This window comes from Gambusia affinis, linkage group LG05 (assembly GCF_019740435.1).
Source record: "Gambusia affinis linkage group LG05, SWU_Gaff_1.0, whole genome shotgun sequence".
NCBI lineage: Eukaryota > Metazoa > Chordata > Actinopteri > Cyprinodontiformes > Poeciliidae > Gambusia > Gambusia affinis.
Genome location: NC_057872.1, coordinates 23,359,239 through 23,489,997, shown reverse-complemented (window position 1 = coordinate 23,489,997; position 130,759 = coordinate 23,359,239). Strand labels below are relative to the sequence as shown.

At 36.7% G+C, this 130,759-nt stretch overlaps 4 protein-coding genes across 5 annotated transcripts; all 4 read left to right on the top strand.

Annotated features, from left to right (window-relative positions):
- The first annotated feature begins 42,930 nt into the window (after window positions 1-42,930).
- LOC122831273 (ubiquitin-conjugating enzyme E2 E2) lies at window positions 42,931-84,049 on the top strand. Of its 2 annotated transcripts, none has more exons than XM_044117349.1 (6): window positions 42,931-43,166; window positions 47,238-47,421; window positions 49,040-49,090; window positions 76,780-76,912; window positions 80,338-80,485; window positions 83,227-84,049. In XM_044117349.1, exons 2-6 carry the CDS (start codon window positions 47,246-47,248, stop codon window positions 83,322-83,324), a joined length of 606 nt encoding a protein of 201 aa, XP_043973284.1. In that variant the 5' UTR covers window positions 42,931-43,166; window positions 47,238-47,245; the 3' UTR covers window positions 83,325-84,049. The 2 variants fall into 2 exon arrangements, with proteins under 2 accessions (XP_043973284.1, XP_043973285.1); XM_044117350.1 differs by lacking the exon at window positions 42,931-43,166 and adding an exon at window positions 44,954-45,034.
- Window positions 84,050-88,247: 4,198 nt separating this feature from the next.
- LOC122831271 (ubiquitin-conjugating enzyme E2 E1-like) lies at window positions 88,248-103,811 on the top strand. Its single transcript, XM_044117348.1, has 6 exons — window positions 88,248-88,368; window positions 90,530-90,635; window positions 94,531-94,668; window positions 97,258-97,390; window positions 102,546-102,693; window positions 103,540-103,811. The coding sequence occupies exons 2-6, from the start codon at window positions 90,559-90,561 to the stop codon at window positions 103,635-103,637; spliced, it is 594 nt and encodes a 197-aa protein (XP_043973283.1). The 5' UTR covers window positions 88,248-88,368; window positions 90,530-90,558; the 3' UTR covers window positions 103,638-103,811.
- Window positions 103,812-110,875: 7,064 nt separating this feature from the next.
- On the top strand, window positions 110,876-118,786 carry nr1d2a (nuclear receptor subfamily 1, group D, member 2a). The gene is made up of 8 exons (XM_044117347.1): window positions 110,876-111,205; window positions 112,978-113,190; window positions 114,012-114,100; window positions 114,209-114,353; window positions 114,795-115,453; window positions 115,537-115,722; window positions 116,510-116,720; window positions 117,838-118,786. Exons 1-8 carry the CDS (start codon window positions 111,175-111,177, stop codon window positions 118,035-118,037), a joined length of 1,734 nt encoding a protein of 577 aa, XP_043973282.1. The 5' UTR covers window positions 110,876-111,174; the 3' UTR covers window positions 118,038-118,786.
- A 5,902-nt stretch (window positions 118,787-124,688) lies between these two features.
- LOC122831132 (putative C-type lectin domain family 20 member A) lies at window positions 124,689-129,901 on the top strand. The gene is made up of 5 exons (XM_044117082.1): window positions 124,689-124,698; window positions 125,451-125,855; window positions 126,821-127,153; window positions 127,940-128,028; window positions 128,102-129,901. Exons 1-5 carry the CDS (start codon window positions 124,689-124,691, stop codon window positions 128,183-128,185), a joined length of 921 nt encoding a protein of 306 aa, XP_043973017.1. The 3' UTR covers window positions 128,186-129,901.
- Window positions 129,902-130,759: the final 858 nt, after the last annotated feature.

Here is a 130,759-nt window from a genome sequence, read left to right as displayed (position 1 = left end):
TTACAAAACAATGAGCAACATACATAGACATTCAAGTCATACTTGAGACAGTACTTTGGAGAATAAGCACAAACCAATAAATGACAAAACAAGAACCAAAACTAAAACAAGGCGTACAAACAAAACCTAGCAATTATTTCCATAAGCACGTGGATAAAGAGTAGGAAACTAAAAAAAAATAATAATAAAATAAACAAACAGAGGTAGGCTAACATAAAGCAGTTATCAGGCACAGCGGTGAAACCTTGCGAGTTCTTCAACAAGTCGTTGCTAGGTAACCGCTAGTTACTCGGCAGGTTGTTGCTAGGTTACCAAAGAATGAGTGAGTTGATTCCACCAGGAGAGATTGAGCTGCTGAAGTCTTTACTCAACTTAAAACAAGCTCCGATATCTTGCTGAAAAGTTATTTGTAAGTTAGTTTTATCTTATTCTAAGTGTACTAAGATATTTGCACTAGAAACTAGGACAGAAATATTTAGTAAAATGTTGTTTTTGCAGTGTGTATAAATGTCTTCAGCCATGTTTTTGTACAGTTTTATTATTTTTGTAACAGATTTCTTTATCCAGTTAAAAAAGAGAGGAAATTTAAATACTTGTGTAACTTTTATTTATTATGAAAAGTGTTGACACATCTTAGTATAAGAATGATGCAGCTTATTTTTAAACAAGGGCATTTGCCGGTCATTATCATCAAACCCAATGAGAAGAGAGGATGGGTCAGATAAGAGTTTGGACCTGCAACAAAAGTACCATTATGGTTTTAATCAGCCTGCAGTGCATTACACTGCTGGTTAATTCGGCAGTTAGATCATTGTTGCATTAACGTGCTTCCCTCGAGAGGACAGTGCAGCTGTCCTTGAGTAAAGCACTTAAATGTTTATTGCCTCAGTAAACACTGAGTGCTCGAACAAGGGAAAGGGCTGCAGATGGACTGATCTGCCGCTTTAGAGAGGGAAAGAGAACAAGTTTAAGGACAGAGCAATAATGTCCAATACAGCCGGATCCAGACGGCATGAATGAGCAAACGCAGCACAACGGACCCACCAGAGATTCTCTCTGTGGTAAAGAAAAGAAGCATGTAAGCTCCGATAAACAGCAGCATGTGGTAGGTGTTTTATTTTCAGCGTCAGGACAAACAAACACTTTTTCACAATATGCTGCGAGCAAAATGTGCTAAATTAATGTAAAACCTTGGAAAAGAAGAGTGCTTTAATTTGAAAACTATGCAAAAGAGAAAATGTAGAAGCTTCAGCTACTAGCTGTTTTTACTTTGTTTTACTTTTCTGTCTTAAATAAGTAAGCTAAGCTATGTTACTAATCTCATTATTCATAAAAACAAACAATAATAACTAATAACAATTCATTGAAATGTAAAAAAAATCACATGTAAACTATTTGACAACTTATAATTAAAACATTTATCTGTTTCTGTTCAAGTTCTGCTTATATTAGCAATTTGATGAGATAAAGTAAATAAATAAAATGAGTTTAGAAGGAGAGCTGAATTCAATTTAAAAGAATTAATGTGTTTGATTGCGAAGCTCTGTGGGTTCATTTCAAGTACAGTTCTTAACCTCCTACATTAATAGGTTTGAAAACATTTCTGTTCTTTGATGTCGGTGTTGTGGGACTGCTAGGAAACAAATTTTAAGAGTGTGGAAAATGAAATTCATTCCTGCGGTTCTATAACGTGAACAGAGGAAAGATGTTAAACAGTCCGGGGCTCCGCTGGCGCTTACAGATTATAAAAACAATAGTGGTGTGCCGTCCCTTTTCTGATGTTCTTAAAGCTTCCGTGTAATGTTTAAAAATATATATATTTTTTTACATGTTTATTGAAATTGTCGCCATGTCATGACAGTTTGATACGAGGGAAATGCACTGTGAAGAAATTGAGCTCCTCCTCCTTCTCCCAGTGCTAACTAGACTTTATATATATAGTTTTTTATTGTCTTCAGGATGTTAAGTCACAAATCACCAAGACTTGCTCCTCCCCCAGCAAAGCCTGACCTCGTTACCTAGCAACCCAAGCTGATTTCCAGCCCATTTGGTCAGCTGGTTTTACCACTGTATTCGCTACACAATGGCTGCTGGAAAAGGCAAGTGGTTTATGGGTGATCTATCACTTACTGGATGTGCAGGAGGTCCCACTTCTGCTTTTCAAAGATAATAATTGCACATGTGTTGGCACATGCAACTGTAAGCGTTGAGTTGAGGATTTGACCAGCAGCTTATTTGGATGTAAAGTGACCAGAGGCTCATTCTGAAAGGAGCTAAAAAGAATAAGCAGAACTGACCAAAATAAAATCTTATCTAAGAATGATTTTGTAAACAAAATGTAACAAACATATTTTCTACAGCCCAAGGAAGACTAATAGTACTAGGCATGGTACCTTGAATACAGACATTATTATGAATGAATATGTTTGTGTGTCCAATGGATGTCTAAATACTGAATATAGAAGCTCTACCAAAAATTAAATATGGTGTAACTCCCTGAGAGGACAAAGATATTGTCAGATCCAATATCTTCTGTTATTTCTGCAAGTCTCTGCATTCCCACCTGTCACCAATCAATACATCAAAAGTATCAAAATAGCAAAATGTGAAAGAGGTAAATTGAGAGTTTCAGCTTCAGGAGGCTGAGCTGCGGATTAGGCGTCACTCGGTTCCAATCGGTTGCTCATGGAGGAATGTGAGTCAGAGCAGCAGCGTTTCTCCTGCAGGGTTATCTGAGCGCAGTAACGCAGTCCTGCAGGGTGATCCCCGGGCTCCTGCACACACTTGACCTTCGTGAACGGAGACACATTTGACACCTGAAAAATCCATGTCTTTGTTATCCGAGGCAGCAATCAGAAAGGAATTAAACAAGCTCCAACACATACGACACATTTCAGTTTGATGCCCAGCAGAGGACTGTCAGTTTATCAGAAAATCACAATAATTAGAGCCTGTGGGGTTGAAATACAATAAAGCTTTTATTTTTCTCTGCTCAAATGAATGTGAAATCTGACTCACATAAATGTTATTACTGAGGTGAACGGACAACTGTGTACCGGCAGTCAATAAAAGGTCTTTTATATCAGCTGCTTTCATTTTTTGCAGCTTTTGATTTTCTCTGGAGCACAAACTCCTCCAGAGTTATATTTATATCAAATGTTCTGCTAAATGAGCCCCAGCCTCATACAGCGCTCAGAAACACTTACCTACCTTTCAGAAAATGTGAACAGGAGAAAGGATAATGATATGAAACATTACGTAAAGGTGACATATAAAATGTATGATTTGCATATTTGGAGCAGAACTCAGGAGTGTTGATTTTATGGCTTTAAGTTTTTATTAATTTGGTTAAATTGTGATTTGTTCTGGAGTTAGGGAATGTACCTTACCATACTGCAGACTTATATTTGATGTCACAATCCATGTTAGCAAAAATACAGTACAGACCAAAAGTTTGGACACCATCTAGTTGAATTCAATTAGAAGGTGTCCAAACTTTTGGTCTGTACTGTATTTCCATTTTATTTTGGCAACCTGTTGGTTTTATCTGTCAAGTTGTCAACATAACGCGTTAAATCTTAAATGTACGCATTAAGTATAAAAGAAAAAGAGATGCAGTGTTTTGTTATTGATTATTGAAACTATGACAATTAGATAACAAGGTCAGGAAAAAGTTTTAATGAAGTAAAAAATATCGAGGGAAAAGGAAGTAGGTCAGTTGTGCTAGCTTGACTTTGACAACCTTAACATGTAGATGTGCTGCAGAATTGTGCGTGTTTTGGTTCAGTTACAAGCTAACAAAAAGGAAAAACCCACACACCAACTCTGAACGACAGCTAATCAACCATCGCTCTGTTTATACGATCAATAATTAATAGTCTCAGACAAACGTAATGCTGTAACGGACTGAGTGTTCTGTTCTTCTTCATGTGGGAAATGTTTGCTTTCTTTTGTCAAATCCTAGTGGAGCTGCTGTCAGTCAGTTGCTATGGCAACGGGTCTGAGGGAGAGAAAAGAAGAATACGAGTGGTTTTAAGTTTGTCTTCACCTTTTTTTGCATTATTTTTCCCTTTGCTCTTGCGCACTACACTAAACTAATAATTCCTTCATCTCCAGGTTTAATTTTCTTAATGAAGTTGTTCTACCATGGCAGCACAGCTCTTGATGGCAAGCAAAAGAAGAGTATTTTTGCTCTTCTGTGAGCATGCGCAAAATTTCTGAATGTAAACAATAACAGGCAAGATGCCTATTGGCTCTGATAGTTTTGGGATCAGTACGATTTTTAACACCTGACACGCTGATGACTTGCTTTTATTCAGACGATCACATAAATCAAGATTTTTTAAAAATATGACAAATATTTATTAGCCTAAACTAAATGTTCTTTTTATTTATCATATTATTGTTGTTCAATGTAAACTGATTAATTCAGTTTAGAGAATGTTTATCAATAAAGTGTGGCTGCATTTAATAACTTAAATATTATTTTATTATAGCAATTATTTGCTTATACAAAGTTGAGAGATGAAGCATTTTTCCATTAATTTTTGCATTTTGTGATGTACAAAATTCAGTGTCCGTTGACGTTCTGAACATTCAGCCTTGGTCTCTGAAGAACCGGTCTTATTTCCATCCCAAGACAAAGTCGTTCATGTGTTCTGTTCATTCGATGGACAGACATAAATGCAGGTAGTGGTAGCTTTCAAGTGCTTTTTGTGAAATGTATTACACGTTTTACTGTGGAGCTCTCTAGAAAGTAACAAAAGCAGAACTAGTACATTGACAGCATCTCAATAAAAGGAGTTTAAGCTGAATGAACAGTATGAAGGATATTTTTTGTGCTTTTGAAACTGTAACTTTTCAAAAATTTAGTATAGGTTGATGCGTCTGACTGGACCTTGAAGAAGTCAAACATAATGACTTGGAATAAGTCATTATATATATATATATATATATATATATATATATATATATATATATATATATATATATATATATATATATATATATATATATATATATATATAGAAAGAGAGAGAGAGAGAGAGAGAAAATATATTCTATATATGATCTAACAAGTTAAACATTTTAATTTATAGTAAAAAACAATTTAACTTGCAGTTTTGCAAAGCAGATGCTCTAGTGCAAAAGTCTGCGACTCCAGACTGGTTGCGAAGTGTTTTTCAACTTTTAGATGCAATCTTGATCCAGCACTCCTGAATAAAAGGTGTGTTGGAGCAGAAAGGGATCCAAAAGCTGCAATTTGGTTGCACTCAAGGACTGGAGTAGCAGATCCATTTCTATGGAATGTGACCTATGATGATACTTAAACAGTTAGTTACGTAATAAATTTCTTTATACTAACATAGTGATATTTTAGTATGAAGTTTTACGGCCTCTCGTTTTAAATCTAAATAAGCCCCCACCAACTCAACATTTACACTTCCAAGTGAAAATGGCTACAGCAGTTGTGCTACTATACAACCGTACAAATTTAAAAAGCAGAAGAAGAGCCTCTTGTCCAGTAAACAAGAAGGTAAGTCAACAACATAACACTTGTCTTGTCCAGCAGTGGTAAAAACCAACTGACCAAACGTTCTGGAACTCAGCTTGGGTTGCTAGGTGACGGGCAGAATTCCACTGGGGTTGCTAGGTAACGGGCTGGGCTCCTATGGGGTCATTAGGTGAGGGGCAGGACTTAATCATTTGTGACTTTATATTCAGCAGATGTTTTTATAAACACCCAAAAGCATCTGGGTGTTTTGTTAAAGTGCTTGGGCTGCATTTCAGCTTCATAACCTTTTTTGTTAAGTGTATTGCATTTGTTACTGTGTTCATATATTTATGCATTTTTACTTTTATTCATGTCTTTTACCTTTTGTCTATGAAAAAGAAGAAAAAGAACTTTAGAATCTTGATCCATCCATCCTGAATAAAAGGTGTGTTGGAGCAGAAAGGGATCCAAAAGCTGCAATTTGGTTGCACTCAAGGACTGGAGTAGCAGATCCATTTCTATGGATGTGGAATGCTAATAATATAAATTGTCCCTGTGATAAATAAATAATAATTTTTAAAAAAGTGCTTAGGCTGTTTTCAGAAGCAGCAGGAACCCAATGGAAATAAAAAAACATGCACAATGTGAAATTAAGAATGCAACTCAACACCTCTTACCTCACCCTGCACCACTACCCTTCCTACCCGTCGTGGTTTTCACCAGTTTAAACCAGTCAGTCTGAGTTTTTCTATCCTTTTCTTGACGTTGGGGGAGGAAGAAGAGGCGACCCTGCTATCTTTCTGAGACGCACCAGAAAATGAAGGTGTGTGAGCTGTCCTTGCAATATACCCAAACGTTATTAATACAACACTGTATGTATTACATTACAGAGAAAACTTTCAGATGTATAATAATGTAGCTTCAATGTAATTTTCAGTATTATTGGGGTTCTGCTTTATAAAGCATAAAAATCTGGTTGTCCTCTGCTGTTTGGCTGTTGCCATGGTGTCGATGGGCAGAATCACTGTGTATTTTTAGTTATAAGGAATCTGTAACAGTTGATGGTTCGCTGCCTTCCTGAAGCAAAAAAGTGCAACATTTCAGCTGCTGATCTTTGAGAAGGGCGGACGTGTTTACAGAAACTGGGCTGCCAAAAGAACCTATATGTATTTATTTCTCCTCACTTTTTGTTATTGACTTATTTAATGTTCTAATTTGTCAGCAACTGCTTCACATTTCATCCTGGCATCCACATGCACTGCAAGTCATCACAGTCTTATGATTATTTATACACTGTCAAATTCAGAGAATCATAATTTCCCGCATCACTTCACCTCCATTAGCGAGATTAGCAAGGCACACAAAAGCCCGGAGCGTTAATTATTCAAGGATGAGTTGGTTGTAAGAGGTGGATGAATGTGTTTTACATTTCCGCTCTTGTTTTAAGCTGCAAATTAACCTGTGGGGAGGGGGAACGCAGAGACTGTTATCATGAACGTTATCATCTCAACTAAACAACTCAAAACAACAGTGGAGGAACTAGTTACATTTACTCAAGTAAGTTTTGGGAAAACTTCACTTGTAGCAGTATTTTTGCTATGCTGTACTTTTACTTCAACCAGTCAATCGAGTTTATTTGTGTAACAAATTTCAGCAACACAGCAGTGAAAATATATACATATATAAACAAAAAACACAACAGCTGTGAATGCAAAATAACAAACACTTGGCTAATCGTTTCAGCTCTACAGTCATTTTGTAATTTTTTAAATGTTTTTAGCCTATTCCTGACATGTTGCTTTCTCCTTTAAACATGTTGCTGCATTAATACGAGATATCCTCCTGTGACAGCAGTAATGTTAATTATGCAAGCAGCTGAATAGGAATGAAGAGGGAATGTGTGTCTGTATTTATCTTCGGTTGCTGCGTGGGCAGCGAGATCTCAGCATCGCTGCACACTCTGTCACAAAATGCTCCACCTAAACGCCTTAACCACTTATCTTCCCCTGGGGATTACAAAGCATTGCAAATAAATGCCGGGCGGCTGCAGACAACAGTCGCATTATTGTAGCACGACTTTACGATAAGGCTCTGCGTGCTCCTCGGGGTTTCTCTGTGTGGCCTTTTCTGCAGCGATTTGAAAGTGGAACACACACAGAGAAATGAGAGTCAGCGCCGGATGAAAGACGGTTTACGGCTTTTAAAGAGAGCCAGAATATCACTGGACCTTTTCATCTCTCTGCCTGAGGTTGAGAATAAACAAGTTCACCGCCAGCCGCTTCGCTACGTTCGCTACAATTAGCTCACCTCTGATTAATTTGAAAACCACTTCACTTCGTCCCAGCAGCTCCCCTCTGGGCGGCGCCGCCAGGTGGCACTTCCTGCAGCGAGGATGAAAAAAGGCCCGCTCTTAAGGTCATTATGGAAGACGTCAAAGTTTCGCTCTGATCCTCAGCAGCAGGGAGCCAATCCATCCAGGATTTTACATGAGGTTAAATTTAATGCACGATAACTAGCATTTTCACACAACCGAGGGAGAAACATCTTCTCTCTGTGGGCAGTTTTTCTTTAAAAACTGAGTTTTAACAGATTTTACAAGTTCTCTTTTTAGTCAAAACTAAATATCAGAAATAGACAGTGATGGTGAATTAATGCTGCATTCAGACAGAACGCGATTTGAGCATCAAGAATGTCCGGTTTGCGTTGAGAGCTGGAAGCGTTTCAAGGGTTGGACGCTCGGCCATCGCGGAGCGTCAACCAATCACAGCGACTCTGCTCTGTGACGTAGTGGCCTGTATACCGATCAAAATCAAATCTAATCAAATTTTACTCCACAACACACAGTCAACAATTGAAACATTACATTTGCCATCGTTCCACATCAGATTGTTGATTAATATTTCATTTATATCGTTTCAAATGCAAATCTGAACAGGTGGGGTTTTAGTCTGGATTTAGGCGATGCGGGTTATCAACTGGGTTTGATTGAGAAGAAAACAGCGCTGATAGAGGCCGTTGTTTTCTCCGAGCTGGCTTGTGAAAACAAGCTCGGCTTTCACAAGCCCATCTAGTGAAAGCCGGCTTGTGAACTCACAACCCCTCTGAATTACCTGCTAAATTCAAACACGCCTGATTGCGACATTTTGTTGCTTTCAGTAGAAAAATCAACGACGCTCTCTCTGTATTTCATCCGCCATTGTTCAAAGTAACCGGGAGAGAAAGAAAAAGGCAAGAGGCTCCAATGCGCGTCGTCCCGTTATCAGCTTGCAGCGTTGCTTGTTCAATAAAAAAAAACTGAACACAAAATGTTCAGTGAAGACATCCGAGCCTCTGTAGCTTTCACTACATCATACTTTGGTACAACTCTCTCAATTCCATCTGCCGTTGTATAAAGAGACCGGCAATCCAAAACAGCGGCTTGTCCCACACAAACTGGAGCGGCTTTGACGCTCAACTGGAGCAAAATGTCAAGCGTCTGACTTCAAAGTGGGAAAACGTTCGGTCTGAACACAGCATTGGACAATAAAGTTTTTCAATAAAAGGTTTTTGCTCAAAGATGATGTTGTTTTCTATGACTTGAAATTAGTCTATTTTGAAAAACTATAACAGAAAAGTTTTTCTCATCACACAAGTCGCATGACTAGCAACAGGAAGTTACTACTGGCTTAAAGGTCAAAGTAGACAACGACAGGAAGTGGTATGAAGATGATGACTCAACAAGTATTTTAGTGACTTATTGCTTGAACAAACTTATTTGCATGTGATTTTAAATGTGTTTCTTGTTTAATGGAAACAGCTCAATTGTGAAATTTTGTGTTTTCAACATTAGTGGAATATCGACATTTGTAATAATACGTAGCTACTGGCCTTGACCTTAAAATTTCACAAATACAAATTACAAAAATAAACTTGCTTAATGGAAACACTAATTTTGAAAAAACACTTTTTTCGCATCACACAAGTCATATGACCAACTACTGGACATTACTACAGACAGAAACGATGAAGAAAACGACAGGAAGTGGTAGGAGAACAATGACGCAACATTTTTTTTAATGACTTATCCCATTGAACATAATTATTCACGCCTGATTTTTATTGCAATTCTAATTTAATGGAAACACACACATTAACAGAGTATTGACAAAGTTTGTGACTTTGTGTGACCTGGGTATTAGAAAATGTTTCTTTCCCATTTAAGAAAGTTCAAGAACTGCACAGAAATGTGATAAATTCAGCAACTTTTGAATATATTAAAGTTCGGACAAGTTGGATAGTCTCAAGTAATCTTAATTTTCTCATTAAAACTCCAAGTCCTGTCAGGTGAGATACTGACTCCTCATAATAGCTCCTACTTCCCAGAAAAGCAGAAAAAGGACATTGTTCTGCGCTGAAGGCTTTTCACCAATTACATGGGATTATTCTGTCCTTGAAAGCTGCTGCCCCAAATTTTAGAAACCTCTGCCTTGGAGCGGTTACCATGGCGTCCTAGTTAACTTGATTTAAAGCTGAGATGTGATTTTTCTGTTGTTTCCTCTTTGATCCCCTGAACATGTCATAAAAAGGCCCACATGTGCGCACCGAGAGCGAGTTCTGCAAGGACCTAATTTATATGTCGCAGTTCTCAACCTAAAAGAGGAAGTCAGCAGTTTTAAAGCTTTCTTTAGTGGGAGAATAAATGAAATCTGTTGAGAACAGCAGCAGTCAGTGCATGACTTTTCTACCTCTAAGCATTTCAAATCTCAAAAGACATTATTGGAACTGTGTACAGCTGTGAAAGAAATGTCGTCTGCCCTGATTGGGATTGATTTTGTTCCCTTTTTATTTTTCAGCTACAAGTAAAGATCTGCTGATATGTACAGCAAATATACTCCTTACTGATGGCGTCTCATTCTGACAAAAGCATACTGGCTGCAGGTTTCAGCAAACAGCCACAGAGCAGAGCGATAATAGTGATGAGCTGGCTGAAAATGTGGCACAGGAGGAAAAAAAGAAGCTTACTTTGCTTCCAGGAAGTGGTTTTAAAGCAGGAGTTCAAAACTTTGTTTGCAGAAAGCTGGGAAAACCAAACCACAGCCGACTGATTCCCACCATGTACAAAAAAACAACAAACTTAAATCCGTCTAATTCCTGTTATCTGCTGTGTGCCGCATGTGTTTACATTTAAATATGTTGCTGGTGTCACCTGCAGGGCTAAGCAGGCACTGCATGTGTCCCAATTTTCCTATTTCTTCCAAAATAAATAAATAAAAGTCAACCTCATTAAAATTAGATACAAAGAGAAAAGAGCAGCTTCTCCTCCTGAATTATGTCTGTGCGGTTTTCTCTGCTGGGGTAAAATTCAGTAACAAATCAGCAAAACCCAAACCTCCCTGCCTCACTTCCACCATATTAATGAAATAATAACGCCGCAAATTACAGAATAAATTTTAAAACATAAAAAACAAACACTTCACATTACAAACCAAAACGATTAATCGGATTAATTCTGATTAATCGTTATTGAAATAATTGTCAACTAATTTAGTAATCATTAATTAGAGTATCAAAAAAGTCAGTTTGCTGAAGGATTATCACACTCAAAGCCGTAGTTAAGATAAAACTGTGCACAAAATACATTTTGTATTTAAAATAATAAAAATGTCTTTATCTGTAAATCTGTTCTACTCAAATTTCCCCAAATTGATTAGTTTTTGCTTCGCTTGGTTAAAATTATGTAAAAACAAATATATATCCTTTTAGGCTTCTTTTGATGTCCAATTATTAATCAATGGAGCCAAACATAGACAGATCTATTTATAATACTGAAAAGGCTTCAATAAAATATCAGCAAAATGTGCCCATTTTTATCCAATTAATTGATTAATCATCAGAAAAAGCAGTAGATTAGTTGATAATTAAAATAATCGTTAGTTGGAGCCCGACAAAAACATTATAAGAACTTCTTAACTATGAAATATTTACACAAACAAAAGAATAAAACTGTATGGTTTCTCTACAGATGGACAATGGATGATCAAGACAAAAATAAACATGAGAAATTATTTCTTATTTTTATGATATCCTTTATTTGTGATGATTAGTTTATAGTCAAAATGTTTGTTGATATTTCAGAAATTGCTGTAAAAGCTGATAAATAACAGTCTTTACATTTAGGGCTGCAACTAACGATCGTTATTGATTAATCTATTCATTATTTCTGACGATTAATCAAGTAGAAAATTGGCACAATTTTTCATTTAAGCCATTTTTATACAATATTAGAAACACATTAAAATGCAGATGTACAACTCAATTCCTTTTTGAAATAAGAAAACAAATATTTTATTACTAGTGAACAAAGGGCCGGTTGTGGTAGAATGTGACGATGAAACCCAATAACAAGCCTCAAAATGTTTGGAAACCAGCCGCCTCTGGACTTAAAGTTAAATAACCCTGAACATCATTTCATGTTGATGTAATTTAACAGGATACACATGCAGAAATGTATGGAAGACAGTTACTGCCACTAAAAAAGAACTCTGGGTTTAATCTCCTGGGGGTTTAACCCAGAGTTCTGAGAAAGGATAAAAATTTAGACTTTTTTTTTTCTTCTCAGAATTTTTAAAATTTTGACTTTTTCACAGAATTTTGACTTTTTGATAGTGGAAAATTAAAATCAGAATAATTATGGTAAATTCAAATAAAAAAAAAAAAAAAGAATTTTGAGACAAAAATCAAAATTCTAATAAAATAATTGTGGTCCTAGTTCTCTTCTGTTGAATTTGCTTTCATTTGATTGATAAAATATTATTTAAGGATTAAAGGGTTATTTTCAAGGCTGTATTTACATGTCTCTCTGGATCACATAAAACTTTATGGTGGGCCAGATGTAGCCCATGGGCCTCGAGTTTGACTCGGGATAATCTATTGATTATTTTTGATGAACTGATTAAAAGATGATTAATAGATTTCTTTTAACAAATTTTGACGATTTTGAGCTAAAATTGCCAGTTTTTGGGTAGAACATTTGGTTTTATTTCTCTTTAAATGCAGAATGTGTTTTTGTCCACTTTTGCTCTGAATTAGTTGTTCTTTCAGCAAGTGGCTTTTTTTGAGTCTGTAGACTCCAGTTAACGGTAAATCAATGACTAAATTAGTTGACAATAATCAATTAATCGTGATTAATCGTTTCAGCCTGGCTTACAACATCAGCTGTTTTTAATTTGGAGTGCGAGCCACATGCTGTTAAAGAGTTTTTCTTGTGTTGAAAACACATTGAAATCAGAGCATTATTGATTGCTTACTCGTGTTCTGTTGCAACAATAAATGTCGTTTTTATTTGGACCGAATTGCTTCTGTCCAACATTTTTATGTCAGAATTTCACCAAGGAAGCAGTTCCATATTTACGACACGTAGTAAATATAAATTTGTTCTTTTCCAGATTACAAAAGTGTTTCAATCTGACCTCAAGAGGACAAAAACCTGCAAATGATTCAACATTGGCTTCGTCCATAAAGCACAGCTGAAACAGAAATAAGAAACAAAAAGCTGTGGGGAAACTAACTGCACTCGTTCCTCTTTTAAATGATTTAAGAGAGAAAGTGGCAGTAAACCACAAAGGAGGAAAGAACATGGCAGCATGCTGTACACTGTTAGCCTTTGCTGTATTTTCTACAGCTAAATACCGCAAAATGCCCAGTAAAACTAACATAAAACATCTTTACAATTAGTTACTGTAATTTGCATTGCATTATGGGTAAAGGACATAGTATTACAGTAACTTACTGTATGTTTTGAAGTTGCAGTAATTTACTGTTTACACATTGCAGTAGTGGTACTGTATTTATAATATCTTGCACTGTTAGCCTTTACTGTATTTTTTACAGCTAAATACCGCAAAATGCCCAGTAAACTAACATAAAACATCTTTACAATTAGTTACTGTAATTTGCATTGCATTATGGGTATAGTACATAGCATTACAGTAACTTACTGTATGTTTTGAAGTTGTAATTTACTGTTTACACATTACAGTAGTGGTACTGTACTAATAATGTCTTTGCGCTGGCCATGTAAGAATTCTATTTGATTTCCAACGGTCATCATAGATGTTTCATCGTGGTTCTCTGTTTCTGTATTTTTACTCCTTTAGTGGTTAACATATTTTAAGGCAGAAAGAGAGCATGTATTTTTGTTTTTTTCACATCCTAGCTAACATTAATATGCAGTTTATCTAGCTACGTCATCAAGGGTGGCTTCGCTTCCAACGCTTTTTCTGATGACGCTTTGTTTTAAACTCAAGCTTTTTCCGTCAAGTGCAAGTGCAGCTCTGTCGCTGTGGGCTCACACTGCTTCAGCTCTTCGCAAGACAGGTAAAAAAAACACTTAGAAAACTGTTTGAAGCCAATGTATATTTTAGATGGAGCTAACGTAACTTATAGCATCATGCTATAATGCTATAACTTAGCATGAGGTGAAAGATAGAAAAATATGATGGTGTTATTTTTTGAGCTGGTTCGGAATTAACGTTAGCTAAGGTGCTAATTTTACCGAAGGTTTTAAGCAGCTTTTGCCGCTAAATCTTCCTCGGCGACTAGCTTTGGGTTGAGATAAGCTCAGTGCTGAGTGTCTGTTAGCATTGTTGTTACATCCTTTGTCGAACAATATAACGTTAACTGATAATTGATCCCCCCCCTTTTTTTTTTTAAAAAAAAATACATCTAACTGTTCATTTGTTTAAACCATGACCTTGCAAATGTTAAGAGTGCAGATTAGCTAGGTCAACAAGGATGAATTCTAACGTTGTTCTTTTTTTCTTTTGTCAGATGACTTTTTTAACTCCCAAGCTTTTTCCTCCAAGTGGCTGTGCAGTTCTGTCCTGCTGAGTGCTAACATAGTTTCAACTCTTGAAAAGACAAGACAACAGGTAAAAAGACAGCTCTTCAAACATATTTGAAGCCACAAAATAATCTGGAAATGTAGAGGAGCAGCTAACCTAATCTATAACTTTGAGCTTGCTACAGCTAGTTAGCCTGCTAAAGTACCATTACATCTCCAACATAGTGTATAAGAGTCTGTAAATGAGGACAAAGGTGGAAAACATTCAAGTGGTTTCTGTTATTTTTTGAGTTGGTTCAGCCACAGTGGCAGGTGGACAAAAAAGTTAATTTCCAACCCTGGTTCCATATAAGGACTGTTCACCTGTTTAAACCATGCTCTTGCAAATTTAAAGTTAAGTCAGTACTAACAGGTGCAACTATGTACAGGTGTAAATTCTGCAGCATTTGTACTTCAGAATTTAGAGAATTTTGTACTCATGTGAAGAAACATCAACACACAGCTAATTATCGGTTTCGTTGTGGAATAGAGCAATGTCCTACTTCCGTCAGAGAAAAATAAAACATTTAGAAGAAAAAGAGGACTCAATCTTCATCTTGGTTGATGTAATTTTATATCGACTCTTAACTTAAAACACACATCTTAAATCAGAATTGTTCAATTAATTTGTTAAAGGGATCAATTCACCCAAATTACAAACATTTTGTTAACCCATATTGTACTTAGCCATTCAGATACTGTATTTGTGGAATGTAATGCTTTAAAAAATTCATTTAGCCTCACAAACTGTCATTCACATCCGCTGTTTCAGAGTGGTAGCAGGATGTAGGGGTAAAGTCTAGTCTAGTCTCTGGGGTGAGGTTCTCAAAAACCTGTTGTAATCTGGGCGAACTGGCCCAGATTATAAATTACTACCATATAAATTACTACCAGTAATTCATATTTAAGAGTTTTCCTTTTATGTTTCAAAGGTATCTTCCACCAAGATGTCTGTTGAGATGGAAATGACCTTACCTACAACACCAAGGGTAATCATGCTTGGTAAGAGGAATATTTTCTATCACTATAATTTTTTTGTAGCAATGTATGTAATAGTTATGGTAGTCTGTACTTTTACTCACTAGCATTAGCTTGACAAGGGTTTGTCTATTTTAGGAAATAGCTTGATGTGTGCAACCCGGTGGATGGTCAGTATGGAGGAGAAGGTATTTTTCGAACCTGAGCAACTACATGACTTTGCCAGTGTCCTTGCTGTCTTTTTGGGTCATATTATGACTTCAATCTGGAGTATCAGGAGTCAGCATCCACCACGCTGGAGATGATACAACGGTAAGTACTCTACACCAAGCCATTTATGAATTAAATTTAATGACAGTTTGACTGATGATGAAGAACCATAGCTGATTGCTGTATTGTATGTCTTCATTTTAAAAAATACAATTAATATATTTTATTTCTGTTAAAAGATTCTTTGTGAGGATCAATCCAGATGTTGATACCAAATGCACAGCCAAAGTCAGTACAAGCTGCAAGATGGGAAGTCTTGTCAAGAGGAAAGTAGTCAGTGTCAACTCCTGGATCACCACCTTCCTCAAACGACTCGCTGAATTTGAATAGAGGACTTCCAACTAGGTAAGCATTTTACCAAATGTTTATTATTTTATTGTCTTTTCCTCCTATCTTGCATGTTCTGACTTTACTTTAGCCTTTTAATATGATTTTAATGATTATTTATAAATGGCATGTGATTCCTACACAATAGCCCTTTAGAGTAGCCTGCATCTTTTCTGTGTCCGTGGTAAAAAGTGGATGTCGCTGCATCTCTTACTAAATCACAGAAATGTTTAAGTGTGTAGTCGTTTAATTGAGGTGTTTTTTTTATACTATGCAGTTTTCAGTTTATTAGGCACACCTTTGCAGTAATCCATCAGCACCAACAAAATGACTAAAAAGATTGTTATGACATGTTGTACTTCATCGTCTCCTTGGGGACATTTGCAGGGTCTCAATACAGTACGCAATCGTTTGAATTAGTGAAGACTGACTGACTGCTTTTGCCATAAACAATCCAAAAACCTGAAGTGAAGCCAGTCCTGCTCATTCTTTATGCAGCTTCTATTATCACTTCAGTGTAATTGATTTTTTTTTAAACAAATTATCAACTTAATGCTGCTTTATGCCAATGATTTTATGCATTTGGACATTGTCACTTCAGTTTAATTTGTCAGCCTTCCTGTTGATTTGAAAATGTAGATAACTTCCTGACCATCTCATGACCTCCCACATTTTCTGTCTTATTCTTTACAGTTCAGCTTCCACAAGATGGATCTCACTGATTTTGTTTGACAAATGGAATAAAAGTTCTTCTAATGTAGGAAATGCATCTGATATAACAATATTTATTGATATGAATGCCTACCATATAGTACATTATCGCACTTGCACTGTTACTGTGATGTATTGTGTAACAGAGCACATTTAAGCTACTGTTAACTGCTTTCTGACAATGCAGCCTCTGCTGGTTTTTTAAATGAAGTATATTCTATATATTTTTTAAAAGTCAGTCTTTAATAGTTTATGGCTGGTACTTGATGCACACATGTTCATGTTGCTACATACATGTGCCATAAAAATATTGACATGACCTGTAGTGTGTTCTATGGTTTTGTTGTTTTATAGCACATTGTATTGTATTGTGACATTGTTCTTTATGACATTGCGAATATATAAATGGATTTTATTTCAACAAATCTGCTGAAAATAAATACCTGTTTTTATTCACAGTACTTGGACTAAAATTTCTTTTATGAAATTTTTCGGTTTATGGTAAAATATTCTTGTATTAAAAAATGTAAACTTTAATTTACAGTAAAACTGACATTATGTTGTGAAACAAGTTTACAGTAGACCAGCTTTACTATAAAATACATTTACAGTTTTATGCTATAAACTACATTTACAGTAAAGCAGTTATAACTGCAAAGCACACTCACAGTAAAAATTAACTGTGAAATATCATGACAGTAAAGGTACTGTAGAATGGTAATTACAGTAACCTACTGGCAACACTGTTGCCAGTAAGTTGCCAGTAAGTTACCGTAGAATGGTGATTACAGTAACTTACTGGCAACACTGTTGCCAGTAAGTTGCCAGCAAGTTACCGTAGAATGGTGATTACAGTAACTTACTGGCAACACTGTTGCCAGTAAGTTGCCAGTAAGTTACTGTAGAATGGTGATTACAGTAACTTACTGGCAACACTGTTGCCAGTAAGTTACTGTAGAATGGTAATTACAGTACCTTGCTGGCAACTTACTGGCAACACTGTTGCCAGTAAGTTACTGTAATTACCATTCTACAGTAACTTACTGGCAACAGTGTTGCCAGTAAGGTACTGTAAAATTACAATAAAAAGTCTAACAGTGTAGCTTTGATGCACTTTTTCCTTCCACTCAACTTCCCATCACTATAGAAAGTTTAGAAGAAGGTTTGGTAAGTAGAGTGAAGTTATAGATCCATGTTTTTGTCAAAGATCAAATTGTTTTAATCCAAATATCAGATGAAAACTTTGTTTTCTGATAAAGACAGAAGAGAAGAGAAAATATTACTTTATATTGCTAATTATTATTTTTTATTTCTGCTCTTAGATAATATATTTAAATGTTATTACTTTGACTCATTTTTGTTTTTATTCAATCTACAGCCGAGTTTCCAAGTTGATCTGATTTAATTTAATTTTGCTCCATCAAAATGCCATGTGGGAAAGAATCAGACCTAAATAAACTGAATGATGTCCTTCATCAACACTGGGACAGAACATTTTATCTCATTTAAAGCTTGTTTATTTTAACAGTCTGAAGCCAGAACAGATGGGATCTGATGCATGATGGGAAACTTGTTTCTTTAATAGTGAAAATGAACAAATTAGAAGTTAAAATAGTCCTTTAAGCTTTTACCAAAGTCTCCTAACAGTTAAATATACGCAACTAAGTTAATCTAATTACTGATTTTGTTTCTGGTTTTCATTAAACTAACATGAAATGGAACAAAAATGTCAATTATGCAAATTACATTTTTAAAAGTTGATAAAAAAAAAAAGTGGAAAGACTTAAAAAAGAAAGCGCCGGTTGTTCTGCATTGAAGAAAATCAAACTGGAATAATTACCTTATCTTCAGATCTCTGCCTCAATTAACTGGTTTGATGATGAAATGGCAAATTCCTTTTGAAATGCTGACAGATATTTTTTTATTTAAGCTTGTTTATTCCAGAAATTTGCATTTTATTGCATAGATATGTGGAATAATCAAGGGAAAGCTCCTTTTCCAGGCCTTTCTTGTGTTGTGCATCACCTCCTTTCAACAACTGATACCAATTAGGCTCCAGTTCAAACTGGAATGATGATCGCTTCAAATGTCTGGCTTCAAAGACCGACGTCAGATTATCCGCAGGGAGTTATTGTGCAAACCAGCCAGCTTTCAGAAGCGAATAAACAAACACTTTCCGCTTCTTCTCCTGCCAGACGTCTTACTCTGCTACAAAACGTTTTTATAAAACTGCTTCTGCTCTTCTGCTGGGGCCAAACTCTGCAGGGTCTGAGTCAGCACTGGAGGCAAAATGCTGCTGATCTGGTAAAACCCAACAAGACTCCCCTCATAGACGCCTAACATCGTTTATGGATGTTACCAATTCATCTATAGACACTTTATGAGTCATCAATAACTGTTTATTATGCATTAATTAAGGGTGAAAATGAGATTAGAAGAAATGCTTATTGCGCTTACAAGGTAGTCTGATACGTTTACACTGCAAAAACACAACGTCTTATCAAGTATCTTTGGCTTAGTTTCTAATCTAAACATTTGTGTACGCTTGATATAAGATTAAAAGTAACCTTTTAGCAAGATACAGAAATTTGTTTTAAGTAAATAATTCTTAATATTAATGAAAAAATACTAGCTCCATTGACAGATTATTTAATTTAAAACAAGACATTTTATCTGCCAGTTTAACTGGTAATTTTCATCAATATTAAGAATTATTTACTTAAAACAACCTTTTGTTTTCTTGCAAGTCAGTTTTGTCTGATTTCAAGTGTCCTAATATATTAGGACTACAAACTAGACCAAAAATACTTGTTACAATTTTACAGTGTAAACATTTCAGACTACCTTGTAAACATTATAAGCACTTCTACTAGCATGTAATCTCATTTTTAACATCCAGAAACGATGTTAGGCGTCTATGACTTGTTGTAAAGTTTTACCAGATCAGCATCATTTTGCCTCCACTGCTGACTCAGACCCTGCAGAGTTTGGCCCCAGCAGAAGAGCATAAGCTTGGTTAGATTTTGTGTTTTTGCAGTGTAGTATTAGAGCTCTAATCTAAATTATATACATGAACAAATTTGGTTCACTATTTGGCAAGAAACTAGTAGATTTTGTTTCATTCTCACCCTTAATTAATGATTTATTAATGATTTATAAAGTGTTTAGAGGTGAATTAATATCTTAGCTTTGAACTATTTATTATTTATCTATTAAGGGAGCGTTATCATATCAGCTCTTTTTATTTTTATTTTTTTAATCCATTTTGTGAAAAAAAATTGCTTTTTTTCAGTTCATTTAAAACTGTTCAGTTGCAGGATGAACTGGATCTGAATGGATACTTTGAGCCGCTCACCAGTGTCAAAACTGAAACACAAAACACATAAAACTCTAACAAACTCACTTCAGAGAGCCGTCAAGTTTCTCAGGTGTGAAAAAGGTTCATGGTGTATCGATGTCTTCACTGTAAAAAGTTGTGTGTGGAAGCAACTTATATCCTCAAACTTCAAAGTATTAAATTCTGTTTAGTTAACAGCTTTGTATATAATTCCACTGAAAGTGATTCATTTACATTTATATATATATATATTTAAAACTTTTTCCCGTTATTTAATCTCTCTCACATTACGCTTTATGTATTTTTGTGAGAGAGAAGAAAAGCCTGAAACATACACGGCTATCCTTCAGATTTAAACGTCTGTCATCCCTCCGCCTGCGACTCATTTTATGCATTATTGGTTTTCAGTCTCCTTTATTTTCTTATCTGCAACGTGTCCAAATGTGTCCCACAGAAGATAATTCAGAAACATGTTTATACTGCCAGCCTACTCATTACGTTGGTTTTCCTCAAACAAATAAAGAGAGTTTTCTTTTTCTTTACTGCTTTTGACCGATCAGAGCAGCATGAGGTTTCTGGAAAAAAAAGTAAAACAAAGTCTTTTTGGCCTCTGTACAAACAAACATAGGCATTTTGACAAATGTTGAATTTTCCATTAGCTCATTCTTGTTGCCCACATTGAAAATCCTTGGATTTTGAACATGCAAATATTCAAAACTTTTGTCTGTGCCGAAGATTTTATGATGCAGCTTAATCCAGTCCAAATTCTTCTGTTTGCTTCATTTGTTGCTCAAATTCAGAACAAATTTCCCTTTAGAGCTGAGCACTAGTCGGCCTTCTATCACCTGAAGAACATTTCCAGGATTAAAGGACTAATGTCTCAGCCATCTAGAGAAACTCATCCATGCGTTTATCTTCAGTCGTATTGATTATTGCAACAGCATCTTCACAGGCCTGTCCAACAAATCAATCAAACAGCTGCAGTTGATCCAGAATGCTGCTGCTCGTGTTCTGACTAGAACCAGGAAGATAGAGCACATAACACCAGTTTTAAAGTCTCTCCACTGGCTCCCTGTAGCTCAAAGAATAGACTTTAAAATACTGTTGTTAGTTTATAAATCACTGAATGGTTTAGCACCACAATACATTAAAGATCTGCTGCTGTTGTCATAGCAACCTTCCAGACCTCTCAGGTCTTCTGGTTCTGGTTCTGCTCTGCATCCCCAGAACCAGAACCAAACGAGGAGAAGCGGCATTTAGCATCTATGATCCACAAATCTGGAACAAACTTCCAGAAAACTGTAAAACAGCTGAAACACTGACTTCCTTTAAATCTCAACTAAAACCCACTTGTTTAGAGTTGTATTTGAAACGTAATCAATTGCAAATTTATTGACGGAATCTGACTTGATGTTGTTTTTGATTGTTGATTCTATGTTGCATTGTGTTCTTGTGTCTGATTTGATGTAAAGCACTTTGAAATGTCTTGCTGCTGAAATGTGCTATACAAATAAAATTTGATTTTGATTTGATTTAAATAAAAACATGATTTGATTCAAAGGATTTTTGGACCTCAGTTGTTTTCAACAGAGAACAATTCAGTTTATTTCTGATTCAGTCCAATACCGGTTTTCCTTCAGTATAACAGAAGTACATAAATCCAGTTATATTGACATGTCCAAGAAACAGTCAATTTACTAAAATTAAATCGCAGTTTATTCATGTCAAAAACACGAAATCTTACCAAGTATTTTTGGTCTAGTTTAGTGCAAATCCTTAGTACATTTATAAGACAAAACTAACCTATAAATAACTTTTCAGCACGATATGGGAACTTGTTTTAAGTAAATATTTCCTTGTTTCTTATTAATAAAGGTACTAGTTGCACCGGCAGATGATTTCATTAATAGCAGGACATTTTTCTCATGTTATAAGTAAGATAATCTGTAATATTTTTTACTAGAACATTCCTTGTAAGTTAGAGATATTTGCAATGGGAAGTTGGCCAAAAATGCTTCCCAAGATTTTTGTTTTTACCGTGTGGCAAAATGATTCATCATTTTAGTGTATAGGAGCTTGTTTTAAATAAATAATTCCTTAATGTTGATCAATAAGTACTTGTTCCATAATTAACAGATTTTATTCCACTAGTAAAACGATATTTAATCTGCCAGTGAAACCAGTACTTTTCCATTAATATTAAGGAATTATTGACTTAAAATAAACTTCTATATCTTGCTGAAGTTTGCTGAAAAGTTACTTGTAAGTTAATAGAAACAAGACAAAACCAAGACGTTTGTAGTAAAAACAACACCAAGAATACTTGTTAAGAGTTTGTTTTTGCAGTGATTAATCTGAAATATGTCACAGCTCTGTTCGCCTACAGTCCCTTTTCAGTTGGGAGGTGGGAGAACGTGACGTCTTTCTGGAGTAACTCCTCTATTTTGAACAAAAATATTTAACCATCCATGTTTTTCCTGTCAGAAGCTGAGCACACAATGAAAACACCTCAAAAGAATCATAAACCTTAGTCTTACAGCCTAAACTTTGCCGTCCTTTGTTAGTTAAATGGCTTCGTGTCGCCGGGGAAGCCGTCCCTCCTCCTCGTCAGATTCATCTCTCATTACATGTTCTGCATGTTTACAGCAGAGTTTCACTTGGGACCGCGTAACGAGTGGAATGCAAACAAACCATTAATCTCTTCATACCAAGCAGAAAAAAATAACCCACACTGCAAAATGTCCTTGAATACCTTCTCCTGCTTATTTAGGTTATGTGCTATTAGGCTGTGAGGATGATGCAAACAATGAGAGCACGCAGTGTTTGCTTTATTAAAAAGAAACACAAGCGACACAGATCATGAATATTTTACCAGGGAGAACGACAGGAGAGACGATCTTCGTTTGTGGATGATTTGAAGAGCATGTGACTGAATAAAAAGAAATACTGGATTCATTTTTATGCTTTTTCTCAACGGTATAAAACTGTCTGTTAGTATGTAGAGTGCTGTAATATAATAAAGCAATAAAAAGAAACAGTATCCCATTGACTGTTTTATAGCAAAACCTAAATTATTTTCTTTTAACTTAGGTGGATTAAATAAACAATATATGAAGGACATAATAAAAAGACAAAAAAAAACATTTAATGAGAATTAAGCTTGAGAGCTGCCACTACAAACACCATCTATCTGTAGATATTTATTAAGAAAGTGCTGGATTTTATTAAATCAATCGTGTTGGAAATTTTACACCCATGGAAAACGTCTACATTACAAACACAGATTATTAGACTTTATTTTCTGTTTAGTGATGTTTTGTTTTTTTTAATAATTGGTTTGGCCACCAGATGGGAAGTTTTATTTCTGTCCCTCTTTTTATTACTATTTTGTAACATAATTAAGCACCAATGCTAATCTCCATGACTAATTATTGTAATTTGTGAAATGTGAAAATGCATTGAATTCATTTAGAAGACTAAAGTGGTATTTAAGTCAGCCTGAGTCAAAAACCCAAAAGATTACAAGGAAAATGTGTATTAATGTCCATATAACTATTATTGCTAAAGGCTACATGAACTCAAAATGTAAACCTGAAAATATATTCTACTTTTATTCAATAGCTTGATATCCTTTCATATAAAGCACCAAAATAATTATATTTTATTATACTACTAACCAAAGCATGCTAACACTGTAAATGCTAACGCTGTAAATGCTAACACTGTAAATGCTAACACTGTCTTTTGAGAAATTTTAACTTTGCAATATAAATAGTTGGTATTTATTGATAGTGTTTCAGCTGTAGGCTAATGTTTTAAATTTTTATCAACACAGATGTTAGCAGGCTAACATTATAAGGATTATTGTGATTTTAGCCACAATGGAAATGCTCATTTCTAATCTTTTCAGCAGCTTCTGGTCAAATTTATGTGTTGCAGCTGCAATCAGTGATACTTTGGGTGAACAGATACAACTAAAAACTGTAAAATTCAGATCCTAAAATGATATGGTGAGATGTTTTCTGGTTTATCCTTCTGGCTCCATCAGACTTTATGGAGCTATTAGATACTTTAAAATAGGACGATTAGACATAAAACGTCAAATCCTACTGACTACTCAGGTCTTTTTATAGTGCACACATTATAGAGGGTGATTAAATTAGAGGATACGTATTTCCAGCACAGGTTCAGAAACGTTGAGCAGAAATCAGAGGCCGGCTCATTCAGGAAGCAGTAAGTAACTTCTGGAAACTGACCAATCCATGATGAGCAATCAGGTGTGATTGTGTCTGTAATTGGAGAGGCGTTGTGTTCGGCTCGGCAGCACAACGTTGCTGATTGTGTTTGAACGGCCACTGAGTGATTGGAGCAAGACTGCAGCCAAGTCTGGCACCAACAGTCCCTCAAGCCGTAAGGGGCGAAGGTGGGAGGTCAGGGGGCGGAGTGGGTAAAACCTGAACTTAGTAGGAAAATCACAAGAAACTTTTAAACTTACTAGTAATATCCTTTTGGTGATTAAACAACCTACAGGACTAAAACACATGTAAATAGTGGGCTTCTATGTTTAGCAGTAGATTAGAAGCCGGTCTGTTTTGTAAAATTCACATTTTGTGCTTTTTTATGCTTCTGTTTGGGTTTTAACTGCTTCTACAAAGAGTCCAGGTGCAAAGAAAAAAAAAATCATCAGATGTTTTTTCTTTTGGCAAGAAGTTAATTTTGTTTTGGTGTTTGGAAAATGAACTGTTTCCAAAACCTTCAGAACGTAACAGCACTGTCTGTTGCCTGGCAACCCCAGTGGAGTTCCCCTCGTTACCTAGCAACACAACCTGAGCACCAGCATATCTGATCAACTAGTTTAACAGTAGTATGCATAAAGGCAACTTGCGATAAGCAATGATCAATTAATCGCATGATAAGTTAAAACAAACTCAATAATTCCCGTTTGCATGATTTATTGTTTTCTCTCTTTCTGCCAAAAACTAGATGATAAAAGTCTTCATTTTGGTGCTTTGGTCTCAACTAGCCCTTTTTTCTGAAGGAAAATTTGTTTTTACAAAGACTTCAGAATTCATTTTATTTCTTGTTTTTGGTGTTTTGTGTATTTATTTTGGAAATTTGAAATGTCTTCCAGTTCCAGCATTAAATGTTCATTATAATTTAAGGTTTATAGATCTTTGAGAATGGGTTCCCACATTATTGAGCCATTACCATTATGTTACTTGAAAATGGTCTCAAAACAACAGTATCATCATTAATTGCAATAACTTATGGGACAATTTATCATCTAGCAAAATTTGTTATTGTGACAGGGGCATGTATGCACTGTACAATGGCTGCTGGAAAAAAAACAGTATTTTATTGTTGACTTAACTTCCAGAAACCACTTGTTGCATTTTCGTTGGTTGTGCAGGAGGCTCCACTTCTGCTTTTCAAAGATTTACGGTAGTATGTTTGCAGCCATTTTCACATGCGAGTGGAAAAGTTGAGTTTGGGAGCCAGCAGCAGTTTATTTATTTTAAATAACATTAAAAATAGACAGAACTGAACAGACTAAAACCTCATCATCTAAGAATGTTTTCATTACATTTTTATGTAAAAAGATAATGAAATTGTTTTGTGTAACCCATAGATCTATCCTAACCTGTTCAAGGAAACATAATAGTTCACATTTAAAAGGAGTTTTAAGAAGAATTTGACTGCCCTGCCTAAAAACATACAATAGTAAATGTATTTTTTCTGCATTTAGAGGTTTTTCTTCCTGGCCGTCCCAAATCGAGAGACGTTTCCAGACAGAGGCGACGTCTCAGATCTGACCTGCTGCTGGGCTGAGTCAGTGGAAAACAGGTGGCATGAGTAAGATCTTTAACTAGGCTGTAAAAATGACGGCTGAAAGCTGTAAAGAACAGTTTTAAAATCTGTTAAGAGCTGCATAATGGTCAAATCAGATGGTAGCTTTGAATAAAAGCAACACCTACTAACTGAAATGCAGAAAATCTGCAAACACATTCAGTTTTTTTATTTCTTTTTGGATAAACATGAGCAAACATTTGAAACATCCAAGGCTAAAGATGGTTTCCACGTCCAGAGCTACAGGTTTCCAGTAGCTGTTGGTACGTTGAATGAATTTTTCAGGGAACAAAAAGAAATCGTCAAGGGTTGCTATGGAGTGTGTGCCTAACTGAGTGCTGTTAATTTTGTTTGTTTGCCACAGGACATTCAGTATGTACAGTGGGAACGCACTGTGCTCGCTTTAATACCGGACGTCTTAAAGCAATTTTCTATGATCAGAGTTTATTGAATCAAAATGTGGTCTTACAAAGCTACTAAAGAGAAATTCAGGATTTCCCACAGCAAACTTGCTAAGCTGTGTTTTTGCAAAATAAAAATTTAAAATTTAAAAGGTGACAGAAAATATAATAATAAAATAAAAATAATATGACTTCACCCTGAAGAAATAAAAATATATTGTGGTATATTGGGGGAAAAAAATTATATTCACATGTGTGAGATTTGGGTAAAGTGGTTTTATTTCTATAGCACATTTTGAGCAGCAAGGCAGTTCAAAGGGTTTTACATGAATTAGAAGGAAATACAAACAAAACAACAAAACCAAAAGAAAGACAAAAAAGTATAAAACTACATATTGGTTCCTCATGTTTAATAAGAATAAGAAGTCCATAATTTATAAACTAGTAGGAGTTTCTCTGGATTCATGTTCTGATAAAACTAAATGTTGGTTCCAGTGGTTCTGGGTTGAGTTCTAGATTTGTAGAATATAAAGCTAAATGTTGGTTCTCCATCTTTGTTTCTTGTTCCGGGTTGTTAAGTAGATGGTGCTTTCTAAGTTTGTTCTGAGTTTGTAAACTAACAGAAGATTCTCTACATCTTGCTCTGATATTAAAAGTACAAAGATAAATGTTGGTCTAAATTAATAAATTCTCCACAATTTCTAAAAGTAATAAGCTAAGAAGTTTTCTGTATCTCTATAAATCCTAATTAAGTAATCGGCTGAAACTTCTGGCCTTCATTGACAATATAAAATATTACACAGGTTTTCTGACATTTAAGTATTTTTTAACACTACCAGTCATTACTAGATTAAGTGACAGATTAAGTAAATTGGTGGGAAATGGAAGGAGGAAAAAGTGTTTATGAAATGGACCAATAAAGAAAACGTGAAACGTGAAACTGATTTAACTTCATACAGTTTCTATTCTGTTTCACAGTCACCGCCCACTTCATCTGTTCTGCTATGAATCAGCCAATCAGGGCTTTCAGCATCTGGAGACGACGACTTTCTGAAGTTCAAACTTTGTTTCAACCAAGAAGTTTTTCAGAATTTGGTTCCAAACAGGTTTGATGCTAATCTACTAGAACGTTTAGGTGCAACAATTTCTCAGGAGAAAAGGTCCAATGACCAAGAACCTGAGGCTACTAGTCACACAGAATCATGACATTTAGGGCGTCTTGTCACTTTAAATCCAAATAAGCTCAATGTTTACACTCACACATGAAAATGGCTGCAGAGAGACGTGCAATCGTACTTTTAACCCAGAACTAGAATCAAACATGGAGAACCAACATTTAGCTTTGTACTTTACTCATCTACAACAAACTTTGAAAATGCTACCTACTTATCAACCTAGAACAACTGGAACATTTTAAAATGTAGTTTTTCTTTGATTATGCTTGTGTTGCTGTTTTTGTGCCTCTTCTAATTCATGTAAATCACTTTGAACTGTCTTGTTGCAAAAAAAAAAATGCTACATAAATAAAGCTTCTTCTTTATCTTCTTCTTCTTCATTTATGTAATTATATGTCTTTGAAAAGCAGAAATGGAGCCTGCCGCACAACAAACAAGAATGCAGCAAGCGGTTTCACATTTTCCATGTTTTCCATTTGGGTCTCAACTGCCTCTTAAAACATCCAGCAGTTTTTAGACAGCAAGTTATTTTTGGTTTCTAGTAAATGAGCCATTGATTGTGAAGTCACATTCAGCGGGTACTGAGCCGTTACCGAGCAACCGCAGTGGAGTCTCACCATTACCTAGCAACTTAAGCAGAGTTCCATCATGTTTACTCAACTAGTTTTACTTCTGCTGGACAAGAAGTAAATTACATAATAAATAAATAATACATAAATAAAACTTCTTCTTTTTCTTCTTCTTATTCATTTATGTAATTATATGTCTTTGAAAACCAGAAATGGGGCCTCCCGCACAACAAACAAGAATGCAGCAAGTGGTTTCTGGATGGTAAGTCAACAATGAAACACTTGTCTGTTCCAGCAGCCTTTGCACAGCTCAGCTTCGGTTACTAGCTAACGGGCTGGGTGTGGCTTGGGTTGCTAGGTAACGGTGCAGCACATGCAGAATGTGATGATGTAACAATTGGAAGGTTTTTGAAACGGCTCATTTTTCAGACACCAAAAAACATCAACTTACTGCCAAAAGACAACCAGGTGTTTTTATTTTGGCGCTTCGGCTGCTTTTAGAAAGTAAAAAAAATTGCGAAATGTTAATTCTCAAGGAAGTATAATATGTCACCTTTAAAGGCAGATCAGAGAAACTAAAGATGGCAACTCGGGGAAAAGCCTTTAACGTATAAGTAACTCATGACAACTGTTGATTTATCACCTTCTTGAAGCATCGTCACATTTCATAGACGGATCTTTCAGCCATTAACCCTCATGGCCTCCAAGGGATTCATCAGAATCTCAGGGTAGGGGGCCATAGGAAATGGGATCAGGCCTAAATTGCTGCTGTTCAACATTACAGATGTTTTTTTCTGTATTGAATGTCGCTGTGGTCGGATTCCCGCTCTCAGGAGAAGTATTTAGATACCACCGGCACGTCCATGTTAAACACACTGGTCTGTTTCTAACACAATATGACTTATGTGCACCATAAAGCCGCTCAGTAGATACTTAAAGGTGAGGAAGAAGAAAGAGCATAATTTACTCTGCTAATCGAGCTGCAGGGAAAAGTGGTGAAAATAATAATGATAATTTAAAAAAACACACGTCTCCAGAGGAAAGAGTTTGGAAGCGGTTCCTCTGGTTTGAATCTTCAGTCGTGACTCAGAGGGAGTTGGACTTTGTCCAGCCCTCCGTGAAAAACGATCCCAGAAAAATCAAGAGCAGCCAAGAGAAGGACCTCCCCTGCAGGCATGGATGAGTTCGGTTCTGATGCGAGTGGAAAGACGCAGGAGTTCTCCAGTTTTCATGATTTAAATATTTGGTTCTGAAGGGACCCATCATCAAGTCTGTTCTTTATGGACCCAGATGTTTCAGCACCAGGAAGAAAATGTCTAACAGGCAGAGTGGCTGTTAGACTAGACCTCTTTAATTAGCTGTTTTCATTCATCTTAAAGTTGCACAAATTGGAATCACAAAAATAAATTTGTTCAATGGAAACAAACCAATTTAGAAAATAACTAGATTTTTTTGATTAAAGATTTTTGCACCAGGAATAGACGGTTTCCAGCTGCATCGAAGTTCGTGCATTTTGCAAAATTACAACAGAAACACTTTCTCACACGTCGCACAAGCCATGATCAAGAACTGAATGTTACTGCAGGTGGAAACAATGAAGAAGACAACAGGAAGTGGTAGGAAGATGATGGCGGAACATGTTTTTAATGACATTTCTAATTAAGGCAAAACATTTTTATGCAATTTGTGGACTTTAAAATTCCACAAATTGAAATTACGAAATAAAATGTACTAAATGGAAATATGCTAATTTTGACAAGGTTTTCTATTAAAAAATTTTAGGATGAAGTGGTCTTTTTTGGAGACTTTGGCACCGCATGTTTTTTAACGACTTACTGTATGAACTGTATGAATCATTCACATGATTTTAACTGTATTTTTTGGAAACACCACGATTGTGAAATTTTGTTTTTTCAACATCTGTGGAGTCTTAAAGTTTTGCTCAAATTTATAATGGAAACCAAGCTATTAAGTGCAATTCCACTGACCATAAAACTGTGCAAAATGGAATTACAAAAATAAATTTGCTCAATGGAAATTTTGAAAATTTTTGATAAAAAGTTTTAGCACTTCATTGAAGTGCGTTTCTTTTTTTTCCCTTTTTTTTGGCAATAGGAACAAGAATTGGTTTATTTCTCAAAACTACAATGGAAACACTTTTTAGCATCACACGAGTCACAGTAGTAACATCTGGATGTTACTACTGGTGGAAACTACAGAGAAGAAGACAGGAAGTGGTAAGAGGATGATGGTGTGTCGTGTTTTTAACAACGTGAACAAACTTATTCATGGGTGATTTTAATTCAGTTTCTCATTTGATTGAAACACTGCAATTACAAAATTATGTTTTTTCAAAGTTTTGCTGCATTTCCATTTGTAGTGGAAACTCAGCAATTTCCTCCTCATTTCATCTGTTTTCACGTATCTGTAGAGGTGTAGATATTTGCTCTTTTTTTTCCACCATTACCCGTAAAGTAAAACCGCTTTCATGCCAATCTAGTGTCGATTTTAAGGAGTCAATCCTATAAAAGAAGTGCCGTAAAAAGCCCCTGGGGAGCAAATGCCTTTCTGTGACATTTCAGGCGGACGATTACACCCGGTAAAACAATTTAAAGCCTTGAGGGATCACTGAGCATCAAACATTTCTGGGCCAGAGGTTCATTTTTCCATGCTTAACGGACTAAAAGGGAAGTGTTTTTAAGAAAAAATGTCCTTCCCATGACCTGCTGCTCAGCCCGTATGGCGCTGATGGATCCTGATGTGCTGAGTTTTGTCTCATCACAAGCGGCGGTCTTGTCTAAAGCAGCTGCTGCCATCTCTCTGTGTGAGAGACGGAAAACAGGACCCTCAAGAATCCACACACACACACACACACACACACACACACACACACACACACACACACACACACACACACACACACACACACACACACACACACTCAGGCACCTTCTTCTCTTCACTGCCATGACATCCAGATGACAGCAGCGCCAGGAGGCGTTCAGGCACCCAGGGAAAGAAGGTCCAACAGCTCCCCCTGGTGTTCAAACCAAGAACAAGGTATTTACAGTTTTTCTCTGATCAGAATTTAAATTTTCATTCCGCAACATTTAGTCCTTTGTTCCCTTTCTCACTACTTCTAAATTGCAAATGTTTTTGGACATGCAGTTGTTGCTTTTATGCAGTTATTCCCTGTTTTACAAGTCAGGTTTATTTGTAAACCACACTTTAGCAACAAGGCAGTTCGAAGCGCTTTACTTCATAAAAACATAACCAGTTACCAAACAAGTGATAAACTTCACATCTTGCCAAAAGCCATCAACAAAATCATAAGCAAATATTCATCAAAAACTGCAAAAAACTTATTTTTGGTTTAATTTCTAGTACAAATATCTTATATAATATCATTTTAATATCACTTTATATCACTTAATATATCACTTTAATATCATATTATATTTCATAATATAATATGAACAAATGTACTGCCAATGAAATAATCTGTTGGTGGAATAAGTATGAAACAATTCACTAAAAATAAGCTCATATATCTTGCTAAAATGTTTCTTGTAAGTTAGTTTTGTCTTATTTGAAATGTTCTAATTTATAAGTAACTTTTCAGCAAAATATACAAGCTTATTTCAAGCAAATAATTTCCCATTACTAATAAAACAGTAATAGTTTCTGTGGTTATTTCACTTGTAACATGGGGAAAATGTCATAAGTGAAATAGTGGAACTAGTACTTTTTAAAATCAGTATAAAGAAAAACTACTTAAAATTAGAACCAAAATGTGAACAAATTAGAACATAATGCAGAAAAATGTGATATTTAGTGTTTTTTTGTCAGTATTTGCACCAGTAAATACAGAAATATGCAACTTAACCAAGAAACTGAACAGCATCGGTGAATGGAAAGCTGAAATGAAGGCAGCTTCTTTGTTTTCTGTCAAAAATGTTTGCTGGAATGTTTTGAGTTATTTGTTTATAATTTTCACTGAAACAAATGAAAATAAAAATGTCAAAAATGTGTTTTTCCTTTAGTCGTGTAATAATTGAGCACATGTATATGTTCTCTAAAGAAAGCCACTTTTCCCTTCTTAAACAGGTTTGTTGGCACTTTAAATTAAAAACAAGACTTGCTTAATAATTGTGCACGCTGTGTGTCTATCTATGTGTCTATAATCTCTGTGGATAATCGTAAATAAAGCCTCAGTAACAGGTTCATTGTACCTGCTATCGACAGATGTTGCCTCAGGTTTTAGTGCAGATTATGTGATCTTGCCAAACAACGTGTAAAATTCCTTGGAGCACTAAACAAACCGTTTCTTCTTTTCACTCCTCCGTGTCCATTTTTAGATTTTTATTTTTAAGCAGCTGTTCTCCCTTGTATTTCTCTTCTGAAGGAAACTGCTGAATGTTTCACAGAACAAATCAAATTCTTTCTATTATTGATCACGAGACAGAGAATCCTTTGCAGCACCGTCCGCAGCTACTGCTGCAGAAGAATGATTAAAATTTAACAGAAGATTTTTATTACAGTAATATTTATCTATCTATCTGTTCATAGAAAACTCTGCTTTCCCTATAAAACAAGATAGATTTACCATAGAAATCAAAGCAAAAATGGATATTTCCCGTCCTAACACAATTTGAACTCAAAAATGTCCTTTTGGTTCATGTAAATAAAAACTGTTTGGTTTTAATTACACAAAATTCACATTTTCCATGTTTTCCATTTGGGTCTCAACTGCTTCTAAAAACATCCAGCAGTTTTTAGACAACAAGTTATTTTTGGTTTCTGGTTTCTGGAAAATTAGTCATTGATTGGTAAGTCACATTCAGCTGGTATTGAGCCGTTACCTAGCAACCCCAGTGGAGTCTCACCCATTGCCTAGCAACCCAAGCAGAGTTCCAGCATGTTTGGTCAACTAGTTTTACTTCTGCTGGAAAAGACAAGTGTTTTATTGTTGATGTACGATCCAGAAACCACTTGTTGCATTTCTTCTTGGTTGTGCAGAAGGCTCCACATCTGCTTTTCAAAGATGTCCAGTTGTATAACTGGACATCTGTTTGCAGCCGTTACCATGTGGGAGTGTAAACATTGAGTTGTGGGCGTGGCCAGCAGAAGCGGATTTAGACGCCCAAAAGCAGCTGAAGGAGACCAAAACAGTCAGAACTGGAAAAAAATCTTATCTAATTAAATTTTTTGCATAAAAAATGTAATTAACATGTTTTATTATCCTAACCTGTATAAGTAAGAGCAACAGGTAAAAAAAGTAATTAGTTACATTTACTCTATTACATTTACTTGAGTAACTTTTTTGAAGAAATGTTAATTTTAGGAGTATTTTTACTGCACTGTACTTTTTACTTTTACTTGAGTAATTTTATAATGAAGTATTTCTACTTTTATGTGAGTAAACTTTCTGGATTTTCTAACCACTGAATGAAAAACAAACAAGTTTTAACCAAAAATTCATCAGACACAGACACACACTGCAGGTTTTGTAAGTTTTATATTTTAAGAAACTGATTAGGAAACATTTTTCTTATACTTTTCTTTTACTTATATAAATTATTCAAATTTTTGTCCTGAAAATGCCTAAATTTACCCATCACTTTATATTTTGGCCTGTCTGATGTTGTAATTTTTAAGTATTAAATGACTGATAATTTCATCAGTTACTCAGTACTTGACTAGATTTTTACCAAATACTTTTTTACTCTTTCTTGAGTCATTTCTTGGACGGCTCCTCTTTGCTCTTATTTTTTATGTTGAAGTAGTGCTCCACTTACTGAAGTTTGATTTTTGGGTGAATATTTCTACATAGGCGTAACATTAGAGACACAGCCAGCTGTTCCAGGATCAGTTCTTTGCCTCTGAACTTGCGTCTTTCTGGATCAGAGCCGCTGTGACCCTGAGGAACTCGTCAACACGGGGCACCAAGTTTCGGATTGTTGCAGGGGTTAAACTTTATCCACAGGATTTCCATCACAAAAGCCTCCTTAGCAGTGAGCAGACGTGGCCCTGAGACCTGTCAGGGACAAACTGGGGAAACGAATTCACCGACGCTTCCCCCATTCACGTGTGAGCCTAATAGGTCGCTGTCTGTCAGACCAAGAACCCAAACCCCGCCGCACCTCCTGCTCCTCTCGCCAGCCGAGTCTCTTTGTTATGCTGATCTAATGACTGTGGAGGGTAATCCAAGAGATGTTCATTAAAACGAGTGGCCTGATTCTATCTGCTGCCACACCAACTTGGATGAGCGCTGGAGAAAACAGCTGCAGCAGCCGAGTTTGACGCTGTAGCTTGTTAGTTTTGCAATATGCTGGTAAATTTTGTTACTGACTGAATTTCATGTGTTTATATTAAATTTTCTGCTAATCTTCTTGATCTGGATCCAATGATGAGCTGAGTTTGATTTTAAAATGCTACATTTTAATGTTTCCAACTCATATCAGAGTTTCATTTCGTCCAAGTTTTCCAAGAAAACGCCTCAGTGAGTAAGAAATTCAGAATCAAAGGAAAACCAGGCTCTTTAAATTTAATTAGTAAATTTTTTTAGTTGCTCAAGTAAATGTAATTCAGTAAATGTAACAAGTCACTGCCAAACTCTGTTTAAAGGTGACCTATTATGCTTCCGTGACTTTGTTAGGACAAGTCTGTGGCCAATTCAAAACATGTTCATTACATTATTTTTTTCACAAAATCATTGGATAATGTGATCTTATTCTGGTCAGTTCTGCCTCTTGCTGCTTAAATCCAGATAAACTACTGCTGAGCTGTTTTACTTTTACACAATCCCACATAAAAATTACTCCAAACAGATGCACGATTACATAGCCGTTCATCTTAGAAAAGCAGAAGTCGCACCTCCTGCACAACCAACAAGAATATTACAAGTGATTTCTTAATGGTAAGTCTAAAAGAAAACACTTGTCTTGTCCAGTACAGCACATGCAGCAGTAAAACCGGCTGACTAAATGTGCTGAAGCTGTACTGGGGTTGCTAGGTAACGGGGCTGCGTCTTCTCATTTGTTACATTACATTCAGGGGATTTTTGAAATAGCTCATTTTTCAGACACCAAAATACTTTAACTGACCACCACAAAAAAAAGCCGGGTGTTTTCTTAAGTGCTTGTGCCGTTTTTAGAAGCAGTTCAGACCCAGATGGAAGAATAAAAGCATGGAAAATGTGAACTTGGCATCATAGATCCCCTTAAAGAAAATACTGATATGCAGCATATTTGCAGGAGCCATTATCAGGTGATAAAAATCTACACTGTACCTCCTGCACTCTGTCAGGTCTGTCCCTGCTTTCGTAACAAGCACAAACGGCACAAAGTGAGAGATAAGTTAGAGCAGATGCAATAAAAGGAAATGGCAGAACAGATTAATTTCCTATGGCAAAAGGAACATGATTAGAAAGGTACCAAGCTAATAGAGCTGTGGGACTGATCTGGAGACGGTACAAATTGACCCGAGTAATTTTTCACCTGCTGCCTCCTCGTACACATAGCTTTGCCTCCGATGTGATGTTAGCACTGTTATGCAAAAACCCCAGAGTAGAAAAATATGCTAATATTTAATCATATTTCCTCCAATTTGTTCTTAGTAGTCGGGGCAGAATTTGTAAAATAAAAGTCCAATATGCCTCTTGCACTATTAAACTGGGCTGTTTAATAGTCATTCAAAGTTTTTAATCTTATTTCACCAACAAACGCGTGAAGAATGTGTTGCTGTTGGCTGCCTGCCATGATTCTGGAGCATTTTCACTTTCATCTGTGTTTAAACTGTGTTGAGCTTATGCCTCGTCATATCAGTTTATTATTTTGTAAACAAATCTTTTTTTCTGCATAGAAGTTGCAGATTAGTTTTAATGCTTCTGTTTGCCTCCTCTGCCAGCTGCACCAGTTTTGCAGTCATGTAGTATTTAAAGGTTTATATTCAAAACATGTTCATTACATTTTCTGCAAAACATTATTCTTAGTAATGAGGTTTTAGTCTGGCCAGTTATGCCTATTTTGAGCTGCTTTAGGGCGTCTTGTCACTTTAAATCCAAATAAGCTGCTGCTGGCCACGCCCCCCACACGTGTAAATGACTGCAAACAGATGCATAATTATACAACAAAACATCTTTGAAAAGCAGAAGTAGAGTCTCCTGCACAACTAACAAGAACACAACATGTGGAGCTCCCGAGGGGTTGCTAGGTAACAGACTGGCCGTTGCTGGAGTTGCTAGGCAACAGGCAATGATTTGTGACGTTACATTCCAGAGGTTTTTGATACGGCTCATTTTCCAGACACCAAAAATCATTAAATTATTGCCCAAAAACAACTGCCTGTTTTTTTGTTTTGTTTTGTTTTGGGGGTTTTTTAGTTTGTCTGTTTTTGTTTTTTAACTTCCTGAACTGTTTTAAGAACCAGTTGAGATTCTGACTTTAGATGAGAATATTAAAATCCTGTTTCCTGTAAGTCAAACTGTGACAAACAGAGAATGTACTCCTGGATCTGTGCTTCTGTTTCATTGTTTTTGTGTGAATGGTCTGTATGCTCAAACTCCCAGTTGGTCGAGACTGGTAGTCGTCCATAGTAACTGCCTTTCCATTGACAATATAATTGTGCAAATTGGAATTACAATAATAAATGTGCTTAATGAAAATACAGCAGTGTGGAAAAAACATTTTTCTTTTGTGATAAATTTTTGCGTTAGGATTTTCAGCTGTATTGAAATAGATGTCTTTTGTAAAACTGCAATGGAAACACTTTTTCACATCTGGATGTTACTACTGGCAGAAATGACAAAGAAGATGACAGGAAGTGGTAAAAAGATGATGGTGTGTGATGTTTTACAATGAGTTATAGCGTGATAAGTCATTTAAAAAGTTTGATTTTGTTTTTTTAATTGTCACACATGCAAATCTGTTTAATTACAGTGGAGTGTCAGGGCCACACTTATTCACGTGGGATTTTAGTTGCATTTCTTATTTAATGGAAATACTACAAATGCAAAATTCTGGGGTGTTTTTCAAATCAGTGGAATATTGGCAAAGTTTTGCACACATTTGTAATGCACTCACAGCTATTAACTCGCTGTGATCGTATATTTTTGTTGTTAAATAGCCTTGAGGCACTTTGTCTTGTGACATGTGCTACATTTATAAACTCAACTGAATTGAACTGAAATAGCTTTGATAAAAAAATAAAAATACATTCCTGGAATATAAATAAGAGAAAAGGCTGCAAAAGAACATTTCTGAACAACCTTCAGATAGTCTGAAGATTTATTGATTATGATCACTCAAAAGAAAATCAACAGTTTGTTGGGAGGAAAACACAAAGAAATCGCCATAGCGACAAAGTGCAGTTGCAACAAGTGACTTTGACTCATTCAAACAATGTTTTCCTGCAGGGATTTCCTTTTGTTTACCTTACTTTTCATCTAATCCAACCTGTTATGCCGCCACACACCTTAGACCACGAGGCAAACACAGAGAAAAAAACTCTGTACTCACCAAATCTCTTTGCAAAGAAAACTTGAATGCAGCCAGGGCCTGTTTAGTGTTTTATTGATTTGCTTAAAATAATGAATCCCACAAAGAATTCACCTGTGCAGAATATTGAATAATCATGATTTATTCCTTATTATCTTGTGGAAATTCTTTAAATAAAAAACATTTGGAACTAATGAACTGATTCTTCACTGAGGAGGACGAAGCTCCTGGTTTGGAGGCAGTTATTTTACGATTTGTGGCTCGTGGTTTTGGTGTGAGCTCACCCTCAGGCGTTCACACACATCTCAGTGAATCGACTCTTGAAAAGCCCAGAGATAAGAGCAGGGCTCTCAGTAAGTCATTTTCTCTGAGTACGCTGTTATTAATCCAGACAATAAAGGCTGCAGTTCTCAGAAGTCTGTTTTACATTCACTGTGTGGTCCTCCAGCTGAGAGATTTGAAAGGGTTCTGTGTTTTTCAGAGCCGGTTTCATTAAATGAATAGATCTAATATTGGTGCAAACATTTTTAACAAGCAGTGAAAAGAAAAGCACTTCTAGTTTCAACAAGAAGGTTTACAAAGGATGAAATATTTAACATTTAACCCAGGTTTCCAGTTTTATTTTTTATCATTTAAAAACACACAATGCAGTGACATAAATTAAAGGAAAAGCAGAAAATTGATGCTGAAAAATGACAACAACCCAACGACTGGCTCAAAATTGAGAAATGTCTTAACTGGATCAAAATCCCAAATTTTGGTCTAATGAAGATAAAAAGTTTAGCAAACTTTCTTCAAATGGATTTCAGACTCTCATAGATGTCTACAAAAATATCTGATGTTATTTAAGGCACTCTCTACTAGGTGTGCACACGTTTTGTCAGATAGAAACAAATTTCTATTGACATCCATCGTTTGATGAATTAAACAAGGCAGAGTTTAGATGTTTACATTTTGTTTCAGGGATGAATGGAAGAATAAAATGTTTGACATTAATATGTCAATCAATCAATCAATCAATCAATCAATCAATCAATCAATCAAGTTTATTTGTAGAGAACCTTTCAGCAACACGGCTGTTCAAAGTGCTTCAACATTTGTGAAAACCAGTAACAGACATTAGGTTTTATCATCTTTAAAATCACCAATAAGCATCAAATATGTTGGTTAATGATCCATTTATTATGGTTCAAAATGTTATTAATTCTTTCAGAATAGCGTAATATTTATTCATAAACCACAGCAAAACAGTAGCATTCTTTACACTCCACATACTTTACATTTTAAGCAATTATTTGGTTTGTCTTTTGATTCCTGTAATCTAAACCACACAATGAGACATTGGTATGGTTTCTCTTACTATATTTCAGGTGTTTGGCGTTGGCATGATGGGTAAATGTAAGAGACTTACAGACTCTCCATGTTTGACTCGGCTTCAGTTACACATTAATCAAGCCAACAGAAACAAATTAAAACATCTTACATCTAAACATTTGAGGAAACGGCTGATGGATTTACGTATTAATATACACACACAGTCCTGAAGCCATAAAGAACCAGAGTTGTTAGAGAAACACACAGAAAAATATATTTTCCTGTCTGTGTCATAAATTCAAAGAGGTATTTTTTAGATGTTTCTTCCTATTATCTGTCCTTTTCTCACCCACTGGGATGTGCTTGGCTCTGAAAGCTGAACAAATCTTTATGATGCTTTAGCTGCCCGCATGAGGGCTTTGTTTTATTTTTTGCTCACCCAGTGAGTCAAACGAGTTTCTCTTGCGGCTTTGACAAGCACTTAAAACTATGTGGCGGCACCCATAAGCTTTAATTTTATTGTTACTAATGTGAGGTATGCTATTGTAAACATTTATGGGAAATTGTGTGGATTGAGCAAATCATTGTAATAATTAAGGCAAAACCCTTATTTTTTTGCAGTTTTTCTGTGTTTTGTCCAATTATGTAAACATTTGACACAATGCTTTTTATTGTTTAAATGGTTGCAGAGCCAAACCAGCAGCAGAGATTGGTTTACACCAGATCTTTCTGTTTGCCACATAAAAAAACATTTATCTGCGCTGACAACAACAACCAATGAAAACACGGACCGCCATATTCAAAACTGCCAGCTTCATTTGTATTTTAAGTAATTTAAGACAAAAACAACAAAGCAAAGAGCTTCAACAATATGGGAAAATTCAAGTATTTATAGCATATTTCATTAGCATTCAAACGCTTTACAGCATAAAAACACAACATAGTACCAACTATAAAGCAAGCAGTAAACATTGCATTTTGTCAAATTACACAATAAAAATCAACAATACAAATATGTTGATCAATGTTCCACTTACTATTAATCAAAGAAAAGTCAGGTTAGCACTGGAATAATACAATGTAATTTTCCCATCTTCCTGCTGTTTGTTTTATTTTCATCCTTTGTAATAAATGGTCAATACACCACATGTAAGACAATCACTATTGTTGGGCTAATTTGTGAATTTCCAGTAGGCAAATATATCTTTTAAACCATAAATATTTTTTGGTGTTTAAAACATTTTTAAAATACAGTTTATACAGTTTATCTGCTAAAAACAAAAACTGATTTGAAAACCAGTTACTCTTTAAAGAAGGCATATTGTGCAAAATTCATATTTTACACATCTTTGTATTTCCATTTGTGCTTCCACTGCGTCTAAAAAAAAACCAACCCAGGTGCTTTAAGAAAAAACATCAGCTGGTTTTTGAGAATAACTATAATTTTTGGTGTCTGGAGAGTGACCAGTTTCAAAAACGTCCAGAATATAACGTCACAAATCAGCAGACACTGCCCCTCACTTACTAACCCCACCGAAGCCCAACCCGTTACCTAGCAACCCCACGGAAGCCCCGCTCGTTACCTAGCAACCCAAGCTGAGTTCCAGGACATTTGGTCAGTTAGTTTTACCGAATTATGTAAATGGATTTTTTTTAAAAACAAAAATAAACACAAGAGTTTTGTTGCTGACTTAATATAATACCGATAATTTCAGTATGTTTAGGTTCATTTTATACAGCATAATTCCAGATAGTTATAGTTTTCCCCTCATTAATTATCCTATTTACCTATTTCAGTTCACAAAAAATGTTTTTCAATTTCAGTTTTTATTAGTTTTAGTTAAACTATAATAGCCTTGTTGTTAATGTTGAGGCTGGGGGCGTGGCCAGCAGCAGTTTATTTGGATTTAAAGTGACAGAGTCCCTAAAAAAGCTTGTCCTGAAAGGAGTTGAAAATAGGCAGAACTGGCCAGACTAAAATCTCAATATAAAAACAAATTTTCTTCAAAAAATTTAATAAATGTGTTTTGTATAGTTCATACACCTATCCTAACTTGTTTAAGGAAGTATAATAAAACAGGGCATTTGTCAGAAGCAAGGATAGTAGTTTAATAAGGGTTTTGTAAATGTGTAAATATTTATAAGAACACCTTTTTGTCGTGACCACGGGACAATCATCATTTAAATGGAAGACATGTTTTAGTTAAATGAGCCACACCAAGGTCTTTTCTGTCTTTTAACAGATCCAATTAAGAATCAAGCATTAGCTCTGCTCTACTACAGTACTGGAACTACATTGCCATCAAAACCTTGCAAGAGTTTTATGGTTGAGTGTGTTAAATATTTTACAAAGGTGCTGCAGTAACACAGACTTATCCGACCTGTGGAGAATCCCTGAACAGTGTTTTATTCATTCATTGACCTTTTCGCAGTTCAAACAACCCAGAGCGCTGTCTCCTTTTGTAGATGTTCAGCTCCGGTTAGTGGGAAAAAAATATATTCTTCTGTTTGTGGAGCCCCAGGTCCAGTCCAAAAATGTTTCAGCTAATATATTTTCAGAGCTGCCAGCGTTGATGACAAGGGTTAATGAAGAAACAAAATCTGCAAGTAAGCCTGGCCTAAAAAGAAGCAGCCAGCTGGTAAGAATGTGAAATTCAGGCTTTTGAAAGTGTTATGTGAATGACGCTCTGTGGCTGCCTGATGCTTCCCATTTAATGGCACCTTTTTTTGCAGGAATTTCAGCTTTCTCATCGCAGCAGAGAAGCTGGTAATTCTGTGAGAAAATTCAGCTTTCCTTGCCTCATAAAGAAAAAAATGAAACGTTTAAAAAAATCCCTTTAGTGTTGTGACTTTTTAAGGTTTACTGAATTGCACCTGACTGCGACCATCAATGAACCGTCACTTCATCTTGTCATATTCATTTGACTACAGGGATGTTTTGCTCCTCTGCAGGCACATCATGCGCTGTGTACTGTTGACTACAACTGCAAGCTAGATACTCACCGTGAATTTCAAGCATGAATGAATGTTCGGTCTTGGTATTAGGAAACAGTGACTGTAAGAAGCTGAAATATCAACCTAATAGCTTTGCAGTTCTTACATTTCACAGTCCTCTTCACTGAATCATGTAGCTGAGAGAGCCGCATGAAAGCTACTCAGTGGATGTGTGAGCTTCTGTTTGACTTCTTTACTTGACTTTATGTAGAATTTCCTTTAATCTGCTTGTCAGAATCATAATTTTTTTTCTGAAATGCACTGCAAAAACACAAAATTTTGGTCTTAACATTTCTTGATGAAAAAAACATTTTTCATCAAGATGTGGGATCTTGTTTTAAGTCAATAGTTTCTCAATAATGACTCTGAATAATGTCTATAGAAATGCACCTCTCCCGACCAAAAACAACCAATCAGAGCCAGGAGGAGGGTCTTAGCGCCGTCAATCAATCACATGTACTCACATTTAGCTAATGTCTGAGAAACAACTTATTGTTACAGGAAAACCGTTCATCGATGGCCATGCTAATACTAACAAGTCTATTGAGTCAAGATACATGAAGGTAGACAAAAGTGTGATCTAGAATATATGTAGATATCTTTTATTAATAAAAGTTACATACTGCTGCTTTAACATTAATTCAATATTTGGATGCGTGACCAACAATACCAACAGAATCATAGCTGTCAATGCCTCCCACCCACCTGACCATAGACACCCTCTACTCACCCCTGTTCTTACCGCTTACATGTTAAGGTAGTTTTCTTCTCAAATTAATTCACTCTTCACAGTGGTTAGATATTTCTCATAGTGTCAAGTTCTAACTTTTGACAGGTATGGACAGAACGACTATCATTACTAAAACTACAGGCAGAATACAATTCCAAACCAGCACAGTAAATTGACGTCGCAGAAATTATACTGCGGGAATCCAAGTGAATGGGAGAAAGCCAATTATAATCAAGCTGTTGCTAACTGTTAAAAGAAATATCTCACTAAAGACAAAACTCCTCACTTTTTTGTTTAATCATAATTATTAAATCTAAATGTATTCATTTCCTTTGTTTATTTTTTTAAAGGGGCTTCTAAGAAAAGCAGCACAATAGAGATCGGTTTGTATTAGGTCTTAATCACCTCACGCGGGCCGTTTCTCTCACCCTTTGCAGCCCACGTGCACATACGAGGCCCCGCGCGCGCGCGCAAATCGGGAGCGCGCGTGGAGGCGGTCCGGGGACTGCCTCGCTTTTGCAGTAATCGCTTTCCTACCGCTGCTACCTCCAGTTAAATAGCAAGGACAACGGGAGCGAGCAGACGGCCGTGTGAGGATATACTTTTCTCGGTACCTTGGGGATTACGACGCCGAATTGCAGCATCGACGGCCAACCGGCGAGGTAAGCTCGACAACCGCCTTTTTTTGGTGTGGTAGATTGAGAAAAATAGAAGCTAAAAAACATCAACCGTGAAAGAAAAGTGTCGTTTTCCAGTGAAGAAGGAGGAGGGAAGGAGAGGGAGAGGGAGCGAGAGAGGACGGGGGAGGTAGAGGGAAGAGTCTCCCTTTGTGCCGAACAGGGTCACCGCTCTCCCGGAGCTCCGCCGCCGCTGACCGTCCTCCGCCGGACAGAAACGCCTCCCTCTATGCGTCGTTTTTATCAATTAGTTATAAAACAAAGCAGGCCTGCTCATCTTCTCTGATCAGCGGCGCAGCCCGCAGCCGTAACCCTACTTTCCGCCTCCTCCCCCCGGCCTCGTAATGTTAGCTAGCTCCCTATAATGTTTACGGTCGCTTTTGTGGATCCGCTCGGCTGCGGTCCCCCGGTCCGACCCCCTATTGTGTGGGCTTTATCCCCGTAAACGTTACGGTGGTGAAGTTAGCTCGCAGTTAAAGGGACATTTCTTTGCTTTTAGGGAATCTGAACCCCCCCTTTCATTTTCTAGATTCTCCTGGAGATTCTTTAAATCACCGTTACTGACTTGTAAAATGTTTGTAATTTTGGTTAAAACACACGAAAATGTTTATATTACATTAGCTTTTTCCCTTATAACAACACATCTTAGACACATAGCTTGTGATGAGTAAATGATTTACTCTATAAACCAGAGTAAAGCTGGGTTTTATTGCTTTTTGTTTAGCCTGTTAGACCTACTTCAATAATGTCCACTTTGAAAACTACAGTATTGTTGAGTTTATTTGCTGAAACTCTAAAGAAAAATTCACATTTGTTTGGTCCTAAAATATATCTTTATTTAGACTGATCTCACCTGGGTTAAGTAGTTTATAAGTATTCACATACCACTGTAGGTAGGGATGCACGATATGTTGACGTCAACATCGGTATCGGCTGATGATAGGCATTTTTTGGTCCGATAAATAAAACTGGGCCGATATGAACTGATATTTATTTTTATAAATATTGTTTCTGCTTCAGTTTTTTTTCCCAAAGGTGTTGAAACAGTAGTAAAAATATATAATATTGATTATTGACTATAACATCAATATTGCTATCGATATCGGGGCAAATTTCCCCATCGGTTCACCCGTAATTTTAAATGCAACTTGATTCATGAAACAATATTGCTGTTAGTAAAAACATATAATTGACTTCTTTGTGTTATTTTTGCCTTTTGACTACACCTTAGATGAGATCCAGATTGAGAATATTAATTAAACTGGTCAAACCTACATAAATTTTTCAAGCTGAGTTTGTGATGCATCCATTTTTGGAAACAGATAATTAGGATTTTAATTGGATTTTTTTAGTCATCTAGATGTGATTCTACTTTAAAACTTTAACAATAGAAAACATTATTCTGTACTGATCTATTTGTTGAAATACCAAAAAAGATGATTTCTATACTATCTATTTATATTAATTAGTTAAATGTGGAAACTGCAGGCTGGTAAAACCTAAACCAGATCAGGTAAAAATCTTCAACATATGGCGTGAAATGTGTGAAACCTTGGATTTGGAAGTAGCGCTTCCAAATCACACTCTATAACTGGTGTACAATCATTCATCTGAGGTTTTTGTAGACATTAGAGTGGATTTAAAGTGGTTTAGATTCCTTCAAAGCAGTAATATTTCTGCTCACTGGATTCTAGCTAATAATACCACAGATTTATCTTGAATTTTCTCCTTGTCCTTGTTTCGACCCTCAACTGATCGGTTGTTGTAGCTGATGCCTTTCCATGAACTGCTCTTCAGGGAAAGCAAAGGAAACCTGAAACTACATTCAGAAGAACTCCTCGCTTATCAGACACGTAATATATATCTCTCATCTTTTATTACACTACAACCACAACATATTTATGTTAATCTGTCTTTTTTTGCTATAGTGGTTGAAGACATGAGTTTTTCACAAATTGGGGGTTATTAATGATGCATCCGCTTTAATCAAACTCTAATTCATTTGCCTAGAAAGTCCGGTTTGATTTGGAGATGTGAACGTGTAATAAAACTCTGATGTGGACCAAAACATTTAATTCTGGTACATCTAAAACCCTCGGTCTCAGATCAGTTGACATGAACTCTGGTGTGGTTTGAATGCGTATGTGAATGCAAGCTGACCAGAGACCACTCCAAAAGCAGGAAGTGAACTACAGTGCAGGGTATTCTGGGTAAATGCAACCAAAACAAACGTGAGAGTTTAGCGCTAGCAGGAGAAATGATTCCTGGTTTCTTACCAAAGACAAAAAGAAATCCTCCTATCAGATGCTACTCCATTTCCGTTTACATTTCATGAAAAAATGGGTTTTTTGTCGTCTCCTTTGGTGGTTCAAGGTGCAGCACCACCACAGGCGAGGAGGTTAACGGGTTTTTCAAAAGATTTGGTTTGTTTGACACAGTGGGAAAGCGAACCGCACAAGCTGAAAATGTAGCAAATGCTGCAATTTTGGTCCCCGGTGGAACCGAGTCTACCGGACCATCAGGTGTGAAAACAACTTGAGGTGATTTGGACATGTGTGGAGGACGAATAGTGTTTGTGTTGGACAAATGATGTTAAACAGGGAGCTGCCAAAGAGGAGAAAATGACAGCTAAAGGGAATCATTCCTAAATGTTATTTGCAGTTGCTGAAAAATCCATTTTATGAGTTTTTTCAGGTACGAGATAAAATTTATCTTAAGTGTCTTATTATCTGCTATGTGTGTAAAGAAGACAAATTACTGCAGCAGCAGCAGCTTTGTTTGCCTTAAATCTGGGTCAGTAAAGTCATTCAGTTAAAGTCATATCAAGGCTGCTCTTCAGTGTGGCTCATATTTTCTTTTTATCCCAATGTTTGCCTCTGAAAATACAGTTTGTCTTTATACTTCCTGCAAATCTTTAAAGGTAACCTTTTATGCTTCCCTGGAAAGGTTAGGATATTTTTATAGGCAATAAAAACATGTTGATTACACTTTTTGTACAAAGTAATTGTCAGATGATGAGCTTTTATTCTGCTCAGTTCTGTCTATTTTGAACTCCTTTCAGATGAGATGTTTCAGGGCTTCTGTCACTTTAAATCCAAATAAGCAGCTGGTGGCAACAGCCCCCAACTCAATGCTTACACTTGTCTGTGAAAATGGTTGCAGACTGATGCGCAATTATACCATAGATATTTGAAAAGCATTAGTGGAGCCTCCTGGACAACCAACTGGAATGCATCCAGGCCTGTCATGATAACAAATTTGCTGGACAATAAATTGTCCCCGAAGTTGTTGTAATAAACAACAATATTTTTGTTTCAGATCCTTTCCTGGTAATCTAATAGCATGTTGGTGCATGAATACATTCTCAGCGCTCAATAAACTTTAAATTGTAATGAAAATGTATCACTAGGACTGGAAGACATTTTAATTATCCCAAATAAATGAACAAAATGACAAAAACATTAAATAAAATTAATTATGAAGTCTCTGTAAACAAAATTGTGCTAGTTGAGACCAAAACACTAGACTCAACACTTTTGTCATTCAGTTTTTGGTAGAAAGACAGACAAAAGGGAAAAACGATAAATGGTGCAAATGGAAATTATTGAGTTTGTTTTAATTTTTTATGCAATTAATTGATTTATTGTGACATGCCTAAATGTAGCAAGTGGTTTTTGGATGATAAGTCAACAGGAAAAAATTAAAATTAGCTGACCAAACCTGCTGGAGCTCAGCTTGGGTTGCTAGGTAACGGGGCTATGCTCGGCTGGGGTTCCTAGGCAACGGGGAATGCCTGTTGATGTATGAAGTTACATTCCGAAGGTTTTTGAAACCTTTTTCAAAACACCAAAAAACATTAAGTTATTGCCAAAAAACTGCTGGATTTTTTTTCAGCACTTGATTTGTTTTTAGAAGCAGTTGAGACCCAAATAAAAGTATGAAAAGTCCCATTTAACTCTCATTCACCTCGATATTAAGTTAATTACTGGAAGTAATTAACTTGTGTTCCTCCATTCACGTTTGTGGTTGTGACTTTTTTTTTTTTTTTTTTTTTAGGGCCCACGATGTCCAGCGAAGTGCAGAGACCGGACGACAGCCCCAGCACGAGCGGGGGCAGCTCAGATATCGAACAAAGGGAATCGGTACCGCCTGAGCAGGAGCGAGAGCAGGCACAGCCCAAAAAGAAGGAGACCAAGATCTCAAGTAAAACCGCTGCTAAACTTTCAACTAGTGCCAAGAGGTAAGTCGAGGAGCCCCAAACAGAAAAAACAAACCTTGGCATCATCGTTTACAGAGGAGCTGTTTTGTTAGACCAAAGCTCTGCCTCCTCGTACCCCGGGGGTGTGAAGTTGCATAAAAAGCCTCCGGTCCCCACAGACGTTGTTGTTTCAGACGCTGCGGCTCTGAAGTGTCACTGCTGTCATCTGAAAGCGATATTCTCCATTCCCGTCTGTTTGTTCTTTAATGGATACGCCTCATGCTCCACAACACTTACCTCCAAGTCTGCCGGTCCTTCCAAAAAAAAAAACAAAAGACATATGAGAGTTGTGCAAGCATGTGAGCGAAGAGTCTGCTGAGGACATGCAGTCTTTTCTTGTAAAAGTGTCTGATGCTGTGAGCGTTTTCATTTCCTGTGCTTCTCCTGAAAGCTATGAAGGTGTTAATGATACAAATGGATAAAAAGCAGCTTTTGCTTTCACTTGCTCTTTTTATTGTCTTTGTAAGAAGTACGAATGCAACTAACGATTATTTTAGTAAAACATTCTCACATTTTATAGATTTTCACTTAATTTAATTTATTTGAAATATATTAAAATATGCAGATAAGCAGAAAGTGTAAGTGGCTTTTTTAATATCTTGTACAGTTTTGACCTAATTACTGCTCTGAATATGTTGTTTTTCAGGAAATTGCCTTTTTTTTGACTGTATATTCCAGTTAACAATTAATTGATTTGTAAATTAGTTGATGATTATTTTAATGAATGATTAATCAGATTAATTGTTTTAACCCCAGAAATTAGAGATGGGAAAACTTTGCAATCATGACATAAAAATGTGTAGGAAACCTAGTAAAACTTAAGGTTGCAAGTAATGATTATTTTAGTTATCGATTAATCTATTGATTTTGATGATTAATTAAGTAAAATCCCACATTCTGCAGTTTCTTCACCTAAGCCTATTTTATACAGTGTTAGAAATACATTAGGAAGGAAACAAACAAATAATTAAATTATTTTTTATGAAAATAAACATTTATTTTCTAAAATGCAATAACACTGTTTTAATGTACGTTTCATCTTTTGTAACAAACGATGCTTCTAGAGCTTTAAAAATACTTTTTAAGCCCTTTCTGCTCGATGTAACATTGATGCAGTGTTGAGCTGATCAGTTGTTTTTATTAATTTTATAAATTTGAACCAGCTGAAGCTAAAACTTTAACAGTTGAGTTCTGGGTAGAATATATTTACATTAATTTATCTTAAATGCAAAAATATACATGTATCTTTTGTCATTTAATCTTAATTACAGCTCTGAGTTTGTTGTTGTTTCAGAAATTGAAACAACATTTTAAGACTGTAATTTATTACTAAATTAGTTGATTATTTTGATGATGGATTAATGTTATTATTTGTGTCAGGCCTTGTAAGAATGTGTTAACAGCGCATTTTATTCCTCTGCAGTCAGACAACACTAAAATCATTGGTGTATAATTGCTCTATAATCATGAATAAACATAACTTGTAACATCTATTTTCATGTTTTCTGTGCTGTGCCTTCAAAAGACAAGGTTAAAAATATAAAAGGTGCCTTTCTGTGTGTTTGAACCTCACATTAAATGGAAAATCTTTGCTTTCCAGGATCCAGAAAGAGCTGGCAGAAATAACACTAGACCCACCTCCAAACTGCAGGTAAGGAGTTTCTGCTTTTATTTGTGTAAAGCGAAGTGGGAGCACAGAGCAGCTGTAATGGGTGCAGGCAGCAGAAACATGGTCGTTTCATGGCTACGCTGTAATGCTCCTCCTTTTGTCTGGGCTCCTATTCTGCTACTGCTCGTGTGTGTATGTGTGTGTGTGTGTTTGAGGGGGTAATCTCAGGTGAAAAAGAGCGACTGCAACCCATTCTTGCATTGTTGTTGCTGCACAAAGCAAACAGAAAAAAACAGGGTTCCGTTGCAGTCTGGAAAAGTCGGTAATGTGTTTTCCAGATACGTATGGAAAATTGTTTGGATTTCCAGACTTTATTTCTTCTCCGTTTTTCTACAAGGTCTTTTCATCGTCTTGTTTATTGGAGATTGAGCATCGTAGAAATATTGGCTAAAAATTCGCTGCAAGCTTTCAGTATTTAAACTTTAAATATTAGATAAAAGGAATGAAGGCCAAATGTGACGCACATACGTTTTTTTATCCTAATGTGATCCATGTTGAGCTTCTTTACGACAGTCTGAACAGTCCAATTCTAATCTCTTCACCAAAATAATCTGATCTTTGCCACTTTCATATGTGGATCTACTTCAGATATCCTATTGCTTTCAAGCCATCTGCAGTCTGAATGGTCACTTTATTTGACTTTTATGTGATTGATGAGAAACATGAAGCATAAGTCTGCACCTGAAGGAGGCAGACGAGGTAAAACCTGATGTAAACAGTGGCTGAAAATTATTATGAAAGAAGTATGGGTCACTGAAGGGCACCACATCACAATCAGACCTGGTTCTGACTACACATCCAAACAGGCCTTTCTGTCAATCATCTACAAAAACCTTTTGCCATTAGCTATGCTTTATTTTATTAGCTTCCTTCATTAAAACCACACATGAATAAGTTCGTTCATGCAATAAGTCATTAAGAAACGAGCCTCGCCGTCGTCCTCCCACCACTTCCTGCGTCTTCTTTGTCATTTCCACCAGTAGTAACATCCGGTTGTTGATCAAGTGACTCGTGTGATGGGAAGAAAGTGTTTCCATTGCAGTTTGTCTCCGTCCATTGTTACTTTTGTATACAAAAAGCTGTTGTGTGACATTGACCTTTTTCTTTTACGCATGTGGGTTGTTTTGGGGTCATAAATTTTCATTCTGAATTATTACACAAAAATATATCGGATTTTAGGAAAAAAATCGGAATTGAGCATCAAGACTTTTTGTGTGAATGTAGCGTAAGGGTTATTTCATACCGGCCCTGTTTAGTCTAACTCTAGTTTGTTTATCTGAAAAGTCCAGTTTGCTTACAGAGATGTGAACGCATAATCAAACTCTGATGAGGACCAAAAACAAAAACTCTGGTCCGCCTGAAAACCTTGGTTTCAGTTCTGTTGAAGTGAACTCTTGCGTGAACTCTTCATATGCAGATGTCAAGCAGGAAGGAACTATAATGCAGTGCATTTTGGGTAAAGTCAACCAAAACAATCGCGAGAGTCTAGCGTTAGCGGAAGTAAAAGCTCTTTTACCAAAGACCTCAACAACTAAAATCTGACGCTACTCCATGTTTCCATTTGTGAAGAAGGAATTTGCGCTCATGTCTTCTTTGGAGGTTTTTGTGTTGGTTCCTTCAGTCGTTCTTGGTGCAGCGCCATCACAGGCAAGGAGGGGAACAGGTTTTTCAATTATTTGGTTTGTTTGACGCAGTGCAGTGTTAAAGTGAGCCACACAAACTGAAAATGTATCAAATGTTGCAACTTTGGTCCCCAATCGAATTGAATCTACAGGGAAATCAGATGTGAAAACAAAGAACTGTAAGTGTTAGTCTGGAAAGGTTAGAAAAACACTCAGGAACCTTGTGGTTTCTGGGAAGAGAGCTTGGTTTGTACTCAACGAGGGTTTTAGATCAGTAGAAGAAAACGAACAGCAGTGTGACTTTAAAACCCAGTTTTGATTCTGGTGTGATTCCACCCCCCACCATCACCTCTCTGTGCAGGACAATGGTTATTGTGTTCGAGCGCCGCGGCTCTGAGCCCTCTGAGGAAGAGCGACGCTCACGATGTGCATCCCTCTAAAGCCAGAGTTACTCAGGAACTGGCCTTTATTAACCCAAATAACACAGACTGACACGCCGCCACTGATCGTCGCTCTGTTTGGCGGAGAACAATCTCACTCTGCGTCTGCGCTCTGATGGAAAATGGAAGCTGGTCTTTTTTCGTCCATCATGGGCACCTGCTTAAAATGATTAAGGAAAACGGCTTTATGTGACTCATCAGGCGGTTTGAAATGACTACACCCTAGACGGCCTTCTCTATTGCCTGAATTAATCACCCCTGCTGGCTCCCATCGGAACCCCCGCCATCATTAACCATAAACATTGAGCTAACCTTTTCATTTGAGCTCACGGCCCAGTTTTGTTATTCTGCTCATGGCTGGAGGAGACGTTTTCCTCCAGGACCCTAATCTTTATCTTTTCCACCTCCCTAAAAAACCCAGGTAGGCTCACATGAAGGATTTAGCTGGAGGACATAAGTAAGTAATTTGAAAGTAAAATAATCGCCATCGGATATTTCACAGCCGTCGTCTTGGCGGGGGAGCTAGTTGCCTGGGAAACAATTAAGCTTCTCAGGGATTATCCTTTTATTGCTGCGTGTGTTCCCTTTCCTACGCTCTAAAATGATTCCTGGATCTAACGATGTGTCTTCTGTGATGTTTCTTCCAATCGATTAATGACTACAGGGGTCAGACGCATAAAAATATCACACGGCACATTTTACACATGCTCACATGAGCGAGCGCGGACCGCAGAGGCCTGTGCACCACATGCTCGCGGTTAGGTTCGCCTGAAAGGTTATTCGTTTCATTTGCTGTGACAAATGGAGACGCAATCTGTCCCCCCACCTCCCGCCCTTCCCTGAGTTGCGTTCAAGAGATTCATGCCTTTTCATTGTGCTGTTTTGGAGTAATCTGCCGCTGTGAGACAGAAAGAGAACCAGAGTAAATAGAAAAATCTGTTTCAATTTGTTTTTTGTCATTTAGTAATGAAAAATCAACCTGTAACTGAATAACTGCTGCCATCCAACATTTCTAGTAACTTTGTAATGGATCTTTTGGGTTGTTGTTGAGTTTTGATCCTTTATTTTTTGCAGAATGGTTTTAAATGAGCTTCATTTACAGGTGGGGATTCAGGGATAGAGAAGGTTTATATTGGTGACAATAAAGGTAAATCTATTCATTTTAATTCTATGCATTGCGCTCTGAGAGACGTCAAGCTTTATTCTTTAAATTGCACTTTCTGAATTATTTTGAAGTGTTTTCAGAGCGGGGTAGTAACTTGCTACATTACTCAATTACATTTACTTGAGTAACTTTAAAAAAAAATTCTTTTAGGAGTATTTTTACTATGTTGTACTTATTACTTCTACTTGAGTAATTTTATTGTGAAGTATTTCTACTCTTACTTGAGTAAATTTTCTGGGTTTTCTACCAACTGAATTAAAAACAAACATGTTTCAATCAAAAAATCACCAGACACACACACCTGAAGTTTTTGATAAAGTTTCAACAGTTTTTTTTATTGAAAGATTTATTTGTCCCTTGTATGAGCTATTGTCATTTTGGTCCCCAAAATACCAAAGATTCCTTGTTATATTTTGTTCCGTCTGATGTAATTTTTAAATACTGAATGATTGATAATTTGATCAGTTACTCGGTGCTGGAGTAGACTTTTTAGACTACCCGTGGTTATTTCTGTCACAATAAGAAATTTTGCTGAACAATAATTGTCCGAGAAGTTATTTTAATAAAAGATAATGTTGTTTTGAGACCATTTTGAAGAAATGTAATGGCATAATGCAAGAATGCATTTTCAAAGATTCGTCAACTTTAAATTGTTGATGGATCTCTGAAAAGATTTATCACAGCTCCATTTAACACTGGAGCTGTGAGACATTTTAAATATTCAAAATAAACAAACTCTCTGGAAACAAAATTGTTCTTCAGAAAATGAGCTAGTTGAGACCGAAACACCAGACCAAGAAGTTTTGGAAAGAGAGAACAAAGAAAAACGATAAATCTTGCAAATGGAAATTATTGAGTTTGATTTAATTTATGATGCAATTAATTGATCTGTTGCTTATTGCAACTGGCCTAAACGCATACAGTGGTAAAACTAACTGACCAGATATGCTGGAGCTCAGCTTGTGTTGCTAGGTAATAAGCGGAACTTCCCTGGGGTTGCTAGGTAACTGGTACTGCCCTTATTCTTAAGGGTTTTGAAATGATTGATTTTCCAGACACCAAAAAGCCTTAAATTATTGCCAAAAACATCTGAGTGTTGTTTTCTCTTTGTTGTTTATGTTTAAAACGTTTAGGTTGTTTTTTTAGAAGCAGTTAAACCCAAATGGAAGCACAAAAACATGCAAAATAGAAACATAAACATAGAAGCCCCCTATTTGCGTATTATTTTTATTTAGTTTAATTTTGTCACCTAAAGGATATTACTAGTAACAACAAAACATTCAAATGGAATTTAATGAGTTTGTTTTAATGTATCATGGGATTAACTGATTTATTGCGACAGGCCTGCTTGTTCTTGAAACCAAAGATTTAAAAGGGTGCAAATACTTTTTGGATGTTCTGTGCAGGTTCTCTCCTCTGAATTGAGCTGCTCTGTTTCCACTTCCTCATACTGTTGATAAAAGCTGTAATGAATGGAGAGTTTTGTTAATGATCTAATTTAAAGCGTGTCAGACAGGAGCTGCCAGCTTCACGAGGGTAATAAAACTCTAATGCCTTTTCATCAGGCCTCTATTTAAAGTCACTGTGATAACACTTGGCTGCATTTAAAGCCATTATTTCCTCATTACATAGGCTGCCTGTTTGGATAAAGCGAGCACAGTAATACATTGTGTAACATTTCCAAGCATCAAGTCTGTGTAACAAAGTGTGGTGTCACTTACCTTAAAATCACAAGCAGCCGTTTCCACTTGACACCAGGTTTTATCTGCCTCTCTGGGCTTTGTGACGGCTTGCTCGTCACCTTGGCAGTTGTCGCGCATCAGAAGAGCAGGAACACGCCGAAGCCCCGGAGGATTTGACACAGCAATTATTCTCGCTGTCATACATTTCCAAGTGAATTGCACAGGCAGCTTGTGCTTCCTCGCCTGATGAAGTGTACCAAGCTGCTTTTTAGTGGCTGTTTTTCTTTTTTTTTTGCTGGATGTGCAAATATTGCCTCGATCTTGCAGGAAAATAAACTTTTTATTTGATAAAATTTTGCAGTGTTATCTGTAGGCCTGTTGCAATAAATCAATTAATCGCTTGATGAATTAATACAAATTCAGTAATTTTCACTTGCATGATTTGTCGTTTTTCTCTTTTTCGCTTTAGTCTGATGCTTAGGTTTCAACTAGTCTTTTTTTTTTTTAAGAATATTTTTGTTTCATATTTCATTTTATTTGCCGTTTCTGTTTGGTTTTTTTTGTGATGATAAAAATGTCTTTCAGTTCCAGTGTTAAATGTTCATTAGAATTTAAAGTTTATTCATTTTTCAGAATGTGTTCTTGCATTATTATGCCATTATTACCATGATATTACTTGAAAATGGTCTCAAAACAACAATATTATCGATTATCACAATGACTTCTGGGACAATGTGTCGTAATGCTAGCGAGTGAAATGGCTTGTGGTATTTTACCAAAGGCTGAAGGGAAGTCCTACAGTCGATAAAATCCGACACCACTCCATTTTTGTTTACATTGTGTGAAGAAGGAAGTTGACTCATCTTGGTGCAGCGCCCCCACAGGTGAGGAGGGGAACAGGTTTTTCAATCAGTTTTTCATTGAACCATACCAGCTGTAAATTGCAACATTTGTTACATTTTCAGCTGGTGCGGTTGGCTTTCACATTGCTTTGTATCAAATGAACCAATCTCATTGAATGACCTGTTTTTGCTAGCCTTTGACCCAATTTAAGCAAATTCCTTGGTTGATGTTCACCTGTATCCAGTGTAAAAATCAGAGTTATAATAGTTTTGGGTTTTTCATTATTGTGTTGTTTTATCTAGTTGACATTTTGAGTGACTAATTCAGTCAGTTTTAATTAGTATTTAGAGTTTTTGCACATTTTTATTAGTTATTATCAGTAAAATATTGTTTATAATGGTTTTAGTTTTTCATTCTGTAGTTAATTAGGTGCAGAATTCAAAAAGGTCAAAGTTTAGTATTGTGAAGATACAATTTTTAAAAAAACTTAAATTATTGCTGAACAACCAACCGGCTCTGGCGTTTTCTCCCAACTTTTGCTGTCGCCATTTTGCAGACTAGCGCCACCAGGTGGAATATGGAATAACGTAATTTTCCAACACTGTTTGTGTTGGAAAAAAATCACATCGCATCAAAAGGTCAATAAATAGATTGATAAACAGAAAGACTTTTTTTGACTTCTCTCTCCGCCGTCCTCCCCCTCTCCTCGGTTTGTCATAAAAATACACCTTTCCGCCTCCCAGTTTGCGTTTCCTCTGCTATTATCTGCGTCTTTGTGTCGTTTGCATGTGTTTCTGCAGCGCTGTAAGAGCTCTGAGTCCATTACATGTGAAGCTGATTTGCAGACGATGACATTTCCAGGCTTTGATCCAAACAGACAATTTGTTAAAATAGTAGTTAATGGTGATGTACCTTTCTGGTTTGAACTGTTTCATCTCCTGCCGCGGATGGTCAAACGAACACCCATTATGTCTGCGGAGAAGAGGAAGCAGAGTAATGTTCAGCAGCAGAGATGCGATGGAAAGTGGCAGGTTTTTGGCTCGGATCGTCCAGATTGAAAGCGGAGGGGAAAGGGCATTTCTTAGAGCTGCTTTTGTTCACTGATATTCAGCACTGACGGTAGTGGAATCCCTTCCTCCAGAGATGGAGATTAAATGTTTTCCTCCTGCAGCAACTTGGAAACATTTAATGCAACCAGGCTGCAGTTTGCACTGCGCTTTGGTAGCAAGTACAGCCCTGTTGTTTTTTTGTTGTTGTTTTCAGCTCTGGTTGTTGAAAGTAGAAGAAACCAGTAGCTGAAGTAAAAGTAGATGAGGGCGTGGGAATGTTTAAACAGCTAATTTATTTGACTTAATCAGAGAGAAGTTTTGGTTTTGCAATAAAGTATTGGAATTAGTATTTTATTTAGATTAGTTTTGCTTTAAAATATAATAAATATTAATGCATTTGCTGTTTTAATGCTGGATTATCCCATTCTTAATATAAGGTCATTTTTTATCAAGTGTTTTTTTTCTGCCTAAAATATCTTTTGGAAACAAAGATAAAAATATTACTTTTGGATCAATATTTTAAGAAGGTGTCTATATTTGGTGATAACCAGAGTTGGGTAGTAACTGGTTACATTTACTCAATTACTTGAGTATTTTTTATGTACTTTTAGACGTATTTTTGCTATGCTGTAGTTTTTACTCTTACAATTTAAAAGGTTCCTGGATTTTCTACCCACTGAATGAAAACCAGACATGTTTTAACCAAAGAGCCACCAGACAGACACAAACCTGGATGTTTTTGTTAAAGTTTCATCAGTTTTTTATTGAAAGAAACTGATTTGGAAAATTTTTCTATTGCCTGACATCATTTTTGTTATACGAGTTATTTTCATTCTTAAAATACCTACATATCCACTTAAATTTACATTTTTGTCCATCTGATGATGTAATTTTTAAATATTGAGTGATTGATAGTTTGATCAGTTACTCAGTACTGGAGTAGACGTTTTACCAAATACTTTTTTACTTTAGTAAGATTGTTGGGTACTCTGCCCACCTTTGGTCATAACGAGACTTTTGATTTAGTGTCAGTGTTTTGAAAGTGTCTTAAGCTTTCCAAAAATTCACCTTGAAAATTCATCTCCACCTGAATTTAATTTGTTTTAGAAGAGTGGGGTTTTCTATTGTTTCTGTGGATCAGCGGCTCTCTGTATTGTCAGCTCTGCTTCTGCTTGTTTTTTTTCATCCTGTGATGTGAAAACAAGTTGTAACATTGACGAGATGAAATTTTAGTGTGTGAAAGTGTCTCTCACTTCTTCTTCATCTAAACTTGAGGCAGTGCGGTTGAGGAAATGACACAACTTTATATCCATGCAGAAATCTGTGCATAAGTTGGAATAACCATTGCTACACGGCTTTTATGACCGTATAAATTAGAATTATTTCGTCTTAAAATGTCTTCTAAAGAACCTGGTTCTATTAGCAGCGTAAGATTCTGCCCAACAATGTTTAGCATAATTCCTGCTGCGTTTGAGTCACTTGTTTATGTCAATGGTAGGTTCAATGATTTAAAAATAGAAAATGAAAAGACTAGACGTCTTTATGTTGGAAACCTCAACCACAAAGCCCTTTTTATAGGGTTTCCCCTCATCTGTCATAACTCCTACTCTCAGTTTTGATGTTGTAATGTTGATGCAGGAGGTGCCACTTACTGCTGTGGCAGTAATATTTTATTTGTTTGTTTTTTCATCCACATGAAGACCTCAAATTTAAAGGAAGTAATATCCGGCAAAACGATCCCAAGTTGCTGTTTGTTTCCATGTGTTGTGTTCTCTTATTTCAGTTGAATGTTTTATTTGAGGTGCCGTTTTCTAGTGCAACTTTTAGAACCAGGATTAACAGCACTCATATGTTTGAAACTGGTTTTGTTATTGAATTAACCATTTTCCATTAATATAGTTTTATTAGTACTTCAGAGTTCCTTAAAGGTGCTTTTTACTTCCATTGAGTCTCAACTGCTTCTAAAATCAACAAAGCACTTCAAAAAATACTCCGCCATTTAAAGTGTTTTGGTCTGAAAAATTATTCTTTTTAAAAACCAGCTGAATGTCACAAATCAGCAGGAGCTGCAGCGTTGCCTAGCAACCCCGGCTGAGCACACCCCATTACCTGGCAACCCGGACTGAGCTCCAGCATGTTTGATCAGCTAGTTTTGTTTTTGCCTTACCGTCCGGAAACCACTTGCTGCATTCTTGTTGGTTGTGCAGGAGGCTCTACTTCTTCTTTTTAAAGATTTACAGTTGTATAATTGCACATGTGTTTGCAGCCATTTTCACGCATGAGTGTAATTGTTGAGTTGGGGGCGTGGCCAGCAGCAGCTTATTTGAATTTAAAGTGACAAGACGAGCTAAAACATCTAATTCGGAAAGGAGCTCAAAATAAACAGAACTGACCGACTAAAATCTAATTATCTTTAGTCAATTACATTTACCTGAGTAACGTTTCTGAAAAAAAAGCCTTTTACTGCTCTGTACTTTTTACTTTTACCTGAGTAAAATTTCTGGATTTTCTACCCACAGAATGAAAAACAAACATGTTTTAACCAAAACTCCACCACACACACACACCTGCAGGCTTTGTTAATGTTTCATAAGTTTTTTATTGAAAGAAACTGATTTGGAAAAAACTACTTTGCCTGATTTTGTTACTTATACAAATTATTGTCACTTTTGTCTTTAAAATACCAAAATTTCCACTTAACTTTATATTTTGATCCATCTAATGTTGTAATTTTTAAATGTTAAATGCTTTCATCATGGGAAAAAAAAACAAAAAACATCTTCAGTTCTATATTTTTTTTTTTTCCACATGTATCCAGACCCGAGAAATACTCAAAGCAGTTTGTGTTTTATTCCTGACTTTTTCTGGCAGCACCTTTGTATTTTGTAACCAAACAAAAGGAGAAACTGCAAACAAAGAAGCTAGCTGAAGCTTCAACCAGAGCGAAAACAAAGCACCGAGCGGCGCTGCAAAACGGGATTATTTTCACAATCAGTGAGCATTTCCTTTTTTGGTTAATCTTGTAATCTATAAAATGTCAGACAAAAGAGAAAAAGGCTCAAGGATTATTTAGTTTACCGTCAGAGAGCAAATCCTCACATTTAGGAGGCTTCATGGGATCAAATGTAAACAGCTTTGAAAATGACAATTCGCTCCTAATCCAAACAGTTTCAGATGAAATGGAAAACCTGACCACAAACTCAATGAGATACAAATCATTCATGAGCAAAAAGCTAAATACCAAGCCGATTCATTTTGTTCACATTAAAAAAGGCCGCCTAATAAAATTAGCCATGCTGCTACAAAAACATGACTCACCAGGAACAACAGCTAAGAAAAAATGTTTTTAAGAGAGAAAATTGGGGGAGAAGCAGGAAAATCTGGTCCAGGCGGAACAAAAGTCTGAAGGGGGACGGCCATATTTTACCACATCGAGACAAAAAAGATGGAAAATCATTTCTGCAACCAATCCTTTTTGCACAAAATCATCTTTAGATAATTAGTTTAATCCCAACTGTTGTCACAGCCATACAGTTACCTAAAAATTAAGACTTTTTTTTAATCATAATCTGTATCGCGATCACAATAGTATCGCAAAATATTGTAATAAAGTTCCCTAAGGACCCTTTGTTGTGAAGACGCACTCGCCTACGTTCCGGCAGATTTCCAGTTGTGATGCAACACTCTAAGAGTTGCCGCACGCTGCAGCCGCCGCATGCTAACCGACTCCTAGCGGCGACATGAATATGCATCTCTGATCTTCAGCATCATCAGGAGAGAAACGAGGCTCTCCTTTGTTGTAGGTTCTGACCTTCAGCTGCGACGGGATCATCTTTGTGTCTGTCATGGCTGCTTATTAGTTTTGTGCACGGCCCTCGGGGGATTATGTGTGAGTGACACAGCCGGAATCGTTTTTCACAGCGTTACCATTAAGCACAACAGGGGGTGGAGGCCATGAATATTCATGAGGGGGGATGAAGAGGAAGACTTGGGGTGAGAGTCAAAAATACCTCCTGGTTGTTGAAGGTGATCGCCGTGTTGTCAGAGGCAGAAGCTGTGATGGGTGTGCAAACATGGGCCAAAATATGAAACATTTTTTAAATGTTTTTGTTCTTCCATTTGGGTCTCTACTGCACTGCAAAAAACACAAAATCTTACTAAGTATTTTGGTCTGTTTTCTAGTGCAAATACCTTAGTACACTTGAAATAAAACTAAACTAACATAAACTTTTTGTCAAAATATGAGCTTAAATAAATTTATATTGGCAGATTATTTCTCTCAGATCAAGACATTTTCTCCATGTTTTAAATAAAATAATCTGCCAATGGAACAAGAACTTTTCATCATTATTAAGGAATTGGTGACTTAAAACAAGCTCCCATGTTTTACTGAACATGGGAGCTTGTTCAGTAAAACAAGCTCCCATGTTTGTTTTTACATTTGAAAGGTATTTACATTTGAAAATAGGCAAAAAATACTATTTTCCATATTTTCTGCTTCTTCTTTTGTTTGGGGGCACATGTGACTTTTTATTTACATATTTTATAAGCAGTCAATAGATTTGAAAACTATTCATACATGGATCCATGCAAAATCACACATTACATTTCGTACGTCAATGAAAGTGCAAAATAGTTAAATAAATAGAAAGGTAAACTAATTTGACTAACAAAAACAGTCTGAAATCAGCTGCCAAATGTAAATAAAATATTTAAATACAAAATGAAACAAACTGTTGTGGTTCAACAGAAAGAAAGAAAGCAAACATGATGTGCAAAACTAACAATCTTGTCTTAATATAACAGAAAATCTTCCTTTAAAATGCAAAACACTTAAATATATGTAACATTTAAAAAACCTGGACAAGTAAAAGCTTGTGCTCTCTTCCTCATAACCTGGAAGTTTAATTTTAACTTCTGCCATCTGTTTCAAACATCATTGAAGGAATGACTGACTGTGTTTTTGATTTCTAGCTTTCATCGTGACAGACCTGTGGATTTGTTGCTTAACTAACACAACAAACACTGGTAAACATGTTGCCTGAATGAAGCTAATTTTCCATACATTATTCATGAATTAAATTAACCATATTCATATTCGACTGACTAAAATTTGACTCATACCTTGAGTTTCTGTTTCTCCACATCATTTTCAGAAGAAATGGTCCAATTTTGGTACCTTTTTGTGTGTTTATGTGCATCAAACAAATTTCTTCTCCAATAAACCGGACTGTTTTTCTCCTCTCACGCCTTCCTGGATGGAAAATAAACTAATGTTCCCCAATGGAACGAAGCCGACCCGCCGACAGGAACCTGCGTTTTGATTGATCCGGAGTGATTTCCGTTGTGGCAGTGAATGCTGCCCACCTTGATTCATGCGTGACATTGAATTCTCTGTGCTCTCGTTTGTGAGGTAGTTTTCCAGCAAACATTTGTCCGCGGTGTTATTGATGAGTCTGTGGAGAAGCGTCACTTTAAGAGCTTCTGGAGCGACTGAATGGCAACCTGAAGTAGATGTGAGAGCAAATAGTCGAGTCTTTTGGTAATCCTACTGGATTCTGACTCTTAAATCAAACTTGGGATGAAACAATTAATCGTGATTAATCGATTATTGAAATAATCGTCAGCTAATTTAGTAACTGATTAATCTGGAGTTTACAGACTCAAAACAAAGATGGAACAAAAGATACAACTGTACAAATAAATTTTTTTGTACAGTTTTGGCTTAATTACTGCTATCAATATGTTTTTATTTAAGCAAATTACCCATTTTCAGTCTGTATACTCCAGTTAACAATTAATCAGTTACTAAATTAGTTGGTTTTTTCAATAACTGATTAATTTGACTAATCGTAATTAATCATTAGTCATGATTATTCACCGTTAATCGTGATTAATCCAATTAATTGTTTCAGCCCTAAAAAGGCTTAAATGAAGAATCTGCAGACAGTGCGTTTTTATCCGATTAATCGTCAAAATAATCAACAGATTAATCACTTGCAGCCCTAATTCACACCTCCTTGTATAAACGGGTTTAAAAATATCTTTATTGCTCATTTACCATGTGGGGATTGAATCATAAATGCTCTTAAATTACAGTTTTTAGTAATGTGATAAAAAATAACCTGTGAAGAACATCCCAGATGACCAACCGCTCTCTGAGTCTGGCAGCTCAGGAACCTGCAAACCTTGGGGCTAATGCAGCGCCGGGGGAAAACATGCGGGGCTCTGCAGTGGATCTGGCAGCTCAGCTTGTTCTGATCACTGACCTTTTTGTTAATAAGTCCATTCCCTCGGTCACAACACCAAATGGCTGCACAGATTGCTCTTGCAGAAGCACCAGAGAGACTGAGAGGGCTGTTTGTAATTATGGTGGAGTTGACTTTCATGGAAGCCTGTAAAATTAAAAAATATTAACATCCTGCTTGTGGCTAATTTAGCTCATGAATTGTAAGACGCTGCAGTTTTTTTCTCTGAGGCATTTTGGTTTTTTTCTGCCTGTAGATTCCTGGTCTGTAAACCATTTAACATATCTGCACAAATACCAGCTTGTTTTACTCTAGGAAAGAAAGTGTGTGTAATTACTCACTGACAGAAGCAGGTTGTTACTGCTTTCATCTTTTTGCAGGAAGAAGAAAAATCTACTGTGCGCTCATTAGTATGATTTAGACCTAGAGAGCGCAGAAAAGCATCTGCCTCCTCACGTAGTTCTTCTATTTTTGCTCTTTAGTCACACCTAATTGTTTCAGATCAACAAATAAATGATAAGATAAGCTCAGTTGATACCAAATACAACTTCCTTAAAGGGGAAGTATTATGCAAATTGGGCTTTTTTTAGCGTTGGGTTGTTTTTGAAGAGGAAATAACATGAGTATTTTCTTGATTTCTTTCCAGCAATCCAACTGTAGCCCCACAAACACAAATACTACTCTTTGAAAGCCTGACCATTTGTATCATTTAGTTAACTAATCAGTAATTGCATTTTCTAATGAACTGATATTCATTGATACTCACTGAAAAGCAGTGGATAAAATTGTAAACATGCAACGTCATTAATTTGAACTTATTATGACTGACAACAATGAATCAGAATTCTTACCATGAAAAACATTTATCGCGATAACCGATAAACTATATGATAAATGCTCACATCGAGTGGCTCGGCTGGTCGTTAGGTTCTAGGAGTCATTTAAAAAGTATTTATTGATCAGAAATCGGTGTGAGGGAAACTGAAAAAGATGAAGAAATTATCACAATATATCCATTTTAGATCAATCTAGCGATAATTATTGATTAGTTTTTTGGTTTAAATATTAAAAATAATTCTGCCAAACTGGTATCATAACATTTCCTGTTTTATCCATAGTTTTCATTCCATGCTGTTAATTTTTTTTTATCTTTAAGCAGTTTTGAGGCACAGTGGGGGAAATTTTAAACTGCTGTTACACCAGTTACTCAGCAAGTTGTTGCTAGGCAACCAAAGAGTGAGAGAGTTGGTTGATTCCACCAACCTTACTTAGCTGGCCCAAGTGGTTGAGCACCTAAAGCCTTTCTTCTGCCTACATCTCCCAGAATGCTGTGCAGTTCTGGATCGGAGTTCAGAGAATTTTCAATATATTGAATATTCTATCAAATGTATTATCTATTGATATTGATATTATCTCTGTTGTGATATATTATTGATTTACCATGCAGCCCTACGCTGGTACTTCATTTTTGTTTATATCTTGTGAGGAAGGAAGTTGCGCTCATGTTTTCTTCTGAGGTTTTTGTGTCGTTTCCTTCAGTGGTTCTTGGTGCAGCGCCACCAGTGGTGAGGAGTGGAACAGCTTTTTAAATTAGTTTGCTACAGTGCTGTGAGAAAGCGAAAAGAAGCAGCTGAAAATGTAACCTATTTTGCAATTTTGGTCCCAAATTAAATGAAATCTACCAGACTATCAGATGAGGTGAAACGTTTATTTCTATTACGTCACAATGAATAAAACATGAACAAGTTTCAAGTGCTGTTTTACTAGCTTTGGGTTTGTTTTGTTTTTTTACTCTTTTTCTTTCTCTTTTTGTGGTTTGATAAGTGAGACTAATGGAGTTGTGCTTTCTTCATGCTAGCTGTGTGTATTTTTTTTTATGGTAATGATGTGTATTAAATGATTAAATCCCAGGTTGCAGGCCTGCTGCATCAGACGCTGGAAGCATTCAGCTGCAGAGGGAAATGCTTACTGCAGTAAAATCTGTTGTAACTCCGAGTTGCAAAAGAAGCGCAGAGGATAACACACAGATCCTCTGCTCTATTTACAGCTTGACTTTAAACCTCACTGAATGCAAACTTCCTCAATAAAAGGCTGCTGCTTTAAACTCTATTACAACGCATTCTGCCTCAGCTCAATACACCCTGCTCTTTAGATTGACTGAGCCCAGCTTGCAGTGCTTGTGGGAATGAAATTGTCTTATTCCCTTTGGCTTAGGAAGCATAAATCCATCTCCTCAACCATTTTCCTGGAAGCTGGATAAACTTTCCGGGCTGTAATTGTGGTATTCATTGTGCTGTTTAACAGCGAAAGGCCTGATTATAAAACAAACCGTGTCATTTCAGAGCATAACAACAGAGGAAGGAGGTGTCACCTCAGCTGTTGGGCTGCACATTAATTGGTCTTGGAGCTCTTTCACGGCTGGGGGAGAAGAAGATTGCTTCATTAAAGTTCCTCTTTTGATGGCCGCAGCCACCGCACTGATCTGAGCTGAGCGACTGCGCTCTCAGGAAGACAGAAAGAAACCTGCAGGGAGCGAACTGGAATTGCAAATAATGCAGATAATGGCTTGATTTGTGCTTACAAGATGCAGAACGTAGTGATCCGCTGTATGTTTTATTCATCAGGGTGCAGTGTTTGCTCTGGCAGCTATTTACCCATTATAAACAGCTAGCTGTGCGACATGTGGGGACGGGAATTGAAGAGGATTTATCAATATCGATTCCATTATGGATCTCACTTATCAATTCTCATTGAGTTAGGAAATAAACTCTTAAATTCAAAAGATGTTGTATTCAATTGAAACAAAATTAAAACTTGCTTAAGCAATAAGAATCTCTCTGTTAAATAAACATTTAACATGAAATGCAACTTTCAGCACTGCAAAACAAAACCATACCAAGTAATTTTGGTCTAGTTTCACCTGCAAACTTGAAATAAGACAAAACTAACTTAGATGTACCTTTTTAGTACGACATGGAGGCTTGTTTTACATAATAACCCTAATTTAATTTATTTTTTGTGCTTTTAATATGATAAATTAGCCTCATCATAAAATATCTTATAGTTTATTAAATATGACTGTAAATGTTGGAGATTATTTATACAGTATGGCGCTAATGTTGACACAATAACCAGGAAGTGAAGCAGTGCTGGAAGCTCCGCCCCCTTGTGAGTCACCGCGGTTGCTAAGCAACATATCAAACACTTTACATTTGTACAAATGAGTTGCATTGAGGATGTTTTTGGCAGAGTTGGGTAGTAACTAGTTACATTTACTCAATAATTGAGTAATTGACTCCTAAAATGTATTTTATTACCCTGTGCTTTTTACTTTTACTTAAGTATTAAAAGTAACAGCAGTGCTCCTACTTGAGTACAATCTCTGCGTACTCTACCACCTCAGGTATTTACTCTGTTTATTGTAAAGTTCTGGACATGTTGCAACTGGCCATAGTTTTGTCTTTTTTGTGAAATATAAACATATTTTGGAACCTTTCTGCCGCAATGCCATCTTGAATATTTTCTAAAGCAAAAATATGGAGCGTGCTCAATATGTTATCATGCAAATATGTCACATGTAGCTTGAAGAGAGCATCGGTTGGACACTTTTAGCTTTTAGCTTTGGTGTCTGATTAACTAAAAGCAACGCCACCGTTTTAGTGTTTTAGGAACGAAGCGGATGTGGCGAATGTAATCTGAACTGGGAATGATTTAAATGAGTCATCAGCTGTTTCTGATCCAATCTGGTGCCACAGTGGACTCGTATGTCGGACTGGCCAGTTTCCAGGTGCAATAAAATGTTCCTGATGCCCAGGAACGTAATCGCTAATGAATACAGGATTTCTGTTTTCTGTATGCAGTTACTTTGTAGGGATGCACAACTAGCTGATCTCAGATCTTTGATTTTTGTGTAGAAATACCAGTTGCTCATTTTTTCTGACTCTGGGAGTTATTATACGAGGATAAAAACCAACAGGAAGAGGAGGAATGATGGCCTCAGGGGTTTAATCTGCAGCTCCACCTTGACGAAAGTTTGGACAGGCTGTCATTCTGATCAAGCTGACTAGTTGGTGTAAAAATGAGTTATCTACATTTCAAGGTTAAAAATTTCCATTCGCATGATTTATCTTTTTTCTCTTTCTACCAAAAACTGGATGATAGTCTTCAATCTGGTGTTTTGGTCTCAACTTGCCCTTTCTTTGAAGAACAGTTTTGTTTACATAGACTTTATAATTAATTTATCTGTTGTTTCTGTTATTTTGTTTTCTTAATTTGGATATTTGAAATGTCTTTCAGCTCCAGTGTTAAATGTTCATTAGAATTTAAGTTTATTCATTTGCTTTATTGTGTTATTTTTACCAGTAGATCACTTGAAAATGGTCTCAAAATGACAATATTATTGTATATTGTAATGACTTCAATTTATCATCCAGCAAAATTTGTTGTCATGAAAGATATAGCTGCCAAAATGATCCTAATTTAATTGGTACAAAGGTAACTGGTAGTAAAAAACATTTTTTCTGTTACAATGACATTTATTAATAGTCAAATCATAAATTTCTGTGTGTAAATTCTAATGGGAATGCTATCGCTGCATGAAAGCGTGCTGCAGTAACTGCGGTATTTACATCGAAGCACCTTTTTATGCTATTGTTTATTTTTAAGCATTTTTCTGAAGGCAGATTCCACAAGCCAATATTATTCAAGTCTCTGCTCACCCATTTTGTATGAACAAAATCCATCCAACAGCTTTCACACTCTTCCTTTCTCCAGATACCCTTACACATCTGATGGACTCTGAGAATTTTCTTGCCTGTGGTTTTTGCCTCATTGTTGGCTGATAAGGCAACAATGACTGGTAAAGCATTGAGTTCCACTACCTCTGCCAGTATAACGCTGCTTGTTTGTCGGAGGTTTGCTGTACTTCCACATGGCAGCGGAGCTGGTGTCAAGTTGATTGCAGAGAGAAACTTCAGCTTACATCAAAACTATAACTAATCTCCCATAAAAACACAATTTATCCCCACTGAAGACTGGTGTGTTGATGATCAAAAAAAAAATTTTTTCCTGCCGTTTGCTGCTTCTTTGTCATCTCTGTTGGGTTTGTGTAGTTTCCTTTTCACTGTGTATCTTAGCATTCCTAAGTTAAATTATCTTTCCCCCTAAAGACATTAAATTCAGTCTTTTTCTCTGCAAATTTGATCACAGAAAATGAATTCATCCAACCTCGTGACTGCGTCTCTGCCATCGATTTAACCTGATCCGTGTTGTCTGGGGGAATTGGTTCAGGGTGACGGTAACGCTGAGATGTGGCAGCGATGCGGCGGAGATTAGATAAAGGTTATCCTTTGGAGATCGGGCTGACAATAAAATAAGACGGCGTGGATGATTAAACGAGCGAAGGACCTTTCAGTCTGGGATACAGTACTGCATCTGGGAAAGGAAAGGTCATTTTAATATAAATGGAAATTATTACTGCTGTCTGTGATTATGGAGCATGACACGGATAATTTAGAGACTGGAGGTAAAAAAAATAACCATATATGACAATGTAAGCCTGTTGAACAACTTTGGTGTGACATGAAATTACTTACTTCCTTTACACACATTGTATAAAGCTGGCTGCACAAAATGATGATTATTCTGCAGATAGTTAAAAAATCTGACTTTTTTATCTTTCATTCACCACAAAGCAAGTTTCACAGACATAGTCACAATATCAATACTTGAGAAGAGATAAGTAAATAAATAAAACTCTACTTTCCAGAAAAAGATTACAGCATTCGAAATACAAAACCTATTACTTATAGAATACAAAATTTTAATTTCAAGCTTACAAAGTTATGCATAGTGATAAATCATGATTAACCACACTGTTAGTGTGGTTAATCTGATTAAAGTTTTTAATTTATTGACAGCACTATAAAAAAAAAACTAATATTGAGTGCCTTTTATAAGAGAGGGTGTTGTTTTTTTGAGCTTGGTCTCTAAAAATCAGATTGGATTGTCGAACCAAATTTGACACCATAAACTAAATTGTTTGGTTTTGGGAATGAGAGGATTTCCCCCCTGATTTTTATTTATTTTTTTACATTTTAAATGTTTTATCCATCCAGTCATGTAGGGTGAAAATATGACTTCTATCTAGGGATGAAACAATTAATTGGATTAATCATGACGAATCAATGATTGAAACAATCACCAATTAATTTTAGGAAACGATTAATCGTTAACTGGAGTATACAGACTCAAACGAGGCCATTTGCTGAAAAGACATATTAAGCTGTAATTAAGCCAAATCTGTAAAAAACAATTATACATTTTGCATTTAAGATAATAAAAACCTACCGGTAGGTCTGTAAAGATGTTTTAGCTAAAACTCCTCAAGCGGCAATAAAATGTTTATTTGATTAAAAATAGAAATTAAATATCTGATTTGCATATTTTAATATATTTTTACTCAAAGCTTAAGTGATTTAATGAAAAAATCTGTTGAGTGCACAGTTTTTTTAATCCGATTAATTGATAGAATAACCGATAACCCGACTAATCATTAGTTGCATCCCTGATTCTAGATGAAGATAATAGACGTCAGAGGAAGGAGCAGAGAAAGGGGAGCAGTGTGTGTTTGTGGTTAAGCTCTATTTTTGGTGCTCCGCTGTGGAGGAGCCAGCCCAGCTGTCGAAGTGGTTTCCTGCATGACTGTAATCTCAGAGGACAGGGCCGTGGTGAGATTCTCACAGACACCCGCGCTCTAATGCATCCCCGACCCCTGAAACAAATGACCCAAATACTGGCTGAATGAAGGCATCCAGCTGAACATGGAGCTCCATTTACACAGAGGTTATTGTCTTTTTGTTTTGAGCCGAAACCAAAGTCTTTATTCCGCACTAATCCAGCTCATGGTGTCATGGATTTATGAAGAAAGGAGAGCTGATGGATAATAATTATCAGTCTCCTTCAGATGATAGATAGGCACTGTTTATTTTTCTTTGGTGTTTGTTTGACTTTGGATAGATCTTGACTTTCAACGCAGCAGAAAAAAGGACAATGTATAGGACTGTAAGCATTTTGTTTTAATTTCCCACTAAGTGCGTAATCGGGAAGAGCATTTATCATATCGTTTATTATTTATCGTGATAAATTTCTTGTCATGGTGAGAATTTTAACTTATTATACATTTTATTAGTTCATGGTAAAAATGAAAAATATTGAAATCTTTATTTTTTTTTCCTCAGAAACTCAAATATCAATAGATTGTAAATTACAATGTAGGAGCGGGCATTTATCGTATCATTTATAATTTATCATGATAAATTTCTTCTCATAAAAATTTCAAATTATTGTGATAAATTTCAGTTCATGTGAAAAACAAAATAAAAATCTTTTTTGTTTTTCACAAAAACATCAATAATGTTTTTGCCCTTCCATTTGGGTCTCAACTTCTTCTAAAAGCAGTCCAGGTGCTTAAATAAAACTACCCTGCCTGTTACCTGGCAACCCCAATGAAGCCCAGCCCGTTACCTAGCAACCGCAGCTGAGTTTCAGCGTGTTTGTGCATCTGGTTTTTACCACTGTTTGCATTGCGCAATGGCTGCAGGAAAAGACAAGTGTTTTGTTGTTGACTTACCATCCAGAAACGTCTTGGTGCATTATTGTTGGTTGGGCAGGAGGCTCCACTTCTGCTTTTCAAAGATATATGGTTGTGGAATTGCGCATCTGTTTGCAGCCATTTTCACGTGAGTGGAAATGTTGATTTTTGGGGGTGTGGCCAGCAGCAGCTAATATGGATTTAAAGTGACAAGACGCTGTGAAACAGCTAATGCTGAAAGGAGCTCAAAGTAAGATTAAAATCTCATTTTCTAAGAATGATTTTGTGCAAAAAGTGCAATGAACATGCTTTGTAAAGCCCCCACATATATCTTAACCTGTTCAGGAAGTATAGCAGGTCACCTTTAATTTTTTTTTATGGGATGTTGTGTAATAGATGAACAACAAAGTATCTCATAATTATGACTAAAATAATTATCCGGCGCTAAACAGGTAAATATAACAAAACCTGGAGGCAGATATTTGGCCTGTGATTAATAATCGCTGCTGTTTTGTCAGGAGGAGTGAATACTTTCAGGAATACTCTGTAAATTTGTAATTTAGAAGAAATGAATGACTTTGAGGAAAGAAGGCGTCCGTCAGAGTTTTATCTCCAGGAATCCTGATCTTAAATCTTTCCCAAACATTTAGAAGAGCTGACATTTGCTCTATTTGTTCGCCTCTCCCTAAACTGTGAGCCGAGTGGGAGGCCGTTGGAGCGTTAATGAGCTCTGAACCAGCTGCAACAAATCAACAGCCGGTCGCATCTCTGAGCAACAGTCGGCGATGGCGTGAACGCTCACTTACTGACTCGGCGTTTACGCTCAACCCCTGTGTGGCTGAGATTCCCTGCAGCACTCAGGACGTCTCCGTCTTTTCTTTGCATGTAAGTTTTAGTGACGGTTCTGTTGTTTATTGGTGCTAAACGTTTTAACTTCTGGCTGCAATTTGCATGCGATTGTTTCAAGACAACAAAACTGAGTCATTAGCTGTCGTTCAGGGTAGAACAAAAATGTGGTTAGTTTGATTTTAAAAGATGGCAGCTTGCTTTGCACATAGAGTTGTCTTGGATCTCTTTTTGTAATTTTTCGCAAATGAAATATGTGTTTTGAAAACTGCATTTTGTATTTATTAAGTATATTAGAATCTGCTTATACAGATTCTAATATCTGTGCAACAGATTTTTTTTGCAAAACTTTCAAGAATAAACAATTAAAGACGATAGATGAGTGGTAGATAATACATATTCATGTAGATTTTGGGTTTTTTCATTGAAGACAAAGCAAAATTACAACATTATACCAAGAATCTTTGGTCCATTTTTATGTGAAAATTTCTTAGTTTTGTCTTACAAGTTAGTACCACATTTTCTGCACTATAAGGCACAACTTCAATGAATGGCCTATTTTAAAACTTGTTTCATATATAAGGCGCACCGCATTATAAGGCACATAGAATGGACGCTACAGTAGAGGCTGGGGTTACATTATGCATCCATTAAATGGAGCTGCGCTAAAGGGAAGGTCAACATAACAGTCTGATAGGTCAATCAAACTTTATTAATAGATTACAAACCAGCGTTGTGACAACTCCGTTCAAAATGAATGAACAGCTGTTTTATTATTTTCTCCGAGGTAAAGTCAGTGACGTGGTAACATGTAGGGCAACATTTATATCACATGGTGGAGGGGAACTTTTCCTCGATTCATTAAACACGTAAAAAACAGTCTGATACTGTTACGGTAAATCAAATGTTTGTGCAATCACAATATAGAAACACTCTAAATAATGCAAAGCAATAACAATATATCAATAACTCAACGTTGTTCAAACACTAATGTCCATATTCACAATATGACCAACCTTGTTCAGCTGTAAACACACAAAATAAACATGTAAAGCTCACTTTATTAATTTATTCCTCGTCCACGAATCCCTTGAATTCTTCTTCTTCCGTGTCCGAATTAAACAGTTGGGCGAATACGGCGTCCAACATGCCGGCTCCGTCTCGTTGAAGTCGTCATGAATCGAGTCCGTATAGCTGCTGTTGTCCAGCAGTTCAGTGACAATCCTGCCTTTCTGAAAGCTTGGAAAATACGGTAGCTTTTCATCAGGATAATTAAGTAATTCTAAGATATTTGTGCTAGAAACCAGACAGAAGCTACTTGGTAATGTTTTGTCTTTTTGTGGATTTAGAAGGATTTAGTTTAACTGATTTCAGCGACTGATGCTGCCTGGCCTGTCGTCACACGCTGTGGTGTCTTTCCAAAGTTCGGTTTCTTCTTCTTATCTGTATTCATGGCGGCGTGCCACCAGCTCATTTGCTGCAGCTGTATTCTTCCTGCTCTTGAACGTCTCACAGTATGTAATGTGGTATGTGGGGAGTGGCCGGCGGCGCTGCAGAGGTTAGTGAGCAGGTTTCATGCATCGGTGCTGCAGGGAGACTTTGCAGCACTTTAAAAGCCGAATGCGTCAACCATGATGGCGGCTTTTAAAGGGAAGCATTATGTAAAATCTGCTTTTTTGAGCTTTACATGATGTTGTATTGTGATTCCCTCATCAACAAATATACCTGGAGTGTTACTTTTATTCTTCCATGCATCTTGGAGAGAAATCCTTTAATCTCCATGGGAACCTTCAAGACAAAACTCTTCTGAGCAGCAGTTTCCTAGCGGCCCTTCCCTGCTCCTTCAGACTAGCCAGCAGCAATTAGCAAATACCTGGAGGAACTGAGCATCAGTTGAGCTCATTATAGGAGCTACTTGTCAGGGAACGCTGGTAAAAACTGTTTTTAAAGGGTTAATAAAGGAGCCATGTTGTGATGACTTCCTGGAAACAGAGCTTCAGACAGAGCAGAAGCTTCTTAAAGAGACATTTTAAGGTGTTTAATCAAGTTATATTTGATTTTTTTTCTAAAGGTAACATAGTTACTTGATTGTGCTACAAAATGGCGCTATGTGGATGGAAAACACAATGCTGCCCTTTTAAAAGTATTAATACTGGCAAGGCTTTGCAGTGTTGGTGCATTTAAGGTATTCACATCCATTAACCCTTTCTAAACTGTCGTCTTTCAAACAATAGAGTATCCACTGGTCAGTGGATGGATCGATTGTTGGATAAATACGGGACAGTTCTGGAAGAAGCTGCAAAATGATGAAATATTTTTACAATGTTGAATGCCTCGTCTAAATTCAGAATAAAAATACATTGGAATTTGTCCTTGTAACGTAAATTGTAAAAGTAAAAGTTCAGAGTCAGATGTGTTTGGTCATTAAGCTCAGCGGCGTCCTGAATGTGAAGTCTGTGAAACGTTTGGTCAGGTTGATATAAATCAGGGAGAAAGGCGCGGGAGTCGTGCTCAGCCTCCTGCGCCATCGTTTGTCTAAACCCAGCAGATACGGCCGACGGGAACAGCCTCCCGCTGCGAGCTGCATGCGTGAAATAACAACTCCTGATAACACCCGAGCCTCATCCTCTCTCTATTGTCCAGCACCCATGTGTGAAAACAGCTTCAGAGTTTCAGGGACAATAACAGCTGCTTTCATCTTTATCTCAGATGGGTAAAATACGCTGGAAATGAATAAAAACCAGAACCAGTTAGACTGAATACGTCCTAGGAAGTTTAGTTTTAGTGTCTAAAATGTGGAAATTCATCAGGTACCAGAATAACGGGTAGATTTTATTTTTAAAGGTGACTTATTATAGCTCCTTGAACAGTTTAGGAATGATTCATTGGGCTATACAAAACATGTTTGTTACATTATTTTTTTTGATAATGAGATTGTAGTCTGGTCAGTTCTCCCTGTTTTGAGAAAGCTTCTTGTTTCTTTAAATCCAAATAAACTGCTGCGGACTACGCCCCCCAACTCAAAAAGATGCATCTTTGAAAAGCAGAAGTGGAGCCTCCTGCACAACCAACAGTAATACAGCAGTTGGTTTCTGACTAGTTAATCAACAACAAAACACTTTTTTACAGCAGCAGCCATTGTGCGGCACATTCAGCTGGGAAACCAGCTGACCAAACGTGCTTGAGATTCTCTTGGGTTGCTAGGTTACGGACTGGGCTTGGCTGGGGTTGCTAGGTAACGACGCAGTGTGACTCGACATTCAGATTCATTTTCCAAACACCAAAAGATATTCACTTATTGCCACAAAACACCTGGGTGTTTTTTGTTGTTGTTTTTAGAAGCAGTAGAGACCAAATGGAAGTTCGAAAATCCAGACAATATGGCTTAAAATTAAAATACTTTTTTTGTTTGTTTTTTTACAAGATTTGATTTCTTATTTAAATTTTTTTCCTTGCTTTCTTTTATTAAAAAAAGTAATAAATGAGAGAAAATATTTTCACAAAGTGGCTTTTCTTTCAATCATCCCTTCTGTGACAGTTTTATAAACCTCCTAGAGTTATAAAAATTTAGCTCAGTTTGTGCAGTTTATCCTTCAAATTAAGTTGTTTTCATGATGGTTTCAAAGTCCTGCTACTAATAATTTGATGCTTAACTATTAAATATGAAGTAGTTTATCTGTGAAACTGATAGAGTTTAACTTCAACATTCCTCGTTCTAATTTTGTGTTTTTTGTGTTTTATTAACTGTACTCTGGTATTATTATGAGTTTATTCTGGTATTTGCTCAACTTTATTGTCAAAGGACTTTTTTTCTTGTATTATTGCGACTTTATTCTGGTACCGTTATAAACTCTTGTAATATTATGACTTTAATCTGGTAATTAAAATAAATCGTAGCCTGGCTGCAGGATTCTGTCGTAAAGTTGACCTGGATTCAAAGTCCAAGTCAAGATGGCCGCTCTAGGCGTCCTGACACCAATCATTGGTAAAAGTGTAATCCAGATTTTCTAAAAATTAGATCTTCAAAAACCAAAATTTGGTTTAATCTATCCAGATCCACGACGTCTTTAATCTGAATCGACCCAGTAAGTATCCAAACCTCTTTGGCTGCTGAGGAGGAAAACATGGCCTCCCTCTGCTAAAACCAGCAGAATCATGTAGGAACAAGAACACCAGGAGTCGGTCCTGATGCGGTTGGCTCTTACTTTATGATGTTATGACAGGCTCAAACTGCTGGCTATCAGATGTCAACATGCGCCCACAAATCCTTTCATTCGGAGGTTCGTTTCCTTCGCTGCATCAGATGTTTCTCTCTGTCTGGATGACACACAGCAGCGCATGTTTGGAGGAAAAACAAAACATGCAATTATGGAGTTTATTTGGCGACTGTTCAAACAGAGTTTTGTTCTGCCAAAACAAATTAAATCTGTGATGTAAAGATCTCGTTACCCAAATAAACCTTCTAAACTCTGTGTGTTCTGGCTGTTTCTTGGCTCAGACGTCTTTCCTCAGGCTTTTGTTCACACAGGCATAGTAGAAAAGAAAGTGAACCTCCCGTCAATACTAAGGTTTTTATGCAACACTTTAATGTACAAATGTTCATATTTATTCAATAAAAATAAGTGTAAAGTTTTGCTTGAAAACTAAGTTTGCAGAATCACCTTTAGTTTTAAGACCTGAAAAAAAGTCAATATTACTTGGAGAAAAAACCCCACAAAATTACCAGGTATTTTTGTCTAGTCTCTTGTGCAAATATCTTTGTACACTGAAATAAGACAAAACTAATATGCAAGTAACTTTTCAGCAAGATATAGGAGCTTGTTTTAAGTCAATAATTTCTTAATATTGATAGAAAAAGTATTAATTCACTTATAACATGAGAAATGTGTTGTTACAAGTGAAATAATCTGCCAGTGAACTAGTACTTTTAAAAATCAATATCAAGGAATTATTTACTTAAAACAGCTCCTATATCTTGCTGAAAAGCTTCTAACTTATCAGACAAAACTAAGAAAATAATAAGACCTTTTGTAATATCTTAAAAATATCTATCTGGCTCCTCTGAGTTCTTTCAGAAAATTCATTTTTTGTCTGTACACTCCAGTTAATGTTAAATCCATTACTAAATTGGTCGATTATTATTTCAGTAATTGATTAATTGTGATCAGTCAATCATTAGTTGATGATTATTTTAATTATTTAACCAGATTCTTTGCGATTAATCATGGTTTATATTGATTAATCATGGTTTATTGTGATTAATGATGGTTTATTGTGATTAATCATGGTTTATATTGATTAATCATGGTTTATTGTGATTAATCAAAATGACTTGTGATTGATTGACTGTTCTCGATTAATCGCCTGATGTTTTCTGCTGCTCATCTTTCAGGATGGATCTTCATAATGTGACCCAGAATATTAGTGTTGTTTTTTTAAAGTAGATTAAATTGTAACCGATCTAAACCTCTGGACGCTAAACAAACTAGTGACGAATCCGAACCTTCAGTAGAACTCTGATTCCTGATCACACAGGGCGATGTGTTGCCAGATGGTCTCATTCATGAAATATCATTATTGGTTTCAGTAAAAGCGAGCGGTGAAACGGGAACCTCGGCTGAAAGCTGCCCAGTGTGTCGGCACATCTGGCCACAGGCGACGCTCCGACATGAACGCCAGCCGTTGTAGTTACTCGACGTCGGAGGGATTGTTTATTGTCGTTTTTTTCTGGCTTTACGCCAGATGAAGGTCTCACCACAGACTACAGGATGGGGGAAGAGGACATCAATTACTCATCATATGTAGCAGATGTGGCCTGCAGCTTCACAAAGCTTTAATGTTCTGTGGTTTGAGTGTCAGGATTTAGTAGCCAGGCAGCTTTTTAACTACTTTTTGTTTTTATCTTTGTTGTTATTAGACCTGCTGTAGAATACAGCCACAAGACTTTATGAACAACCGTAATAAATAATATAACAGCGAGTTGAATCTAACTTTAGTTTTTATCTTCAAAGTGTGGTTCTGGTGCTTGAATTTTATGGTGGGAAAAAGTGTACAAACCCTGTTCCTGGTTTCATCTTTCTACAAATCTTCATCACTGGCCTGTCAGGAGACGTTTTATCCACACAAATCTCTGTTGGTTCTCTTTTCTCATTAATATTAACTAATGTCTTGTTTCGATTTCACAGCGCCGGCCCCAAAGGAGACAACATCTATGAGTGGCGGTCGACCATCCTGGGCCCTCCGGGCTCCGTGTACGAGGGAGGAGTCTTCTTCCTGGACATCGCCTTCACTCCTGACTACCCATTCAAACCCCCCAAGGTCAGTAGGCACTTCCTTCTGTTTTTAATTAAATTAAACAATTTAAACTTCCTTTATGATCTCCAGTCAATCAAAACTGATGAGTTTTGAGTCAAGCTAGCATAGCTGAACTACTTCCCTCTCCTTCATTTCTTTTTTTCTTAATTAAAACTTTTCTCTGACTTTGTTATCTAATTGTCATAGTGTTGACAATTAGTACCAAAGCACTGAGTAACTTTTTCTTTTAAATATCAGGCGTACATTTAATATTTAGCGCGTTGTATTGATAATTTAACAGCTAAAACTAATGCTGGTCATTATCAGTCAGCAGCTTTTTGCCTCCAGCAGCAAAATCTTGTTTTTATCTCCCAAGTGATGCTGGAAAAGTTTGAAAACTTCCCTTGAAAATGCTTGAAAAGTACTTGAATTTTACTGAGGGAAGAGTTAACAAACTGGTTGTAGTTGGCGAGGAACATGTGAATCTGTTCGGTTTATGTTTGTATCTTTTTGACACAGATCTGTTTCTATTAGCAAATCAAACTCTTTATTCTTCATAGGCTTCTGAACACATTCGCTGTCGGGGAAAGTCTCGTAGATATTTTCGGTGCTGCAAAAAGAAAAACAACAAAACCTGTCAGGAGGCTTTCCACACACATCTTCACACACATCCCCACACGCTCGCACACACACACACACACACACACACACACCTCCCTTTCTGTCTTTGTGCTGTGTAACCAGCAGCTCCATGTTTGACAGAAGACTCAAACAAATCCACAGGCTCCGACCCAGCTTTCTGTGGCCAGAGGGATCGAGTGTTTCCGCTCCCTTCAATACCTCTTACTCCATCCAGCACACTGTGATCTGCAGCCAAACCCCCCTTCACACACACACACAGCGTTTGGTGTGGTGCAGCCACACACACCTTCACTGCAGAAATTAATGTGTTCTGACGGGAAGTTTGGTTTTAAATCGAGGAATCTATAGTCCTTTTCTTGGGAGATGCTGGGGTTGGATGGAGGTTTTCCTCAGGGTCAGGAGGTCAGATCCTGATTTCTGTGGGAGGTTATTAGCTGGTTGAGCTCTGAGGAAGGAGTGTGTCATCCTTATGATTCACCGCTGGAGCCCGCGCCGTCACAGGAGGCTGTTTACTTTTACAAGTGGAAGAACTAATTGACACTTGGGTGCTGGCGTCCAGTTTTTCTTAACAGAGCTCATATTGTTGAGGTGTCATGCTTTTTAGAACGCGCTGCCCTCTGGTGGTCAGGTTTTTGAATGCACCAGATTTAGTAATGCTCTGATATCATGCAGAGTTTATGCTTCCTTGAACAGGTCAGAGCAGGTCTATTCAGAACATGTTCCTTGCATTTATTGCACTAAATCATTCTTAGATAATCAAGTTTTAGTTTTAGTTTTGTTTAGGCTCCTTTCTTTAGAGCCTATTGTCACTTTAAATCCAATTAATCTGCTGCTAGCCCCGCCCCCAACTCAATGTTCACACTCACACGTGAAAATGGCTGAAAACAGAGGCTCAAATATGTAACTGTACATCTTTGAAAAGCAGAAGTAGAGCCTCATGCACAACTTTGCAGCAAGTAGATGAGCATTGCCTGCTGATTTGTGACGTTAAATTCGGGAGGTTTTTGAAACGGGTGTTTTTTGGCAAAAAACAAAAACGTACAAAATGTACATTTGGTGTAAACAAACAAGGATGCAGCAAGTAGTTCAGCAATAAAACACTTGTCTTTTCCAGCAGCTATCACAGCCATAAAATTAGCTGACCGAACGTTCTAGAGCTCTACTTGGGTTGCTAGGTAACGGGGCCAGGCTTGGCTGGGGTTGCTAGGTAACAGTGTTGTGCCTGTGGAAGGTTTTTGAAACGGCTCATTTTCCAGACTCCAAAAAAATACATAAACTTATTGCCAAAAAACAACCGTGTGGATTTTTTGTATTGTTGTTTTTTGTCTTCTTAAGCGTTTGAGCTGTTTTGCAAAAGCAGTAGAGATCCAGATTAAAGCATAAAACCACACAAAATGTGAATTTTGCATAATCCCTTCAAAAGAAATCCCGGATTTAAGTCCTGATAAAATACAGTCGTTTAAAGATCTGTATATTTGTCAGCTACATTGACGAATGATGCAAACGGCCCTCAGTGGAGCGCTCAATCAGCGCTGATGCTGGAAAGTCAGCGGTAATGTGAAGTAGCTGAGAAGAGCTTTAAGACGTCCCTGTTGTCTCACTTATTACTGCTGACAATGAAAACGAAACCCTTAACCTGACAAACTACCAAGAACATGTCACAAAATGTTACTTAGCATTTCCTGCCTGTTGTGTTTTTCTAAGTTTTTCATTTCATTGCTAAATTTAATTGATGTTCTAAACTAATTTATCTCTCCTGTTCTTTCAGAACTTCACAATGGAAAATGTCAAGCAAGTATAATATGACTTCACAGATTATCTATAATGTAAAGAGAAATTTAAAAATTTTGTTTTATTAATTTATTTGACGATGCACATTAAAATTTCTGCAAATGTACCAGAATTAGTCAAAAGGTAATTTTTCCATCCGTTTTCCCTGGACTAGTAAGAGTAATTTGTCTTTCTAAAAACAAAGGTTATATGAAAACGATTAATATAATTTACTAATTTGTCAATAAAGACAATCAGTACAAACAATAAATGGAAAGTACAACAAAATTGTCACAAAAACTATTAAATCAAAGAGAAATAAAAAGTTTTAAATGTATTTTCTTGTTTCACTAAGTTAAGGTGTAACTACTCTAATATGATTTTTCTTATGCCAACTGTCATTGAGTTAAAGATGCAATCTGAACATTTATTTTGTAATGCATTGCCTAGAAGTCATTACATTATTATTATATAATCTTTTGTTTGGTGCAGGTTTTATGCACCTTTTGCAAATCAGGTTTTTATTTACCTGGACAATCTTTATGGGATATACACATTTTTATTTATTTAACTTTGTATTATTTCTAATGCTGATATGTTGCCTTAACAAAATGCTGCGTTATTATGTAAAATTCATATTTTACATGTTTATTTTTCTATTTCCATTTGGGTCTCAGCTGCTTCTAAAAACAGCCAAAGAGCTTAAAATAAACACCCAGCTGTTTTGTTGGACATAAAGTTAATTTTTGGTGTCTGGAAATTGATCCATTTCAAAAACCTTCAGAATGTAACATCACAAATCCACAAGCTCTGCCCCGTTACCTAGCAACCCCAGTGAGGCCCAGCCCGTTACCTAGCAACCCCAGTGGAACTCCAGGACTTTTGGTCATCTAGTTTTACCAACAAGTGTAACAAACATGTTTTGTACAGGCCATAAAATATCCTGACCTTTTCAAGGAAACATAATAAGTGATTTTTAAAATATTTTCTTCACAGCAGCGTTCATTTTTCTTTTTTTGTTGTTGTTTTGTCTGCAGGTAACGTTTCGCACGAGGATCTATCACTGCAACATCAACAGTCAGGGAGTGATCTGTCTGGACATCCTGAAGGACAACTGGAGCCCCGCCCTCACCATCTCCAAGGTGCTGCTGTCCATCTGCTCCCTGCTCACAGACTGTAACCCAGGTAACGCCACCCTCTGGACGCTAAACAAACTAGTGACGAATCCGAACCTTCAGGAGAACTCTGTGGAATAAAAACGAATATTTTCTTGTCCAATGGGGTAAAAATAGCAGTTTGCTTGTTTTCTCTGTTTGGCTTGGACTACTTTCACTCAGCAGACAAATGCAAACCAAATCCGCTGTTTTGGCCCAAATGTGACCCATATCCAACTTTCTCACAGCCACCTCAATGGTCCAATTCCATTGTTTCATAGTGTCTGCAGTCTGAACGGTCATGTCGCATTTTATCCAACATTTATGTCATTGACGTGAATCATAAGTCATAATTCTGCACCAGAAGAAGCCAGACACAGTAAATCAGGACGTAAACAACTGCTGAAAATTATGTTTATTAATTTATGAAGGAAGTCCGTCAGTACTTCCACAAATCCAAACTGATTTCTGCAGACGTTACTCTCAAAGCGCCACAAAATGGCATCACTATCGGTTTTACTTTCTTTTTAATTTGCTTCCTTTGTGTTGTTATGATCTTGTAACGATATCTCCAGCTCAAATTGCTGAATAAACTTTAAAATCCATAAATCAGTGTGTTATAAGCCTGGCGGGCCTCCAGGCTTTACTTGAGCCCCTCCAGGCTAATCATTGTTTGTTTATTTGTAGGGTTTTTATACACCAGTGACAATGCTACTGGTAAATGAGCCTCTTTGGTAGGATAATGGCAACATAATATGGTCACTACGCCAACATTTTCAGCAAATAAAGTGAAAGTCTTGGTTAAAGGATGAAGAAATGTTGAACACTTTAATTAGAATGAAACTACTAATTTATTTTATTTGTATTTTTTATGTTTGCTTGTTTTATGGCTTTATAGTTGGTGTTGTAGAAAATGACTTCCAATAAAGCAAAATTACCTAGTCATATTTTCAACTTTAAACATTTTTTTAACTCAGAAAAATATCGACTTGCAGGTTTTCTGAGTCAACCCCTTCATAAAGCCTCCATCCATTATTACTTGTGTAAAAAGTGTGCTGCTTTGTGAAGTCTATGTTCTTCTGTGCATCTGGTCCTGAACCGTCCACACAGAAGTATCTTTACGCTCAGATTTAATTAGTAGTATGATCAAACAATCAAAGAAAACTGAATTAACCATCAAGATCTGCTGTGTGTGTGAACGTAACTTTTGTTTTTTCCCACAGTATTCACTGTGTTAAGGTTTTTTTTTCTGAAACTGCTGCAAATATAACAGGAATCAACTAAAAAAGCAACACTCTTCAGTTTTTATGCTTCTGTAATCTGGAACTAACATTCGGAAAACTGCAAAACTGCTGAAACACTGAGTTAATTTAAATCAAAGCTGAAAACCAGCATGTTTAGTGTTGCCTTTAATAAATGGAAAATTTATTAATTCTGGTATAGATTACAACTTTTCATCCCTTCTTTTTATGCTGCCACAGTAATGTTTAAGTTTTCTTATCTTCTAAAACACTTTGAACCTTGTTGTTGTTGCTGCACAGATAAACTTGACATAAAAGCTACAAAAACCCTCTTCTTGAAGCAAAATGTTGTGGTTTTCTAAAAAATGCAATTTAAAAGCACGGGTAATAAAAAGTAATGTCTTTAATCTCATTTTATTTGTTTCATTAACTCATTTATTCATAACGTCTGAGCTGCTCTTGGAGGACGTCTTCTTGATTTTACCATGCTAAATCAATTTCCAGGCTAATTCTCATTTCATGTCGCCTGTTTTGAAACTTCCTAAACATGAACCAAATAATTATCATTCTGATTTTTCTCTGATTTGTTTCTGCTGAATCTGTTTTGGTCCATTTGCTCACCGCAGCAGCTGCAGCTCGGCTCTTCTGTTGCTCTTGTTTTGGTTGGCAGAGGCGCCTGAATGCAGGTGGATGTTTTTCTCCAGGCTGTATTTACATCTTAATGAAGTCGGGTCTCGGTGTCCGAACCCATTACAGTCATGATTTCTATTCATTTGCAGCTGCGACGGCGTCGATTACTCTGTGAAACCGATGCAGACTCTTATTAGGCAGGGAGAAACATGCTGGGGGTAAATGGAAACACGTTGCTTCAGTCAAACCAAGTTTGTTACGACCTCTGGGTCCTTTTTGTTACTGCTACTTTAGATAGAAGGAGGTAAAACCGATCTCTGAAAGTGCTTTCATCAATCAATCAATCAATCATGTTTATTTGTATCACCAATTGTGAAACCAGTAAACATTAAACATCATAAAAATCAACATCAAGTATGTTTATCAGCGTTTCAAAAGCAGCTCTAAACAGGTGACACTTTAGTCCTGATTTAAAGGAACTCAGTGTTTCGGTTTTCCAGTTTTCTGGAAGTTTGTTTCAGATTTGTGGTGCGCAGAAACCAAATTCTGCTTCTCCATGTCTGATTCTGGTTCTGGATGTAGAGCAGAACCAGAATCAGAAGACCTGAGTTTTTTCTAGAAAAATCTTGGCCTTTGAAAAGCCAACATCTCTAGAAAACTCTGACATCAATTTCTAAATTTCAGAATGTTTTTTAGCTAATTTTTGACTTTTCAAGATCAGAAATTTTCAAGTTTTTCCTAAGAAAGTTTTGAGAAAATCTTAAAATTTCTTTACTAGAAAATGTTCTACTTTGGAAACTTGGAACTTTTTATGTATTTTTCTTAGAACATTTTGAGATTAATCTTAATTTTTTTTCAGTAAATTTTAAACTTTTCAAACTGTTTTTCTGTCTCCTTTCAGCTGACCCCCTGGTGGGAAGCATCGCCACACAGTACCTGACCAACAGAACAGAGCATGACAGAATAGCTAAACAATGGACGAAGAGATACGCTACATAGAGCCGCTGCTGCTGCAGCAACTGCGGCGCCCGGTCCTCCCTCCTCATCTCTGAACCTCTCTCTACCTCTCATCCTTCGTACGTCAAAGCACACTCACTAAGTGCAACGGTGAACCTGCCCTCCTGTTACCGCCCTCCTGCTCTTCCTCCCCATTTTATCTACCTTTTCTGTGCAAAAAACAAGAAAATTTTAAACAAAAAAAAATGTTCTTTGTTCCTTGTTGACTTGAAAGCTTCTTTTTTATACAAAGAGTAGATTGGGATTTTTATTTTCCAATATCTGAATGTTGGAAGTATTGTATTGGAGAAAAAAAACAATATCATTATTATCACTTGCATTGTCCTCTGACTATACAGTATGTATTCTCATTTTTCTTAGTGGCACCTGGAACAAAACTGCAGAGTATGCTTTTAATTTTTAATTTCTTTGCTCGTTTTTTGGAGATTTGTTTTCGTAATTGTCATCAGTGAAGTTAACTGCATGGAAGAAGTTTAGCCCCAGTCGATTCTTCTTGCTTTTAACCTCTTCTGATTCTGTTTGTACTGTATGTATTTTTTCAAAGGCTTTTGAGGCAGACCACTAAAAGTTTGGGTCTGCCTGTGAAAGAGGCAGGACTTGTATATTTACTGGCTACCCGCCACCTCTGCCATGTGCAGAGTGGTTTGTCGTGCACTTGTATATCTGAAGCACCCAATAAAACACTCCCTGGTTGGCTCGTGAGAAAACATCTGAGTTATTTTTATGTGTTTAAACATTTACACACAAACACGCGGATGATTATTATCTTACGACCAACGTGGAGGAGACGGGATCTTATCTGTCCGATCGTCTCAGGAACTCATGAATGGATCTCCATAAAAGTCTCGAGGAATAAAATGGATCTTTGTGTTTTGGCAGCGATCCTTATCGGGAAAGTCTTTACTGTTATGAAGATTTACAGGACTGAAGATAAACTCAACTGAAGAGGGTAGAAAATTATTCTCAAGTAAGATCAGCACAACTTCAACTCATAAGTAAAACGCAGCTGACTGAGAAATTACTGAAGAGTCAAAAAGTATTTGGTAAAAAGTCATCAGATGGAATAAAATATAAAGTCATGAGGACATTGTGGTAGTTTAAAGACAAAAATAAACAATTTATATGAAAAAATAACAGTAAGGCAACAGAAACATTTTTCAAATCAAACTTTTTCAATAGAAAGTTTCTGAAACTTTAACAGAAACTGCAGGTGTGTGTGAGTGTGGAGGACTTCCGGCTAAAATGTTTCGGTTAAAATCATTATGAAACCTGGGCGCAAATTCAAACTGGAAGACTCTTTAGCGCCACCTGCATCATCCAATCGGCGCGTCCCGCTCATTGTCGCCGACCAATCAACGCTGGACCAACCCACGTCACGTCCAATCACCGTCCAAGGCCCAGTTAATAAGGACCTCCATCCATGGCGTCTTCCGCTTTCCAGCTGCGCTCCAGCCTTCTCCACCCCTTCTCCACCTCCACTCTCCCGGCTCTTCAGGCTCGCATCCTTCACCGACCTCCACCATCAGTGTCGGATGACAGTCCTAACCAGCATCGGGAAAGCTCATCTGAGCTTATTGCAATTCACAGCTCGATGTGCTCAGTCTGGCCCGAGCGCCAAAGAACGTTAAATTTATGTCTGTCAATAAACATTTTTAATCGCTGTTTTTCTCCGTCTGAGTCTCTCCAGATTGAATCTCCATTTGAGTTCATACAAAAAGCAGAAATCAGTTAAAAGAAAGGTTACAAAAATTATTTTTAAAATCAGAATTATATCAAAACAACATGATTCCTCCCACAGATTTAAATATTATGCTGTTTAATCTGATACGAATCAGATTAACTATTAAACTATCTGCCTCTAAAGTAACTAAATCCAGATTATACTAGAATAATAAACTGTATTCATGTCAATACGACACAAAATGCTACACATTAGATCACTAACTCATCTAAATGTGTAATTTTAACTTTAGACATTCATGAATTTGCACCAAATGCAGCTGAAATGACATTTTGAGGAGTTTGTTTGCACAAAACAGAAGCAGAAGATTATTCTGCTGATTCATCACATGAAACTAAAACCACACTTTCAGGATGATGAGACACGCTTTGCTGTTTTTCCATCGCAGGACCTTATAATAAAACCACATGAGTAATTTACAGATCGGTTTGCTGACATGTGGTCAGTTCTTATGTGGTTCATATTTTTTATTATTATTATTCCTGCGGCTGAGGAGAAAAAATAGTCATAGCTGAAGATTTTTTTTGGATAATTCTGTTATTTTAAGCTTTTCAGTTTCTATTAAATAGGCAGCCATATTTTATTAAAGGCGACATTTTGAAATATTTTTAAAAGTGAAACTATTAGGTATATATTTTCAGTAAAACTCCTCCTGTCTACAAAGTACCAAGAAGAAATTTACCAAGAACATTTATGTGAACCAGGGTGAAAATTGCACATTTGAACTGGTGGCTTTTCAGGCTTTGAAGTTTGGTCATTAAATTTTCTCCAGCTTTAATGTTTATTAGGCCCCATGTGTGTTAACATGTTTGAATTGATGTCATTAGAATCTGGTGTTGTTTAGAAATTACTACAAATTTGTGTAAATTACAAACCACTGTCTCCATTGGGATCCTCAGACCTTCCCATTGTTCTGAATGTTACATAAACCAGTAAGGATTCTCAAGTAAACCCATTTTATACTGGTAAACATTTTCTGAAACAAAATGGAGCCGTTTGACTCGGGATGTTTAATACAACCATGTTTTCTACCTGCTTTAAAATAACTTTCTATAATCTGCTCATGTTCTGTGTGACTCCACAGTGCTGGACAATAAATCAAACAATAAAACTCTGATTCAGAACCGCAGCTAAGTTAAGTTGGTGGAATCTACTAACTCTCTCACTCTCTGGTTACCTAGCAACAGCCTGCTGAGTAACTGGGGCAGAAGCAGTTTAAGGTTTCACCACTGTGCCTCATAACTGATTGAAAATAAAACAAACAACAGCTTGGAGTGGAAACTGTGGATGAAAAAGGAAAGGTCACACCACCAGTTTAGAAGTATTTCAGATATTTAAACCAAAAACTCATCAATAATTATTGATATCGACTGATATATATAACAAGATACGTTTTTCAGCCATTTTGTCCAGACTTATGATTCCAAAGAATAATTTACACCAACAGGAGGGGGCCTTGTTATTCTGGTTTGAGGGCCAAAACAATCTCTTACATTTCAGGAGTTTTGTTTAAACTGGAATAAAAACCAAAATATGGTGTAATAGTTAAGTCCTTGAAAATAATTTACAATTTTTGGGATTTGACCATTTTATGACTATTTATGTTGCCAGTTTGAGTGCATGAGTACAACATGACCTCTTTTCAGAGTGGAGGTAAGTTGGGAGGAAAAGGGACTAAATGAGATTATAATGAGTTGAATGGTAAATTGACCCAGATTGAGTGAAACTAATAGCCACAGTCAATCTTAATTACTCACTAAAGGCTAATAAGTCTTATAGTTGTGTCAATTTAAGACATTATAGAAAGTTTAACACTACTTATTACATGATTTGGGTGAATATATGTTTATATTTGAATCTCTATTTACATTTTTTATATTCAAATCAAGTTGAATGTAGTTTAGTTGTTACGTTCAAATTCAATTCAAATAAAAAAATACTTCATATTTCATACATCCTCGGAAACATTTATGTCCATTGTTATTGGAGGGGTACATCACAATATGTCACATTAAAAAGAGAAACTTGTCTTTATTAATTGCTGATAAAATTTCTGAAAATGGTAAAACTATAGTAGTCCTGAGTCACAAAACAATATGTTTTGTAATAAAAAAAGCAAAGAGAAATCCACTGTAAAAACAAACTGAAGACATAATATTTTAATGAAACTTAAATATGTTAATGAACATTTATATACAGAACAAATCCCAGTTTAATAAAAGGAGGCACAACTAAATATTAAGTGTAAAGTCTTTCGTATGCTGGGATTGCAGTATTTCTGAATTACGGTTGGATTTAGGGTTGGGATTAGGCTTGGAAAAGACTGAGCATAATGTGAGCAAAAACTTGTAGAGGGATTTTATGAAATCTGTAGAACACCAAAAGACATGTAATGTCCTGGATGAGCAGAATATGGCAAAAGTTGAATGGTTGACATAGCAAAAAGTATGCAGTAGATAAGCTGCAAAAAGTGAAAGGAAAAAATTCTGTCATAAACCTAAAATTGGAAGAGTTTTTGCTCTTACTGTCTTACTTTTGGACAGTTCATGACATATTACTATGGCAACAGTGTATGTTTTTACTACAGGGAGCAGCTGATTAGCATCCGAAAAGCTCAAATTATAAATGAACTACGATCCCAAATCCCAGAGGAGTTGAAAAGGTTTTATAAAACCATGGTGTCATTCAGGATAGAAGACTGTCAAAGTCTATTTTCAGGAGAATTTCTTCAGAACAGATCTCCTATTCCATTGACTCTTGGAAGCTACTTGGATGAACCAGACACAACATTAAATGTACATTTTTGATTAATAACGTATTTTTGAATTTGGAATGTTTCCAGATGAATGTGGCATTGATTCATTGAGACAGTTAAACTTGACTTCGCCTTCTAAAATGCTGACTTTGCGTCATGAGATCAGCGTGTTAACGACCCAGAGGAGAATTAATTCAATTACATTAGATGTGCTCAATATGAACCGCAGCCAGCCTCGACTGTGGCGGAGGTTTTACACCGACGGTGTGATTGGCGTGAACATCCAGACATTCCGTGTTGGTTTCTTAGGGTGATCTGCTGGCTGTTTTTGTTTTCGGTTGATGTCACGGTCAGCTGCGCAAACAACCGAGAAATGAGACAAACAAAACGAGTCTGCCGCACGGGGGAAGGGCTACGGCTACGTACTGGAGAGTGGAACCGGTCCCGTATATGTCCTGGAACGAATATTGTTTGGTTTTAAATATTTTGCGAATTAATTTGTATTTCTATGAACTTTGCGACAAAGTGAGGTAAAGTTACTATTTATATTATATGTATGTCATCTCATAAGTCCAGTTTGTTTTAAGTCTTTGCTACCAGTTTGAGTAGAGTAAGCTGTTTTCTTGAAGGGGGTGTTAGCATTAATAACCGCTAATGAAGAAAGTGAGGGTAAACCAGCAGTTATTTACACTTATCACCAATTAAATCCCGATGATATACGCCGAGGATTCAGTAGTGGAATGGGTTACTTTAGTAAATCTTGAAGCTAGCTCTTCGGCTACTTCGTCAACCGTAACGGAGGACGTTACCTAACGTTTAAAAAACCGCAGAGGCTAATTTTGTTAACAAATCTCGCGAGAGAGAGAAACCACTGCACTCAAGAAGTTTTGAAGATAGGTGTGAAATTCCTCTGGATACTTCCGAGCGCATTGCTTTGACCTCTTAATTAGTTGCACTAAATTCAATTGAATGCAGTCGAACACCTGTAGCCCCTTCAGATCAATTCACTTTATTAATGGAGCTGAAATCAACAAATGTCATTCAAATTCACTTAAAAACAGAATAGGTTGTATAATTTTTCAGTGAGGTTCGTAAAGTAAGGCGGGGGTAAAGATATATGGAATTTGATTAAAATATTTTCCAAAATAAAGAGCAGGAAGAGGTATTTATATTTCCTCTTTTTCCGTTCACTGACCCAAGATTGCTTTCTATGAAAAAGAAAAATTATTTATGGTAACAGTAAAATTAAAAGCTTTGTTGTCATTAAAGAAATTTCTGGAGTGTCTGGATGGGAGCACATTATGAAATTTTCCTTTACATTTGTCCAGGAAAACGGTGACCTTAACACTGACAATATGAGTACTTTCTATGAAAAGAATAAAAATCAACACTAAGTGGCTGAAAATGTTCCATTGTCAGGGCAAAAAGTTGGAAACAGTGATTTGCATGTTAGAAAAAACATTAAAATATTCTGGTAATTAAACAAAGTTTACTTTCTAATGATGGCATTGACATTTAAATAACATATTTTCCCCCACTTGCCACCAAAAACATCCACACATTTCGCTTCAAAGTCATTAATTTGTCATTGAAGTGTAGCCAGTGGCGTCTTTTTCAATTAACAAGTTTTCAATTCTACTCACCTTTTAGTCCAATGAGAGATAAAATGTCACATTTAATCAAATAATTAAAAATATTGAGTAGAATGAAACATTTTTGGAAAATAATTAAATGTAAAAATCTTTCAATCCAAACAGAACATGCTACTTTTGGCTGTCTGTTGAGGTGGAAGGTGATGCAGCTGAAGCAGCAGCAGCTTTTTGTTCTGTGTCTGCAGATCTGATGTTTGATTGACAGAAGGCTGTCGGACCTTAACGTGTTTCAGACGTTTACTGTCGGCGCAGTAACACTGTGCTGCTCACAGACGCAGATTATTGTCGTTTTAGTCATTTTTAACGTCAAAGTGGATTCAACTGCATAATGTGTGTTCGTCCGTTTGTGTAACATTTCTATGGTAAAATAACTGTTTGGCATGCAACAGTTGTTAAAGGATTGGTACTGGTGCTGGAAATCCTTGGAAATTGGGTTTGGAAAGTAGAAAGTCATTGAAAGTGCTGGATTGTTTCAATGTAATGAATATTTATTATTCCTAATCGCTCATTTATATAGCCTATTGAATGCTATATAAACAACACACTTGTTGATGTGAAATTAAAGGTTTCTCATATTTTATATACCAACAGCTTTATTGAAATTGAGGGATTTCTTTTGTTAAATTAATGTTTTGTTCTCAAACCAGTAGGCATGTGTGAGATATTTAAAAACATAAAATGTAGCTATGTTTCAGTTCACTTTCTCCCTTTGTAATACTATCAACATACATAACTAATAACAGCAATAAGTGATATTGTATAAACATGAATTGAAACTGTGTTTTTAAGTACATTTGTATTGTTTTTATCTCCAAAGTGTGGCCCTGGAAAAGTTTGAAAACTTGGCTTGAAAAGTGCTCCAAACCCTGTTATTGGCTAATATTTTCCAGGAGTTATGAACTTCCATTTCACACGTGACAGTGATATAAGCGCATATATTAGTGGAAAGATGAAGGTTTTCTGGTATAAATTTCCCACATGTGGTGAAATGTTTACCCTGGCTCACTTCCTGTCTTTTTTTTTTCCCCTTTATTCTCAGGTTGCGCCTCTTCTCCAATCCAAACCGGAATGTCGGATGAGGATTCCCGAGCCAGCACCAGCTCTTCCTCATCTCCGCCTTCCTCCAGCCAAAGCAGACATCCAAAGCCAGCATGAGCAAGACCTGGTTGAAATGACACGACAGCGTCGTCGTAAAGTCGCTCATTCTGAGGGATATTTCTAATCCAACCCAATCATGTCGGGTATAAATCTGAGACGTTAATGCTGCACACGGCAGAGAAGTTGTAAAATCTGATTTATCCTGAGTAAATTAGAAAAGAGTGAGGGAGTTTTATTGCACTTTCACCCTGCAGTTGTCATATATTTGGAAAATGTGATAGATTCATTTTTGCATAAACAGTAGCTTCAATAGAGGTATGTCAGTCATGCACTGCAAAAACACAAAATCTTAGCAAGTATTTCTGATTTAGTTTCTAGTGCAAATCTTAGTTTTGTCTTATTTTAAGTGTACTGACTTACAAATAACTTTCCAGCAAGATAGACGTTGTTTTAAGTAAATAATTAAAATTGGTGAAAAAGTAGTTGCTTCATTGGCAGATTATTTCACTTATAACAAGACATTTTTCCCATATAATAAGTGAAATAATCTACCAGTGGAACCAGTACTTTTATTCATTTAAGGAATTATTGACTCTAAAGAAGCTCCTATATCTTGCTGAAAAGTCAATTATGAGCTAAGTTTGTCTTATTTTAAGTCCACTAAAATATTTTCAAGAAACTCGATAAAAATACTTGGTAATATTTTGTGTTTTTGCAGTGTGAGATCTGTGGTGCTTCTAAAGGAAATGCAGAAGCTTCCTTTTCAGATAGAAAACGTAAAACCGATCACCACTTATGGTTTTTGTTTCTTTTTGCATGAAGAGCTTTTTACTCTTTTGCTTCTGACTATTGAAGTGTTCAGTGTATAGTTAACACAGTTGTATTTTGTGGCTTCAGTGTTTAGTTTTTTGTCTCCACCATGAAATATATATATTATATATATATTTCTCTTTTTCTTCCAACAGTCTTCCAAGACAACTTCTGTTCTTTGGAGTTGATCCGTTTGTTGGCTTTAGTTTCTTCTTCAACCTCCTGAGAACTGAACACAGGTTCTCATTGGCACTAAAATCTGGGAATTTTTCCACGTTTTTTACGTTGTGATTGTCATGACCAGTGATGTCAGTAACGCGTTAATTTGTAACGCGTTACTGACGTCGGACCACTTTTTTCAGTAACGAGTAATATAACGTGTTGCTATTTCAAATCCAGTAGTCAGACTACAGTCACTTATCAAAATCACTGTGCGTTACTATCTTCTTTTTTTTTACTCGTCTTGTCGAGTTACCGACGTCTCTATGCGACAGAAATGTAAACAATGGAGGAAGATTTTGTTGGTAGAAAAACTGGAACTATTTTCGGTTTCTGTCGCCAAGTCCGATTATTATAAGCGACTTTGGGCTTAATTTTTTTAAAGTCGCTTGCAAATTTAATGAGTGGCGGGTTGCGCCTTTTTGGGCTCGTTTTTGAACGTGAAGTTGCTCATTTGGGCTTGGAAATAAGCAGAGACTCATAATAAATCCCAGAATTTGTCCGTCATTAAGGTAGTTTTACTCAGTCTCTCTCTGTCCATCATTTCCCCGATGATCCGTCCCGCTGTCTTTGTTAATGTCAAGTTAATGTATTACCTCTGAATGACGTCGAGCTTCACGTTGCGCTCCAGAAAACGGCAAACAACGAGACCAATATGAACAGCGCAATAAACGTGAAAACAGCCTCGAATGAACGTGTCCGTAGTTGCCAATAATTATAATGGAAACTTAACGCCATTATAATTATTAATATTAAGATAAGTGTCACAAATCTGTGCAGCCATCTGAGTTGTGGAGCTGCAGGAGGAGATCTGGGCACTGAGCTTTGAGACCAAACGCAGGGCCGTAACACAGAACCTGGAGGCCGGGGGGATTTAGGGGGGGGGGAGGGGGCTTTAAAATCCTTCTTAGAGTTTTCCAGACAACACTTGGACCACACAAATTACTCACGTTTTTTATTTTTTTGTACAATCTCCTCTTCAGTTCAACCTTATCAGTGGAGACACATTGTTGATGTTACCATTATAAAATAGCTTACAAAAAAGTATTGACAAAGCTCAATGTGATTTTCACAGGAGGTGGAGCGTTGTTGTTAGCAGCTGCTGAAAGTAACTAAAAAGTTACTTTTGATGTAACTTAGTTACTTTCCAAATCAAGTAGTCAGTAATATAACTAAGTTACTTTTTCAAGGAGTAATCAGTAGTCCGATTAAAGTTACTTTTTCAAAGTAACTATGCCAACACTGGTCATGACAGCTTATTTTAAGTTTTAGATTCATGAGAAATCATCACCAGGTTGTTTCTGGATCCATGTCTGATTCCTGGCTTTATTCTTGGTGGTGTTTGAAGAGCAGAACCGGGAGGAAATCAGATTTCTCTGTGGAAAAGTAACGAATCAGGATTCCAGATGTTCAGGAGGAAGATCGTAAAATTAATTAATAAATTTTTTTTTCCATAAGTGATTTTGGCACAAAAACCCCCCGCATTTGGCAAAAAATGAGGAACTGCTGTCATTTTAGGAAGGTGACAACATAGCATTACCACTTGTAGTTGCTCTTGAAGTAAAGTTAAAACTTACCGCCATCAAAATCAGCCGTCTTAATGGCAGTTGATTGGCGGATGTTTTTTTTCTTCTTCTATTCCCTCCGCTTATCCTTGCCTTCGTAGCATGTCTGTAGGTTTTGTATGAGACGTCGAAGCTGCTCCGCCACGAAGCTCGGCTCAATGAAGCGCTATTAAAGTGAAACTTAAGGAGTCTGAGTGTTTTATTTCAAAACAGAACCGCGTAAAGTGCATTTTGAATCCCACATAGAACTCCTTTTGGACCTTTCTGTACCGTCTTGGCTCTGCTGCCATCTTTGTCTCTATTAACGGCTCCTGTTACGGATGACCAGCAGCGCCCTCTGCAGGGTGGCAGCCAAACTACAACATCAAAAAAAAAGGTCTAAGCGGACGTTAATCGACTGGAACTAATTTTAGCCTAATAAACCATTAATTTACGATCATGATTCTGCTGGTTTCTTTTGAACATCTTCAAGTCTTCATCTTGAAGTTGTTGATGAACCAGAACGTCTTCCTTAAGCTGCGCCGTTTTTAGCAGCAGCTTCCTGCATGTGAAGCCATTTCGATGCAAACGAATAAATTCACTCGACACTTCCCACCGGAGGGAACCATTCCTGACACAAGAGGACAGTGGTTTCTTCCTCATATTTAGAAAGCAGCTACTGATTTCACTAGGCAATCTCTGCTGAGGATGTAACCAAACAGAGACAATTGATAAGTCAGTGCAAAAATACAGTGATAGTAAGTTCATGTTTGTTTTTTTGTAGTAACTGAATCAGTGCAAAGTTTGCAGAGCAACGTTTGTGTCACTGCTTCGTAGTAAATCTGTGGGGAGTCTGAAGTTATTTTTATTTTGGACAAGAAGGCGGTCCAGAGGGTTGTCAGGGCAGCAGAGAGAACCACAGGCTGCCCCCAGATTTACACTTCCAGCCTCCGCAAGAAAGTTATGGACATTTTAAAAGACTCTTCACACCCTGGCCATGGTCTCTTCCAGCTGCTGCCATCAGGCAAGAGATACAGAGCAATAAAAACCAGGACAAATCGCATAAAAAACAGTTTCTACCCGATGGCAATCATGGCACTAAATTTAAAGGCATAAGAACTTCTGCTCTTGACACCACTCTGTTAAAAATGTAAATTCTGTTAAAAATGTAAACTGTTAAAAATGTAAACTCTGTTAAAAATGTAAACTCTGTTAAAAAATGTAAACTCTGCTACACCTCCAGGTGCTGCAACCATCTTCTGATGTCTATTTATTTCTCGTTTTGTGCTGTTTGTTTCTTCATCTTTTTATGTATGTGTATTTATATTGTGTGTTGTGTATGTGTATATAACCTGCACTTTAACTCGAGTCAAGCACGGTCTCAATCTCGTTATCTGTTGATGACGATGACAAATAAATCTTATCTTATCTCTTATCTTATGTCTTCTGTGTGCAGGATTCAGAAAGAGCTGGCTGACATTACACTGGACCCTCCACCAAACTGCAGGTACGTTTCTTCTTCTTTTTGTTCTCAGCTGTTTTTTAATACATACCAAATGAGTCTGAATTATTTGTAACTCATCCTCACACATCCATCTACTTAAATTCCTAAACTCTGTTAGAAATGTGATCGAACTGCAAGAAAATTTAAAATATAAAGTAACTGAAATTGTAAAAGGTTTAATTACTTGTAAAGTTTTGGTTGTGAAAGTTTGACATTTTCAGGTTTACATTTATCCACCTTTATTTCTACCAATAGATTTTCCAATAAACAATTTAAATTAAACTGTCTATATTTGAGTGATAAAATGCTGCAAACAGAGAAATTCTTGTTGAATCCATCAATTCTAAAATTGTAATTGTTTACTTTAAACTTCATTTGTGTATGATTGAAGGTTTTCTCAAAGTATCTTCTTTTTTCGTTCTTTATTTAGTGCATCTGAGACAACGAACATCAAATTAATTCATCATTAGTGTGAAAAAATTATGGATAAAATCATATTAAATATGAGCAATCCTCTAAAACACATGATCTTCACATCAATTTGGCATCATCTCCACCTAAAGCGACCTGTCGGTTTTTGCATATATAAATAAATAATCTTAATCCAAATAAGAAAACTGTACTTGACCTCTGGCTTCAGCTGTGTATTTGAAAGAGTTGCGTGTTGAAATTCCCAGACATTGTTAATTAGAAAACAGCCAGAGGTCGATGTCAACATGATCAAAAACGATGAAATCAATATGTCTGATTGTAATGATCCCTCCCTCTCTCCCCATCGCTGCGATCAAAACTACATGTTCAGCTGCTCTGAAGAGGAAAAGATCAATACAGATTATTAAGGATCAGTAAACCCAGAACACAGGACTGACTTTGAGCTTCAGCCTCCAGGAATAAAACTCAGTGGGGATTCGAACATCCATGTTCCTTTTTATTTAAAGGACACATACAATGGAAAAAGTCAATCATTTCTTATCTTTAATTGCTAATCAGGGAGATATTAAATGAAAAATACATTTAATATTTTTAAATGTAGCAGTAAAAATACAACATTACTATGAATTTATTGGTCTCAACAGCTTTTGAATGTTAGATTCACACATTTATATATTTTTGTCTCCTTGTCGTATTTTTCTGAATTATTCACCTTATATTCTAATTTATGGTCACATTTTCTATAAATTCTGTATTAGCGCTGAAACGATTTATCAGATTAATCAGTATGAATCGATTATTGAAACAATCATCAACTAATTTAGCTATCAATTGTTAACTGGAGTATAAAAAAAAGTCACCCTTAAAGCGGTAATTAAGCCAAAACTGTATAAAAAATTTAAACTTTTTGTATTTAAAATGAAACATTTAACATTTTTAATTAAAGTGGCATTTTTAGCTTCACTTGGTTCAAATTATGTACAAAAAATCTCCCATTAACAATCTTTTCCATCCAATTATTAATCGGTTTAATCCAAGTTAATCAACACTGTGTTGATAAGTCGAGAAAGGCCTTCGCATCTTTTCCTGCAGATGATCAAGCATAGATTAAAGAAATCTGTTTTATTATAAAAAATTTTTGTGTATTTTTAATGTCTAAAATAAGTTTAAATGGTTAAATGAAAATGTTTCTTTTTCCAATTCAGAAAAACTAATAGATAATCAATTACTAAAATAATCAATATCTTATCTTTTTATTAATCAAATCAAGTGTAAATACTTCTGCTGATGTACACATGCTTGGACCAGGTGTGAGTTAGTTACTGGTTTCACTGGATAACAGTTTTTAAATGTTACACAGGAAGACGGGTCACTTTGTATGGCAAACCAGTTTAACATTTAATAGCCCCATATTAAACCAAATATCAATAAATCAGTTCTCCCATGTCAAAATGAATGGATTTGTCCAATCAGCAAGCAATATTTTAAATATATTGCCTAAAAAAATCAATAAAATAATCCTGCTCCATTGCATATTTCTTTGTTTCTGCAGGTGTAATTTTTTCCTACTAATTTAAACCAGGGCTGAAATGATTAATCACGATTAATGGATTATTTAAATAATTGCTAACTAATTTAGTAAATGTTTAATTGTTAACTAGAGTACAAAGATAAAATAAATGTCCATTTGCTAAAAGAAGAACATACTCACAGCAGTAATTACACTAAAACTCTACAAAAATATACACATTTTGCAATAAAGATGAAAACGTTTTGTGTCTGTAAATAATGTTACACACATGATGATCTTAAATATTATTTAAACTTCAGATGCAATCTTTGCCAGAAATAATCAAGCGTGCACTAAAGGCAACATAATGTGTTTCTTATTTAAAAAGAGAATTTAATTATTTGTTTATAATGTATTTTAATTGTATAAAAAAGGCTTAGATGAAAAATCTACAGTGTGCCAGTTTTCATCCGATTAATCATCAGAATAATCAGTTTACGAAGATAATAGTTAACTGCAACCCTAATTTAAACAGAATGATCATGTTCTTTAATCCGTCTAGCTGATAAATACCAGAGTTAACAGATGGAAACCAAAGTGCAGTTTGAAGATGATCTGAATGATGGTTCTGATCGTCTCTGTGACTGCAGTGCTGGTCCAAAAGGAGACAACATCTACGAGTGGAGGTCGACCATCCTGGGCCCTCCGGGCTCCGTGTACGAGGGAGGAGTCTTCTTCCTGGACATCGCCTTCACTCCTGACTACCCATTCAAACCCCCAAAGGTACAAACAGCAGCTAATCGTCCGGCGCTGACAGAACCACAGTCCAGTTAGAGGTCACAGTGCATGAAAACTGATAAACACCTTTCAAATAAAAGAACTCCAGAGTGAAATCCTCTGTAATAAGATGAGTGTTTAAGGCATTTTAAAAAACAAATTAACTCAAAGGCAAGAAAAGTTCGATACAAGGTATCCAAAAATAGGTACAGAGTCGACAAATTGCATCTTTAAACACTCTTGTGCAGATTTGTTGCAGACGGTTCTCAGATAAGGTGAAACTGTGTGGTTGTGTTTGAAAAGTGCACTTCCTGCATGACTCACTTTCTGTTGCCATTCCTGTTTTGTAGCCGTGTTATTTTCCCCTGTTCAGTCTGCACCGCCTCAAAATAACCAAATTCTCAATAGTAGTTTCTAAATTACATTTAGCAGCATGTATGTCGATTCATTTCTTAGAAAGAAGGATTTTAGCATGTCGCTAAAACTGTCAGAGACTGTTACAAACTTTACTTTTTACAGTAACGGTGCTAAAAGTCACATGACACATTCAGAAAATATTTACTTCAGTATTTAAATACAGTTTTGTCAATGTGTTTACAAAAAATAGCAAGTTACCTCTTCAACTGTGTACTTTCATTTGTAGTTCTTATGGGTCCTATTTTTAAATATTAAAACGTTACAAATTTAAATACTGAAATTTGATGCCTATTGTTATAGTCTTCTCCGTTTCTATTACATGACTAAATCCTTGCATTAATCTGTTTGTTATAGTGTCTACAGGTTAATCTAAATAATTTAAACAGAACTTATTTATGCAAAGTTCACATTTTGCACCTTTTATGTTTCCATTTAGGTTTCAACTTCTTCTAACAACTCAAGCGCTTAAAAACGAAAATTTTAAAAACACCCAGCTGTTTTTGGGAATAAGTTCATGTTTTTAGGCGTCAGGGAAAAATGAGCCTCCTGATTGTTAAATCAAAGTGCTGCGCCGTTACCTAGCAACCACAGCAGAGCCCAGCCCCGTTACCTAGCAACTCAGGTGGAACCCCAGCACGTTTTGGTAAAGCTGATACATTGTTTATCACTTTAAAAATGTCCTAAATACACACAATTTCAAGACTAGATGAGAATATATTTAAGGATGCCTAAAACTGCATGAAAAAAATCCCAACTCTACAGAGCTTTTTAATGTCTCATTTTAAAGTCACTTCATGACTTTCTGACCTTTAACCGCGCCTGAGCTCTGCAGCTGCCAAACCTGCTGACAAACCCATCAAACCTATGAATATCATTAGGAATTGGGAGCATAAACGCTGCATGCATTAATAACAACCAACACGTGCATATAAACAGACTTGTTTTCTATGCATTGCGGTTGCTCTGAATTTTGTGTCGACCAATTAGCCACTTTCAGTTTGCGTGTGGTGTTTTGCTAATCTGAGGATCCGTTTCCACTATCTGATCATCAGTTTTACAAACAGAAAGAAAGTGTTTCATCTCAAAATATGGCCCTTAACATCAGAGCCTGTTTAGATGCTTGTAGTTTTTATTTTATTTATAAAACATTGATCACTTCAGTTATACATCTGGCATATATTTGCATAGGCTACATTAAACCATTAACTTCCTCCAGTTTTTCCATCTAAGTAATGTATTTTTCTTTGGTGCAATGCCAGCAGACACAACAGCTTTTTAATAATGCATTTAAAACTCATTAACTTGTACATTTAAAGCATGAAAGCCAGTTTCAGGCAGTCAGTGATCGTTTCTGGACTTCTCCCTCTGAAGCAGCAGCTCCTTTCATGACTCCTGATAAAAGTTTGCCAAACACTGAGGTGGAGAAAATGGGTCTAAACTGATAAAGCTTTGAGCCAAAACGTGACACACCAGAAAATGAACACTGACTGTATGACGCCTAGATAGAGTCAGACATTAAGGAGATAAAAAACTGAATTATCTATTTAGTTTAATAAAACGTTCACTAAAACCGGGATAGAAAACATTCCTATGGGGCTCCAGGGTTTCCTGCAGTGTATTATAAGCCTGGCGGGCCTCCAGACTTTACTTGTGTCTTAGCATCGCTTATATTTTTAAGTCATTTTAAAATGTTTGCATTTTTTAAGGTTTTATAGTTTGTGTTCAGGTATTAACCCCCCCAGTCTTTCAGTAACATAATTATCAAGTGATATTTTCAAATTTCCTGTCAACTTTAAACATTTTTTAACTCAAAAACACGACAGGCTGCTGGATGAATGACTGACCCAGTTTCCAACCACAAGGCTTCGCCAGTTTTCTGGGGGAAATCTTGAGCTCCTAAAGGTGCTACAAATCCTTGAAAATTCTTGAAATTCAAAGTTTGGAAAGTGCTTGATTTCTGCATAAAGTCCATGAAAGTGCTCGATATTCAAACTGTTTTGTAACAAAGTACAATCTAACATTTGATTAAAAGTCTAAATTTGGGAAACATTGTTCACAATTGAAACTAGAAATTTTCATAAAACCAAAAAAAAGTTTTATTCAGACTAAACTTTTCTTGTTTGATCTAATTTTTATTTGCTGAATGCCAAAAAACAATAGTGATACTTTTTTCTGTTTATTAACTTTAACTTTCAGTTTAACCGCAAAATATTTGCCCACGAGTCACTTTTACTTTCAGAGAAAAATTAAACGTATATAATGGGAAAAAAAATTTATTTTGATTTTTAAAAAATGGTTCCTTTCTGAATATTTCTTATTTAACAACTTGAGCTTATTTTATACAAAATTAGACCTGCAAATAAATAATTCAGTTAATTTTTTCAATAAGAAAATAAACATTTTATTTCCTAAACTGTAACAACACAGCACTCTAGTTAATTATTTTAATATTCACTTAATCACAATTAACTTGATTGTTCATTTCAGCCCTACAATAAAATACATTTTTTTCTAACCTGTTCAACTTTATGCTCACAAACAGCACCTGTAGAGATCTTAGTAATCTAGTTGTTGACATCTTGCTCAAACTGTCAGCAGTAGTTGTCAGAAACTGTCCTCTTCCATCTTGTTTTTTGTTGTTCCTTCTCTTTAATCCCAGATTACAGTTCTTTATTAATCCCAGTGTTAAAATCTGTTTCCATCAGACTGGTGGGTGTCCTCTTAACCCAGTTACTTTCACAGTTAAACCACATTTCCTGCGTAGCTTATCTCTGCACTTAAAGCGCTCACTTCATTCTGCTTCTGCATCACCAACAAGCAGCTTCACATCCGTTCAACATATTTGTTTTTATTTAAATCCAGATAAAGATGCCCTAAACTGGACTACAGAATGCCACAGTGGAGCCAGTTGTTTGTATTTTAATAAAAAAACACACAAAACTAAACTGCACTTTTTGTAAAGAATTGTTGGAAATTAGGGGGAAATATGTTCTTTACTGTTTGAAATTAAACTAAATGATTTTTTAACAGATTTGGAAACTTTTCTTTGACTAATGGTCTGCTCAACCTGAAATAAACATCTATCTTAAATTCACAAATGGGGAAAAAAAAACATTTAATCTTTACAAAATAAAGTGTTTGAGCTTCATAGAAACAAGTTGTTTGGTTTAGTTGTTTTCTTAAATATTATTACTTCTGGGGCAGAATATCTGTTTTTGTGTGTTTATGGTGGTTGAAGCATCGATTCTTATGCCGCAAGAAACAGTTCTTGGTACGTTAACGTTGCTATGGCAACAGAAATTTGTATTAGTGTGATAAAAGAATGATTTAAATAAGAAAATTATAGTTGTTGCCTTTTATAAATGAAACTGACGCTGATTTATTTAACATCTGTCATTTGTATTGTATGAATGAAATGTTTAGAAGTTTGACTGGTTTTATTGAACGCAGCGTAATGAAAGGAGAGCAGTAAAGTTTATTTACATGTTCAAAGGAGAGGGTAGAAACATAAACTTATGAACCTGGTACGTTAGTAGCATCATCCAGTAAATTACTGTTCTTAGTTAATAATAGTATATTTTATTTGTAAAGCCCTTTATATTTTTAGTTCTCAAAGGACTAAATTTAAAACTTGTTAGTATTTTCTGTATCAAGGATTTCAAGTCCTTTTATTGTCATACCAGCTCATATTTGCATGTTTATGGTACAAAATATGGATGCAAGAAGCCTCATAAATGAATAAATATAAGCAGCAGCATATAAAAAAATAGACTGTAGATATAAATAAATGAGTTAAAGTGAGATGATTAAGTGTGACTAAAGTTCATTCATATTTGCACTTGTTGCAACAGCAAATTTACTGCGGATGAGTCGCCTGTGTTTATGGTGGAGTTCAGTCCTGATGAGTAAAAACCTAATTTATTATTTTAGGATGATTGTATGTGACGTACCTCTCTTTGGCCACTAGAGGGCCTTCCAGAGCGGAGTGAAGGGCTTCCAGTGTTTTCAAATATAATTTACAGACATAAAAAATGTCAGTTTTAAATTGGATGATGGAAAAACGTGGATTATTTTCTCCATCTTACTGAATGTTGTGTCTGCAGGTAACGTTTTGCAGTTTTTATGCCAACTGATGCAACCTGAATACAATTATGAATCACATTTACATTATATTAGTGTTAGTACCCTCTTCAGATCAGTTTTTTATTATTTATCTGAGAAATCTTTAATTTTAGGTGATTTCTGCCTTTTATTGAATCACAGATAGCCTTTAAGTCCAAAAAAATCAACATTTTCTAATGCTGTTGGATTAACAAACTGCGTTATTATGTAAAATTCATATTTTACATGTTTATTTTTCTATTTCCATTTGGGTCTCAGCTGCTTCTAAAAACAGGCAAAGCACTTAAAAAAAACACTGAGCTGTTCTGTTAGAAATAGTTAATTTCTGGTGTCTGGAAATTGATCCATTTCAAAAACCTTCAGAATGTAACATCACAAATCTGGAGGCTCTGCCCCGTTACCTAGCAACCCCAGTGGAACTCCAGGACTCTTGGTCATCTAGTTTTACTCCCATATGCCCTCGTTACTGAAGAATGATTTCATGCCAACACGTGTAACGAACATGTTTTGTACAGGCCATAAAATATCCTGACCTGTTCAAGGAAGCATAATAAGTGACTTTTAAAATATTTTCTTCACAGCAGCGTTCATTTTTCTTTTTTTGTTGTTGTTTTGTCTGCAGGTAACGTTTCGCACGAGGATCTATCACTGCAACATCAACAGTCAGGGAGTGATCTGTCTGGACATCCTGAAGGACAACTGGAGCCCCGCCCTCACCATCTCCAAGGTGCTGCTGTCCATCTGCTCCCTGCTCACAGACTGTAACCCAGGTAACGCCACCCTGCTGCTGCACCCACCGAAACAAACTAGAAAATAAAACACCAAAAGAACAAAGAACACACAAAAATCATATGAATTGTGAGGTGTTGCTAAACAAATATTAATCATCAGAATAGAAATTATAGATCTTATTTTAATTTAGCATTCGATTAATTAATTGTTTTTTGATTTGTACTTAGTCTTGGGTGAAAGCTGTTAAATTAACATAAATTGATTTTTACTGCAAAGCTCACAGATGCTTTGGTTCAACGTTTTCCTGCGTCTCTGTTGGCCCGTCACCGTAACAACTTTTGTTGAACGCTAACCCAAGACTTACTGAGATAAATGATAATATTGTTATTTTGAGACCAAAGATAATGCCATAATAATGCAAGTTCACTCTCTCAGCAATGAACAAACTTTCATTTCTGCCAAAAGTTTAACTCTGGAACTGGAAGACATTTTAAAAATCCAAAATAAACAAAATAGAAATGAGAAATAAAATGAACACTGGAATTTCTGCCTCCAGAAAAATGTCTAGATGAGACCAAAGCACCACACTGAATACCTTTATCCTCCAGTTTTTGGTAGAAAGAGAGAAAAGACAAAAACAATCAATCATGCAAATGTAAATTATTGTGCTTATTTTAATTTATCATGCAATTATTTGATTTATTACTTATTGCAACAGACTTACTCCTCAGTTAATAATGTTATTAAATAGTAATAATAATAAGAATAATGTTATTAAAATGCATGCTGATCAAATTTACCATTTCCAATCTGAACCCAAAAGCAAACCGAATCATGCAAGTTACAGGTTCTGTTTTTGCTTTTTTTTTTTTTTTTCCTTCCAGCTGATCCACTGGTGGGAAGCATCGCCACGCAGTACACGACCAACAGAGCCGAACATGACCGAACAGCCAAACAGTGGACAAAACGATACGCCACATAAACCCACCGGGCGCCAGTGGGAGGAAGAGGGCTGGGGTGGGGGGTGATCTGTGTTGTTTGTGACGGGGTTATTTTTATCTCATATTTTTAGTACTTTGTCGGCTACATTTCTTTTGCTTCCTGGTTAAGTTATCGTTGTGAACATGGTAATAAAGGAACACAATGGAACGTCTCATCCAGGGTTTTATTTATCTAAACTGAGATTTTAACTCACAGGCCTCAGAAATAAATGTTGCTTTACATGAAATTAGTTATTGTAGAATTTGTATGGAAGCTTTTTATACAAGTGTTATCAGTCTAGTCCACAAAATATGTTTACACTGTGGCAGTTTTTCTCCTGATGACATTAATGACACAGAGCTTTGTTGGCTTAAAATTTACCTGTTTAACATTTTAACAAGAATTAGCAGCAAGTCACAGTAAAGTAGTTTTAACAGAAGTGTGTCCTAAAGCAGAGGTGAAGCTGTGAAGGTCTAACTCAGGGACTCTCAAATGTTTCCAAAGAGCTTTAAACCCTGCAAGACCACAGAAAACACTACAAAATATGTAAAGAAATATCAACTTTAGAAGAATTTTTATTCACTATTCCATAATTATTAGCCATTCAGCATAAATGCTGCCTTTAATGAGTTTTGTGGCAGAAAATGTTATTACTAGATAATATATTCTGATTTTATTGCCACATAATACAATTTTAACACAATTCCCTGTATTAATAAGAAAATATGTAATATTTTATATTAACCATATGAGATATTTTATTCCTATAGTTCTCATGTTTTTTATTTTTCAGTCATTTTCTTGTCAAACTTTTTAATTTCTTGGTTGCTACTCCAGCTTGATTAGCAAAGCAGTTTAATGAATTTGACTGGCAGCCAATCAGAAATTGACCTTCAGAAATAACATTTAAATAAATAAATAAGAAATGATAAATAAGTAAAGTATTTTAACAGGGCTTTTTTCATTATTGAAAAACACAAGAAAAGATTAAAAATTTAAGATTAAACAGTTAATGGGATTCATATTTTTTGCATGTTTTTCTCACCTTGAAAAACACCTAATATTGATGAAAAATTGCTTTTTTATTGATATTAATGAATTATTTACATAAAACGAGTTTCTATAAATTGCTGAAAAGTCACCTGTAAGTTAGTTTTGTCTTATTTCAGGCGTTATAAGACATTTGACCCAGAAACGACTAAATCTGATGAGTTCAGCTGACTGGTAACTACGACCATTAAACATGCAACAAACAGTTTTGTACATCAGGACTTTCAGGATTTTAGTTTTGGTTGAAGGAGAGCGCCGACATTGTGACAAAAGATGATTATCTGGTCGGTCAGATCCTTTACTTTGACTAGAAAAGGAGGGAAGTATCATGAGTTCACATCATTTTTAAAGATATTTGGACAAGAAAATCCTCAGTAACACAAAATATCACCATATGTTTATTTATTAATTCAATTTTTAGTGTACCAAAAAAAATTGTAAAATAAGATCATGTTGGCACTACTAAACATCTGTCACTGCAAAAAATCTTACCAAATATTTTTGGTCTAGTTTCTAGTGCATTTTTTTTGTCTCATTTCAAATAAACAAAACTAACTTACAAGTTAGTTTGTTTTTCTGCAAGATATAGGAGCTTATTTTAAGTAGATAATTAATAAATGTTGGTGAAAAAGTACTAGTTCCACTGGCAAATTATTTCACTTGTAACAATTCATTTTTCCATTGTTATAAATGAATTGATCTACCAATGAAACTTTTTCCATCTGTATTAAATAAGTATTTACATAAGAGAATGTCTGATGTTTTTCTAAAAAGTTTCCTATAACTGGATTTTGTCTTATTCTAACTGTAGTAAGATATTCTGTTTAGAAACTAGACCAAAAATACTTGGTAAAATTTAATGTTTTTGCAACATACTACATTCTTTTTGGTCAATTTAAAGAATTATTTACATCAAACATATTTCTTGCTGAAAGGTTTCCTGTTATTTAGTCTTTTCTTATTTTGAGTGCACTAAGATATTTGACCCAGAAACTGAACCAAAAATGCTTGGTTGGATTTTGTGTTTTTACAGTGATCAATGTAAAGTTGGACCTCAGAACCATTCACCTTCACAGTATTTGGTCAGTCCAGCTGGGATTCAGTCCAAAATAAGTTTAAATATGGCAATAATGTAACATTTACTCCTATTTTTAGGTGTAACCACATGACTCATTGTGCTGGTCAGAGCTGTTTGCCCCAGCAGTGAGTTTAGGAGTGTTTACAGCTTCGTTTATCAGAGGGTGAGTCATCTGTCAGGGATAACAGCCACAGTCAGAGGGGATCGTTACCAAATATAACCTGGCTGTGACGTCGGCTGAACGGATATGAGGTCTGTAGGATCAGAGAGGTCAAAGGTCCTCAGATTTCAACTGCAGGTCACTGCTGGAGCGTCCAGAGGAAACCTGCACCGCAGAACAGCTGCAAGCTCTACCTCTGAGAACAACACTCCTTCATTTATTAAAGCTACAAAAACTCCAAGAATGCATGCTTATTTCTGTTTTCATTTATTGCTGGGCTGAGGAAATCTGGTAGCCAAATGGAAAAACTGAGCAGATAAAAATCTTACCAAGTATTTTTGGTCTAGTTTCTGGTGCGACTAACTTAGTGCACCTGAAATAAGACAAAACTAACTTGAAAGCAACATTTCAGCAAGAAATATGAGGTTGCTTTAAGTAAATAATTCCTTAATATTGATTAAAAAGAACTGCAGACATTTTCGAGTTAAAATGTCTCAATATTATTGTTTATCACAATAATTTCCAGGACAATTTATCATCCATCATTGCTATCATGACAGGCCTGAGCATTGAAGTAAGACACTAAAACACTCCAAATCTTCTCAATGTAGAAGTTATAATTTGTTTTATTTTTATTTATTTCACTTTAAGTTACAGATTTAATTATTCCATATCTAACAATTCCTGTAACAGTGTGACTCTTAAACTGAGTAGAGTTTAAAAAAGAGGCGTTTGGTCCGATAAATCACAAAATCTGATTTTTAAAAAGACAATAATGAGTAAGACTGATCACAAAGTAAGACTCTGTCTATGTTTATGTAAAAAACAATGTATCTCTGTAAGTACACTGCAAAAACACAAAATATATCTATTTTTTTTAGTTCAAATAATTTAGGACACTTGAAATAAGACAAACTAACATAGAAGTCGCTTTTTATCAGGATGTAGGAGCCTGTTTTTAATTAATAATTCCTTAATATTGATGAAAACGTAACATGGGAAAAATGCTTTAAGTTAAATATTCTGTGCTTTTATATCAATTTTAAGCAATTATTCAGTTATATCTTGCAGAAAAGTTACTTGTAAATTAGTTTTGTTTTATTTCAAATGAACTGAGACATATTCAGTATAAACTAGACCAAAAATTACTCTGTAAGAATGTATCCTGGTGATGTCTGGAAAAAACACAGAAACAAAAAATAAATGTGCAGAAAAGGCAGCCATGTTGAAACTACAACTCTGCAGGAGTTTTATTAGCATCCTCTGACAGCTCTGTAATTCATGGGGTCACTCTGAAAATATGCTGAGCTCTCAGATGGAAGTGTGTCTGCTACGCCCCGCCAAGACTGAATCTCTCCCTCTGAGGCCTGAACTCCTGCCAGCAGCTGAACCTGGGAATTAAATCACTTCACTTTGTTCTTAGCAGGAACAGATTTCAAACCGGTCACTAGTAAGATTTATTTTATTTTTGGAGAGGAGCCATTTATGGAAATATTGTTTGGAAACATGAGAGTGGATAAGGTTAATAGTTAACTTGTTTTATGACCACAGACATACATCAAATTCCAAACATGATAAAAAGGATCTCCAGGTCAATGGGAGTGTTTGTTAATGATTGATGGAGAGATTCAGGTTGTCCTGCTGACCAGGTGTTTCTACATGTGATGTTAGTCACTGAATCTCGTCAGTCTATCAACACGTTGTGCAGAGGAAAACCAGATGGGTTCGATGAGACGCTTTGTTGTCCGATCAGAACTTTGGATTTCTCTAAAGTAAATAAAAGCTGGTCGGACTGAGACAGCTGGAGACGCAGAGAGTCACGTTCACAACTTTCTGCTGCTGGTGGAGAATTACCTGAAGCCCCTGGCTTGGTTTTAAGTTTACTACAAAAAATAATAGTATACTTAGTGCAGATGTGACAGATCCAATAAAATGTTACGTTTTGACATTAATATATTTACACATTTTTGTTTTATTACGTAAGATAAATATTACATACAACACTGCATTGGAATCATGGTAGAAAGAAAAACAAATCCGGCAAAAATCTCACATTTTCTAGAAAAACATGGACATTTCTCAGCTAGAAAAGAACTCAAAAATTTTTAGATTAATCTCACAAATTTTCTAGAGAAAGTATAACCTTTTCAACTTTTCAAACTCAGAAATTTTCATGTTTTTTCTTGAAAATTTTTGTCATTAATCAAAAAATTTAAGTTTTTTTTTTTTTTTTTTTTTTTTAGCAAATTATCGACTAATACAATCTCAGAAATTTTCTTTGTTTTCTTCAGAAATTTTCTAAAAATTTTTGGCCGTGAATTTACTCTTCCTGTGGTTTGTTTTTTTTTTCATCTGCAGGGGAGTCGTAAAATTTACCGATAATACTGCAGAAACAAAATGTTAAATTCATTTGAAGTGAACTCTGGCTCAGTTTGAATGCATATGTGAACGCCCAGCAGATCCGAGACTGCGCCAAAAGCAGGAAGTGGACCACAGCGCAGAGGATTCTGGGTAAATATGACGAAGAAATATGTGCCAGTACTTGTCAGAGAAATGTCTTGTGATCATTTCCCAAAGACAGAAGTCCCACAACCACTAAAATCTGGTGCTACTCCATTTTTGTTACATTTTGTGAAGGAGGATGTTTTTGGTCACAGTCTTCTTCAGGGATCTTGTATTGTTTCCTTCACCAGTTCTCAGTGCAGCGCCCCCACAGGCGAGGAGGGGAACAGGTTTTTCAAAGGGTTTGGTTCAGTGTAAAAGCGAACAGTACCAGTTCTGCTCACAAATCCAACAGAATCTACCAAACTGTCAGGTGTGAAAACACACTAAGGCCACAAGCGTCATGGCAGCTTCACCAAAGTTATACAACTGACTGGACAAACACAGCCTGGTGCTGTTTTGACACATTTTTAATTTTAAAGCTCAATTATTTGTTGCTTTTGATGTAGTGTAATATTAATGGGTTTTGTGTTGAGTCTTTAGTTGTTGTTTTACTGTTGACTAACAAAGAAAATGAGCAAAAGTTTCTATCTGCGTAAACTGAGCCGCCACGAGGTCAGAGGTGACATGTTCCACTTTCCATGATTCATTTCTATGTGGTAGGATTCATAAAATACGATAGTTATGGTCCAATATAAAGGTTAACCTTTAATTTAGCATTTTAAAATGATGATAACATCAACCACGGTTCAGAAGGTTTTCATATTTTGGTTATTCTCACTTTTGGCACTGAATAGACGCTGCAGCTGTGGTCAGAGTGACGGAGTCTTTTGACCTCATTTCATGCAGGTTGTGTCTGATTGCTGTGGGGGTTTGGGGACTTCCAGAGCAGAAATGACAAAAATCAGTTTCACTTTTTTTGTTAGAAGTCTAACTAAAGCATGAGAACTTTCTGTTCTATGATTTATTCACCTTTACTCAAAATTATTTAAAGGTTTCTGAATTCTCCTTTAAACCCATAAGTTAAAAATAGGAGTCAGGTCGTATGTAGTGTGTAGTTATTACCAAATAGTTATTGGCAGTGGGACTTTTTTCTGCCTGAATGTGTTATTTTGTGTTTATTTGTATTTTTGTGGTTTAGTATTTAATATACCAAATTTTGCACATTACTTCATACTTTGTTTGATGACATTGTTTTAAAATATTAAATCAAATTTCACGGTTATTTACTCGGCACTTGAACAGAATTTTTATCAAATACTTTTTCACTGCTATTTACAACTTCTTAAGTAAAAATATGTTGCAGCCATGCTCCTCTTACAAGAGCACAACGTTTGGCTACTCTACAACACCAAAGTATTGCATGAGCTTCTGAATTTAGATGAGAATAAAGTCATAAATACCAACTTTATTCTGGTAATAATACAACTTTATTTTCGTAATATTATGGCTTTATTCTTGTGATATTAGGAATGTATTCTCAAAATATTAACATTTTTTATTTTAAGGCTTTATTCTAGTATTATTTCAATTTTCCTCTTGTAATATATGTACATTTTATTCTAGTAACACCACAATTTTATTCTCATATTATTATGACTTTATTCTTGTGATATTAAGACTTTATTTTTGTATGAGTTTATTTTTGGGATATTATTGCTTTATTCCCAAAATATTGACTTTATTCACACACTATATCAACTTTATTCTTATAATATGACTTTATTGTAGTAATACTATGACTTTATTTTCTTATTAGTTTGACTTTATTCTTGTACAAGTTTATTCTTGTAATATTATGACTTTATTGTCGTGTTTTTTCAGCTTTATTCTTGCACAACTTTATTTGCATAACATTATGACTTTATTCTCATAATTTTAGACATTTATTCTCGTAATATTATGACTTTATTGTGGTAATACTGTAACTTTATTTTCTTATTAATTCAACTTTATTCTTACACAACTTTATTTTCATAAAATGACTATTCTTGTACAAGTTTATTTTGTAATATTCTTAATTTTATGAGTTTATTCTTGTAATTTCAGTTTTTTTCTTTGTATGGCTGCAATACTTTGTTGCAAAATACAGAAAACGCTGACTAGAAATAAATTTTAATTCCACCCTTGTTTGGCGCCCCCTCTAGCACGGCGCCCCTATGTCTCACACATAGTGCATACCCACTTTTTGCAGCACTGACAGTTTACAAGCACAATCAGCTTGTGATTTGAAGTCAGTTGACTTACAAAATTAAGAATAAAGTGACTCTTGAGAGGTTACTACATGAAAACTTTTGAAAACAAGAATTTGTAGACTGTATGATGCCTGATCCTTGGCAGAACAACCAGAGTCATCATTAAGTTAAATATATCTATCAACCAACAGCCTCACCCTGTCAGGGCTTCACGTTGTGCTCTGCAACGTGACCACAACGTTTCCATCCTCGTGCTACGCCGTGGACCAGCTTGGCTCCGCCCCTCAGGTGTCCAGAAAGTGTGTCACTGGGTTAAAGTGACTCCAGCGGCCGGCCGTAGAAGGCGGGGCTCCACTATTGAGAACATTTAGTTCTCTCCACTAACCCGCAGTCTCACACACATAAAGAGGGGGGACTTCCTGCAGCAGCACACGGAGACCGGCTCTCAGTCAGGACGTAGAAAACCTTGGAAGCATCGCTCTTTTCATGAGCCATCGGCTCAGAGGTGCACATTTATCCCAGTAAAAGAAGCCCTGTGTTCGGTTAGGATCCGTCTCTCAGCTCGGTGTTTTTCCTCTGACAGTTTGGATTTAGTTTATTTCCTCCAGCAGTGATGCCAGAGGACATCGGAACAGCCAAACCTGGTAAGAAGATTATGTTTTATGCCATTATTATGTTAAAATGATCTTTTTGCGTGCACTGTGCAGACTTGCTGCAATGTTGTAACATCATGTTAATTCAATATTAAATAGTTTAACATACTTTTAGGCGTCTTTGACCAGTGGGGAAATAACTTCTTTGAGTCTTTTAAAAGTGTTTGAACTGTTCACTGAACAGTTTGTTTACTATTAAGACTCAAGAAATATTCTAAATATAAGTTTTATTGTTTGACGCTGTGTTTAGAGTGGCGATCTAAGCGTGTTTTTCTGCCTTTGTTGGTGTTTTTAAATCGGGGTTAGGAGTCTCAGAGCGGCGCTGCTGTATTTCCATTTGACACAACAACAGTGTTCCACTTCCCCGGTCCCGCTCACATGGCCAGCGTAGCCGAGCCATGTGTCCGTGTGTACATGCTCTTTAAAAGCCGGGCTCTGATTGGCCGGGGGGCGTTCCACTCCGCGGTGAATTCCTGCTCCCATTGGCTGGAACGCGCTACGTGACGTACACCATTGCATAATGCATTCGCGCTCCTCTGCAGCGCTGGACACGTGAGACAGCAGAGCAACAAACACGCGGCTGACCCAGATTTTTTCTACGTGTTTTTTCTCCCCCTGCATTGTGCTTCTGCCGAAATTCATGACAGGCCCACGTGTGGGTGGGCCGTGACAGAGAACATTCATGGTTGAGGTTAGATAATCAGTCTGCCGTGGCCTCTAAAAAGAAACTTCGCCAGTGTTTTTCTAAGAGAAGAAAATCATCGTTCACGGTAGTTTTCCTGTAAAAACTTTATGATTCAGTTTCTTGTAAGTGAAAACACTGATTCAGTTCAGAACTGTTCATTTATTTAAAATGTATGAGTTTAGTATTTATTCACATCACAGTAGAGTTGGAGGGAAACACTTTTTATTAAGCTGAGAGAATAGTTATACCTACAATCATTTAGATCAAACTACTGGCTTTGCTTAATTTTTTCCCCAGTTTTTTAAAACGTATCTTGCTCTATTTATTCCAGTTTTTCATTTGGCTTAACCAGTTTCTTATTGCATACCAGAAAACCAGTTATTCTCGATCAGTTGATTTCATATCGCCATACAAACCAGCAACGACGGTTTGGCTGACATGTGCAATGTTTTATGCACATGTCAGCCAAATTGGATTTTAAAGTTGGTGTTAATGAGAGATTTCCAACTTAGTTTGATTTTAAGTACATTATGATCTATTTTTGACCCAGTGGCTCATTCTGTCCATTGAAGTGCCAAAACCTTGTTTTCTTACACTTTGAAAGTCAAAATCAAGTGAAACATTCCGTTTTCCAAAGTGAAACAAACTTTTTAAAATGGCCTACAGTTGTCCAGAAGAGGAGTGCTGCTGAAACCCACCCAAACACAGCGTTACGTAACTGGGGAGCATGTTTCCCAGTGCAACATTTGGTTTCCACGAGTGTTGCCCTGGTGCTTCAGTGACCTCGTCTGGCGGAGCACGCTCCCGTAGCACAGAGACCCGGCCATGTTATGTAACCATGTTATCCAACCAGCAAGGGAGGTGATAAAGCAGGTCAAACGCAAACCAACCAGCAAACAGCAACACACATGTCCAAATACACGCCACCTTGTCTGTGTGTGTGTAACAGACGGAGCTACTTTCTATGAACAGTTTGTTTATTATTACCCCAAGTTAGAAAACATTGTGGTTAAATATAAACCTGTTAGGTGGTTTTTGGTCAAAGTGCATGCTCTGATTCTTCTTTTTTCTTCTACAGGAGGAGTGATAGCTTACATCTCATCCAGTATGGGCTCTTCACCAGAGTCCCGTGTGAGCAGCAGCCCCATGTCGACGTCCCCGCCTGCTTCCCGGCCCTTGTTGCCGAGCCGGGCCGTCGGCATGGTGGTGGACATCGCTCCACCGGCAAAACGCGGTGCTGGTGCGGAGAAGACCGGCCGCTCCTCTGCGTCTGCAAAAAGCAGCATAACGAGTAAGATTAAAAACACTTTGCTTCTAGGGAACATGTTGCACACGCCAGTCATTTTCAGGGTTCTAACTGGTGCATGAAATCCTTGAAAATGAAGAATTCAAGGTTTGGAAGGTGCTTAATTTTCCTATAAAGTCCTTAATAGTGCTTCACCTTCAATCCGCATGGTTTTGTAATAAAGTAGAATTTAACATTTGATTCAAAAGCCAAAACTGGTAAGGAGTTATTTATTGTTGAAACTAGATACTTTTGTCTGTGTCTAAAGTTAAATCAGACTAAACTTTCTTTGTTTCCGGGCAGGTAGAATTATCAAATTTATTTCTATTTGTTAAATGCCAGAAAACATGACGGGATTTTTATGTATTTATTTTTTTGTAGTGTGTTTAAGTATTTAATTTGAGCAGGAAGATAATTTATAATTTGTTTGAATTCTTTCAGTATAATATTTATTATTCCCAATGGCACAATAACGTTTGATCATCTTATGTTTTACATGTTAAACTGTGTTATTTAAATTGGGGGATTTTTTTGTTAGACTAGTGTTTTATCAGATGAATAGGGTGATAAACGTTTCAAAACATAAAGTGTGTTTATATTTTAGTTGACTTTGTTCCTGCTGTAGAATATGGAATCATCAGACATGATTATAAACAGTAATGAATTATTTCAGTGAACTGAAACTTTATTCTTTTGTTCATTTGTATCATTTTTATCTCCAATGTGTGGAGCTGGAAAAGTTTGAAAACTTATCTTAAAAATGCTTGACAAGTGATTGAACTTTACTGTGGGAAAGGTTTATGAAACCTTCATTTTTGTGTTTGCAGAAATCAACGGCATGGTGCTGCTGTGCAAGGTCTGCGGCGACGTGGCGTCGGGTTTCCACTACGGCGTCCACGCCTGCGAAGGCTGCAAAGTAGGCAGCAAATTAATTCTTTATAGTTAATTAATCCTTGAATTAACTCTTTAATGTGAAGCTGTCGCTTCACACGCTCACTCTGTTGATGCTGGTCTGGTCGTTCAGGGCTTCTTCAGGCGAAGCATTCAGCAGAACATCCAGTATAAGAAGTGTCTGAAGATGGAGAACTGCACCATCATGCGGATCAACAGAAACCGCTGTCAACAGTGCCGCTTCAAGAAGTGCTTGGCTGTCGGCATGTCCAAAGATGGTTAGCATCTGGAAGGTTTTCTTCATTTAGCTGTATTCTTTCCACCAAAATGGTTCCAGTAGGAGGCTTGGTTTGGTTGGGGAACAAAATGGCAACATTTGTTACATTCAGCTGGTGCGGTTCGCTTTCATGCGCTTGGCGTTCACATACGCATTCAAACCACACCAGAGTTCACTTCACTCAAACTGAGACCGAGGTTTATAGGCAGAAAAGAGTTTGCTTTTTTGGTCCCCATCAGAGTTTGACTACGCTTTCACCAACAAACCGGACTCTCTCGACAAACGAACCAGAACCAGTTATTAAAGCTCTGGTTGGTTGCTAGTCTCTCTGACTCAGGTCAGAGTTGAAGCTAAGAAAGAACCAGAAATCAGGCACCAGTTTATCACTAGAACTAGTTTTGTGTCCTCAAACTGATCCATTTTTGTATGTTTTTACTCCCAGCTGTTAGATTTGGGCGCATCCCTAAAAGAGAGAAGCAGAGGATGCTGCTGGAGATGCAGAACGCCATGAACAACATGATGAGCAAGAACGACATGCTGCACGACGACCAAAGCCCGCCGCTGCCCATAGAGGCAATCAGCAGCGACGCCAGCTCCTCTTCATCATCCTCTTCTTCCTCCGCCTCCTCTTCTACTTCCGACTCTCCATCGTGTTCCAACCCGTCTTCCCCGCGATACCCCCAGGACTCGGAGTCTGTGGTTTCCATGGACACCAACTCCAGCTCCGCATCTTCCTGCGGGTCAGACAGCAGCGAGGATGAGGGTGCCGTAACGATGAACGGGCAGCACCAAGACGCCTTCACGTTTCCCCAGCAGAGGTCATCGTCGCAGGGCAGCGCCTCGCCGCCGTCCGGTACGGATTGCGGCGGCCGCATGGAGGAGCAGCAGGACACCTCCAGCTGCTGGAACGATAATCCGGCTGTGGGAGGATACCAGCGCTGTCCGTACTCCAACTCTGCCTACAGGGAGGAGAGAGCGGCATACCAGCAGCAGCTTGAATGCAATCCATCCGAGGAAAACCACAGGCAGGAAGAACGTTGCACCCAGAATGCCTTTAGCTACAACGGACCAAACAGCTGCATGAAAAGTCGAGCATACCTGGTGAGTAATCCCTCAATGAATACACACAAACTCATAAACTTGGAAACATTTGCTTCACGCTCTCTGTTCTTTGCTCTCGAAAGGTTTGCCCGATGAACACCTCTCCGTACGTAGACCCCAACAAGCCGAGCCAGGAGATCTGGGAGGAGTTTTCCCTGAGCTTCACTCCTGCTGTGAGGGAGGTCGTGGAGTTCGCCAAGAGGATCCCGGGTTTCCGTGACCTCTCCGAGCACGACCAAGTGAGCCTGCTGAAGGCTGGAACATTTGAGGTGAGAAGCGAACCGGGCTCAATGTTTCTGCTCATTCTGAAGTTGGAGGTTCCACAGGGCTGTGTGCTCGGGTCATGTTTCCTCTCAGAGAGGTTTTGTACATCTTTATTAATCCCCAATGAAGCAAATTTTACAAACATATTCAAAATGTCATAATGCCGATTACAGCTGAAACGATTGATCATGATTTGTATTAATCAATTACTGAAATAACTGGAGCATACAGATGAAAAAATGCTATTTGCTTAAAACGCAACATATTGAGAACAGTAATAATTGAGCTAAAACTGTAAAAAATATTTTGCTTTTAAGATAAAAACACCTTTGTCTGTAAATATGTTTTAATCAAAACTACTCAAGTGACATTGTGTTAGCTTCACCCAGTTCAGATTCACTAAAAGAACACTATAATACAAATACATGCATAAAAAGAAAACTGCCAACATAATATGTGTATCTATTATAAGGAATATATACCTCTAAAAATAAAATAAAATCAGCTCTTCTGAGCTTAATATAATATTTATATATTTATTTAATATTAATAATATATTACCCAACTTTGCCACTATAAACTGTAAATTGTTCCTGTGATTGAGAAGGTTTGTTATTTTGTTCCATTTTATATATGTCAAATTGTATTTCCATGAAATAAAATCTATGAAACCATCTGGGTTAAATATTTTGAGATTCATGCCCATAACTGAAATAGATTTTGCGGCTAAGCTCGGAAAGCTGAGGAAAAGAGGAGATCTGATCATTTAAAATGTTTGCTCCTGATATCCAGGTGCTGATGGTCCGCTTCGCTTCCCTGTTCAACATGGCCGAACGGACGGTCACCTTTCTGAGCGGCAAACGCTACAGCCTCGACACGCTGAGGTCACTGGGCGCCGGCGAGCTGCTCAACTCAATGTGCGAGTTCAGCGAGAAGCTAGCGGCTCTGCGGCTAAATGAGGACGAAATGAGCCTCTTCACCGCTGTGGTGCTCGTCTCAGCCGGTAAGATCCCAACATTCATCACTGTTTTCTGCTAGGGATGCGATTTCTGGTCGATTAATGGTTTAGTAGACGGAAATTAGCTCCACTCGATGGATTATAACGGCTGCTTTTAGTATTGTAGTTTGGCTGCCATCCAGCAGAGGGCGCCGCTGGTCATCTTTAACCGAGCCGGTTGATGCAGGAATTAAATATGGCGGAGGGAAACGGCTGAAACAGTGTCCGGTGTGGAATGCAATTTATGCGGTTCTGTTTTGAAATACAAACACTCGTCAAGCTCCTTAAATTATCACCTTATTTTCTAATTATAATTGCTCATTCAGCCGAACTGCATGACGGAGCATTTAAACATGACGGCGGCAATAATAACGGAGTTGTGAGTTAATGCTCTTCAGGGAGCGAAGTTTTTACTTTCCCTTAGCCACACACATATGAATATCTCTATTTATGGGGAATTAAGTTTTATTCTTTTCATCTTTCATTTTTCTATTCAGCAACCTAAGAAGTATAAGTATGTCTAATGGGGGCAAAACCACAAATGTCTGTTTATTCAGTCAATACAGTTGCAAAAAAACTAATTCATTAATGGAATGATAGATTAATAATTTATATATTTTTTGTTTTCTTCTCAACTAGCTCATTTTTGAAGAACAGATTTGTTTCCAGAGACTTCATAATTCATTTTATTTGTCGTTTTGTTTATTTATTTTGGATATTTAAAATGCCTTCCAGTTCCAGCAGTAAATGTTCATTAAAGTTTATTGATCCATTATTATGTTATTACCATTACATTATTTGAAAATGGTCTCAAAACAACAATATTATCATTTATAGAAATAACTTCTGGGACAATTTTGTTATTGTGACAGACCTAATTACAGCTGACAAAATAACCTTACGATTATATTTTTAAATCAGCATGTGAAAAATCTAGCTATGTTATGGAAAGACAGTCGGCCATATTGACACAAAAGAAAACTGTTTTTTTTTTTAAATCAATCAACATCAACTTCAGATGAACTCATTAATCGAATTGCATCTGTATTTTCTGCACATTCGAATCAAAACGTTTCCTTCTGAGTTCAGTAGTTTTAACATCTCCTCTTTATTTGTGGTTCAGATCGATCGGGGATCCAGGACCTGAACTCTGTGGAGGCCCTGCAGGACAAACTGATCTGGGCGCTGAGGAACCTGGTGATGCAGAACCACAGCGACGAGTCCGCCACCACCTTCACCAAGCTCCTGCTAAAGCTTCCCGAGCTGCGTTCGCTCAACAACATGCACTCTGAGGAACTGCTGTCGTTCAAAGTGCATCCATGAAGGCTTCCTATAAGGGCGGACGATTTGTTGACCTCCACCTGGACCTGACCCCTGACCCCCGACCAACTCAGCTGCGTTTGTCTAGAATGGATGAAGTCGTTTTTTTACTGTGGGGGTCTGAAGAGAGAACATAAAGTTTACTGTATTTATGGAAGAGATTTGCACGTTGCACACAGACACACAAATGCACGTGTGTGTTGGAGGTTTTTAGTTGGATGTATTTTTTTATTTTTAAAAGGTAAAATAATGCAATGCAGATTTTTTTTTTTTTTACATCCGTTTCCTCCAAAAGCCATTAATTCCAAAGTGTATTTCTGATCGGGTGAATGTGGGATACATTATATACTGTATCTTACACGTTTGTCGGGTCCAATACTTTATTCTGTGTGGTGAATCGCTGCAGCAAATTCATCGCCGAATGTGTGCTCACTGCTAAATGCATGGCTGTACTTAATTCTAAATATTAATCTGGATCTTTCCCGTCATGTCGATCAGCATCAGTTCATTGTTTCCGTGTACATAGTGTCGCATCTTTTCTGTTTTGTCTTATTTAATATTGTTTACGTGTACACGTGGGCACAGCCTGGTCATTTATGCAGGAAAAGCAAAAACACTACATTTGCACAGGTTTTGGAGCAGAAGATGAAGTGTGCTGCATCATATAAATGTTTTGCCATTTTCCCACTTTCTGATTCTTTTTTTTTTTTATCAAACTGTTTTTCAGCATAGCACTGAACTTTAACCAGTTTTTCCTCATTCACTATGTTGAAATATCAGCTACTGGCGACACTGCCATCTGTAAATAGTTATACAAAAACATATATGTGAAATATATATGTATATAAATATCTTATGAACATAGACTATAAATATATAATATAGTATGAATAAAAATGTGTGGAAAAAATTGTTTCGTTCAGTGTCTTATTTTTTTGTCTTGCTGCAGTGAGTTTTGTTCACCAGCAGGTGGAGCTAAATGTCCAAGCAATCGGATGGAGTCACCAGGCGTTTACAACAGTCACATCCAAAAAAATTAAAGAACACTCTGATGTAGCACCGCTTGTTTCTACGTCTGGGGATACATTCCCACACACTGGTCACCGAGATCCACCCCACCCAGGTGTTGGTTATAAAGGGCTGCAGAGTACGGCCTTTGGACACTGATCTTGGCTTGTTCTTTCTTCAGCCATCTTTGGGCCGTGTCTTCAGGGGACTGACCTGCACAGGTCGATGCCATGTGGATGACTGAGGTGTCAAGCCAACGTGTGACAGTGATGTTACTGTTTGTGCTGACAACAGGGCAGACTCCTCTGCCTTCTTTTTTCAGTTGTTTTTCACTTTTAAGTTTCTGACTTGCTCCTTTCACTCTGTTTGTTCTGCATGTACCTGTGCCATAGATGCCAAGGTCTTTCAAGGCCTCCAGGAGTGGAATCCTGCAGAAGAAGTTGTCAAAAAACACCTTGTGGTTTTTATGCTTTATGTCCTCACAAAGGCGCATCACTACATCTCCAGCCATTCCCAAACCACTGCTCTGACCCCTAATTGCTGAGCCCTGGTATATTTCAAATTTGTACATGTATCCTGAGGACCCTCCCTTGACCCACACTTTCACGCCCCAGGGGTGGGGCTTTTTGGGTATGTATTGCTTGATTGACAGTTGGCCTTTGAAGGGAATGATTTGCTCATCAATTGATTGGTATTCTTCAGGTTTTGCTGCCATCAGGAATGTTTTCTGAAGTGTACTTAGCACTGGTGCTATTTTGAAGAGCCTGTCTGTGTTTGCTGGCTGGTGGGTATAGTTATCCACAAAGTGCAGATAACTCAGAATTTGCTCATATCTGTTTACAGACATAGCATCTGCAATTATTCCAAGACGAAGGGCTTCCTCACTTGACCAGTACATCCCTGTCCTAGGATACCGAATGTACCCCATGACCATGTTGATCCCTAGAAAAATTTACATTTCTTTGCTTGTCACTGCCAGATTTTCTTTCCCTTTCTGCAGGGCATACATGTTGGTGTTATGCACTATCCCATCAATGATCTCTCAGGGAAACAAATACCTAAAGAAATCAACTGGTTCTCTTCCATCAACATTTACTCTCCATTCTCCTAGAAAAGGTGGCAAGTCTCCATCAAAGTTATTGTCTTGGACTTTCCAGACATATTTGCGGGGTTGAGTGCAGACAGACCTTGTGAACATTTCTCTGAGCAGGTACCATGTGGACATTTTCCTCAGCTCCCTCATCTTGCTGACCTCCCTCTGCATCCTGTCCTTCATCATCCTGGCCCTCATCATCTCCTTCATCATCCGTATCTCCAATATTTCTAGTGTTCTCTGGCAGCCACTCCTCATCACTACTCAACTATTCTATAGTGTTTCTTATTCTTTGCTGCACTTGTGGTCTAAAAGTATGAGAAACTTATAATTTTGCTTACACAAACTACAAATGATCTGCGTAAAAATTATATTTTTAAAACTAACATAGATATACTCAAAATTAATTTAATTGCAAGCCAAACAGTTATAATGAAAGATAAATCAACTACATGACTCGTTAAAAATATAGTCAGCAATGCATGATGTCCACTGTGTTGGACACATGGTTAATCGCAATTTCCTACTTACGTGAAATAAAATTTTCCAAACTAAGTTAATAATATTGTTACCTAGATACTCCTGCATGTCAGCATATATTTTTTTACCTCTAGGATCCTCAGAGAATAGAAGGATTGAGAGGATATTCCAGGTCATTGAGTGTGTCTGTCTGCAGGCCATCTTGGACTCCGATGACATTAACTTGTAGTTACAACAACTTGCCACTGAATTAACCTCAGTGGAGGGGAGCAGTAGAGAGCATCCTAAGGACTGATTTGCATAGAAACCACTGCATTTAGGAAACAATGACTTCTAAACAGCTGTCCACTGTAGTGACTGTTATGCACCACAGGGTAGATATTAAAATCCCAATAACATATAAAAATAAGCAGCAGGAATCCAACGTGAGGTCCATTTAATTTTTGACTTTACCGTGACGTTTCAATGTGGTGTTTAGAAGTTTCTGCAGTGATCTGGATTCAAACACAAGCAAATGGAGCAGCTAACTCACTTCCTAAAAATGCAAATTCAGCTGGTTTGAATAGGAGATTATGTTTTCAGACACCAACAAGTTGAAAGTAAATAAAGTAAACAAGGTTCAATATAAAGCTTTAAAATAATGGATTCAGACTTGGGTTCTAATGAAACAACCAGCAAACGTGACAAACGACAAAAAGTTTAGCATTTTTTATACTCGACATTTAGACGTAAAAAATTCAATCTGCGATTCACACCTTTCTTATTTGTTTGTGCTACTTTTCATATTCAGAGTTAATTTTGCTAACTTGATGCCAATTAAAACTTTGCTGATGTTAAAAATCTTCCCATTCACACAAGCTAAGTCTTTAATCTTAAATATTTAATGCATGGATGTCGTTTATGTAGGTTTCTATGGCACATAGCTTGTTTTCTCATTAAAAAACTTGAGCTTGGCACTAAAATGACAAATGTTTCTATATGAAATAAAACTTCCAACCTGCATATCAGGACTCAAAGTATGACAGTGTGTTAGGGCCATTGTAGATAGAAAAAACCCAAATTTAAACCAAATAACTCAGAAATTTGGAGATTAATCTCAGAAAATTTCTGCATTTCAAAAGTTTAACATTTTCAGCTTTTGGAGTTTAAAAAATTCCTTGTAAAAGACAAAGTATTGTCTTTTAACTAACTTCTTGAATGTACTAACTTGTACAATTGTGTCATTTAAATAATCTATATCTAAATGTCAATATTTGCATATGTAAATTTTGTGACAAACTGCACATTTCTCATCTTCCCGTCTTCAAAAGCTGAGACATCAACCTTTGAGCACCAAGCTGTCAACCTCGTGAGTATTGCTTTTACATTTTAGCAGCTACTAATAACTTGAAGTTTTGATTATTTTTGATAAGTTTTGTTTTATCAGCATTCATAACAACATATTCCATTAATTTACCAATAATTGAGAAATTATTATTTTAAGCATATTTTGCAGAGACCAATTATCTTGTAAATTTAATTTATTTATATCTAAAAATTTAAATTAACTCCAAAAAAGAGGGAAATTTGTTTTGCTTTTTGTCTAATCACCTGGCTCTGGTAATGCTCTGATTTGAATTGTGTAAATCTAATTAAAAAGTTACAAAAATAAATAAAATTAAAAAAAAATCTAATAAATGTAAATTAGACAGAAAACTTATATTTTGCTTGTAATTTTTAATTTACTCTCTAATGAGTACATCAAAAAATTTCTTTCCATTTTATGCAGGAGTATATTTATATTTTCTAGATGTTTTATAATTGTTTACTTTTGCAGAAACTTCTACAATGAACAGACACAAGGTTGGAACGGCACTCCTCTTTGGTAAGAGCCTAAAAAACAGCTATAGATCAATCAATCAATCAATCAATCAATCAATCAATCAATCAATCAATCAATCAATCAATCAATCAATCAATCAATCAATCAATCAATCAATCAATCAATCAATCAATCAAATTTTATTTGTATAGCACATTTCAGCAGCAAGCCATTTCAAAGTGCTTTACATCAAATCAGACACAAAAACACAATGCAACATAGAATCAACAATAAAAACATAATATTAAATCAGGTTTCGTCAATAAATTTGCAATTGATTACGTTTCAAATAAAACTCTAAACAAGTGGGTTTTTAGTTGAGATTTAAAAGAAGTCAGTGTTTCAACTGTTTTACAGTTTTGTGGAAGGTTGTTCCAGATTTGTGGTGCATAGATGCTAAATGCCGCTTCTCCTCATTTGGTTCTGGTTCTGGGGATGCAGAGCAGAACCAGAACCAGAAGACCTGAGAGGTCTGGAAGGTTGATACAACAGCAGCAGATCTTTAATGTATTGTGGTGCTAAACCATTCAGTGATTTATAAACTAACAACAATATTTTAAAGTCTATTCTTTGAGCTACAGGGAGCCAGTGGAGAGACTTTAAAACTGGTGTTATGTGCTCTATCTTCCTGGTTTTAGTGAGAACACGAGCAGCAGCATTCTGGATCAGCTGCAGCTGTTTGATTGATTTGTTGGACAGACCTGTGAAGTTACAATAATCAATACGACTGAAGATAAACGCATGGATGAGTTTCTCTAGATCTGGCTGAGACATTAGTCCTTTAATCCTGGAAATGTTCTTCAGGTTATAGAAGGCCGTCTTTGTGACTGTCTTTACGTGGCTCTGAAGGTTCAGGTCAGAGTCCATCACTACTCCCAGGTTTCTGGCCTGATCGCTGGTTTTTAGTTGTAATAACTGAAGCTGTGCACTGACTCTAGATCGTTCCTCTTTAGGTCCAAAAATAATAACTTCAGTTTTGTTTTTGTTCAGCTGGAGGAAGTTTTGGCACATCCACACATTTATCTGTTCTAAGCATCTGTTCAGTGATTGGATGGGTTCTGAGTCTCCTGGTGACATCGTAATGTAGAGCTGTGTGTCATCTGCATAGTTATGGTAGCTGATATTATTTCCTGTTATAACCTGAGCCAGTGGGAGCATATAGATATTGAATAAGAGGGGTCCTAGGATTGAACCTTGGGGCACCCCACATGTGACCTCTGACCTCTTTGATGAGAAGTTTCCAATTGAAACAAAGAAATCCCTGCTTTTTATGCAAGCTTCAAACCAGTTAAGCACTGGACCGGAGAGTCCGACCCAACTCTCCAGTCCATTCAGTAATATGTCGTGGTCAACAGTGTCAAAAGCTGCACTGAGGTCCAACAGAACCAGCACTGTGGTTCTCCCACAGTCCGTATTTATATGGATGTCATTGAACACTTTTACCAGGGCAGTTTCTGTGCTGTGGTGAGACCGGAAACCAGACTGGAAGGAGTCAAAGCGGTTGGTTATCGTTAGGAAGCTATTTAACTGTTTGCACAAAACTTTTTCAATAACTTTGCTGATGAATGGGAGGTCAGAGGTCGGCCTGTAATTCTGCAGTAGTGATTTGTCTAGACTGTTCTTTTTTATCAGTGGTTTGATTACTGCCGTTTTCAAAGCCTGGGGGAAAACGCCTGATGAGAGCGATGAATTTACTATTTGGATCAGATCAGATGAGAAATCTGATGACGGAGAAGTTAAATAAGCATCTGTTCATAAAATGTAATTACTAATTAGCAAAGTAAAATATTTAAATTTATTTCACAACATCACAAGTAATTTTTTTTATTGAGCTGGGGGCATGTCTTAGCATTGACCATCATGCTTGTGTACATGCTGCAATATGCCACTGTTCCTCCCCCACAGCAGAGCCTGCCATTAATTCACTAGTTAGCATGGCCACTGATGATAGCAGATAATGGTTTCTCCACCATTAGCAGAATTGCAGCAAAATGGCAAACTTTAGCTTGTACATACCGGAACATTCATGAGCTTGATTGACAGCACAAAGACCATTCTCCTGGTTCTGATTGGTTGTTTCTAACCAGAGTGTGTATTTCAGTAGAAGGCAGTAGGGCCACATGGTGGAGACATAGCAGCTTGATTTTTTCACACATTGTCTCTCATGTTATTGGCCTTTTGCAACTACATCACCTAATTACGTTGAGGCGCCATGATGGGAAGTGAGGGCAGGAGTATACAAGCGTTTTTGCCAGTATAGTCTTGGCTTTTACTTGTTCAAGTCACGCTAATTTGTCTGTGGAAGTAGCATATTTGGGATTTATAGATGCCAGTATTTACAAAATCTGGAAATAACTAGCTTAAATACTGATCACTTTCTTCCTCCTTCTGCAGTCATAATGATTGACAGCTGCTGCTATCCGTTTGCCGACAGCCCAGCACCCTGTGACAATTTTTACAGTCAACAAAATAAAAGCGATATTAGGCAACAAATTCTGTTTTTTGACACGCTGTACAGGAGCTAGCGGTCTCACTAGTTGTTTTGACATCCATCATGGCGGAGCGCGCAGCGTTCAGGAGAGCGTGACGTCACGTGGAAAAGGTCAAATAAATTTGCGTCATGAAAATTCTCCAATTTCGAAAAAAAAACTCGTTTTAGCTCTAGCCCGAGGTAGGTTTTGATTTATTTCACAAAAGTGCAATGGAAACACCTTTTTCCTATCACACGAGTCACATGATCAACAACCGGATGTTGTCACTGGCGCTAACCACTACAACTGCTAAATTTTTTGTGGGGGTGGAATATTTAAAACGTTTTGCGCACATTTGGTAACGCAGCTATTGCTAGCTAGCTACCACATTTTGGATATGTGATCATTACTCCTGTAACAATTTCCTACATTAAGCACAAAATCAGCTATAAACCTAATTCATTAATCATTACCTCCAACCATTTCTTTTTTTCAATATTCAGGTTTTTGCCTCGGCTCCTGCTTGCAGGTCCCTCTACGAAAGTACTACTATGTTAACCAGTTGATGACCTGGCCTGAAGCTCAGCAGTTCTGCAGGGAGCATTACACCGACCTGGCCACGTTTGAGAGCATGGACGACATAAACAGGCTGGAACCTAATATTTCCTATTCCTGGGCATGGATCGGACTCTGGGACGATCCGAATGCCTGGAAAACTGCAATGGGCAACGAGCCCAACTCCTGGAGATGGTCTGCAACCGGAGAAACCAGTAAAACTGGTTACCAGCCGTGGGGCACTCCTGATCCAAACTTCTTATATCCAGGGGACACGTGCACGCTTATGGCCAAAGATGGGTACTGGTATGATGGTAACTGTGAGAGTGGACTCAAATTTATTTGTTACAACGGTGAGTAAAAATGTAGAGTTTATACATTTTAGTATAAAAAACAAAGTTAACTTAAATTTGACAAACTTTTGTGTTTATTACAACAGAGTACAGGACACGCAAAAAAATAAATAAATATGAGACTGTGACTTTATTCTCAAAATATTGACTTTATTCTAGAATTACTCTTATTCTCGCAATATTTATTTGCTTGTTATTATGACTTTATTCCAACATTATTTGGGCTCTATCCTCGTAATTTCCATCCATCCATCATCTTCCGCTTATCCGGGGTCGGGTCGCAGGGGTAGCAGTTTCAGAAGAGAGGCTCAGACTTCCCTCTCCCCAGCCACTTCTTCCAGCTCCTCTGGAGGAATCCCAAGGCGTTCCCAGGCCAGCCGAGAGACATAGTGCCTCCAGCGTGTCCTGGGTCTTCCTCCTCCCGGTGGGACGTGGCCAGAACACCTCACCAGGGAGGCGTCCAGGAGGCATCCTGACCAGATGCCAGAGCCACCTTAACTGGCCCCTCTCGATGTGAAGGAGCAGTGGCTCTACTCTGAGTCCCTCCTGGATGACTGAGCTTCTCACCCTATCTCTAAGGGAGAGCCCAGCCACCCTAAGGAGAAAACCCATTTCAGCCGCTTGTATCTGCGATCTCGTTCTTTCGGTCATGACCCAAAGCTCATGACCATAGATGAGGGTGGGAACGTAGATCGACAGGTAAATCGAGAGCTTTGCTTTTTGGCTCAGCTCTCTCGTCATCATGACGGACCGGTACAGCGCCCGCTTGACAGCAGACGTTGCGCCAATCCGCCTGTCGATCTCCCGCTCCCTTCTTCCCCCATTCGTGAACAAGATCCCGAGATACTTGAACTCCTCCACTTCTCTCATAATTTTATTTATTTATTTTTTACTGTGGCACTAATATTCTGTCCTAGTTTGTTTCTTTTGAAATAAAACATGCTTTTGTTTTTATGCATTTACAGAGAACAATGTGAAACAATATGTGTTTATCTCAACTTTGGCAACATGGAGTTCTGCTCAAAGCTACTGCAGATCGCATCACACCGACTTGGCAATGATTGAGAACAAGGCAGAAAACTCTGAAGTCAAACAGTTAATTCCAGCTGGATTCACTGTTTGGATCGGACTGTACCGAGTGCCGTGGAGTTGGTCTGACAAGAGTCCCAGCCTCTTCCGCCGATGGGGCCCTTCAGAACCAGACAACGGGGGTATTCAGCACTGTGTCTGCGAGAATACAGCACATCTGTTTGGCGATGAAAAATGTGATTCTGTCAAAGTCTTCATTTGTGAACAAGGTGATTCTTAAATAAGATGATATGACAAAAAAACCCTGTTTTTAAACAACGTTGTGGTAGGGACACATTTTGAGATCAACCTCTGAAAATGTCTAGAGAAAAACAAGCATTTGTGAGGTATAAAAGTCAAACATTTCCTTGAAGAAAATTCAGAAAGTTTGAATGTCAGAAAATTTATAGAAAAAATAATGTGTAAATTTTGGAATTTGAAAAGTTGAACATTTGCTAGAGCAAAACTCAGACATTAGAAATGTTGTAGAAAAATCTTGGAAATTTCAGTTTGAAAAGTCAAAAAATTGCTGGAAAAAAAAAAATCTAAAAATTTAAGTCTACTCTCAGAAATGTCCAAGAAAAATGTTAGAAATTTATGAGATGGAAAAGTTGAAAAAATTATTGGAACAAAACTCAGAAATTTAGAGATTAAACTCAGAAATGTCAGAGAAAAAAGTTTGAAAATTCTGATTGAGTACTTCACTCTGAGATTTTGAGATTAACCTCAGAAATTTTAATGAAACTTGGACATTTCTGAGATTAAGAAGTCTAAACTTTGCTGGAAAAACTTACATTTTCATAATTCCAGAGTTTGAAAAGTCAAAAAATTGCTGGAGAAAAACTCAAATTTTGTTATGAATTTTCTAGGTTTTTTGTTTCAAGCAAAGTTTTTACTTTTTAGATTTACAAATTAACTCACTTTTCTCAAATTTACTCCTTTTTTCTACAAAGGCCGTAATACTCCATCATAGTTTTGTCTTGTGGTTGTGACACAGATTCTTTTTTTCTGCTCAGTGGTAAAAACGAGCACCACTGTGAAAATGACGATGACAAGCGACGTGGATCTGACCGACCCGGCCGTCAACGCCCAGGTCCTCCAGCAGGTAAAGTGACCACGTTCCCTTTTACTTGTCTCAATATAATTAAAGGAACGTAACAAAATGTACCCTTCCTCAGCTTGGTGCCTTGCTGACAAACCAGGGATGGACTGATTTCAAAGTGCAATGGAAGATTGTCTCCAAGAAAAACAAAGAAAACTGAATGCTGCAAATTAATTACATCTGCTGATTTACAGACCTTGTGTTTTTACCTTTTGCTCAAATCAGATTGCAAATAATTGTAATAGAAAGTAATGGTATCTTGGGCTTTAACTGGGACCTATTACAAAAAATTCACTTTCTGTACGTCTTTATACTCACATTTGGGTTTCAGCTGCTTGTAAAAACAGATGAAATACTTCAAAAAACTGTTTTGGGGATCAATATAGTATTTTTAAACTGAATTGAATTTGGAAAAAGAAAAAGTACCCAGCTGTTTTTAGGCAGTAAGTTAAAGTTTTTTGGTGTCTGAAAAATGAGTTTCAAAACCTTGCAGAGTCACAGTCAGGTACTGTGCCGTTACCTAGCAACCCCAGCCCGTCACCTAGCAACCCAAGCAGAGTTCCGCCATGTTTGGGCAGCTGGTTTTACCGCTGAGTATTGTTCAGCGGAAAAGACCAGCGTTTTATTGTTGACTTACCATCCAGAAATATTAAGTTATAATGATTTTATGCAGATAAAATGTAACAAACCTGTTTTTATGTCTGTTCAAGGCAGCAGAAGAGGTCACCTTTAAAACAAGATACCTGGAAAAACAGCTTAGCACTTTAGCATCATATAAAGCTTCCAGTTAAAAGTGAAGCCTGAACAGATACACTAAACCTGTATAGTTGAATTTCCTCTATCCACTTGTAGAAGTAGGTACTAGAACGGTTTAAGCATCCCTCATTTGATTAATAGTCTTGATTTTAATGGAGTTTAACTGTAATGTCAGGCTGTTTTGCTTCTGTTTAAATGTAGTTGTACCAACTGTGACGAGTTTCTAGACCAGCTCAGATTTTCTCAGCAAGAAAATGAAGTTTAATAGCTTAGTGTTTTTGTGTAATTGCAAAATGTGCAAACTGTAAACGAAACAAAGCATGTATTTTATTTTCTTTCTATCTAATCTTAATCTGGTTTCGCAAACAAATCCAGGATTATTTACTGGTTTGTATTTGATTGTGTAGCGTAAGATAATGTAAGACCACCTTATAATATCAATACGTTCTGCATTCTGGTTTAGGTCTAAAAGAGTTTTTAATGAAACTGTTAAATTAAAGAAAGAAAATAAATTGGCAGAATGATTTTATTTTGAAGTTACAGATTGAGGCAGACTAAATACAAAATACACCAGACATTTTTTTGGGCTTAATTTAAAAAAAAGAAAAAAAACCTTTATTTACGTTAAATTGTTTTGAATCAGAGAAACCAAATATACTATCTTGCTAAGACAAAGATATGACCCACGAACTTGTGCCTCAAAGACAAACTTTGCATATGAAAATCAAAAGAAGAACCGTGAATTTTGAAAAAGGCGACTTCCTTTCAATCCAAATAAGATGACGTCTAAACTTTCAAACACCAAGCAGCTGCACGTGACCTCTGTAGTACTGCCTTTATGAATAAGAAAAGGTAGACGAGGTGGATAAAAATATATATGCATATATATTTAACTTATAATATAACAATAAGATTCACAGAATTAATAAATGAAATTCAGATTTACAATATTTGCAGCTGAACTCTCCAGACTTTTATTGGGAATGTTTGTTTTCCACATTTTGTTCTATTTTTTACATTTGTCTTCATATAGATTCAAGATGAAAAAATGTGTTTAATTGAAAGCTTTGTCTCTTTGAGTTAATAAAAATTAACCTTTAGATACTAAGATCCTCCATTTGTAAAGTTGTTTATCAAGTCCAAAGACACCAAAGTGCTTCATGCTCATCCATTTACACACATTCACACGCTGATGGTGGTAAATCACCTGGAACCAAAGCTGCCGTGGGGCAGCAAGGCGACACGGACCCTCTGACCACCACCAGCAGGTAAAGAGGGTGGAGAGTTTTACCCAAGGACACAATCCACTGGGTACAGAACGAATCTCTACATCCAAATCCAGGAGACTCTCCACAGACACTGTGTGGGAGCTTTCAGCTGACCTAGAGTTAATCTACAATTTGATAAAAATATCAAACTGGAGATTAAGAATTTTTCACACCTAAACATTTATTACATTTTCAGCTGTTCGCTTTCACACTGTTGTAAAACGACCCAAAGTTACTGAAAAACCTGTTCCCCTCCTCGCCTGTGGGGGTCGCTGCACCAATAACCACTGAAGGAAACAACATGAAAACCTTTGAAGAAAACACTGAGCGCAACTTCCTTCTTCACAAAATGTCCCCGCCCCTTTCGTTTGCTGCAGCGAGGTGAACGTGAATATAAATAAAAATGAGCGGCGTTAGCTTTTAGCAGTTGTTGGATTTCTCTTTTTTCTTTGGGGACAAAACCACCAACCATTTGATTTCAACCGCTAGCGCTAGGTTAGCACATTTGTTTTGGTCATATTTACCCAGAATGTTTTGCATTTTAATTCACTTCCTGCTTTTGGAGAGACCACCAGTCCGTCACATGCATTCAAATCGCGACAGAGTTTACTTAAACCAAACCGAGAACTAGATTTTTAAATGAACCTGAGTTCTTTTATTTTGCTCCAAATCAGAGTTTTACTACACATTCACATCTCTTCAAAACAAAC

What these genes read in the sequence shown, in the direction of transcription:
- nr1d2a (XM_044117347.1), top strand. Translation starts at nt 111,175, where the DNA reads ATGCCAGAGGACATCGGAACAGCCAAACCTG. An exon ending in TGTCGGCATGTCCAAAGATG is followed by an intron (nt 114,354 to 114,794) that starts GTTAGCATCTGG and finishes TTTTACTCCCAG; the next exon opens with CTGTTAGATTTGGGCGCATC. An exon ending in TGAAAAGTCGAGCATACCTG is followed by an intron (nt 115,454 to 115,536) that starts GTGAGTAATCCC and finishes TGCTCTCGAAAG; the next exon opens with GTTTGCCCGATGAACACCTC.
- LOC122831132 (XM_044117082.1), top strand. An exon ending in CAAATTTATTTGTTACAACG is followed by an intron (nt 125,856 to 126,820) that starts GTGAGTAAAAAT and finishes ATGCATTTACAG; the next exon opens with AGAACAATGTGAAACAATAT. An exon ending in ACGCCCAGGTCCTCCAGCAG is followed by an intron (nt 128,029 to 128,101) that starts GTAAAGTGACCA and finishes ACCCTTCCTCAG; the next exon opens with CTTGGTGCCTTGCTGACAAA.
- LOC122831273 (XM_044117349.1), top strand. Translation starts at nt 47,246, where the DNA reads ATGTCCAGCGAAGTGCAGAGACCGGACGACAGCCCCAGCACGAGCGGG. An exon ending in CTTTCAACTAGTGCCAAGAG is followed by an intron (nt 47,422 to 49,039) that starts GTAAGTCGAGGA and finishes TTTGCTTTCCAG; the next exon opens with GATCCAGAAAGAGCTGGCAG. An exon ending in GACCCACCTCCAAACTGCAG is followed by an intron (nt 49,091 to 76,779) that starts GTAAGGAGTTTC and finishes TCGATTTCACAG; the next exon opens with CGCCGGCCCCAAAGGAGACA.
- LOC122831271 (XM_044117348.1), top strand. Translation starts at nt 90,559, where the DNA reads ATGTCGGATGAGGATTCCCGAGCCAGCACCAGCTCTTCCTCATCTCCG. An exon ending in GACCCTCCACCAAACTGCAG is followed by an intron (nt 94,669 to 97,257) that starts GTACGTTTCTTC and finishes CTGTGACTGCAG; the next exon opens with TGCTGGTCCAAAAGGAGACA. An exon ending in ACCCATTCAAACCCCCAAAG is followed by an intron (nt 97,391 to 102,545) that starts GTACAAACAGCA and finishes TTTTGTCTGCAG; the next exon opens with GTAACGTTTCGCACGAGGAT.